The sequence below is a fragment of the Anastrepha ludens genome, chromosome 3 (genome assembly GCF_028408465.1).
Source record: "Anastrepha ludens isolate Willacy chromosome 3, idAnaLude1.1, whole genome shotgun sequence".
NCBI lineage: Eukaryota > Metazoa > Arthropoda > Insecta > Diptera > Tephritidae > Anastrepha > Anastrepha ludens.
In genome coordinates, this window is record NC_071499.1 from 10036760 (window position 1) to 10158655 (window position 121896).

Genomic DNA, 121896 nt, shown 5'->3' on the forward strand with positions numbered 1-121896 from the left:
TTCATCCACATCGACGGTACAAGATGGCGTTAGACCATTTGTTTTCCAGCCCGCATCGCAGATACACTTGTAGCCGAAATCGTCGTTACTACTCACACAAGTGCCGTGACCACAAAGCTCCCAGGTGGATGACTGCATGCAATCACCTTTTCGTGCGGTACAATGTGTGCCGTACCAGCCAGCGCTGCATATACAATTGTAGCCTCCATGTTGATTGACACACTGACCGCCATTCTGACATCCCAAATCAGTACCGGCGTAGAGAGCGCATTCATTGACGTCGTTCTGGCAAGTGGAACCCTAAAAAGAGATGGTCTCCAATGAAATAGCAGAGGGATGTATGTGAGAATAATCGTTTGTGGATGGCTGGTACATCATCCATGCTGGGCGTTGGACTTATATGATATGACTCCCTGGAGATTCTAGGAGCTTGCTTAAGATTAGGTTATATATAACTACAGGGAAGAAAACTTGAAGATATTTTATTAGATTGTCAAATCAGCACTGCTCTTTGAATTATAACAAGGTTTTTCAACGATTTATGGAAGTTAGAAGATACATAATCACCGTTAAACTTAACGGGCATCTATTCCTTTTATGGCTTACGTCCATCTAGAAACGTTTGCGTGGAGAGAAATTCGTGTTAAAGAAAGTTCGAATATACGAGCTTATGCCAGTTGTTCATTCCAAGTACAGACAGAGCCTTCTGAGTTCGCAGAAGCCATAGTTTTTGTTGTCCACCCATTGAATCTACTCTACAGAGTACCACCATCCATACATTCAGCTTGGCCAAGTCTTTGCTTTCATCTTTTCGTCCTCTTTGTAAAAGAAAAGTTGTAACGAATGCTTGACAAGCCATCTCAGATTTACTTGACTATTCGAACCAAAGAGTCTTTCGAAACGCCCCTCAAATTGAAGCTTCACTGCATGGAAAATAGTAGTATTGAAATAAGGAAGCCTCAATTGCTCGTACAGACGATTCAATCGTTTTTAGAACGAGTTAAAAAAATACTATCAAAGCTGTAGACGTCGAAGTAGCAAAAGCGGTTAGAAAAAAACAAATGTTTGGTTCTGGCTCCTCGATCTCCCTTTCTCACTTTCGCGGGATCTCTCCAACAAAGGCGTGCTTCTTCTTTGCGCTCACAATGATCTTCCATCTAATTTGCTTAATATCATAATTTAAATTGAATCTAACGGCTGCGTTGGCTGGGTCATGCCATCCGAATGGAAACAAACGCTCCGGCTCTGAAAGTATTCGATGCCGTAGCAGCTGGTGTTAGCAGAGAAAGAGGGAGGCTTCCTCTGCGTTGGAAAGATTAGGTGGAATAGGACTTGGCTTCACTTGATATTTCCAACCGGCGCCGGTGAGCACGAAAAAGAAACGACTGGCTTCGTTAAACTCGGCTAAAAGCGCGTAAACAGTTATCGCGAAGAAGAAGATATAATGATTCTGACAATAGAATGAATGTCTGACTTTTGGGATTAGCTAAGAATTTTATAAATGAAGAAACTTCGAATTACGAAAGCCTTACAAATTTTATCTTGTAGTCCAAATTACAAACAACTTGAACGAACTTTATTTGGTTGTATTTCTAGTAATATAAAATTTACGTAAATGCTTCTTCGGCTAAAGATATTTTCGTGAACAGCAAAGTCCTCTCTGAATGAGCAAAAACAAAATTTTGTATGTCACAGATTTAATCTAATCTTATCTAACCTAGTCTAATCTAATTTGATCTAATCTAATCACAGAGATGAGTTGATGCCGCATAAAGGTCAGAAAATATTGAGAGCAGTCGAGAGAAGTCATCTTCATATTGGCATTACAGTCCGGGGTGGACCATTGACTCCTCTACAATACCCCTCCATTCCTCTCGACAGCCCGCTTTCGCTCTATGTTGTGTGAATCTCATATTTCGTATATCGTCTTCTACGTCTTGCAACCATCGTCGCCTTGGGCGGCCTCTTTTTCCTTCATAATTTACTTTAAAAACTTTTTTGGTCACTCTTTTGCTGCTCATTCTTAGGGCATGTCCATGCCACCGTAATCTTTCCGACTTTATAAACCGCGTTACATTTTGGCCGGAGATTAAAACACGCGTGGTTTTACCGTATACGGTATGCACCGTCTTCTAATCGTCTATTTTTCTGAGAATTTTTCTTTCAAATCGCATCACTAAATTCACGTCATTAACTTTAAGCACTCATCCTACAAACAGCCAACGAAAGCAAAAACGTTCACGAGCGCAATGGAAGAACTTTTCTGCACCTGGCGCGACACAACTTCGTTAGGGCGAGATGCAGTGGGCGAACTATTTCAATCTCAGCTCACACCAACAAACGTTTATTAGGCTCACTTCAGAAGATTCAGCTTCATTCTGTACTTACCTCGAAATTTTTCGTGCATTTACAAATGAAGCCACTGAAAATATTTATACAAGTGCCACCATTCTCGCACGGATTACTCTTACAACTATCCAATTCCAGCCGATCCCACAAACTCTGCACCTTTCGCTCGACGCGCTGTAAACGAGTTTGCACACGTCGCAGTGACTGATTATTCGTGCGTGTCCTGCAATACAAAAAACGAAACGAGACGATTTAAATTTCTAAGCAAAAACGCCCCCAACAACTCCAATCGAAAACGAACCTATTCAACATCGTTTGCAGACGTCTATCCAAACCGTCCGCACCGAACACAAATGTGCGCAATGTGGATAACTCATTGGAGAGTTGCACTAAATTATCCGACTCGATGATATCCTTATGCATTTGCGAAGATCGATTGTATTTTCCACTCACCAACAACAGATCCAGCAAATCGTACTCATCGTTGATATTAATGCGAGAAGTTCCATCCAGACGAAAGGTGATATTGCGATTCAGGCCAGACTCCACTATTAGATTGCCATCTTTCGTTATAATTTTGGGTCTGAAAGCGAAGGATGTTTGTTTACACAAAATGCACTTAAAGGGGGAGTATATAACACTTTATTTTCACTTAGACGTACGAATTAACAAATCCATCCACCGGATCTTCCAAATAAATTATGAAAAATATTATTTGTAGCAGCAGCGAGACGCGGCAGGATAGTTTTATCCTGTCAGATGACATTGTATTTTAGCATACACGATTATCCCACACGAAATCACTTTTGATACATTTTTTTATTAAAGTCACGAAAATTATAAAATTCGTTGTTTCTGCACGCACTGCTGGAGCTAGATTGGCCAACTAGGTGTCCAAGTACTTACAAAATAAATTCAGGGCGTTGCTTCTTATCGCTGGTCGTGTAACGCCCCTATTATATGAAAATTTGCATTTGCTTATAAAGTAGAAATGCGATAGTTATTTATAAGATAATTTTTTTTAGCGATCTCGTACCAATTAGTTACATGCCTTTGATTTATCAGCAGGCAGCTCCGTGGTTCAATGTAGTTATTAAATAGATTTGTACAAACATAACGGCCACATACAAACGAGCCCCCTATTCTTGCCTTGATATACTGGGATCTTCAGTAAGTTTGCGGTTCGATAAGAGAAGACATGAAGCTTCATTTGAATTCATTTCTTGGTTACAAACCATTTAGTATCCACGTGTCACAGTATTTTCTACGATGAAAAAAATTGAGTATCTTGCAAACAAAGAAATTTTACGTACGAATGTTGAAAGTGTACTCGTATAAGGACGCTTCGCTTTTCGCCATCAATTACAAAGAGAAATCCAAAATAAACAAGACTGGCGTCATTTATTTATTTATTTATATAAAATTAGCTTACAACATAAATCTTATAAGCTATTTTAAGTTAGGAGCTATAGCAGCGAGGCCTTAAGCTTGATAATTTTATATACATATGCATACTTCCATTCTTAAACTTAGTAGATACAATTTTATTTTAAATCTTATGGTAAAGATTGGTTCTTTTGAGGAATTTTGTTATTAGGGATATTGACTCAAGAGAAGGGACTGAGAGGTGTGAAATTGGGTTTGTGTTAGTGAATATTTGTTCTCTACGGGTAGCATACAGGGGGCAACTCAGTAGAAGATGAGTTACTGTGACTAAGATATCTGTGTTGCAAGTACAATAGAATGGGTTTGTGTTATTCATAAGATGGCCATGTGTTATTTTCGTGTGTCCTAACCTAAGGCGTTCGAATTTTATAATGTCTAGTCGTGAAGGTTTTTTATTAGTTTTTTGTAGAAAATCTGTTATATTGGTCTTTGTGTAGTTAACGTTTTTATACCAGTCATTGGTTAGATTCCATTCAAGGAGTTGTTTGTTGTAGAAGTGTTGTTTAATATGATTTTTAATATCGAGTAAGTTGAAATTGTCTGTGCTAGTTACTGGGCTTCGATGAGCTTGTTTCGCGGATTGGTCAGCGAGGCTGTTCCCAACAATATTATTGTGCCCAGGCACCCATATTAAAATAATTTTTGGGTAGTGTTGTGTGATAATGTGTCTGATTTTGTTTGGGTAATAGTCGCTGTTATTTATATTGGCTATGGAATTAAGAGCGGAGAGTGAGTCTGAGCATATAGCAACCTTTTTTCTCTTGTGCTTTACTAAATTTATTGCTTCAGATATGGCAATAATTTCGGCTGAATATATAGAACTATAATATGGAATAATTGATATTTTTATAATTTCATTTTCTAGGGTTATGCTATATGATGTATTTTGGTTTATCTTTGACCCATCAGTATAAATAAAAGTATAGTTGGAGTATTTATATTTAACTTCGTTGAACATTGCATGATATTGAATCGGATTTGTGTTGTTCTTGTTGAAGATATGCAATGAAGTGTCAATTGCTTTTGGGTTAAAGGACCATGGGGGATGGATATGAATATCGTATTTAGTTGGCTTTAAAAGTATACCTACTGCTGAGCAAAGTACTGTTGTTCTGCTTATAGCAGGCTGTATTTTAAGGGTGGTTGTCCTCTTTTTTAGGTTATTGACGATATTGTAAAGCGGGTTGTCTTGCTTTGTTATGAGAGCTTTAAATAGTTTAGCAGTGGTTAGGTCTCTTTGATTTTCGAAATTCAATATTTTTGATTCAAAAAATAAATTTGCGATTGGTGTAGAGCGCAGGGCTCCCAACGCGGTTCTTATTGCAGCGTTAAGTAATGACTTGATTTTGTTTATGAGATAGTTAGGAGCATATCCGTAAAGAAAAATGCCATAACTGATTTTGGGTATAAATAATGTTTTTACAATTGTTAAGATAGATTGAGTGTCGCATTGAAATTTTGGGGAGGCTAGACATTTCACAATGTTTAATTGTGTGACCAGGGAAGTGCTTAGGTGATCGATGTGGGAGTTCCATCTGTATCTCTTATTGATAATGATTCCTAAAACTGGCGTCATAAAAATGGTTTCGCGCTATCTTTTTAATGAATTGTTGCATTGGAAGTTACATCCCTAGGGGCTTCCAGTGAAAGCTTGGTGACCTTCGGTTCAGTAGAAGCCAAGTTCTTGCGTCTAAAGTGTCAGTATGTTTGTGTCATCGGTACAAAAATAAGTTTCGAACAAAGAGCTAATATCAAATTTTGTTTTAAAAACGGTAAAAAGTTTACTGAAACTTTTCAATTGATGAAAAAAAATTGTCGCAATGATTTTCTATCTCGGGCCAGAGTTCCTGAGTCGTACTAGAGTTACACGTTTTAGAGATGCTTGTGTGGACATAATGACAATGAACATACGGACCGGGCCGTCCTGAATCAGTAATCACCGAAAACTCCATCGAAAATGTTCGTAATTTTATCAAAAATGAACCGAAATCATAGTTTAAATTTATGGAATCGGAAAACAAAACATCGATTTATCTCATTTTAATGATGATTTGGGATTACAAAAGATCTGTGCACGTTTCATTCCGCACAAGTTAACTGAGGGCCGAAAATTGCTCAGATTTCCACATTCGAAAGACCTCATTAAAGAGGCGAGAAAAGACGAGAACTTCCTTTACAACATTCTGACTGGTGATGAAACGCGGTGTTTCAAACATGAACGTGAAACTAAGCGACAAAGTGCCGAATGGAAGGCCCCAGGCGAGCCACCACCCAAAAAATCGCGTTTGGAGAAGTCAAAAATCAAGTCGATTTTCATGTGTTTTTACGATTCCAAGGGAATTGTCTACATGGAGTTCGTACCAATGGACCAAACCATCAATGCAATTTTCTATCTTGGCGTTTTGAAGCGTTTCCGATGCAACAATTCGTCGAATTCGCCCTGAATACCGCGAAAGAGGAAGCTGGCGCGTGTTGCATGATGATGCAACATCTCATCAATCCACTCTTCTGTCTGATTTTTTGACGAGAAATCGCATTTTAACCATCAATCCCTCACCGTATTTGCCTGATAAGGCTCCCTGTGACTTCTACCTATTGGGAAAATTGCATTTAGCCATGAAAGAAAAACGTTTTGCGTCCGTAGAACCAAACCAAAAGGCTTGCACTGACATCCTGAAGGGCATTCCGGCCAATGACCTGAAACACTCTTTAGATCGCGCAAAAATACACTAGAGAGAACTATTTTGAACAAAGAACAAAGCTCCTGTCGTTTCTATTTTAGCTCGGTCTTGTTTATTTTGGACTTCACCTTGTAGTTTAATAGAAAGTTGGGTTGCTGACCTTAAGCGTGGTCGTACAAGCCTTGAAGACGATCACCGTCAAAGTGGTCCAAAACTGCAACCACACCAGAAATCGTAGAAAAAATACAGGATATCGAATTGGAAAATCATCGAGTGACTGAAAGAGATTTAGTAGAAGCACCACACATCTCATTGGGTAGTATAAGCAATACTTTGACTAAAATATTGGATTGAGAAAGTTGTGTGCAACGGCCGCATTCCACGTTCGCTAACAATGAAAAAAAACACATTCGAATGTGACTTTCTCAGCAACATTTAGAGCGTTTTCAAAAGGATAAAGTGGATTTGGGCGTTGATCGTGTCCAGAAATCAGCCAAGAAGGTGGTGGCATCAGGTTTTTGGGATGCAAAAGGAATTTTGTTTGTGGTTAGCGGGTAATTTCGCGGCTTCCTCCGCACTTTCGTTACCAGTTACGCTGACATGGCCTGGTAGCCACATTAGTTTCATAGCCTAGCTCGATTAGCATTTGCTGTATGGCCACTATGGGTTCACTGGTGTTGGTACGGTTTCTGATGCCTTCAAATACAGAAAGGCTACCAGGGCACATAACGTGGCGTTTTTTTGTACGGGGTCCGGCAAAGGCCATAAATTTAGTTTGGAAAATTACTTTTATTCAATTCAAAGTAAAAAGTGTGTGAAAATAATACAAAATTAAGAATCAATTTACTTTTGCTCGATATGGCCATCTTTTGCCTTGACTATAGCCTTGAGACGTTCCAGAAACGAATCGCAAACTGCCCGAATGTGACTTACAGGCATGTGTGACAATGGCTTTTTTCAGCGCCTCGAGACTGGCGAATCTTTTAGTTCAGACTTTACGCTCCTTCGGATTCGCGTCAGGTGAATTTGAGAGCCATTGTGTGGGCGTTATGAAGTTCGGAACGTTGTTTTTTAGCCATTCTTGGTTCACTCGAGCTTTGTGAGACAGCGCCGAGTCCTATTGAAGCGTCTATGGTGTGCCACCGAAATGTTTGTATCGGCCTCAAAGCAACCTCCATAATACTTTTCCGATAATATTTCACATTCGTATTGCGCCATACTCGATGAAAACGATTGCAGACCACCCATCTGCAGTAATAGCTTTACAAACCATTACTTGTGCCGGGTGCTGCCTCCTGGAGGCCATTCGATGACTCAAATTGTCGTAGGAAAGGTCTGTTAAATAAACCCTGTCGTTTTGGGAGTTTACGAATTGCTCAATTTGAAAAATTGTTTCGTCAGAAACACAATGTTCGGAAATTGACCGCTTTCGGTCAAGCAAAGCAACTCATTCGCTCTCTCAAGTCTGACTTGTTGCTGCTTTGGTGTGAGATCGTGCGCCTTTTGGATCTTGTAAGGCTTGACTTTGAGATCATTTTTCAGTATGCGGCGGATGCTACGGGCAGATATTTTCAGTTCTTTTGACATTTGATTGGCACTTTGACCGGGATTTCGCTCAAGTCGCTTTTTCACTTCTTGAACCTTTACACATGAGGTTGCAGCCTTTTGATGACCACCTCCATGACGTTTCGCGATGCTTCCAGTATCATTGTAACGAGTAATGGTGCAACAAACAAAAACTTTATTTACTTTAAAGTGCGCGAGCTCACGAACAATCCCTGGCTGTGATTTTCCAGCTAAATATAATTCAATCCCACTACTACGTTTGGAATCCATTACTGATTTTCTTTTTTCGCGTTTACTCTAGGCAAAAGGCTTCCGCGCCTTTGTAAACAATAAGTACTCTGGACTGTCATTTAGTCAACTAACGGGCAGCTGATGCTTACACTTCGAGTGCCGTACCCTATAGATTTGACAAATAGAGCACTGCTTAAATAGAGCACCGCTTGCCACAGGTGGAAGTAGGTTGTGTCTTCTAAATCTATAATAAAGAAGTTTAACTGTCCCAACTTTTTTTCAAAGACCTTCGAATGTACAGCACTAAGTGTTTTCTTACCATTATATTAAAACAATGATTTAATTTTTTTTTGTTTTTTTTTTTTGCACATTTTATTCGTTTTCGTACGTTTACAACTCATACTAGAACTATAATATCAGTTACCTATTTGCAATAAATAGTATACCTACAAATCGTAAATTAAATTAAAAGTGCCGCGAGGACTTTAAATATACAATTCATATTTCATATTGGAACGCAATACTTGTAGGAAATAAGCTAACTTTATATCTGGCGAGAGTTTACAGTACCAATGGAAAAATAAAAAAGCTAACATAAAGAGAAGAAACAGTTGAAGTCAAAGTGCTTAATAAAAGGATTCAAAAAATTTACTTTAAAGGATGTAAAGAACTAAAAAAGTAATTATAGCTTCATAAGAAAATACGTTTTTTTTTATTCGTTAAACTTAAGTACGCTTGCTGGTAGAAATTGTGGGCGATTTGAAATGTGTAAAGTGTGGGTGAGTGACGATGAAGCGCATTACCGGCTGGTTTCTAATAACTTATAGCACTTTTTTCATTTTTCACTTGACAGTTTTGCGAAGAGATCGGCATATCAGAATAATAGTAATATTACTAATATGCAGGCTTTCTGCAGTATGTACATACTTGTTCATACGTACATACATGAATGTACAGTGGCCGACAGAAGTCTACATACACCCCTCCCTTTCGTTGTTTACAAAGTACAACCACTTTGCTTAAAAATGTGTTTATGCAATTTCATATGAAATCTTTTTCCAATCGACTGAACTAAAACAAATCTATTCTTTAATGTAAAACAAAACAGTTATGCTAAAAAAACGCAAAAACAGCGTGGACAAAAGTGTACATACAGAAGCGTTTTCCTAGCTTGCACTCTGATATCCTATGTTGTGATAACGGTAAAATACCGTTTGTCTATTTCTTTCCTTTTCCTATGTTTGTTGCTTTGCTTATATTGAATTTAGTTGCAATTTGAATACTTAAGCATCTACAACGGCTCCTCGAAAAGAAATATCAGTAGACGTTAGAAATTTGGTTATTCAGCAGAGGAAAGAAAAAAAAATCATATGGCGAAATTTCAAAAATCTTAAACTTAAATCGTGCAACAGTCCAGACTATTGTAAAAAACTTTCAAAATAGTGGTTCCATCGAAAATAAGCGGCGCAGTGACCGCCTGAGCAAACTATCTCGCAGAGACGTCAGCTTGATTCCAAAAGAAGTGGACAAAAATCCAAAAGTTTCTGCTCCGAAATTGGCCGAGAATATCGCAAGCTCATCCAAAAAGTGTGCTCATCCAAGAACAATTCAAAGAGCTCTGAACAAAAACGGCTTTCATAGTAGAACACCACGAAAAAAGCCTCTTACAGGGTTTGATTGAAAAGTAATGAGCCTTATTTTTTTAAGCAGTTTTATTAAATCTTTTGGCTTATACAACTAATATTCTTCAAAATAGGACCATTGAGCGTCAATACACTGCTGGTAACGGTCCTTCCACTGCAGGAAACATTTTTTAAACTCATCCGCCGGAATCGCGTTCAATTCGGCTGTCACAGTTTTTTGGATCGCCTCGATGGAGTCGAAACGCCTTCCCTTCAGCTTTCTTTTCAGGCGCGGGAACAAGAAGAAGTCCGGAGGGTACAGGTCTGGGCTGTAGGGAGGGTGGGGAAGCACCGGAACCCCCATCTTGGCCAATGCAGAGGTAGGCAGTTCACATCTTCGTCTGTTTGCATCGTCGAAGGCCTTCCAGATCGCTGTTCGTCTACGACGTCCTCCCGGCCTTCCTTGAACGACTTGTGCCACCATTTTACCTGGGCACTGGACAGAAATTGGTCCCCGTAAGCCTCCTAAAGTAGCCCAATGGTTTCGGTACTCGTTTTGTTTAGCTTTACGCAAAATCTGATCGAGTAACGTTGCTCCAACTATCGCTGCATTTTCGCCACTGCAAAATCCGCGCGGAGTGATGTTGACTGCACCGCTGTTGCCAGCGAACTGGGACCGGTTTCTAGTGGAAGGGGAAAGTCCAACGATCATTTTCCCCCACCAGCCGATTCGGTTGATCGCTTGGCAGACGCTCCGCGCGGGAAGGTTCATTACTTTTCAATCGAACCCTGTATTTCTGAAAAAAACCGTAAACTTCGCCTGGAGTTCGCCAAAGCACACAGGGAAAAGGGGATGGATTTTTGGCAAAAAGTTTTGTTTACAGATGAGTCAAAGTTTAATATATTCGGTAGCGATGGAAGAGCAAAAGTGTGAAGGAAAAAAAATACTGCACTGAGTCCGAAGAATTTGGTATCAACAGTGAAGCATGTTGGCGGCCATGTAATGCTTTCGGGAGCTGTTGCTGCATCTGGAGTTGGAAGATTAGTATTTATTGAAGGTAATATGGATCGTTATAAATACAAATCACTATTGGAAGTCCAACTGAAATCTTCGATGGATACTTTGGAGCTTGGTCCAGGTTGGGTCTTTCAACAGGATAACGATCCAAAGCACACAGCACACATTGTGAAGGATTGGCTGCTTTACCATGCTCCAAGGCAATTAAATACACAACCGCAAAGCCCAGATTTTAATATTATTGAACATGTCTTAGAAATTCTAGATCAAAAATTAGAAAAAATCCGATTTCAAGCGCTTCAGTACTACAGACTACAAAGAACGACTAATGGAAGCTTGGAACAATATAACTTCTGCAAAGTTAACAAATTTAGTAATCTCGATGCCACGACGGCTTCAACCTGTAATTGATGCTAATGGTGGACCAACTAAATACCAAGAAGCAATATTACTTACGAGTTAAGTGAAGTTTTTCACACTGGAGTAAGATATTTGTGTACTGTATGTAGACTTTTGTCAACGTTGGTTTTAGGTTTTTTTGCCATAGCTTTGCTATTTTATGTTAATGTATGGATTTTTTGAAGTTTATAATGATGAGAAAAAGCTTTCAAATAAAACTGTGTTAACACATTTTTCATTAAAGTTTTTGAACTTTCAATCCAGTGGAAATGAGGGGTGTATGTAGACTTTTGACCGTCACTGTATATTTAATATAATATTTTTAAGTGCTTGAATGTATACTTAATGGTTTTTTTCTAGTATTCCTAGTAAATAATAAACAATAATCTGTTGTCATGTGCCTACACACACACACATATGTACATAAATATAGTATACCTTATTACATAATAAATTTGGCCAACTACAAATTACGCCTACATTTCTAAAACTTAGCACACATCGTAAGTATATTTTTAATTATTAATAAAATTGACATTAAATATACTTAGTAAAGGAATAAATATCGTTTTTGTTTTATTTATTTTTCTTATACTTGCATTACTTTTTGCCATCAATGCTGAATGCCACAGTATTTGAAAAACGAGCAAAAGTAATTTGTATTTTTTTTTTCTTTGAAATAAATAAAATCCAATGCCCTTAAATGAGGATATGCAATAAGCTACTGAATCGCACATTGAGCAAAGCAAGGCTGACATTGATACTGTTACTTTTAGGTGGCGTAGCTGGTGATAGTGATGATACCAGGATAACAGAGTTGGGCATTTTGCACTACCACTAATTTGTTTTAGTTGTAGTTAAAGTAAGGGCTTCATGACCAATAAATCTTCAGTTTTTCAGTGTTTTAACTATCCGCTTATTGCCCTGCTTATTTAATCCATTACCCCCAACTCTGAGTAATCCCCATCTCTAACCCTTTTGCTTCACTTCATAACCTCAATTTTCGATTTTCTTAAATTAGCGCAACATTTGCGTTAAGAATTTAAAACAACATTTTATTCTTATCAATTATCTCATGCCAAGCGTCAAATTTAAACTAATGAAAACAAATAAATTTGTTATAAATATTGAATTTGCATTTTCTACATCTTATTTTTTTTTTTCAAGTTATAATTTTACAATTATTAGAAATGCTTTACTTTTTACTTTGTCACTTTGCTGTTGTTGTTTCATAAAGTTTTTAAAAAATCGAAATTAAATGAATATAACTGTTGTTTCACCTATGCATGCGTCATCGTATTTTGCTAATACTAAAATCCATTATCAATTTCAAGTTGCATCTCAACGCCGCATACACCATGACAGCTGGCACACACACACACACGCACACATACACCCACAAATTGCATATACAAGCGCTTATTTTTTCTTCATCTTATTTTGTCCACTTTTTAATTGGTTTTCTTAACGTTGCCACCCGCCTGCGTTCTTCGTAGGTGTTCCTGTTTCTTATACAGAAATTTGTACTGCGGATGATCCTTGGTGTAGTGCTCGAAGTCACCTTTATATGGAAATGAAAAGTAGCAGACAAATCATTAAATATAACTTCATTAGCAAGCGGAAGTGTAAACTTACCAAACGCAATGCAGCCTTTGTTCGTGTTATCGATTGCGAAAAACAATGCATCACACTTTTCCGGCGTCATTTTTCCCGTGTGCCTCAGGATGCGAGCGAAACTTTGGCGGGTAATACGTTGCGACGACTCGGCATAGAGCTGGAGGAGGAAGAGTAAAAAAATGTTATTATTGTTATGTTAACCAAAAATTTTCTTCAGAATATATGCGCATAGAAAGTGGACTAGATTTAAACTCGGAACATTCCCCAATATACTTAACAATACATAAAAGTGTAATTACCAAGGAACCACAATTTACACTAACGAATAAATACACTGACTGGGATAACTTTAGAAAGATACTGTCGGATGATAAAGACAATTCAGAAATAAATAGTAATGAGGTCAAACAGCATACAACGCGCAGCGTGGGGCAGTACCCCAGTTATACAGTACCGCTCAACTGAATAGGTTTGACTTCTTTTTTAAACTTAGAACATAATATCTTCATAACGAGCACTCGGATTTAAACCAAATAAATTTTGTTAAGTAAATTTTGTTAGAAAATACAAAAGTTTTTTGTTTTTTGGTTTGGTTTTTATATTTTTTTTTATTATATTGTCAAAAACATAGCTGAAAATCTATATTATTTTTGGCTCAAGTGAATAGGTTTGACCAACAAAACTATAAAAAAAAATTATTCACAGCAATATTTCATAGCACTTGGTAACTTAAATAATAAAAGACACTATTTCTGCATTATTTAATATTTGGTATGACCACCCTTATTCTTAATTATTTCAAACATTCGAGTTGATAAGGAATCGTAATATTTTTCAATTTCACTCAGTGAAATAGTTGACCAGGTTTTTTTAATCGCTTCAACCAGGGTCGCTGAGTCTTGAAACTGTCTTCCCCCTTCATACACTCTCCTGGATAAAAGTCCCCAAATGTTCTCGATAATATTTATGTCTGGGGAGTATGGCGGCCCCTCGAGCAAGTTGACATTCTGGTCCTTAATCCACTGTTTTGTAACCCGGGCTGTATGGATGGGGGCGTTGTCTTGGTGGTACGTCCATTGAATAGGTTCAAAAATTTCGAAAAACTGGGGAAAAGCCTTTTGGAGCACAGTCTTGTAGACATTTGCATTCATCTTTGATGAAACAAGCTGCAGCTCGCAAGTTCCATAAAACGATATGGCTCCCCAAACCATTACGCCTCCTGTACAGGAGTCAAAAAGCATTCCCCTTTTCGCACATCGTGAAAATAGTAATAGGACTATGAATAAGTTCGTTTCGGTTTTACAACAGATGGCGTAACTTGATTATTATTCCATCGATCCACATTTCCAAACATTCATTGGAGAGCTACTGTCGTAAGGCACAAACGTCAGTATAAGTTTTTTATTTGAAGCGTAAACAACAATATTTTTACCACACTTGAAAATGTCGAATTTCGTGCCAAATAATGTGTTTTTGCGGGGAATTCTTCTTCATTATTTTAATATGAAGAAAAAAGCAGCCGAAAGTCATCGTATCTTGGTGGAAGTTTATGGTGAGCATGCTCTATCTGAGCGAACGTGCCAGAAGTGGTTTGCACGCTTTAAAAGTGGTGATTTTGGCTTGGAAGACGAAGAACGCGAGGGTGCGCCGCCAAAGTTCATGGATACCGAATTGGAGGAATTGCTCGATCAAGATCCGGCTCAAACGCAAGAAGAGGTTGCAAAAACTTTGGGAGTTGATCAATCAACCATTTCCAAACGTTTAAAAGCCATGGGAAGGATCCGAAAGGTAGGCCATTGGGTGCCGTATGAATTGAAGCCAAGAGACGTTGAACGCCGTTTTATGGCATGCGAACAACTGCTTCAACGGCACAAAAGAAAGGGTTTTTTGCATCGAATTGTGACTGGCGATGAAAAGTGGGTCCATTACGACAATCCAAAACGTCGGGCAACGTATGGATACCCTGGCCATGCTTCAACATCGACGTCGGCGCAGAATATTCATGGCCTGAAGGTTATGCTGTGTATCTGGTGGGACCAGCTGGGTGTTGTGTATTATGAGCTACTGAAACCGAATGAAACGATTACGGGGGATGTCTACCGACGACAATTGATGCGTTTGAGCCGAGCACTGCGAGAAAAACGGCCGCAATACGCCGATAGACACGACAAAGTTATTTTGCAACATGACAATGCTCGGCCACATGTTGCACAAGTGGTCAAAACATACTTAGAAACGCTCAAATGGGATGTCCTACCCCACCCGCCGTATAGTCCAGACCTTGCGCCATCCGATTACTATCTCTTCCGATCGATGCAACATGGCCTGGCTGACCAGCACTTCCGTAATTACGATGAAGTCAAAAAATGGATCGATTCGTGGATTGCGGCAAAACCGACCGAATTTTTCACAAAGGGAATCCGTGAATTGCCAGAAAGATGGGAAAAAGTAGTAGTAAGCGATGGACAATATTTTGAATATTAAATTTGTAACCATTTTACGTCAATAAAGTTTCAAATTTCGAAAAAAAACCGCACGAACTTATTCATAGTCCTATTAGTTGTAGCCATCCGGTTCGTCGATATTGAACTTTTTTTCGTCGGAGAAGACCACAGCCTTCCACTCCTTGTTCCATGTCATGTGATCCCGCGCAAATCGGCTTCATTACGAAGAAAATTGCTTACCACGTTTTGACTTCGACCAATCTTCTTTGCTTTTTCATTATGTTTTAGGCCAGATTCAATATAGCCTTTAATTTGACCTTTTTCAAAATCGGTTAAAGATTTTCCCCGACCCATATTAAAAAAAAAAATAGCAATTACTTTAAATTGAAGTAGACCAAAGACATTATATGTTTTCAACCACGCGGTCAATCAAAAAGTGAAGTCAAGGTTGTCAAACCTAATCAGATGAGCCATAAATAGACCACACATTTAGCGAATTCCACGATGAAAGCAAAATTCTGATTTACCGTTGCATAGAACCAGTTACATTTTTATGTCTATTATGAGTAAACAAATGAATGTTCAAAACAAAAAAGAAAGAAGGAAAAAATGCCATAGGAACAAAGAGAGAAGAAAAAATACAAGAAATAATTTTCAAACCCATTCACTTGAGCGGCTCTGTAAGAACTATCTCAGTATAGGGACATAAGTACACTAGAGAAATAAAAGAAATTATTAGAGAAAAACGCAAAGCACGTCGACGATGGCAGCAATCCAGATCCCCACCTGATAAAATTATTTTAAATAAAATAACAAAAGAACTCTCCAAAAAGATAAAGGTTTTTAAAACCCGCTCTCATAGTGACTACCTAAAAGGGCTAACAAATGAACACAGCACCGATTACTCACTTTGGAAATGCGCGAAAAGATTTCCACAACCAGCTACACAATATCCACCAATAAGAAAAACAGATACCACATGGGCAAAAACCAATTTAGAGAAAGCTAATTCCTTCTCTGAATACCTTGAAAATAGCTTCAAGCCATACGACGTATCAAGAGCGGCTGAAATGGAATCATGTTATCACAACGATCACGACGATTTTCCTCCTGTAATGAATTCTGAATTATGTGATGAAATAAAAAAATTAAAATCCAATAAGCCACCTGGCTTTGACCGCATCACCGGGGAAATCTTAAAACAACTCCCACCAATTACTCTAATTAAATTAACCAAAATTATGACTAAACTACTTGCCAAACGCTTAACAATATTATTGAGCAGAGGAATCTGATACCAGCGCATCAATTTGGCTTTCGCCCAAAACATTCGACAATCGATCAAGTTCACAGGCTAACTCAAGTTATAGAAAATGCCTTCGAAGAGAAAAAAGTGTGCTCGGCTGTATTCCTAGATGTATCCAAGGCTTTCGTTAAGGTTTGTCACGATGCCCTGCTCAACAAAATAAAGGAGCTATTACCAATTCAATATTATAACATTTTAAAATCCTATCTATCCGATCGCTTCTTTCGAATTATATACGACAACACGTATTCTGACCTGAAAGAAATTAAAGCTGGTGTCCCACAGGGTACCGTTCTGGGGCCCATCCTTTATCTATCTTTTCACATCCGATTTGCCTACCAATCCGAACTCCGTCATAGCAACGTTTGCAGACGACACCGTTATCTTGTCAGTTGGAAATACACAAATTGAGTCAATTGCAAATCTTCAAAATCATTTAAGCAGAATCTATGAGTGGACAGTTACTTGGCGCATAAAACTAAATGAAATTGAATTGATTTCACGTACAATAAAATAAGATATCTTCCACTCATAACACGACTCAGATGGAGTTCTCACGTAAAGAAGAAAAGATAGCAACTCGATATTAAATTCAGAAACATGTATTGGCTCAGTCCAACCCAGCATTATCTTGAGTTCTTTTAAGGGAACTGGGTCTGGATGAGGTACTGTGATGAATAGACCTTGGAGTCGAAGTACAAACCTCCAATAAATCTAAATCTAAATCTAAATTTACGCTTGCTTTAGTGTATGATCGCATTCACATTGTATTTTACACCTGGTTTTTACTGACGGGAAAATAAAATGATACGTAATCAACGTATGAACACTTAGGTATGAACAAATAGATCTGCGCTATTAGCATGTCTAGAATATGCTGTGAAGAAGGCATCGAGTATGCCGTCGGGTCTGGTACGAATAATGCCAAACAACGGTGGCCCTAGTCATAGCAAAAAAAAAAAAAACTGTATTGTAGGGTTGCCATCTCGGTCCTTTTGTGTGCAACACCGGTCTGGACTGGCAAAAGAAATGAAAATAGAGTATAAAGGGTAATCAGATTGGCGGTACTTTTTCCAATAGGGTTTTTTGACAGATCACCCGTGACTTCTGTCAGACTAAATGACTTTTCATCATGGAAAGACTTATATGCCTCAGCAACGTTTACAAATCGTACAATTGTATTACGGAAATCGACGCTCTGTGAAAAGGGTTCATTGCGCACTCAGGCCAACTTATGGTGTTCAGCGATGAGATCCATTATTAGATTACTGGCTACGTTAATAGTTGGACTGAAGAGCAACCCGAATCCATTCAAGAACAGCAAGTAGCAGTCATCGGCCCATATTTCTTCAAAGACGATACTGGCGCCAATGTAACAGTGAATGGCGAACGCTACCGCGTCATGATAAACGACTTTTTGATGCCGGAAATTGAAGTCCATGATTTCCACAACATTAGGTTCCCACAAGACGGCGACGGCGCTACTTGCCATACAGCCCGTGAAACAATGGATTTACAGTGTCGTCGTTTTCCCCTTTCGACCTTTCCTGAATTCGTCAATGAGCGAACACTTTTCCAAGATACTAAAAGAAGGTGTTTGCTCGCCGTATAATAATTTTAGTTCGTCGATGCATTCTGCTCTTAATCCGTGTCGAAAATGTCGAAAAATATTTGCGATCACCATTTTTTGGTGATATGAATTTTTAAAACCACTGTAAACAACACTAAATGGCTCTCACACAGCAAAACATTCTTACTAATCCTTTTACTAATGCCTCCGAAAGGCAAAAACGATATGAAAGTATTTAAGACGGCATTCAAAAACATTCGCTCGTAGTCACATTAGTTTTCCATTTTACACTATTTATAATTTCAAACTGCATTCATAAATTAGATAAAAAGAAAATAAAAAAATACCATTTAACTTACATTTGTTATAGCACGCAGAAATACGATGATTTCTTCATTTTTCAATTTACAAAATTGTGAGCATAAGAGAAAACTCTTCAAGTTAATTGTGTAGTTGTGGTGCTGCAAAATGAAAGATGGATTAGATAAAATGCATACAATAATTGTCCCCCTAACCCTCTTACGTGATCTAAAAGTGCAAAAAGCTGGTGTAGATACGTATTTTTTACATCGATTTGCAGCAGTTCAGCAAAGGTGAATATGTCTAAGTGGTCAGTATTGTTTAAGCTAAGGAAATCAGCGACTAATTCTTGGTCACGTGTGGAGTCCGGTAGGAAGCTGTAAAAAGGAAATAGGGATAAAGGATAAATAAATAATGGAACATCTTCAAATAAGTTGAAAACTGATAAAGTAAATCTGCAAATTATAAGGTAAATTATACAGATAAACCGTTAGTGCAAAGCAAGGAGCAAAAACCAAAAAAGCCGAAAACAAAGCAAGCATTCCGTTGAGTTTAGCTCGGTTGTCTGCGCTCACTCACCTCAAACCGTAAAGCACCCTCTCGATTTCGATGATATCACCGGGGAAGGGTACGCGCATATCTTTGGCCCGACTCATTGTAATCACATCTTCGTATGAATATTCTGATGTTGGCACACCAAGCGCTCTATGGGAAATAAAGAAAAATATCCAAGATGTAATTTATGCATATACGAGTACACTTGTGCTCACATAAATAAGACACTTAATGTTTTTACAATATTCGCAAAATTTTTTTGGCAAATTTTTTTTAATTTTTATTTTTAACTTTTTTTTTTGTGATTTTTTTTTTTTTAATTTTTTTTACTCCTAATTTTTTTTTTAAATTTTTTTTTTTAATTTAAATTTTTTTTTTTTAATTTTTTTTTTTTGTTTTTTTTTTTAGTTTTCTTACTTTTTTTAAATTTTTTTCTTTAACCTTTTTTTATTTTTAATTTTTAAATTTTTTATTTTAATTTTTTTAATTTTATTTTTTCATTTTATTTTTATTTTTTTTATTTGTTTTTTTATTTTTTTTTTTATTTTTTTTTTTTATTTTTTTTTTATTTTTTTTTTATTTTTTTTTTTATTTTTTTTTTAATTTCTTTATTTTATTTTTTTATTTTATTTTTGCAATTTTTATAGTTCACTGTATAACAAAATCCTTATAAATTAAAGATTCAAACTTTGTACAAAATTCACATAAAATTAATTATTATAAACGGCTCAAAGAGGGACTGCGGCACTGGCACTGGATCGGGAGTGTACTCGGAGTAATTATCTTAAATTGCTTCTTTAGACTCCCAGCCTGGTGTAGCGTCTTCCAAGCTGAGATCTACTCTATAGGCAAAGCAGCAAAAACGATAAGACTGCAGGACTTACCTCCGGCAAACTTTGTTGATAGTCAAGCAGCAATCAAGGCACTGGCCCCAACGGGCATAAATTCAAGATGTGTTAAAGAATGCAGGTCGCTCTCGCTCATCCAACAACACAAAACCACACGTTGTTGGGTAATAGAAGGTGGTCTCTGACTACTAACTGCAGAGTCTCCAAAGCGCTCTGGGCAAAACTAAATCTTGAAAAAAAAAAAAAAATTGGCCCGTACACTTCAGTTAGGTGTTGGACCGAGCTCCCCCTCCTATTTGTGGTGTGCGTCTTGATGTTGCACCACAAATGGAGGAATCTTAGAAGGACAAAATTTCTGCTTGGATTCAACAGATAAACTACCAGCGTCCTCACAGGTGTTATAACGGGTCACTGCGCACACTGTTCCAAAGACTTCTGCAGCAGTTGTGGAGATGAAGAAGAAATTGAGTCGCAACAACACCTTCTCTTTGTGAATGTCCTGCACTTCAAAGAAGCCGTGCCAAATATCTTGGCGATTATTTCTTTGAAGACCTGGGAGATTTGCAAAACTTGTCAATGGAGGGACTAGTTAACTTCCAAAAATGATCCTAAAGTACTTGATGCAACTTAGTTAGGGAATAGAAAACAAATCCAGGTATCCCAATAGGCCTTAGGGCGAGCGGGTGCCAACCTGGCTAACATAACCTTACCTAAACCGAATCTAATATAATCTAATCTAATTTAATCTAATCTAATCTGATCTAACCTAATCTAATCTAATCTAATTTAATCTAATCGAATCGAATTTAATCTCATCTAATCTAACCTAACCTAACCTAATTATTATAATTATTATCAAGATTTTCAACTTTTTAATTAAAAAATGGGTATGTAGTTTCATAACCCATTCACTTTTCTATACTAATATTATAAAGAGGAAAACTTTGTTTGTTTGTTTGTTTGTTTGTAACGAATAGGCTCAAAAACTACTGGACCGATTTTAAAAATTCTTTCACCATTCGAAAACTACATTATCCAAGAGTAACACGGATTACATTTTATTTTGGAAAAAAATAGGGTTCCGTAAGATATTTGTCAAAGTCAACTTTTTGTGTGTGTTCGCTAACCGGCCGTGTCTGCACCGAATTAAACCAAACTTACACACATTGTTAAGAAGGTATTGAAGATGGTTTCCGTATAGTTTGGATACCTATTGGTGGATAGGGCGCGAGATATAGGTCAAAACGTGGACCCGGGTAACCTTCGGATGTGTATGTACAATATGGGTATCAAATTGAAGCTGTTGGTGAATGCCTTAGTACAGAGTATTTTTCATGCCGCTCCGTGACTGGGGTCTCGAGATATAGGTCAAAACGCGGACCCGGGTAACCTTCGGATGTGTATGTACAATATGGGTATCAAATTGAAGCTGTTGGTGAATGCTTTAGTACAGAGTATTTTTCATGCCGCTACGTGACTGGGGTCTCGAGATATAGGTCAGAACGTGGACCCGGGTAACCTTTGGTTGTGTTTGTACAATATGGGTATCAAATGAAAGCTGTTGATAAGTGCTTTAATACGGGGTAATTTTCATACCTATTGATGACTAGGGTCTCGAAATATATGCCAAAACGTGGACCCGCCGTGTCTTTGCACCGAATTAAACCAAACTTATGCACATTATTAAGTAAGTATTGAAAATGGGTTTCGTAAAGTTTGGTTGTAATTCGGAGCAGTGGCAACGGGTACAACGTTCTTTTGAGCCAGCCATAATGTCGCTTACTTTTTTAACGCTTGGGGCGGAACTGAACTGTCAAATTGATAGTGTGAGTTACAATGTGTCAATATTTCTTTCTGATTTGGATTCCATAAGGAAAAAACGTAAGTGCAACATGTAAAAATTGTTTGTGAATTTTTTTGGAGTGGATTTTGGAACAGTGAATAATTTCTTACGAAATTTGAGAATTTAATGTGAAATCCGAATGAAATTATGTGTTCGTGGAAAAAACCATTTTTTTCGTTTTTTTTTTTTTGAAAAATATAAATGGATAATGGTTAAAAAAGCTCCAATGCTTAATAAAACATATAAATTGAAACGAAAAATTCATGGATGATCGTTGTTTTGAAATTTAAAAACAATCTTCTTTTTTCCTGATTTTCAATTTATATTTTATATTTACTCAAAAACAAATAGAAAAACAAAAAATATTGTTTATGCCAAAGCGCTTGAATAAAGAATAAAGAAATAAATAATATGAAAACCATATATTTTCTGTTCTAAACCATATCTATTCTATTTTAGTGTGCCCAGCGAAGGGGGACGGGTTTGCTAGTAGTAAAATAAAGTGAAAGTTTGAAGACGATAAAAATCGCATTGATTTTTGGTAATTTTGTATGTTTTTTTTTTGCTTACGATGGTGAAAGTTTTCTTCCAAACGAAGAAAGGTTAAAAATGTTGATAATTTTTTTGAAATTTTGTTAAATTTTTGAGAATTTTGTACAAAGTATAAAACTTTGACTTATAAGGTTTTCTTATAAAGGGTCTTTCAAAAAACGCGCCTAGATGTTGGTTTAAAATAAAATATGTAAAAATTTATATTTTTTCATGTTGCACTATTTTTCAAAAATATTCAAAATACAGCTCTTAGCAAATATATGTAATAAATGGCATCATTTGGGACCTCTTAAATTGGTCTAGAATTTCCAAAAATCGATTTTTTGATTTCGAAATTATAGGCTTTTAAGAATATACTGTCAAATTTTTGGAAGGATATTCCCGGTATTTTCCATTCTATAGCCGTTTAGCAGGCAGAGTCAGATTCGTCATGCGGCTACTCTCAAAACTTTAAACTCAATTATCTCGAAACGACTTTTTTCGGCCTGGTGTTGTCATAAAAAAAAAACTATTCAACCGAATCGTCTGAAATTTAAATATACAATACAATATACACAACATTAATGGCTTCGCCCGTACTAGAATCGTATTATTATTACAAACCCCGATTTTTTGAGTGTCAAAGTCGAAACCGCGCCATTTTATCAAGACAATTTTTTTTTTATCCTAGTACGGGACATAGCCACGGTCATATTGATTAATATTTTTTTTTGTTTTTGTGCTTCAGATAAATAGAAGAGCCAAAACGGACAACACCGTCCAGGTCCAATTTTTCAGAAGGGTCAATTTCATCGCCATTTTTTAAATTATTAAAATTAAAAAAAATATATTTTTCTTCGATTTTTGTATGTAAAAGAAGTTAAATAAAAAGCCTAACAAATTTAAATATCGTTTTTCATATTTTTTATTGTATTCCTGAAAATACCCAAAATTTTCGCGCTCTAGACCACCAAGACCCCTTAAATGTCCACCATGAGCACGGCCAGCGGTAAAATCCGCCAAACATTCGTTCATGAATGCCTAATTGTTGAGAACGTCGAGATATCGATATTTAAAATTGCTTAACAGCACTTTGCGCTAGAGTAGCAATATTTTTAGTCTGCCAGTCCTTTTTCTATCCTCGACAGAGCCAGTTTCTTGAAATTTTTTCAGCAACCTTTGAATTGTCGACTCATTCAGTCGATTATTTCCATAAAAAAAAACACAAATTTTGCGAAATGTTTTTCTTAAAGATCGGTCATTTTCCTAATAAGTTTCATTAAAATTAACGCGTTGTTTTATCGTGTAAAATTTTACATCTGTCCACTTGAAAAATGTCAATGATGACATAAGAAGAGGTACAGTCTAGGAACTATTCACTACTTTCGTTACTTTTGAAAGACCCTTTCCAATTAAATATTATATATATTTATAAAACAATTAAATAATTTTATATTGCGAATACGCTTGAAAAAATACTGTTATCTTGAGCACTTACTTGGCCATAACTTCGCGCACATTTTGCGCATATAAATTCGCGTCAACTTTTTCCTCTTCCGATGGCGTGTAGACGGGCAAAAATTCAATTTCGCAACGGTTGTAGAATTGTGCCATTGTAAACCACAACAACTTGAGACTAAGTAAAATATATAAAAACAATTTATAAAATTATTTATTAAACTAAACAATCAATAAGGTAAAAATATCTAAAATAATAACAGAGCAGTAAATAGGTAAGGAAGTGATTAGTTCCGGTACGAACCGAACCTTAGATATTTTAATTGCCTGTTAATTTTTGGAATCAAACAAGCACATGGACAAAGGGAGTTATAGCTTTTTACATCAGACGGACCGACGGGAATTTAATTCCCACGACAGTCGATTCTACCTTACAGGAACGAACCGGATTTATATCAGGCCAACAGTAACAAAAAGCACATTAAAAGTGAGCGTGAGTCTTTATTCCATCTCGATAACATTTTAGTTGAATATAAATGGAGTGAAGGTGAATTAACACTGATAACAAGTCAGTCTGGAAATCCAACGTAGAATCCCTCCTCTTGCCAACAAGTGCTACTTTGGACTAAGAAGGCAACTGAGCAGTAAAGTCCTCTCTCGACGAACAAAACTAACACTCTACAAGGCTCTCATTATGCCCGTCCTAACGTATGGCACAGAAGCTTGGACGATGACAACATCCGATGAAGCGACGCTTGGAGTGGTTGAGAGAGAGAGAGATCTGCGCAAGATTTTTGGACCTTTGCTCGTTGGCAACGGCGAATATCGCCGGCGATGGAACAATGAGCTGTATGAGCTTTACGGCGACATAGGCATAGCGCGGCGAATAACGACAAAGCGACCACGTTGGCTGAGTCATGTCGTCCGAATGAATACAAACGCTCCGGGTCTGAAAGTATTCGATGCGGTACCAGCTGGTGGTGGCAGAGGAATAGGAAGGCCCTCTTTGCGTTGGAAAGATCAGGTGGAGAAGGACTTGGATTCACTTGATGCGTCAAGCTGCCGCCGGTTAGCACGAGAAAAAACGACTGGCGCGCTTTGTTAAACTCAACCAAAGTCGCGTAAGCAGTTATCGCGCCAATTAAGAAGAAGAAATGGAGTGAAGGGCAATAAGTGTACCAAGTTTGGGCGAGTTTTATTACGTCGTTAGCATAATATAAACATTTACCTAAAAAAACATAGATACTAGGCTGTTCAATAAGTTTTGCGGTTCGATAAGAAAATCACAACTTTATGGTTTGAAATATTCCTTATTATTCAGTATAGTCACCCTGAACATCAAAACACTTCTTCCAACGAGATTCGAATTAATGAATTCCATCCCTGGAGTGGGAATCTGGAAGGACTGCAAAATACAGCTGTTATGGCCTCATCATTTAATGAAAAACGCTTCCAAGCGTGAATTTTTTTAAGTTTGGAAACAGAGGGAAATCGCCAAGGATCAAATCTGATGAATAAACCAACAATACGGACTTTAATTTATGCATTTTAGCCATAGTCAAAATGCTCTTGTGACACGCTTCATTGTTCGGATGAAAAATATTTTTGTTTTCTTTTGCAAACTGGGTCTTTTTCACGATTTTTTTCCTTTGGCTGGTTCAAAAGGTTACAAGACTTTTCAGAGTTTATTGTTTTATCAGTTTTCAAGTAATCCACAAACAAACTTCCTTTCGCATCCCAAAACAACATCTTTTTATCGATTTCTGGACACGAACTCGTTTTGGAGCCGAAGAACCAGGTTCACACCAGCCTCTGTAACCTCTTGATTTTATTTAAGATCTTGGTGGTAGACCTAAGTCTCATCCATAGTGGTGATTTGACGCACAAAACACACTTTACCCACTTTATCCTTTCGGAAACGTTCTAAATGTTGCTGAGAAAGTGACATTCCAATGTGTTTTTGTTCCATTGTTAGTGAATGCGGGGTCCATTGTGTGCACAGCTTTCTGAAACCCAATACTTTAGTCCAAATATTGCCTACACTGCCCAATGAGATGTCTAGGGTTTCTACTAATTCTTTTTCAGTCACGACGATTTTCCAATTTGTAGCTGTTTTTGGACGTGCTTGGCGTGGATCGTCTTTAAGGCTTGTACGATCACGTTTAAATTGAGCAACCCATCTTTCTGCTGTATTAATTGATGGCGGAAAGCGAAAAGTACTTATAAACCTTCAACATTCGTTCATCAATTTCCTTCCAAAAATAAAAATTCAATCACTTTCATTGAAATGAAACATCGCATGGTTGGTTGGTTGGTTTAAGTGGTGATTCTTCCAGAATCCAACTAGCGCTTCCGCACCATTTTGTTGCAACATCCTCGTTACCAACTTGTTTCCCAGTTATTTACAGCATGACTATATCCAGTCTGTGCGGTTCAGGAACCTTATCAGGTTGTTGACATCTAAGCCAGATAGCTGTTCCAGACTCTCGAACAACGGTTTACCCAGGGTTAACATTCTGTCCTTCCATAGGGCAGGGCATTCGCAGAGGAAATGGAAGATTGTTTCCTTTTTATCCGGTTGTTTACAACTGTGACAGTATGTGTTGTGAGGGATGCCCATTTTGGCTGCTTATTCTCCCACAGACCAAAAGCCATTTATGACTGCCGTTAGTCTCCAGGCCTCCCGTCGTTTCATGTTGATCAATGTTGAGGATTGCTTAAGGTTGTAGGTGAGCCATAACGTTCTGCTAATTTTGCATTTTGTCTGGTCTCTCCATCTACAATCTGCGATTCGAAGGTATTTTAGGGAAATTGCACTCTTGACTGCACCTAGTGGTGTGAATACCGGTTCTGCAAGAGCGTTATTCATGGCAGATCCCCTTCTTGCCAGTTCATCCGCTTTTTCATTACCTTCGATGCTCCGCTGTCCCGAGACCCAGATTAAGGTAACTTTATGGTTTTCGCTCAAGGTGGTGAGGATATTCCTGCTTTGCTCCACCACTTTAGAGGTTGTTGTAGCTGAACCCAGTGCCTGGATTGCAGCTTGGCTATCCGAAAGAATAGCGATACTGCCCTTAAAAGAGGGATCTGCGATTAGTAGCCTACAGGCTTCCCCAATTGCCAGTACTTCCGCCTGAAAGCCACTGCAAGCATTAGGGAGACGCACAGATCTTTCAATTTTAAGTCTATGAGAATATATACCAGCTCCAACACCACAATCCATTTTACTGTCATCTGTATAGACTGTAGTGTCAAACTTTTTTAGTGAGAATCCTTTATTCCATTCTTTCCGAGATGGAAAGAGATTGACAAAATTTCAGTTGAATGTCACCGTCGGGACGATATAGTCAGTCCTCTTCGAGGTATACTGGGTTTATCGCAGTAATAGACTAGCATGGCCATGAGCTTTTTCCTTCCAGCGACCCGCTTCATTTAACCTAAATGTACTCATGGTTGCCATCTTCTTGATATTATATGTAATTCTACCGTGTGTCAGCGCGTTCAGGGCCTCCCTAGGACATGGTCTGATCGCACCGACTGTTATTGCACAGGCTGATCTTTGTATTCTGCTAAGTAATTTGATGTTGTATTCTCTCTCTAAAGCTTTCCACCAAACTACAGAGCCATACGTTAAAATTGGTCGTATAACCGCCTTATACAACCATAATGTATACTTGGGTTGAAGACCCCATCTTCTTCCCAGCATACGTTTACAGGCATATAAAGCGATTTCTGCTTTCTTTACCCGTTCTTCAATGTTTAATTTCCAGCTAAGTTTGGAGTCCAGAATTACCCCTAAGTACTTTGCACTGGGTGAAAGTGAGAGGGTTTGTCCGTGAATGCTTGGTAGAGTAAAAATTAGTACCTATATCTGGTCGTAAATAACATGAGTTCTGTTGTACGCGCGTTTAAACTTAGGTCACAGCCTGTAACCCAAGAGTTAAGCTCGCTTAGCGCCCTTTGAATGATCCCACTGATGTGACAATGTCCTGATGCCATTAACACCACATGATCAGCGTACGCGACCACTTTTACCCCTCCTCCATTAAGTTTTGTTAAGATTTTACTAATAACGCATAACCAGAGGAGTGGAGATAATACTCCCCCCTGTGGAGTGCCCCTTTGGACTCTTTTTGTTATGTTGATATTGCCCATATTAGCTCTAATTATCCTGGTTTCTAGCATAGAGATGATCCAATTGCTGATACAATTTTCCACCCCTAAGTCTATTAACGCCCGTTGGATAGCATCAGTGCTAACGTTATTAAATGCACCTTCTATGTCAAGAAAAGAAGAAGAAGAAAACATCGCATACATTCGTATGAAAAGTGTGCCAATATAACAAAACAAAATTAGACTAGTAGCAACGTCCGCTCTTATCAAACCGCAAACTTATTGAACAACCTAGTATCTATTTCAATTCCGTTAGGCCGCTAAACAGTCATTCGTTGTAAAAAGCTATAATACTCTATTGAGTTGGTGCGCCCAAATAGGAAAATATGGATATATTAAATAATTAACTCATAAAATTCACTGGATTACTTACACGCCCGGACCATCCCACGTCCATGTGAATGTATCATATTTATTAGGGTACTTCAATAGCACTGGCTGCACTGGCACCCCGGGGTAGAAAGCACCAGGCTTGAATTTAATCAATGCCTTGCGATTGGTGCAAGTGCCCTCGGCAAAAATTACCACTTGTGGCCATTCATCTTCCGAGCGTGCGCGCTGCACAATCTGCCTTATCGTATTCTGACGCGAATTCGGATCCTCGCGTTGCACATAAATGGGTTGGGCAAAGTTAATGATTTCTTCGAAACAAACAAAAAAAATATTGAGAAAATAAATTCGTTTTCAAATAAATATTTCCACAAAATCAATACTTACTGCCCAGGAGAGGTATATCGGCTGTTTCGCGCTTTGCCACAATCGACGGCGGTCCAGTCGCTACAACAATAATCGAATCGACATACGACGAGTGTGGGGCTACCACCATAATGGGTGCTTGTTTAGGTGACGCACGCTGGCCAGTCAGCTTGACGTTGTAAAAGGTGCCAGACGCGAATAGCAAACGCATAGCACCAGACGTGACGCGCTGAAATTGTCTAAGCAATAGAGGAGAGTTAATAATTAAAAATTAAAAACAAACAAGAAAAAAAAACAGAAGCTTTTCTACACAACTTACTTTCGCCAGCCGCTTATTGGTTTTGCCATAAGATCATCAATGGACAGACCGTACAGGCCGATGCAGGCAAACATCCAAGCGGATAGCAGGGAGAGAACACAGCCGACTACGCGAAAGGGCAGCAAAATCGCTGTTAGCACATAAATCTGCAAAAAAAGTATAAACAAAGAAATAGATAATTTAGTTAACGGTGCTCACTGAGCGATAGCAAATAAACAGCTGGAAACGAGTTTACGTTTTGTGTGACTTAACACTTGCACCACCTGACGACTTTGATAAGTTATCAACTGTGGAGTTTTCAAGTGTTTTATGAATTTTTGAAACATTTGTCCCCTACAGATAAAAAAGCAGGTGGATTTTACCGAGGCCATAAAATAACTGGTAAGATGAGGAATGTCATGCTGCGGAAGAAAGAGAGGACGTTGGCGGCAGGTTACCGCTGAGATCGGGGGAATAGTGATTTAATCGAGAAATGAGTTTCTTTACTCACATAAAAATATTTCTACAACTGAAAATTAATTCAAAAATCGCTTTTTATTGGGTATGGGAATAAGTTTCCCTCCTTTTCGTTCTTAGCCAAAGTTCATTGGAAGCTACAACTTTGCTCCATCTTTCAGGCAGCATACCAATTCCTCTGACGAAACATTCGAGTTCTTTTGACTTGAGCCAGTTTGCGATGCTCTCGTAAGAAGTGAACCGCTCTCCAATCAGGGCTGGCTGCATTGATCGGAACAGATAGTAATCCGAAGGAGGAATGTCTGGGGAATACAGCGAGTAGGGCAAGAGTTCCCAATCCAGTCCCTCTAAATATTTCTGGAACGATTTAGCAACGTGTGGCCTGGCGTTGTCATGCGCAAAATCAGTTTGCCATGTCTACCGTCGTATTTCGGACGCTTTCATTTGAGAGCTCGATTAGCTGCAGTTGGCAACGATCGCCAGTAATGGATTTAGATGGTTTAAGGAGTTCATAATAGATGACACGATTCTGATCCTACCAGATGCACAACATAACAGAACCCTTGAAGCATGAATATTATTTTTTGCTGTCGCTGGACCTGGTTCATCTGACAGGCTTCAACATTTTCAACGCATAGAGTTATCATAATAGATTCATTTTTCATTGCCAGTGACGATGCGATGCTGAAACCCCTTTTTTCTGCCGTTCAAAAAGCATCTCACCGTCACCAAACGTCTCTTGATATCCCTCTCCTTCAATTTATGTGGCAGCACCCAGTTACCTGCTTTCTGGACCATTCCCATCGCGTGCAAACGTTTACCGACGGTTGATCTGTCAACGTCCAACTTTTTAGACATATCATCAAGAGTTCGACATGAGTCTTCATTCAATAATTGTTGTAGTTAAGTATCTTCGAAGTTTTTCGGAGCCCCTTCGCGATCTTTATCAAACACGTCGAAATTGCCACTTTGGAAGCGTCGAAACCACTATTTAAAAGTTGTATTTGATGGAGCGTGGCTACGTGGGGACACGCTTCAGCTGCACCTTTATTTAAAAGACAATAATGAAGCATGACTTCAATGACTCAAACGCTGTTTCTTCGGGACGAACGTAGACATTTTTGACGTCAGATAAAAAAGGATCTTTACGCTTCAAACGAATGTCAACTACGGCGATCGAGACCTCACATATACACCTTCAAATCACCAATATATTACTAGAGCGAACACAAAAATAGTATAAGCAGCGACACCTCTTTTACGAGGGCACAAACCATAAATTTTCACATTTGGAGAGGTCCAAGCACAAAACTATGTCATAGCCTACCAGATGTAAGCATGGTGAAAAAATATCTCTTTAACAGACTGATATTCGACCTGAGCGAATTTGACAGAATCAGCTAATAGCCTGACTTCACTTGAGGTCAGTTTACAAAAAAAAGGTGTGTTTACAAAAAAACTGAGATTGTGTTGGTGATACACGAAGAAAAAAGTCAACCAATGGCTCTTCGTTGCCCTCTGAGCAACGACTGATTGGATGAGTGTGTGAATACATGTGAAATGGTCGTGTAGAATTCGGCTGCCGAATCCCCAAGTGTCAGCCGAAGTTCCCCTCACAATTTTCTTTTTCACCATAGCTAAATAGCAAGCCTGGTAATCTTCCATCATTAAGCTCTAAGTTAGTGGTGGGTTCCTGGTCGTTGGTTTCACTCTTTTTGGGGCTGTGGCCGAGCTCCAGTTGATGCGTCTTGATGTTATGGCAGAAATACACTCGGAAGTTTTCCGTTGCTAGCCGAGCTTTGCAATTGTGCCTTCGTATTCTCTTTGTGGCACCAAATTATCGTAGATATTATTGATAACCAGATCACCATGACGAGGTGAGAAGCGATGACCCGGCTAAAGAACAACAAAGCTGCGGAAGCCGACGGACTGCCGCCTGAGCTATTCAAACATGCACAATATGGTGGGATGAAAGCATGCATGGCGAATTGGAATGGTTTTAGCAAGCGTATTATGTGAAAGATTGAAGCCCTACATCAACAAACTGGTTGGACCTTAACAGTGTGGCTTTAGACCTAGAAAATCGACAATCGACCAGATTTCACAATAGTCTTGGAAAAGAGCCATGAAAGACGAATCGACACACATCATCTTGTTGTCGATTTTAAACCTGCATTCGACAGCACGAAAAAGAGTTGCCTATATGTCTCAATTTGGTATCCCCGCAAAACTAATACGGCCATGCAAGATGACGTTGCTCAATACGAACAGCGCCGTCAGAAATGGGAAGGACCTCTCCAAGCCATTTGGTACTAAACGAGGTTTCAGAGCTGTATGAGCTTTATGACGACATAGACATAGCTCAGTGAATAAAGATCCAGCGGCTACATTGGCTGGATCATGTCCTCCGAATGGATACAACGCTCTGGCTCTGAAAATATTCGAAGTGGTACCATCTGGAGGTAACAGAGGAAGAGAAAGGCCTCCTCTGCGTTGGAAAGATCAGATGGAGAAGGTCTTGGCTTCATTTGGTGTTTCCAAATGGCGCCGGTTAGCACGAGATAGAAACGACTCGGACAAAATCGCTTAAGCGGTTATCGCGCCAATCAAGAAAAAGAATTACCACCTAGCGGATCAATGAGAATAAAGCGTATTCAGGCGGAGACACATTTCTGCCGTCGGTGTTGTGCTAAGGGTATACTTTCAACCACGGAAAATTACTAGCTACTGCTGTAATAACAACGAACCCCCAGACCTCGTATCTGTGTACAAATTCTGCATACATTTGGAAAAACGTCCAACTGTTTTGTAAGGAAATTTTATAAAAAAAAAAAATTGCCCAGCAGAAAAACAGTCGACCAGACACAGCCAAGAGTTCCTGCAGATGACTTCTTTTATAAGTCGAAATATTGGCAAATAAATAATACCAATAATAACGAATATTCGTACAAAAAAGTTTTTCACTAAAAAGTAAAATTGTTTTTATTTCGTCACGCCCAAAAAGTTATAAATTAATTCCGAACTATTTATGAACGGCGAAGCAACGCAACATACAAAGTCTTTATCTACAAGCGCAGTTTGCACATTCCTTTGCAGTAATCGACAAACAAGAAAGTAAAGGCATAAAATACTAGAAAGCAAAGTAAATAGAAGAGCATTGCCAAGTTGCATCATATTTGGATTGCTCGAGCGCACACACACCCGAAAAACAAAACCTCAGCGAGAAAACTGCGAAGCTATAAACTGAGAAATGTATACATACTTATGGTAAATACTGTAATTAGTAAGCAATACGAGGCAATTAAGGACTTGGAACCAACTGGTCAGTGAGTGCATGAATTCCCTTTCGACCGCATCCGAATTCGGTGGCGAATTAGGCTTACTTGGGTTCCTGGTCACAGAATCATTGCGGGAAACTGCTGGGCGGATGTGCTAGTTAGACAGGGGATCCGTGGAGTAGTTTCTCCGCGAATGAGTTGATTGACTTACTCTTGACTACCTGTGATGTGCTCCTAGAAGGGTGGGTTTCGCGTCAAGGAGGAGTTTATTCTGGTCACGGGTGAATCGCTCGAGAGAGTTTCTAAGGTTAACCAAGCCAGAGTTCTTTAATTTTGTGGGTGTTCCCACCGTATATTGTCCACTGAGTATGAATGCGGTGAGACTAGACATTACTTGGAGCCCTGTTTGGAGGAGGTGGAGGACTCCAAGAAGAAGGAGGTGGAACCAACTCAGTACCTTCACATCAGCTTTCCTGTTCTCATTGGACTAAGATTTAGGTATTTTGACCCTAATTTTTTTTATTACACCAGACGATATAGAGTACCTTGATATTAACACCTAGTCACTTGCCCCCTTAAACCCATTCACCTAAGAAAACCTCCCTTGACCCTAGCTCTTCACTCCAAAGCTTCTCCTTGATGGTGTGTTGTCCCATAGCAAGGAAGGGCTCGGGTCGTATTGAAGGCAAGGCCGCAACCTCTCTCGCCAATACGATCGCTATTTTGTTCCCAGTTGCTCTCCTGATCTCACAGGACGATAGGGCCTTAAGTGTCTTCTGACTGTCGCTCAGAATGGCAATTCGCTCATTCCGAAAGTTTTTGTCTAAGTTTATCTCGGCACATGGACAGATGGCATACACCAGCGCTTGGAAAACTATACACCAGCACAGAGCGCTTGGTTTGAAGGCCGTTAATTCTAGCCCTTGTTCCTTCTGGGGTCTTCGAGCCATATGTGTACCAGTGCAGGGTACACTCCTGAACATTTTTTTCAAATACAGGTATATTCCCGTTTAACTTATCGTCCAGCTCAATTCTGAACATCTTTTAAAATTTGATGACTTTTATGATATCATTTCTGGGTAGCTGGGTAAGTGGGAGCTACAGCCTAAGCAATTCGATTTTTTTAGATGGCATCATTTTTCCTCTTGCGAAGCCTCTCCTGGTAATATTCATCAAGGTACGCTTTGCTAATTGTGAATAACTTAGTGAAGCGGTGTCAGCTCAAGCATCACATCCATCGTAGCTATAAGGCAGGTCCGCATCGCCCCTTGCTATGTGCTGAAGCTTAATTAGCGCTGCCCGCACTGTTGAGAGAGTGACTATCGCTGCCCATGCGACCGCTTTATATGTCACCATAGATCTCATTAGCATGATGTACATCCATCTCAGAAAATTCTTGGGCTACAGACCTAGGATTTTCCTGCGAGACGTTTGCAGATCATGAGAGCCTTTGTTGTTATTTCGGTATTTTCCTTTTTGGATAATTGTGGCATCAAAGGCCCATTTTTTTTTTTTTTTTTTGTTTCGTTTTAAGGAAGCCACCTCACAACTAAGTAATGGATCTTATGCTATCCACGTTCGGAAATCGCATTTTCAGCCACCTCGCCGTGGCCGTTTAGACCGTTTAAGCCGTTTTTGTGTCGAGTGTCCTTAAATATCAATAAAATGGTGCTTATACAGTCGCAGGATAGAGCCAGAAACCGGCACCAGTCTTGGAAAACTAAATTGATATAGAATTCGTTACTGCCGAGGCAGCCCCATTAGTAAAGTATTGTTTCAAAAATAATGAGCATATTTTTTATTTCTACCAAAGCCATAATATACTGGAAGAAATTGAAACATTTTATTGAAAATGAAAATTCTCGTTTTATTAATTTTTAATGTAATAATTTTTTTTTTTTTTTTGTTTTTTTTCAAGTGTTTGCTCTGCATATTTGCATTGAAAAGAATCGAATCGATGCTCCTCAGTATTGAAAAATCCAACACGAAAGGGAAATGAAAAATATTGTTTCGGAATGTATTACAGATCTGTTTATTTAAAAAGCAACAAAAAACGATAGTTGTCGGTGTACCACTTGGCAAGTTGGAGGCGTTGAACTTATCATATAATATTTACGTAGTTGGTAGTAAACAGACAGTCACTATAAATAGAAAATCGAATGTATCTATATTTGTATTGCATGTGTATAAATGTACAGTGATGTGCCACGAAATAGAGCTTCCCTACATATTTTCATATACATAGATATATATTTAGTCCTGCCATAAGTTCAGTTACTTGTTAAATCCTTTATAGATTTTCCTCTTTCTTTCATAGCGTTACAACGCGGGGTGCGTCAAAGCTTCCTTCAAAATGCTCCTCCAATCTTGAGCTGTTGCTTCGTAGTTACGTATTCCCAGCTTCTTAAGATCGTGTTCCACTGCGACTATCCAACAGTTTCTCGGTCTGCCTTTGGCCTTCTTCACGGTACAGTCAACAGGCATACGGATCACATGACCTAGCCATCTTATACGCTGCGCTTTAACAAAACGCACAGCTGTCTCGTTCTGAGTTAGATCGTTCAGTTCAGAGTTCAATCGGATTTTATAGGTACCATCATCCATTTTTCTTTCCATGCGAGCAATCTGAGCACAATCATCAACCTTAAGAGTCCATACCTCACAACCATATGTTAGGATTGGTCGAATAAGAGTCTTGTACATAGTGAACTTTGTAGCTTTAGACAAAAGTCGGGACTTGAACAAGTTAAGGTGGGCGTAATACGCTTTGTTGATTATATATATGAAATTATAATCCTTTTTTTAATGAAGTTAGCTTTTTTTTATCACGTAAAAGTAAACAAAAAATTAGTTTTCATTCGAAATGGTCACCATTTGCTTTCATACAAGCCTTCCAACGAGTAGGCCAGTTTGAGACTCTCCAAATTTCTGTGAGGTCTTTGACAGACCATATTCTCCAATTCTGACCACAAACTGTGACTGACCAGGCGGCTATGAACCCAGGAATTGGTTTTTGCCTTATGGCCTGGGGCGGAATCTTGCTGAAAGATCCAACGCTCTCCATTGAAGAGATTACTGCTCAACTCCTTCACCACGCCTTCTAAGACATCCTTCTGGTACCCGGTCTTAACCCCTTTTTTACAGAAATGAAGAGATGTAGCGCCTTTATAAGACGCTCCCAACTGAACCATTACGGAGGCTGGATGGTGGCCAGGCTGAACCCGGGGAACAACATTTTTCGCCTCTTTAGAAGCTTTAACATAGATTTTGTTGTTGTTGTTGTTGTTGTTGCTGTTGTTGTTATAACAGCAAACACATTTATCATACATATACGGAGAATGCTGCTGACGACCTTAATGCTCCTTAGTTGAATATAAATCTGAACGCATGGATTTTGTCGTTTTGGTTATTAAGGGAGGGGGAAAAAAAACTTCTGCAACTTCAACTTCTTTTGCTTATTAAAAACTTCTTCAACAATGAACATTTTCTAATCTGTGAAAAAAAATGTTCATGATCGTTGACCGCATATCACCAAAGAAGCTGCTTGCATCTATCGAGCTTAATTTTCTTCCAGCGCGTTATCAAAAGATGACCAGTTGAGCGACGGAAGGCTTTCATGTGGAGACCATCTCTAATTAGTCTTTAGATGGATCTGGTTGATACATTCATTTCCCTGGACACGATTTTCTGCTTTTTAACGTGATTTTTGACAAGTCTTCAAGTACACAAAAGTGAAGGTTGACGATCATGTAAAAAGATTGTAGAACCCAACCGAAATGATAAACCAAATAAGAGTCCTAAAGCACGTGCGAGAATATTATACAGTCAAGACAGATTTTCTGCCCATTGAGCGAACCGAAAACGCATTGGATGGTCATTAGGCTTCAGTTCTTGCACCAATTGAACTTTGTAAGCCTTCATACCGAGGTCTTTATGCAAAATTCTCCTCAAACAAGTGCGTGAAATGTTCAATTCTTGAGAACGATGACGAGTTGAGGTTGTTGGATGTTCACGCACATTTTCGGCTACAGCAGCAATGTTTTCGGGTGTATGCACTGTAGGAGCACGTTCACTTGTTGTTTTATCCATTAACGATCCACTTTCACGAACACGCTTAACAAATTGATCCACAAACTGTCTTGTTGGCAAATCCTTTCTTTGGAATTTTTTTTTCAAATTTCTCACGGTTTGAGTAGAAGACTCACCACTTTGGAAATAGGTTTTCAATATTTCCCAATTTTGTTCAAGAGTATAGCGTCCCATTTCGTAAATGTCAAACCTTTAAGTAAATTATGAACACATTTGACATGTCATTTCTGTTACCATTCTCAAAAAAATAGGTGGTTCAAACGCTATATGGCCCACCCGTAGAATTTAATTTACTGTAGACAAAAACTTTTCACACTGCCGATCGCAACCAATTAAAATATTTAAAGAAAATTAAAAGTTTCAATGCCACGAAAAAGGAAGTAAACAACCAAATATAACGGTATTTTTTACGGTACAACTACTAAAATACTACTGATGTACGCTGTACACTTTATTTTAACGCTCACATTACAAACAATTAAATATCCACTCTATTTGAGGGGGTGTACCTATTTTAATGGTCATATGCACATTTTTTCTAAAATTTTTCTTTGCAAGAAAAACTCAGTGACATACATACAAAAATCCACTCGTATACATAAATACACCCATAGATAAAAAAATTAAACAGATGGAAAAATAAAATGAAAAAATTGGTATTTAGTCAAAAATAAAAAGTATTATTTGTGTGACGGTCAACAGCAGCAGAAGTAAATAAATCCACACATAAATAAACAGTGAGTTGTTATTGATTGTACCCACATACACATACATACAAATTCATATATAGATGCATACATACATACATACATACAATGTATATAAATGCTTGCGCTTGTTCTTTGACACCCTACTGCAACATCTGCCGGCACAAGCAAGTCGTACTATCGTGTGGGCCATGGCCAATTCGCATACACCAGCGCATCATCAATGTCGACATTGAAATCAGCAGCAAAAGGCGAAAGCAAAAATGAAAATGAAAAAAAGCAAACAAACTTTTGAATCAACGACGACCAAAACCAAGCAAAAATGCCGAAGACTGTCAGAAAGGTAATCGGAGTAAGTAGAAGGGCTACATTGTAATGGGGTTTCATAGTTGCCACGCGCTGATTATGGCGCTGAGTGCAGTCAAGTGCATATACAGAGAAGAAATAGCAAATATTTGCATGCGAGAAACTAAGTATTTTAAACCACAAAAATGTGAACGCATCAAAGCAAATTTGAAAAATAGTAACGCTTTTTCTGGTATTTCATTGACCTACATAGAAATGCATATGTATGTGTATGTATGTGGAGTCTATGAATAAGAGACTTGTTTAAAAAGGCCCGGACTTTGCTTCATATTTACGCACTTAGAGAGAACTTAGCGCCCCCTGCCGGGTAAGTGCGTGAACTGCAAAATATCACGAACTCCCCCGATGCAGGCAGCAGCTTTCGCTGGGATGACTTTTAAACCTATAACAATTAACACGTCTCGCTCTGTGCAGCAAGTTATGTGACTGATATGTAGTGAGCTGCTACAACAACAACAACAACAACAACAGCTGAAACCTGAGAAAATTTTGCTTATTTGTATGCCGCCGCACAGTGTGGCCAATTCCCGAAAAGCTGGCCAAAACTCAAAAAATTAAGTAATTGATTCAAAATTTCTTACTCGGGGGTTGTCGGGGTCGCTGATTACGAATTTGATCTTAAAATTTTGAAAATCCACCCCCTTCCCCCCTATTGGCCACCCCCTCACGTGAAATAGCGTATATTCAAGAACATAATCAAGATGCATGTAAATTTATATGTTTTCGGGGTCGCTGATTAGCAAGTGGTAGCAGCTGAATCTTGTTTTATTCAGTAACCATTACTTTTTTGAGCATATGACGGCGTTGTATTACTATACAGTTTGAAAACTCAAATTTTATAAAAAAAAATTGCAAAAAATGTATCTACGTATTGCTGCAGCTAAAAATTTTGTGTCGAGGTATTGATATGTACTAAAGATTTCTCGTATTTTACTCACCTTCCGAAGATGATTCCATTTGGTTTTGTTCAATTTACTCCATTACAAAATCTTTCAAATGTGTACAACTTTCACTATTCATCGACAGTAATACGATGCTCAAACGAAGGCCACGTTGCGACTGAAAATACAGAGGATACTTAGGGTACAGGGCGTTGCTATGAACGGTTTTCACTACTCAAGGCATTACTGTAGCCAACCCAAAGACAAAAAAACTCTATCTAGAAACTTTTTTTTTCGACTTTTGGCCAGCTTTTTGGGAATCGGCCGCACTGTGCGCCGGAGCGAACGAAAATTGAGCAACGCTCTATTTCTGACGCGTTTGCAGCAAAGCTTTCATCGCTCAAATCTCTTCAAATTTTTTGCGACGAAGCGCTCTGGGACTTTTGGCTTCTCCAGTCGCTCAAAATGATATAGCGTTCCTCAAAAAGCAGGCAGGACAAATGCTACAAACAGATTGAAATTTACTGGGATATGCCTCTTAAGCTCCCCTATATTTTCTGAAGCAGATTGGATCTAATGAAAACCTTGCAGTTGTGAAAGGAAGCTTTGAAACCTTAGAGACATCAACGAGCAAGGAACTTCACTTTGACAGAACTCGCCATTGCCAAAAAAAATCAGCAACCTGTTTCCTACCGCAAAGTAGGGAAGTCAGCAGCACCCATAATAACTACCTCATCTTACAAGCTGCAATTGTAACAAAACATCCAGCGTATCAAAGCAAGAAATATATACAGAAAATAAAAAAGAAGGAAGTTTTCCGGGTTAGAAAACGGGATAATTCTATACGTGATTCTGAAACAGGCGTTATTTTAGCAGAATCCGTGTAAGAAGGTTTTGCAGATTACACTTTTTGTGAGAAAGTTTTGAAGAGCGATCCTAAATTGCCAAAACCAAATCAATGTTTGCGATTCAATATACTTAATCTTCCCATAAATTCAATGACAAATTTCACAATGCCTACGGCGAGAACAAATTCGCGTTCCCACGACAGTCGGTTCTACGTAACCGGAACGACCCGGATTTATATCCGGCCAATGACTGTCACTGGCGGCCGCCGTAACCGAATGGGTTGGTGTGTGACTACCATTCGGATTTCAGAGAGAGAACGTTGGTTCGAATCTCGGTGAAAGACCGAAATTAATAAAAACATTTTTCTAATAGCGGTCGCCCCTCGGCAGGCAATGGCAAACCTCCGAGTGTATTTCTGCCATGAAAAAGCTCCTCATAAAAATATCTGCCGTTCGGAGTCGGTTTGAAACTGTAAGTCCCTGCATTTGTGAAACCACATCAAGACGCACACCACAAATAGGAGGAGGAGCTTCGGCCAAACACACAAAAAGAGTGTACGCGACAATTATATATATTAGGACTGTCACTTCAGCAGCACTCCTCGGCCAGCAATCATGGCCAGGGAAGTGAATGTATCGACCAGATTCATGTCAAGACTAGATGATCTCTACATGCAAGACCTCCGCCGCTCAACTGGTCATCTTTTCACAACAGGCTTGAAGAAAATTAGACTCGACAGATGCAAGCAGCTTCTTTGGTGACATGCGGTCAACGGCCATGAAAATATTCTTTTCACAGATTAAAAAATGTTCACTGTTGAATAAGCTTTTAATACGCAAAACGACCAAATCTATGCTAAAACTTCTAAAGAAGTTATAAAATGTTGTTCCCAGGGTTCAGCATCCAGGGGGCTGGTTCGATGGCGAGTGTCTTATAAGGCGCTACCTCTCTTCATTTCTATGAAAAAGGGATTAAGACCGGTGCAAAAGTGTACCACAAGGATGTCTTAAAAGGCGTGATGAAACAGTTGAGCAATAATCTCTGCAATGGAGAGCGTTAGATCTTCCAGCAAGATTCCGCCCCAGCCCATAAGGCAAAAACCACCAAGCAGTGGCTACAAAGTAATATTCTTGGATTCATAGCCGCAGAAGATTGGCCGTCTGGAAGTCCAGAATCCACTGGTGTACAGTTTGTGGTCAGAATTGGAGAAAACAGCCTGCGAAGGCCTAACAGAAATTTGGAGAGTCTCGAGCAGCGACATCAATAGCCATGGAAACCGTGCTTGCGGCAATAGCTGAATGGCCTAATCGTTTGAAGGCTTGTGTAAAAGCAAATGGTGAGCATTTCGAATGAAAATTAATTTTTGTTTTTAATATTTACATGATTAGGGTGCGCCATCTTTTATGGCGGTATGTAAACGCTGAATAACTTTGTCATTTACCAACCGATCAACTTCAACATACATGTTTTCGATTCGTCAATTCAGTACAATTTCAACCATGGATCACTTTACACCGAAACAACGCGCTGAAATAGTCACGCTATACATCGAAAATAATCATTCTATTGTTCTAACTCAACGCGCATATCGCAAAAAGTATCGCGGCAGACAGGCACCGTCTGACAATATTATTTATCGCTTGGTGTCGAATTTTTTTGAGCACGGGACAGTAGGAGACCGTCAACATGCCGTTTACCAACGACCAAGACGTTCCAATGAACTTGATGAAGCAGTGAGGGAGACCGTTGCCCAGGACCCAACAGTGTCGTATCGTCGACGCGCTCAGCATTTTGGCGTCTGTGAAACCACAATGCGGCGCATTTTAAAGGATGATTTAAATTTGTTTCCGTATAAAGTGCACCTGACACCAAGAATATTGCCGACAGACCATTCACGTCGCTTGGAATACGGCCAAATAGTCGCTCGAATAGTTGACACTGAACCCAATTTTTGAAAGCGAAATTTTAATGACTGGCGAGGCACATTTTAACCTCTCTGGCAGCGTGAATAAACAATATTGCCGCATTTGGGGAACTGAGGGCCATGAAACGCCATGGCATGACCGCAAAGTAACGGTTTGGGCCGGCTCTTGCACCAAAACCATCATTGGGTCATATTTTTACCGAGAAAACGAAACGATCGATGGGAACCGATATCGATGGATGTTGGCTCATTATGTCTGGCCGCGAGTGCGTGAGAAAGGTTTAGACGGTTACTCGTTTCAACAAGACGGTGCGCCATGCCACACTGCTAATGCAACAATTGAATTTCTGCAACGAAAATTCCCGGAACGTCTAGTGTCAAAATTTTTTTTTTTTTTTCAAAGTTATTTAATGTTTTCATACCGACATAAAAGATGGCGCACCCTGTATAACATTCAGAGGTTAAGTTAGATTGGCTGCAAGCCATCACATAGACCTATTGATCCTTTATGCTTCTTTGTAGTAGACTTCTTGTAATAAGCCTAGGTTCTTTGCGAATCTAAGTAAGCCCTGAAGCTCAAACCCCGAGAGACATGCTAGCTTCTCATATTGTGGAGCTCCTAGGCATTTCATTCGGGTTCTAGCTAATACAGGACATGACCAAAGAAACTGCTCTAAAGTTTTCCTCTTTTCCAGTACATTGCAATAATAATAGAGCAAATAGTTGCATATTATTTGGCCACCACTGTACGAGTGTGGCGTTCTGAGTAAAGAAAGTAAAAATCACGGGTCGCATCTGCGGAATGGAAATACAATAAGATGCTGCCGTTGAGGGAGGCAAAGAAGATAATAAAAAAAAGAGTAATTTTAATAATATTTTTTTAATTTTATAAAATAAATATCTATTTTTTATTACTAATTTTGTTTTTTTAGTTTTATATATTAAAAAAAATTATTATTTCATAAAAAAGAATTATTTCATAAAAAAAAATTATTTTATAAACAAAAATACATTATTTTATAAAAAAAAATATATTATTTTATAAAAAAAAATATATTATTTTATAAAAAAACTATATTTTATAAAAAAAAATATATTAATATATTATTTTATAAAAAATATATATTATTTCATAAAACAAAAATATGTTATAAAAAAAAAATTTATATAAAAAAATTATTATTAAAAATCATTATTTTTTTCTTTAATTGTATAACCCAAAAAATGCAAGTTAAAATTTTACTCTTCATAGATTCTTTCGCACAGAATATGCGTGGAAATCCGTCTAGATTTGCAATTATTTCCACCAAGCAAAGTAAATCGGTCTATTCTAGCAATTTTTCTAATACCCAATTGAGTAATTTCATGCGTATGGAAAATCTCATAGCCACATTGTAAATACAAACTCATATCCGGCACATACTACTGACTCCACATCAATGTGTGTTTACTTAATTAAACGAATAAATTTACTACGTAGCTCTTCCTCTGCTCATTTTCTCATGCCAGCGATGTTGGGATGCTCCCAACTGAATATTTTTTTTATTTCTGGCTTTACTCTTTTTTTTTAATAGACTGAAGGTTGCAGTAACGTAATAAACAAAAGCGAAAGCACAAATCGTATGATTTTTTTATCTAATTTAAATATATTAACGAAATTATGAGTAACTCGCATGAGAGTAAAGAACAAATATGAGTGGTGATAAGTACCAAATGCAAATCAGTGACTTTATCCGTGAGTGAAAATTCGCGACAAGAAACCTGAAAGTGAATAACTGATGCCAGTGATTCATCTGGACAAGCAAATAAAAAGAAGTCGAGAATATTTACATATTAGCAGCAACGGAATTAGTAGCAATGGAAGAAAAGTTGCAGGCAACGAAGAGAAATTTTAGTATTGTGGAGACGCCACGATATGATTTTATTTAAGGTGGTACTTTTTAGTCCGTTAGTTTTGTTGTGCGTAAAAAGACAATTTAAACCCCAATTAATAGGAATCGCAGTGTACAAATATTTCCATTAAGTTGATTTTTTCGTTACCACAATTGAAATGAATTGAGTTTCAGCCGACTAAGAAGAGTTATAGTATTTCAGCCGTTATCACGACAGTCGGTTCTACGTAACTGGAACGACCCGGATTTATATCCGGCCAAGGACAATCAAATAAGTAGCATACCCCGTGCATATATGGGGAATGTTTATGCTGCTACAACAACAACAACAACAAGCTATTTCAGCCAGACCTGAACTGGGGTCGATGAACCTCCCTCGACACTATCTTCTACGTTATCGGATCGACCCGGCTTTATTGTGAAGATTCCGTGCAACATAAAAGAAGAAGTTCGAGAGTAAAAGCGTATTTTCGACCTCAAACATAGCCAAGTCAAAAGCTGCAAAATCACACGTGTTGACTTTATGGGTCATAACTTCTACAATTTTTCGTCGATTCAGACAAACTTGGGCTTAAAATGTAGGTGACAAAATTGTCTTTCTGAAAACCTATCTTATGTCGATATAAAAAAATATTTTTGTTCCAGAAAATCAACTTTGATAATTTAGTAAAAAATGTCAAAACTACCTTTTTTTAAACTTTCAACAGCTGTTTTGCGAAAACTACGACTTCCATTGACACGAATTATATATTGCCATGCAGGTTGTGTGCCTTTCGAAATTTATGCACTTGAAAGAAATGGCGCGCACTGTTTCCGAGATTGCAGGTAATAACTGCACTATTGCCCAAAAAACAGGTTTTTTGGGAATGTCTCGGAAACCGTTCTTTGAAAAAAAAAAAAAATTCATTTTTGGTTTCAGCGATCTCAAATAAGTTTAAAAAACGCCTTTTGGTCGAGGACCATTTTTGGTGTAAACTAGTGTTATTTATATATTAGATTCTTTATGAGATTTGCACTTCCACCTCAACATCTTTTGTGCTCTCTACTCATCACAGTACCCCATCCAGACTCAGTTTCCTTATTAAACTCAGGATGGAGCTGAGTTGAATTGAGCGTATGTGCTTTTCTTCTTACTGCAGTTGGCCAAGATGTCGTAGCCTTCTCCGCGCTAAAGCGCTGCATTCCAGGAGGAGATGCATTAAAGTCTCCTGAGATCAGTTTTGAGATTCGTATCGTCAAGGCGCCTGCCGTAGCAGGAGATTATTTATATGCAGTAAATGTATAACACAAACTCACCTTCGCCAAATCGACGTTATTGTCAATCTGCAACCGGTGCACAAATGGATTGATGTAATTATAACCGGTGGATGACCAAGCGTCTTCTTCGGAATCCGTTTTTTCTATTGTGTGATCTAGATTTGCAGCATTCGCTTCATTAGCAATGCGACCATCAGCTTCCGCATCACTATGCGATGCGTTGTTACGCTGATTTTTAAATGCCGATGTTGTCATTTTTTTGTGGCGGGGTCACAGGCGGGGGGGACTGGGCGTTGTTTTCACCGGAACACAGTTTCCTGTCACTTTATTAATTTGCTTATTCCAAAATGTTATACACAAATGCTTAAGCCTCGCACTGCCACGCTATGAAAACTGATATGCAAATACAAAATGCTTGCAGAATTAATTGAATTGAGATAAATTTCGTTTCGGTTTTTCTACTTTTTTTGTTTTAGTAAATTTTTTCGTTCCACGTGTCAGCACATATCACTTCACGGCATTCCCTGCTGAGTTAGTAAGTTACTTACTATCTTTTTCTCAGAAATTTGTTCAAATAGACGGTCAGCAAAAGTTGTGCTGGTGAAGCCAAGCACTAAAATAAAATAAAACTAAACCAGCTGCACTGCCACAGCGTGCGTTTCAACGGCGTGGACACACCGGCCGACTCTTGGATACTGACTGTTAATTTGTGACGGCGCCAATTGGTTCCAAAAATCGTATGCTTTGCGAGTGAGTGTTGAGTTGAGAGAACACTGGCTACCGCGATGGCACTTGCGCGCTCAGCACAACATTTGATCGGCTGGCCGGCTGATTTGTGTGCTTTGAATGCTCACCAACGTAGTGCTAGCCGACTGCTCATTTGCTCCAATGTATTAGCACTTTATTTATTTGTATTTTTATTTTTTTTTTGCATTAATTCTTTTGCCCAATGTTATTTATTTATTTAAGGGGCAGCCAAGTAGTTAATGCAGACAGCATCTGGAATGCATAGAAGAAATCGAATTAAATTCTTAGAATAAATAAAGAAATCAAATATGTACATTTTTAAGAAAATTTTGCGAAATGGTGTTTCAATCCTTTAGTTTGAGTGCCAAAACTGCATATTTTCGAAAGAAAAATATATGAAGCCAAATGAAAACTGGTGTTAATAGAATAGAATTTAGTTCTGCTATTTATTTACATATTAAAAAAATTCGAAAATACAAGTGTTAAAAATTATATTTGACTTTCATGAAATGTGTTGGCTTTGACATTTTTAATTGAAGTCAAAAAAATATAATATAATATACGAAAATCGATTATTGTAGTAGAAAAGGTATAAGATAATCGACGTTAATTCTACTATCAAAATTTGTAACTGACTTTTCGGAGTCAAGTGTTAAGATCCGACGACTGTGGGATCCCTTCTATGGCTTTATTTATATTGGTTTTAAGATACACTCACGCCAATTTGTTCTCGTACTTTTGGTCACTGCCTTATTTGGGTGGCCCAAAGTGGTGGAACTTTTTTCTTTGCGGTAAATGTATTGGGCGATAAATGCGTCACAGAATACTGAACCGCGAGACAGTTGGGCGGCGAAACTCATTCCATCAATAGGCAAATGGGTCGGAAAAGGTATTTCGTGGAAGTGAACTACTTTTTAACTCAGTTCCTCTCGGGCCACTGATACTTCCGCAGATACCTATACCACATGGGCAAAGTAAGCGATCACAAGTGCATACTGCGAAGCGCCGAGCGATGACACTGATCACACAATTTTGGTTGTGACAGATAGCTCGCGGAAAGAGATAATCTGAGGAAGCAGATTGTCCTCGAACGCAAGGACAGACTGGACAACTGGAACGCGGTAAAGAGATACCTCGGGGACGTACTACGGAAAAACAAAGATAGATCTCGACACGGTGCAACAAAGGACAGCCTCGCAGACACGAAACATAAGAAGACGAGGCTAACGCTCTTCTCCCTCTGGACCCAACCTGACGAAACAGCAAAGCTCAGGAAGCCTTCCGTTAGACGCTAGACGAAGAGGACCGGTAACTACATTGCACTGGCAGGGTTTAGTAAGCTCCTACTGTAACAACAACAACTGGGTAATAGCATGAAAGCTGGGTAGAAATGCGGTGAACCCATATATGGGTGAATAGAATTGGTACTTTATGGATGCCATTCTGAGCCCTCCCGAAGTAATAAAGAAAGTAGTCCATGGAAGGGTGTCTCCCTAGAGGGAGTGGAGAAATTGTTGTAGTGGCCGCACCACCCAGCACAGTAGACGAAAGTTTCCACGACAGGCGGTTCTACGTAGTCGGAATTTTCGGATTTCCGGATTTATCCGACCAAAGACTGTCACTTCAGCAGCATTCTCCGTATATGTATGGGGAATGTTTAAGCTGCTACAACAACAACGACGGTCGCTTTAAGTGCGAAGGTATTTTGAACCCTACCTCACACACAAAACTACAAAAAAATACAGAAAAAAAACAAAAAAATAAAATAAAAATAAAATAAAAAAAAAACAAAAAAAACACAAAAAAAAACACAAAAAAACACACAAAAAAACCAAAAAAAGAAAAAAAAAAAAAGAATAACAAACAAAACAAAAAAAAAAAAAAACAAAATAAAAACATAAAAATATCAAAAACAAATACAATATAAAAAAAAAACAAAAACTAAATAGATAAAAAATAAATAAATAAAAAAAAAATATTAATAAAAAAAATAAAAATAAATAAATAAAATAAAAAATATATAAATTAAAATAAATAAATTAAAAAAAAAATTTAATACAAACAAAAAAACAAAACAAATAAATAAATAAAAATAAATAAAAACAAATAAAAAAATAAATAAATAAAAAAAAAAATTAAATGAAAATAAATTAATAAAAAAAAAAGATCGGCCCTTTGCTCCTTAATGACTTAAAAGGACTATAAATGTATCGCTTCCTTGGAAGCGCTGTACTATTAAATCCTACAGCATCGCGTATTGCGTTCATAAACACTCTAAAAATTCTTTCTGATTCGTCAAGTCGCCTTTAAATCGCCGTCTTATGACTCCATGTGGATTTGCTCTAACCACTATTTATTCGTCACCCTACGATTCTCCGCATATTCAGGGTATGCAGTTTTATATCCCATTGAATTTTGGTATAGCAAAGTGGCAGTTTCAAGTGACTACAAAATATTATAGCATTGGTTTCTGAAAATTTTTTTTTTTTGCGTATTTTTTCCATATAATGCACTTTGAATGGAAGAAAAAGCATGACAGCACCGTGACAACGCCTTTTCCACAGTTCAAACATACATACATTCATATATATGTACCCTACAAAAACAGTGACGGGCACTTGACCGGTGATATGGTGGTCACTGCTGATAAAAATATTCGGCAATGCTCAGAGTAGAGTTGCTATCAGATTCCTAACCTAACATCTCAACACTAAATGGAATGTTGGTACATCTGTCCTCTATAGTGTCGCAGAGTGTCGTCTGTCAATTAGCTTGTTTTTTGCATTTAATTATATCAGTCGACCGCAGGTGTGCTCCGCGATTTTCACTATGGATAAAAATATCGAACAAAGAATTTGTCTTAAATTTTGTGTTTTGAACGGGATTTCGTATGCCGAATCATTGAAAATGTTGCAGAAGGCCTATAGCAAGTGTGCCTTATCAAAAACACGGGTCTACGAGTGATATAAGGCGTTTGCAGAGGGCCGAGAAGTCGAGGAAGATTTGCCTCGATTTGGTCGCTCATCAACGGACGAAATGGTGCTGAAATGGTGCTCCTTCATTTAAGTTTGAGGCATGTAGCTCGTGACCTTAGCGTGTCTCACGAATCAATTTACAACATTTTACACCATCAATTGGGCATGAAACGCGTGGCTGCTCGATTCGTTCCAAGAGAGTTGAATTTCTTGCAAAAAATGGATTGGAAGAAGGTGGCTGAAGTCATGCTTGAGCAAGTGAATTCGGACCCAACGTTTATCCAGCGCATCATAACAGGTGATGAGACGTTTGATATGCAAACCATTCAACAGGCGGCTGAATGGCGCTATCCACATGAGCCGAAACGCAAAAAACCAAGTCAAAGTCGGTCAAAAGTGAAAGCCATGTTACTCGTTTTCTTTGGTTATGGTCTGAATCATGGTGCTGTGCACTCGGAATTCGTTCCAAATGATTTTACGGTAAATAAAGAATATTATTTGGAAGTTATGCGACGTTTGTGAGCAGGAAACGGCCCAATTTGTGGAAAGAAAACTCATGGATCTCAAGGGTCATATTGTTAATACTTTTTTGTCCAAAACCTCGACAAATATCATTGAACAACCACCGTATTCACCGGATTTTGCCCCCTGTGACTTTTTCCTTTCCCCAAAACTTAAATTGCCACTCCGCGGACGCCACTTCGAGTCGATAGGGGCCATTAAGAAGAATGCGCTGAAGAAGATCTCATCAAAAGCATTTCAAAGGTCCTTCGATGACTACACTAATCCTTGGCATATGAGTTTTGCTTCGAGTGAAGCCTATTTTGAAAGCGACAAAATAAATTTTGATAATTAAACAATTACTTTGCGTTTTATTGAACAATTCGCGGTACTTTTTTCACAGAATTTAATATATATTGGTTTCCATCATCCAATTCTGGTAGGGTACTTTGCCGACGAACCCGAGATTGTTACTTCCTAAAACGTCAATGCAGCACCATTACCCAAAAATGTAAAGGGAATACAACAACACTAATTTTTTTGCTAACATTTTCATATCACTAAAAACATTCATTGCTTTGAGATGCGCACATATTTTTAATCATTTTGTGCGTACGTAATAGCTTTGAACTTAAAGAAGGGAACTTTGTACCGACTCATAAGCAGTTCCTAAGCCGGCTCGCCGGTGATGAAATTAAACTCTCTGCTCTAATATGGGAAAATATATATAACAGATAAGGAAATAATAGAAATATAAAAAATGAATTGCAAATTGAAAATAAATACAAAACTGTGAAGCGTGCTAAAATTGATTACAGCTCAAAATAGCAAAATAGATGAGCTCGCTTTGTTTACTATTTATTTTTAAGTAATTTGTTGAATCACCTTCATGTATGTATATAAGTGCACATGAATGCAACATGCAAGTCAATGAGCCAGTGGTACAAAAGTTTACTGCGAAATTTCCCCAGTATATACTAATCGGGTTCTCAGAGTAGTTGCTGTTTTTGTACAAGTTTATCAGTAGCCCTCGTACTACACTGCTTCATTGCTATTGCAGCTTAACATTCCATGAACTATCTAACGCACCCGCCAACTACCGCCCTACTGCTCGTCCTACCAATCACGCAGACCGCTTCAATGCGACTTACAAAACAGCATCGATTAGTTGCACACAAAGTCATTTTGCGAATCACCTGATTTCTGCGTTGGCACTCATTACTCAGTCCGCTCAGAAGGTGCTCCCTTCATACAAAACGCTGAGGAGGTGGGAGGAATGGAAATAATTGAATGACAAATACGTACCGACAGTGATAAGTGGTTCATGGTAAATAGTATCGGACCGATTGATTAACAAAAGTGGACGATATACTGGGCCAGTGGCCATTTACATGGTTAGTGTCATAACTCGAGAAACGAAAATGTCAGGGAAAGAGGCCTTCAAAATATACAATTTATTATGCCTCTCTAAGTAAAAATAACTGAGTTACTGTTAAAAGATATAACCAAGCATAAAAAACAGCATAACAAACAATTTGTGATCATTTCTGCACTTATCTAAAAACAAAAATGAATTGACACTATTGAAGTAAATGAACGATACGTAGAAACAGGAGATTTTAAATCGCGTACCGATTTTTCAATGTGCTCAATCAGAATTTCATGTTCCACTATATTTATGATTGTATAAATTGGTTAATTCCTACACAATTTAAATAGCTATTACATCGTTTGAAAAAAAAGTAATGCGTTGGAGCACTGCGGCTGAAGTTAATTTGTTTTCGCCAAATCGACAAAAAAAAATCAAAACACACCGTAGATATGTATGTACATATGTACTTACTTATGCACGTAAATTTGTGCGAATGTAGAAGCTTACAATTATGACGTTAAAGCATTAAAAATGTAACACAAATATTGTATTTCCACAATGGATTAGTTTATGCTCGCAAATTTTAATAAATTTATTTAGTTCTCTGCTCTTTTTTAGACCTACATACATACATATGTATGTGAATATATATTTTCACCATTCTATTTGCACATCAATGCGGCGTCACCATCGCAGTCGTAGCGTCGCCACAGAAAGTCAACAGTTCCAAAGATAAATGATGTTTTTGCACCTTTCTATATTCATCCATTTAATGCTATTCACTTTAATGATTTACTTACCAAATATTTGAAATTCTTCCGGTTTGATTACAATGTTTTTTTGTTTCACAATTATCTGCGTTGCTTACAAATTGAATACAAATTTGCGACATTACAATTTCGCTGCCATTTCTCTCACTCTTCCTCTTTCTCTCACAACACAGCAAAAAGGTAGGTTGCCACAGCGCATATTGCAATTGAGGGATTTCGTACGTGTGAGTGGAAAGATTTTCAAATCGTTATTTATTATATCCAGAACGTGGTGTCGTGTGACATTTAAAAAATACTGTAAGTGAGATTAAAATGTTGTTTTTTTAGTTTAATAATTTGCCAAAATAAGTTGTTTTTTATTATGTGCATATATAATATTTTGTGAGTTATTAAATGTAAATCGAAGCCCGGGTTCTAAATATCAGTAGCGTATTAGACAACGTGTATAGACAAGTGTATTAGGGAACGTACGTTTCCACGACAGTCGGTTCTAAGTACCGGAACGATCCGGATTTATAAACGACCAAGGACTGTCCAGCATTCGCTGTATATGTATGGGAAATGTTTATGCTGACACAACAACAACAACAACGTCAAGGCATATCTATTAGAAGTTGGTGTGGTTAGGGTCGATGGTTTCTCTACTTCCATTCACCTTTCATTTAGAAATGTCAGTGAAACGGAATGACGTAAAGTGGTTGTTGTGCTGTAAATACCCGGCATACTAATTTCATCTATCTGTTCGAATGCTCCACCTTGAATTGATTCGCCTTGAGACAAAGTGGAATAAGTATTTGACGTACGCTTATGGAAATAAACATTTGGTTATCTGTGTATGTTAAACTTTTTTTTTGTGTTTCCCCTCTCTTTTAATTCTTCTTCTTTATTTGCTATTCGTAATCGAATGTAACCGATTATACAATTTAAAAGTAATACAATTTTTTTTACAATTTTTTTTTCCTTTTTTTCTTTTTTTAAATTTAAATTTTGAACTATATTTGAGATTAATTCGCGGTCTCGAACTTCTTCCAAGAGGTGCCCCACACGTTGTATCCCGGACCACTGCCTTATGATCCTCAACAAAGAAAACTGCTTACGCCCGATACCTCTTTTTCCTTCAATCTTGCCCTCCAATATGACTTGCAACTGTTCATTCAATATGCCCTAAATGTGAAGTTTTTCGTCATTTGATGCCCTTGTTTAATTGTCTGCCGCCGTGAACTCTTCGCAGCACTTTTTCATTAGAAACGTGATCGATCCATGACATCTTGAGCAATCTCCGGAGAAGCCACATTTCAAATGCTTCCAGTCTATTCATGTCGGAGAGTTTTATGGTCCATATTTCCATGCCATATAGCAAAACTGACCATACATAGTATTTTAAGAAGCGCATTTTTAGTTGAAGATTGAAGTCGCGACATTTTAAAACTTTATGCGGATCGTGCCATTTTGAGGCGAGATCTTATTTCTGTTGAGGCATCCCAGTTTTCGTTGAAAAGGCAACCAAGTTATTTGAATTTATTTATTCTTTCTACAGGAACATTGTTGATTGTTAAATAATCTTTTACAACTCGTTATAAATATTTCAACAAGTGTTCGGGATTATTTTGATGATTTGATTAATTTTTTCTTAAAAATTATATTCGTTTTAAATTATATTATTTTTCAATCGCAATATGGAATTTTTTTAACAAAAAACAATATAAAGAAAGCGCTAGTCCATAAGTCAATGACAACACACATGCCAAAGAAGCATACAGAAACATTATACGTCATATATTTATTTCACTTTATGTATTTTGCAAAATTATATATAATTCTATCGAAGCACAATACAATGCCATCAATAACTTTCCCGAAGCAATTCAAACTAAAACCCAAAGTAAAACAATTCATACAATTGGAGTTGGCGTTTTAGCTTTCAAGCTGGCCAAATAAATCTTCAATCTGTCCGCAGAATAATTGAAGAAACCTTAAATAAAAATAATAATAATAAATAAAAATTATGTAAGCATTATTTCATACAACTGCTTAACTTTATTTAAAATTAAATACTTTTTGGTGCATGAGTACGTTCCACCACCTGTGCGTGAAAGTGCAACCCTGCAATGAGAAGAACTATCGAACAAAATGTGAACGAAAAAAACAGTATTGGCAGAATTGTCAGCTGGAGGTGTATAAAAATAGTTAAGAGAGTGCTGGTGCAAATTGTGTAAAATTTAGCAATTTAAGGAAAAGTTTTCAACTTTAAAAGTAGTGATCTGATTGAGTATACAACTAAGACAATAAACTATCGACGAATGATGTGTAACAATCTGGACTCCAAAGTGCAAGCCTAAAGAATACGACTAAATGAAAAGTGCGTAAAAAAACTGTAAAAGAATTAAACACTTAAGAAATTAAATACGTATATATGTAGGTATTTAAATGAGAGTAAATCGATGCAATTTTCTAAGTGATTTTACGAAAATTTTGTGCAAAGAACACGTCTAATTAACAATTCAGCAAAAATTATCAATTGTGCAAGTGAGTATTACCAAATAGTCACAATTTCATACTCCTTCCACTTTGTGTATCCGATAACTGCTCTTGGCGAATATGCCTCCCAACTACGTCATGGTTATAAGTGGTTAAAGAAGGAAGGTCGCTAGCCTAACCCCTTATCGATTGACTTTGCAGTCATTGGTTGCGGATTATCTTCGCTAATTGGGGTTTGCTTGACAAAGTTATAACTTTAGAGTCAAAGCGTTGACCTCAAAATTGAAGAAGCAATAAAGTGTGACGTGTTGATAATTATAAATGGTATTAAATCGATGTTAACATTTAAACGCAGTACCAGCAAATTGAAATTGTCGCTTTGTTCCAAACAGCAGCAGCACTGCGCAGTTAGATGCTAGCTATGTATCTACGACGCACAAACTATGTTCAATCCCCAAATATGTCACGCACTTTGAGTTGCTAAACGCATCTGCTATGCCCATTTCGATAGGGTAGCGAGGCCCAATGTCTCGTTAGCTTTCTACGCAGTTAAGTTCATAAATCCGTGTGATTATTAAAATTATCATTTCATTATACAATGCTTCTTATTTGTTTGTATTTGCTTTCAAATTTCATACGATTACGAACTAGAAACAAAAACAACAATGCAGAAGTAAGCAAAACTAAAATGAGTAAAAGCAAATCAGATATATTTTCATCATTCCGTTTTTTGGTATTTTTCGTTTGTTATTAAATCTATTCAGTGTGGTAGCTGTGCTTGCTTGTATTTTTACTCCCTTTTTTCTTTGGTCCCTTTTTTAGCTTTCAATTATCACATTTCTCTGCATAATCAGCATATTGGCTGATATTGTTTGGTTCCCCTTTTGTGTTGTTGCTTTGTACTGCATTTTCATAATGTATTCACAGAGAGAGAGAATTTATTTTGAAGTACGTTTATTACTCTTTTGGCTAAAATTTAGTATAGTGTATATCGCTTTGGAAAAAACGGTAAAAAGGGGGTGATAGAGGGGTGTATCCCCATCTTAAAACTGAAAACAGAACCTGCCGGAGGCTTATAGTTTTTAAGTAATTTAATGTTAAAATTCTCTAATTTAGCGAAAAGTTAGTGTTGCCATACACCTGAAATGAAAACGAAGTTCGTACGCAGGGATGTTCAGTGGAAGGTTCATTGTAAAACTGCAGTATTTTTTGCTGTAATTTAAAGATATTAAGCGGATCACAAAAAATAATAAAGTAATTAAAATTAAATTAAATTAATTAACACTGTATTTTTGCGTGGAACTCCTTATCGCGTAGGCGGCCTTCGGCAGGGCTTCAAAAAAATAACCTTCATCAGTCCAACTCCGGCTACGCAATCCACAGTATTTTTGCATAGAACTCCTATTCGCGTGGGCGGCCTTCGGCTGCGCTTCAAAAAAATAACCCTCATCAGTCCAACTCCGGCTACGCAATCCACAGTATTTTTGTGTAGAACTCCTTTTCGCGTGGGCGGTTTTCGCGTGTTTTCATATGCAGGCATCCGGCAACACCATACTGTTGTATTTCAAATCTTCTTCTTGTTCGCGCTTAAAATTGGAATGTGATTGCATAGGCAAATGAATTTGCATTTAATTTTAATAGATATAATTAAAATATTAGCATAAAAATCGGTAAAAACACGCGTGGGAGTGTATATTTGGTGAATTTTAGTGAAATGTTAAACAATATAGAGTGTAATGTGGCAAATTATAGTGAAGTTCCCGAGGGCATTTTGAATGTAAATAATTAAAAAATTATTATTTCCCGAATAATTTAAAGTTATAAAGAGTGTTCCTTAACACCTCACTAACATCTCCACCAAGTTTCATTAAAAAAAACATTATAGTTTGCCAGAAATTCCAAAATATACATTGTTCTAAATTCCAGCCACTCTTTTTGTTATTAGATTGAGCTGTAAATGAATTTATTTTAATTAATGGAATATCGAATCAATGTACTCTTAGTTTAATGAAACATACTGTTTAGTATGTAATTTGTTCTAGATTGTTAATCTCAAAGCCTGAAATAATTGGAATCAAATCTCAATGGACTTGTGAATGTTTTAATAGTTTTAATAATAAACCAACACTTCAGCTGATTTGGTTTAAAATATTCGCTGCGTCACCAAATGCGCTAATGCTCGCAAAACGACTTCGAACAACATTTTTCAATACAATAGCTACTATTGACGGCTGTCGGGCTTAACAGACATAAAGAAAACGGTCTAAACGGTTAAGCTGGCCATAAACAGCGCACAATTCCCAGCGATTTGTTGCAGTTGGAAGAAAATCCATCATGTATGGCAAAGTGCGGGCGCAAATCCCAAGTAATTGAAAATTTTCATTAACCTGTCAATTTTCATTTACCAAGGATTTGTTGCTAGTTTGTAGCCCAGTTTGTGGATTTTCTCATTTTTTACTGGCTGTTGTCGAGATAAGAGTAAGCGGTAAAATGACAATTATTAATAAAAGATTTGTATACTCCTCTGGAGCACTCAATCCCATATTTCCTAACAACTTAATATGAGAACGATTGCTCCTATTTTGCAAACATTTTTGAAGTGCAACTTCTTAGGCGTCGACGGACGAGCGAGAATGGAGAGCTAAATTTCAAGGCCATGCAACGTTTTGGGCATTTTTGTTCCGCGAGCGAGAAAAAAGATATAACGTAGAGGAAAAGGAAAGAGAGAGCTATAGTATACCTTATATATATCTTAGATACACTTTAGGCTATTTTTTCTGAGTTTTTCCCTGTGGTTGCTAATTTATGGTGAGAAATAACACAGCCTACTTTTTGGCGCTTGTTTGTTGGTGCAAACTTGTAGGAAATATATTTGTGGTGCCTATTTTTTGGTCTTATATTTCCTTGGAGCCTACTGTTTGGGCGTTTTTTGGTCCCAATTTTTTTTGGTGCCTACTTTTTGGAGCTTATTTCCGTTTCCTGGCCAGTGCTTGTGCGTACTATAAAGTGCTATCCATTCCGGCGTCGGATTTATTGGTATTGCCTTGCGGTAATTTGTGCCGTTGCTGCGAACCTGGAATCTATGCGTTTGTGCGGGTGATAAATGGTCGGAGTAGTGCGTGTTTTGCCACGGTTTGTGTCCGGCGTTCACCTACACCCGTCGACCCTTCTCCGTTTTTTGTAAATTTTGACTATTTATATTCTCTGCAAATGTTGTGAATTTATTTAGATATATATTCTTTCTCTCTCGAATCTCTCCCTCTTTCTTTATCTGCCTTGAAAGTTTCACTTCTGTTATGTGTACTACGCTACACGCACTTTTTTCATGTAAACTTGCTTTTTTTTCTCGTCTGTTTTCTTAATGCACAAGTAAATAATTGTATTGAGCAATCGCGTCATGGGCTTTTTTGTTTCGCATGTTAACAGTACAGTGTGCGTACTACGGACTAGGCACACATCGTTGGGAATTGTGCCGTATTTGTGGCCTGCTTAATGGATGTTAGGTTTAGCAGGCGTATAGGCCTGTCACAATGGGTCCGTTCCGGCAACGAATTTGACTGAGAGCAAAATAGATTATGTCTATTTGAGTCGAGGGCGCCACCGTTCATGGACTAACACATAATCACACATAACATATCTATGTGTTTTCCTTTCAATCAAATTCGTTACCGCAATGGACCCATTGTGACAGGACTGTTAGAGAAAACGGTCTCAGAATTTCGGAAAATGTATTGAGGTTGAGAATTAAAATTAGGTATTAGAAGTAATAAAGATGTAACAGGTGTAACTAATTTATTTAATTTTAAATTTGTTTTAATTTTACCTTATTTTTATTTTATTTTTATTTTGTTTAGCCAATAAACAATAAAAATTCTTAAAGGCAAAAGGCAGAAAAAATAAAATACTTACGAAAAGAATTCGAAGAATACGTAAAGCGATATTTTAAAAATGTAAACTCAATATAAAAAAATATTTATAAATTCTGTTGAGCTCACTTAAGGCTCTTGCAATGGAAAAATGGAAAAAACTCCACATGGAAAAACTCTGAGCATCGGAGAGGTCTGGCAGTCATAAAGAAAATCCTCGCAAAGAGTACGAAACAGCCTATAAATCCACAAACTAAATCCAAAGTCAACATTTCTTCTGTAATTGTCCAGCCTTAGCTAGAAGTTAGGAAGTTATTTTCACTCTTACAGAATTATCTGGTGTTGGGATGAAAGCTATCCTACGCTTCATAAAAGCATCTAAATGCTTCCATGATAAATAAACACTAAAGTTCCCGTGTTACACAGTGGTACCATAATGGGCCTACATGGTCGAAGTAAGTTGGCTATTCTAAACCGACTGCCACTAAAACCTAACGTGGGCCAAATTGAAAATGAAAAACAAAGCCAAGATTATCCTCCCAGGTTTTTAAGTTTTCAGCAAGCATTTGTAGTCAAAGTAACTTGTAAACAAAGGTTTGTTTATTTGCTGGACTGACGTCTTCGGCTGTAAAAGTCGCGAAAAATAGAGTAGCAAATAAATAAAGCAAATTTATAAATTTCACTTATGAAGTTTTATTAGTTGTTTTTTAATCTGAAACAGATTTGAAAATTGCTGCTGAAAATTTGAGTTTCTCAAATTTAGCACAAGTACGCGCGCGCCTTACATTATAATAATGAATTAAGTGTGTAAAGCACCACTTCGCTGTTAAATTTGTCTAAACCCATGGAACTTGAAGTACTTTTATCATTTTTTCATGGCAGCCCTGTAAAACCAGCTGCTTGATTGTTTATTGCAACGATTCTGCGCATTGAGCGCACTCCTTCTCTTCTATTAACATTCGTGTTTACATTAGCGATGAGTACATATAAATACATACACAATAACACTTCCCCTATTACACCTCCAGCTGGTTTCTCAGTTCTATATATGTATGTATGTATTTTTTTTTTTTGTATCTGCACACACGAACGAACAGAAGTATACAGCTATGCATGTTTGTGTGTGTGCGTACTCTTTGCTATTGCTTTTTTGTGTTTATTGAGCACTGTTTTGTTTTTGCATTTGTTTTTCAACTTTACAAGATTGTCCTTGGTTATTTGCTTTTCCGTCATTTCCCCAGGTTCCATGTGCTGTTGCTGTTGCTGTTCTCATCTGTTTTGTTGTTATTTCTATTATGTTTACTTTTTCCCATACGCATTTATAAAAAGGCAATATACATATCTACACATTATCGTATACAATCATGCAATCTTATGTATGTACTACAATATGCCTATACCCTGTAGGAAATATAACTAGTTTCCAATTGGTCTTCTCATCGTATACTTACACGATTTTTTCTTATCACACCAATTGGTCAATTTTTCACTGCATTGTATTGCGCATGTTCGATTTTTCCACTTCGCCTTCATGTTGTGAAATTTTGAAAGTGGTGTTTAAGCCTCTGCCAGGTGCATTGAAACTTTTATAAATAAAAGAACCTGTGCATATTTTTTTATTACTACGATTTGTATAGGGTGGGCCATGTAAAGTTTTCTTTTTGAATCGGCTATAAAAAAAACTAATCAATATTTTTTAAAATTTTTATTTTTATTTTGAAGATTGAACATTGTCATTTATGAATGAAAAGTAATATCGTTCAAATGACTGCCACGACTGGCTTTACAGTAGGCCATTCGATCAACCCAATTTTTAAGCACATTTTCGATTGTTTGGGCTCCAATTTCATGAATGGAAACTTCGATTTCGTGTTTTAAAGCATCAATCGTCTCTGGATGGTTCGCATAGCATTTGTCCTTAACGGCTCCCCACAAAAAATAGTCCAACGGGCTTAAATCACAGCTCCGAGGCGGCCAATTGATTTCGGAATTTCGTCTGATTATTCGGTTTTCAAAAACGGTAGCCAAAAGTTCGAGTGTAACTTTGGCAGTGTGACAAGTTGCACCGTCCTGTTGAAACCAAATGTCGTCCATGTCATCCTCTTCAATTTTTGGAAACAACTCGTTGAGCATGTCACAGTAACGCTCGCCATTTACTGTAACCGTGGCTCCTCGCTCATTTTCGAAAAAAAAAAATGGCTCGATGATGCCGCCAGACCAAAAACCGCACCAAACAGTGACTCGTTGTGGATGCATTTGCTTCTCTACAGTAACGTGTGGATTTTCTGAGCCCCAAATCCGACAATTTTGCTTATTGACGTAGCCACCGATGTGAAAATCAGAAAAGAAGAACACGACTCACCACTTTGGAAATAAGTTTTCAATATTTCCCAATTTTGTTCAAGCGTATAGCGTCCCATTTCGTAAATATCAAACCTTTAAGGAAATTATGAACACATTTGACATGTCATTTGTGTTACCATTCTCAAAAAAATAGGTGGTTCAAAAAGCAAACGCTATATGGTCCACCCTGTACAAGCATATACCCTTTTTTATCATCATCTCTTTCATCTTATGTAAATTCGTTTTCAATAAAATTTCAGATTATGCTCCCTAATGAACCCTTTAAGCTGTTAACTGTCGTAGTTATTGAATCTGCAAATATAAAATAACGTTGTCAAAATAATTGTGTCGTCATATGAGCATTAGTTTTGAACAAAAAAATCGTTCCTCTAATTTAGTTTTTTAGCTGGTACCGACAGGGTATGTTTGGGCATGCCTCTGACGTTCGTGTGGGTATACAAATGCACTTACAAATATACATACACACATATTTACAAACAAAGAGGGGTTTTGGCATACACAAACATTCAGCTGCTCTACACTGCATAGCAAAGTTCAGTTCAGTGTTTACCGTGCATCGTAACCAAGTCGAGGTGAGCGCTGTGATTCCGAGACGGTGGATTTACTCCAGTTTGTGTACTCGAATTTTAAGTATCCGCAGAATTAAAATAACTTTTTTTTTGGTGTTTTTTGTCTCTGCTCAATTGCAAAAAAAACGACGTGTTGTGTCAAGAAAGAGGAAAAACGCTAAAAATTAAAAATAAAACATAAAGGTAAAAAACAATAACAAATAGTAATATTATGGCACATCCGAAATGATGAAAAAATCGAATCCATTAATAAGCGAGTGTGAAATTGCATTTTTAAAATGCTGGGAATTGAATTTTGTGAAAATTAGTTTTATTTCTGCTGACGTTTGCGTTGCTGATGTTATTTTGTGTTTCATAAGTAAGCAAGCGAGCGAGCAAACTGACTAGCGAATGTCTCACATTTTGTTGTTTGTTTGTTTGTAATATACATACATACATTCGTATGTAGTGTTCCTGCCCCGCATGGCATGTCTACCTAAACCACATCTATGCAGGTATGTGCATACATACCTGCTCGTACTTGAGGCAGTGTTTTTTCCTTTTTTTTTAATTATTTTTTTGTTTCTGCTAAGTGCTGCGCTGTGGTGTTGCTTCATACCTTTGTATATTTTTAAATAAATATTCAATAAGTGCCCATATCTTTAAAAAATATATGTTTTCCACGCTTTATTTGTATTATTACATTTTCACCCTACCTCGTAAGTTCTGCTCCCTTTTATGGTGATATTTCTGTAAATTTATTTTAGGCCAATGTCATCGTTAAATTTGAAGAATTGTTTAATTGCTTTGTCATAATCAGCTGCAGCAAATACAATTGTAGCAACAACAAAAGTAAGCAAATACAAAAAGAACGAAACGGGGAAAACAAAAACAGAAACACAAAAAAATAAAAAATAAACGCCAGCGAAGATAGAAATCAAAAAGTAAGGAGACGAGCTGACCAACCCAACAAACGGGCGAAGATCAGAGCTGCCAATATTAAAAAAATATATAAAAATATATCAGCGCAAAGCTTGCTTGTTTATGTTTCGGAGTTTTGAAAAGAGATTACACCATTTTTGACTGATGATGCAATTCGATAATGAGCTCCGGTAAATTTGATGAACAGGACGAAAAAACAATAAATTTCAAAACTATGTGCGATGTTGGTATGAAGGGAAAAGGGAAAACAATATATCTATCGTTAGATTAATAAACGATCGCTAACATTTTGTTTTTGTATGACATACCTGCAGTCAAGGCAGATTTATTACGTGTGATGTCATCTGCCCAGCTGATTTTTCGCCGTAGATATGAATAACGTCAAAGTAATTTGTTTTGTTTACATTTGTGTGTTTAGTTGATGATTCAAATAATAGCTAACGTGAAATATTACAAGGTAGCAAGAAAGTGAATTGGGATTGAAAAAATTTAAGCGGGGTAAAGGACGTTTTTTTTGGGCTAGTTTACTGGGGCGGCAGCCCTTTGTCGGGAAAAACCCGGATGCCATGGGAATGGAAGGCACCCCGCACGCCACTAACCACCTTTTCACATGCCCTTTAAAACCCACTCATCTAACACCCTTCTCCCTCTGAACCCAACCTGTCGAAACAGCTAGTTTCCTGGGCCTACCGTTAGATGATCTAGATGAAGATGACCGGTGATATACTCGACACTGACGGGGCTTTTATTACTGCTACAATAACAACAACCCTTTTTTTGGCGTTCTTGGAGGGTAACCGAAATGGCAAGTGTGGAGGAGGGCATGTTGATTTTGACGTGATGGAATTCAAAAAGCAAAAAGAAATACACGTACTTATGTTTTTACTAATATGCGGCTGCCATCACCTGTAATAAATTCGGCTTGCCTGCGGTAACGCATGGGCTCGATCCTAAGACAGTCGCCAAGGAATGTGCCTTCTGTGCGTTCCTCAAAAATGTACGGGGAATTTTATATGCTGTTTCAACAACAGCTTCAATGTATAATCGATCCTCACTTTGTAAAAAAAATATCAAAAGGTCTTCAAACAATGGCTTGCATTTGCCAGACATTAGATAACCTCTGGTTGGATTTTTTTTATGACTTCACCTTCTGTTGGGCACTCGAGTCTGGCCAGACATTTTCGACTTTGGACGTGAATTCAACATACATATATCTATTATAACTAATGACTTTAGCTTCCAGGTAGCTTCCAAAAATTTAATTTTCTATCGATTTATGGATATAATCTTTTAAAAAGGATCCTCGAATAGGTTGAAAAAAGGCCAGACACGGGTGGACAACTGAAGGTTTAAAAAAAAAGTGTCACGCAAAGTTAAATCTCTAACGCTTTCATTTACAATTTATTTTGTAGCTCTGTTGTTCGGTTTTGTGAGCTACAGATATTTTTTAGATTCCGCATGGACTTCGCCAAAAAAAAAATTAGCTTTTTTCGCTTACCTAGCGATTGTTATAGCGAGAAGAAATCTAAACGAAATAAACAAAACTTTTTAGTTTATAGTTTAAGTATATGGGGAGCATACATACAAATGTACCAAAACACGAATTCTCCAAATTCCACGAATCCTGTAAAAATATTATATCTTAACTAACTATCGGACCATAAAAATACGTACTAATATTATAAATATGAAAAACAAGAAAAGAAAAAACATTGTTTCCTCTTACATAAGTCATATAAATTCTCTAAATATATAATATATGTATATATATTTTTTTAAATACGTCACCCCACCGTCGCTTACAAAATAAAAACAGATAGTACATCTTGCCTTCGGGTGAATGGTATAAGAACGTATTATATAAGTTACAAACGAATTTTCAGGTTTAGGCATTTAGAAAGATGTAGATAGATCAAACTAGTAAATTAAATTTTAGGTTAAACATTTGTAGCGTCTCTAACAAAACCCTTACAGTTGCTTGGCTTAATAGTTTCGTCAGTAAAAGACCGCAGACAACAAATACGGATATTAGCAGCTGCCCTTATGCTAAAAAATATTTATTTAAAAAAAAAAAACCGAAATATCAAAACAATTAATATACTTTCGAAAGTGTTAGTGCAAACTAGCATTGCATCCATGCTGTCTCAGGAAAGAGAACGAGAAAGTTGCAGTACGTTTGATATACAATCTATAGGGTTGTAATTCATACTATACATATATTAAGTATAGCAGTTGATGCGGATTAATTGCACTTAATTCCTGAGATAAGTCCGAATTAGGTCGTTAATCCCGATTCACGCCGCCGTCTGTCTATGCTATAACAGTTATAATACGAACTAAATGATCCCACGACAGTCGATTCTACGTAACCGGAACGACCCGGCCAAGGACTGTCACTTCAGCATCATTCCCGTATAAGTATGAAGAATGTTTATGCTGCTACATCAACAACAACAACATCATATTATATTATTATTAGTTCTGAAATTTGCATACCAAATATAAAGTATTTCAAAACCAAATATTTTAACTGTATGCATGGCAACACTAAAAGCTAATCAAACTCAAAGTAAAGTCATCTACTACAGATTCTGATAGAGTTTGTTTTTTTTTTGTCTTGCTATTGCTGCAGCGCATGAGTGTGTGCACTTTTAATTTTGCCTACATTTTTGTTCCCTGCAGGAAATTCAGCAGTAGACAATTTAGAAACGGAACAAAGCATATTTATTTTTTTATTCATGCCTAAAGTTAAATGGTTCAGACATTCGGAAAAAATACAAAATATACAGGGCCGTCGAGGTAAATCCGGAATGTTGAACTTAAAAACAAAACTATTGGATATTTACTCGAAAATAATTTTATTTGCACTTAACTCTGTATAATGTGAGTATACGTATCATAGTTGAAAATTATTCAATGTAACCTCCATCTCGTGCAATTACCTGCTCCAGCCGGGACCAGAAGCGCCTAGATGCGCGAGCTACCTCCTCTTTGTCCATTGTGGTCATCACTTCCTCGATGGTTGTCGTCAGAGCGTCCTTAGCGTTATGAGGCTTTGCGTTAACTTTTGCTTCAACTGTGCCCTACACGTAATAATCAAGAGGATTGCAGTCTGGGCTTGAAGGTGGCCAAAAATCCGGGGACCAGTGGTAGGAGGGTAGGTTGTTCTGGAGCCAAGCCTGAGTCTTCTTTGCCTTGTGAGCAGGTGCAGAGTCCTGCTGAAACACATATTCTCTTCCATCCAGGGTTGCGTTTTTTTGTAGCCAAACCACTCAATTATCTCTTTAGGGCTTTTTCCGGCGCGAAGTGACTCTAGTATCGCAGCTCTTCTGTCCTGCTCTCGACTCATCGTTTCACTAGCACTTACTCCGGTACTCCAATGTCAATCAGGAAAATATAGACTAAAAATATGTCCCTTTATCAGCGGTTTTAGACTTAACTGTTACTGCTTCAGAGCTTTCGAAATGTTTTCCGGATTTACCTCGACGGCCCTGTACTTTTTTTGTTCAAAAAATAGTAGAGTATTCAGAATCGAATGCTAAAAGACTAAATCTAAAAAATTGGAGAACAAATTGAACTCTGACAAAGCTCTATTAAATGGAGTGTTCGGATTGTAAAACGTATTATATAAGCCGATAAAAAAATGTATCGAAACTGCGAAGATTTCAACATGGCATATTAAAATCAATTAACCTAAGAAGGGACGAGGAGTCGATTTTACCCAAAAGGATATCGAGAATAAATGAAAAAGCCAAAAGAGAACGTCTATTATTTAATGATAATAAACCAATTAATTGGCAGCAATAATTATAAGATGGAATAGGAAAAATTTTAGCAGTGCAAAGCAAAATGTAAACTCTCGAATCGGTTTATATGAGTAGCGTAATACGGTCTCCAGATAAAAACAGCGTATTCCAATTTAGACCGAACAGACCGAAGAGTATAGAATCTTGAGTGTGTAAGCGTCAAAGAATTGCGAAGAATCACGGCTAACAAATGCCAGCAAGTGACTTTGAAGTAATATAATTTATATGCAAAGTAAATTAGAATTTTGAATAAAAAAAAACCTCTCTAATAGCTCCTAGTGACGCTCAAGCATGCATGTCCTGCAGCTTAGATATATGTGTGCGCGTCGGGTGCATGAATCAAAAATTTCTATCTAAAATTTTTGACTCTCATCATGCAAAAGCCGACAACAAGTATGTGTGACACGAAGCAAGTTCGTGTGTCACCCGACACGCACACATATAAGCTGCAGGACATGCATGCTTGAGCGTCACCAGGAGCTATAAGTCCTTAATCTCGTCGACGGATTGAAGAGTGATATTAGCTAAATGGTACGATGTAATGAATGGCCTGAGCAGCTTAGAAAACGTTGTTTTGTGACATTTTTTGATGTTATGGGAAAAGCGATTAATTACACACCAGTTATAAAGCTTATTGAGTTCTGACTGTAAAACAACTGAGTCATTAAGACCTCAGAGTATATATTCAAGGCATCAGTTTAAAGAAGAAATCTCGTTACAGAGAAATACGAGAAAATGTCATTTGTGAAGGGAATAAAAAACGATAGAGGAGGCAATAAATGGTTTCGATGAAATACCGTCAATAACAGCACTAGACTGTTGTCCAGATGCGATTCAATCCATTCCATAAAAATAGAATGAAAACCAAAATTTGCCAATTTATGTAGCAACTAAGATTTCGTGGAAAATCGTGTCAAAAGCTTTAGAGAAATCAGTGTAAATTACATCCATTTGGACGCAACGTCGACAAAGCAGTCGGTTCTACATAACCGGAGCCCGGATTTATATCCGGTCAAGGTCTGTTACTTAATCAGCATTCTCCGTAAATGTATGGAGAATGTTTATGTTGCAACATTAACAACAAAACTTTTCCTACCTCTGATAATATATTCAAGTGATCGCTTTACCCTTTTCAATGTAATCGATGTGAACAATGCTAAAAAACACCCTTTTAAAGTTGTTAAACGACTGAGTTTGCGTGTGCGGAAATCATTCTACGCGTATTTCTATAGCATCAAATCAAATCCAATTCATGTGATAAACCTGTAGATTCCTCATACTCTGAATTGTATTGATGACCATTTCTGGTGTGGTGACCTCAGTTAGGCGACCAGAATATTCAACGTTAGTTGTGGTACGATCACACAAAAATTGAGTAAAGCATTTGATGAATAATTCCCATGCAACTAAACAATTTTTTGTTTGCTTCTCGAAAAAAAATTTATTTTGAGCGCACAAAGTTCATTTTTATAAATTTTTACGAAAATACTGCTCTGTTTCAAATTGGTGACAAAATTAAACAATTTGAAAGAAAAGTTAGAAAATTACGGTGTACTCTTTTCCTCTTTCTTTATGTTTTTTTTTTATAAGTGGGATATTGGCAACGCCATCTGTTCCAACTGTTAGCGACTTATTGATCCATCCTCATAAATTATTAAACTCGAAAAAAAAAACATCAACTTTCAGTTCCATTCGAATCAGTCAGTTACTGCATTAACAGCCGTATTCATCGCACGACACCACGTTCGGGAAGCATATTTGCGTTGCAATTGGCAAAATGTTATTTGTTCAAAACAGAAAATGTCTTCATCAGTTGAAGTTTTTCCTGTTGGGTATAGTGGTACAATACACTTGTGCATACACATACAGATGCTTGTTATTCGTGTTTTCATCTTGATATTCCAGTGAGGGGTATTCGGGGATAATAAAATCGAAGATAGAAGGTAATAAAAATAAAATTATAAAATATAGAAAAAGACAAAACTCAATTTCCAAAACTTTTAAAAATAGGAAAGCAATGTACTGAAAATGCAACAAACAAAATGCGCTCATACTCGCTGTCGCCGAAAATAGGTGCGAGACAGAGACAGAAGAACTAGAAAGAGAGCACGCGTTGAGAAAGTGAAATACTTGATTGAACAGCTGAGCGGACGATTAATGAAATTAAAATAACAATAAAAATAGAATTGCGATATAAAATATAAATATTTGGTGGAACAAAAACAATGCAATGTAATGGCAAAAGTGTGCATTTCTCCTCTGTCATATACTCGAAGTGTACCTACTTGCACACATACATGCATATATAGCCATTGGAACCCACACCATCCAGCCTCTCCATCTTGAACTGCGACCGCTTGATTTGCTCGCTACGAATCTGTATGGGCGCGTGGGATGGTGGGTCTGTCTTTTCAGCCATATAAATCATGCGTTATTTAATTTTGCAATTAAATTATTAAATTACTTTTATGATGACATGAACTTCTCACTCACCATGAGCCGCTTAATGATACAATTTTCAAGAATTCACACAGATGAGATGGTGACAAATAAAAAAACAAGATTAATAATGGTTACTGTTTACGGAAATTGTTTAAGTTTAGTACAAGTTTTCAGATAGTCTCACAAATTTAAAATTATTAGATGTGCATTTAATGTATTTTTTATATGTGAAAATGTATTTTTTATATGTGAAAATGTATTTTTTATATGTATATGCACACACACACACACACACACACACATACATCAATCTATTATATACCATATGCATGTAGCTGTCTGACAACTCTTCTTCCTTTATCTTGGTCAATTTGGTTCTTTGTTCACTACCCCACTCCAATGCTCCACTCTCCGCTTGCAACAACAAACTTGTGCTCCAACTGTTTGTTGCGCATATGTTTGTATGTTTTTTGTGTTAGGTGTTTTTTTTTTTTTGTTTTTCTTCAGTTTTATTATTTTTGTTCCTTTTGTCTGTATTGTTGTTTTTGTTTATCTGCGCCTTGGCAGCGGTGTGCGATGGAGCATATAAAAATGGGTGAGTTCAATCACTTTGGCCCACTCCACTGTCGGAACAGTGCCTGAACAAGCAAGCACATGCATGCACGCATACACACATACACACATACTGTGCTATTCGCTTATAGAGACAGAGGCGTGCTGTTGGTAAAAGTGTGTGTGTGCGTGTGGATAATCAAGTTGAATGCCCAGTGGCGTTGCACTTTGAGAACGCCGTAAAAATTGGTGTACTCGTAGATTTTCGCACAATTTGGTTCCACCCAAAAAAAAATTAAAATTGTAAAATGTTTCTCAAATCATAAACTGTCGCTATTGAGACTAAGTTAGCGTGCCGCCCTGAAATATTTTTACTACAGACGTATTTCATTTTTGACCAAAATCTGCACTCGTCAAATTTTAATGTGTGTTTTCTTTAATCGACTTTATTGAATTCAATAAGTTGAGACTAATTAAATTAAACAGAAGTCTCAACCACTAATTCATATTTGTAGAATATTCTTGTTGTTGTTGTTGTTGTAGCAGCATAAACATTCCCCATACTTACATACGGGGAATGCTGCTGGAGTGACAGTCCTTGGCCGGATATAAATCCGGGTCGCTTCGGTAACATAGAACCGACTGTCGTGGAAACAGAACAAGAATATAGAATATTCTTCTTTCCATCCTTTGAATTGTCCACTCATTCGCACGAGTATTTTCACAAAAAAAAACATCACGAGTTTTGGAATGCACCTAATTTTCTTTTTACACCAATTCAATTTAAATTGAAACGCATTGTTTTGTTCCAACACGATTTTCATTATTTTATGAATTTTTCTTGAATGTAATAGAGCAAATGGAGTGAGATTTTTCGACGCATGTACGAAGCGTTTACGAGTAAATTAGTCCCCGAAAAAGTCTCTGAGACTCGGTAGATTTTGCTTTCGTCGTTTAATAATTTGTTTCTTATAATATATTTAATGAAATAAAATGTGCGTAAGCACGAAATAAATGGTTAAGCAAACTCAAAAAAAAAATTTTAAAATATTGCTTTCACCTAATTGTCTTTTTACACGACAATGTATGTTGTTCTAAAAGTTCGACCATTTTTATAATAAGTTTTCTTTAATGTAAACGCGTTGTTCCATCGTAAAAAATTGTTTAGCCAGATGACAAATGTCAAAGATGGCATAAGAAAAGGTACCGCCTAAGAATTTTTCACTACTGGCATCTAACCATTACTTTTGAAATACCCTTTACAATCATTCTTATATGGCATAATTATTCTCCTGAAAATCATGTACTGTGTAGTTGCCATATATTTTGGCAAACATTAAAAAAAATTCTTATGAGGTGAATCTGCGACGCATCCTATAGCTAAAAAATTAGCCATCAAATTCTCAGAGATAGAGTTCGGTGACGCAATGTTTTTTTTTTAAAGCTTTTATATGCAATGCCGCAAAATTAATAATCCAATTTTGTTTTTGCAAAAATGATTTGAAGTGATGGAAATCTTTATTTTGACCTCTACACGCTCCATTGTTCGTCTCTTTGTATGCTGTAGTTGTCTAGTTCACAAGTGTCAAATAAGATTGACGCACGATGTCATTTGTAAAAGTTATAAATGTTCCGATAAAGAGTGATTAATTGTGCGTCACCTTGTATTATTGAAAGTTTTTTAGTTGGGTTTAGTATAATTAAAGTAAATGTATGAATAAAAATGAAGTATTTCAGTTCAGTGTTAATGATGGGGATGGAGGTTATTGCGCTTGTGTGTAATAAACATGCATATGAAATTCTAATTTTTGGTTTCATGGTTTTAACGTGAAAAAGAGTTCTACTGATGAGGATTATTTTTATTTTATTTTGCTAATAGTAGTTCTATGTAAAAAAACCACAAGGACCCCTACGTTTCCACGACAGTCGGTTCTACGTTACCGAAACGACCCGGATTTATATCCGGCCAAGGACTGTCACTCCACCAGCATTCCGCGTATATAAGTATGGGGAATGTTTATGTTGCTACAACAACAATAACAAGGACCCCGTTGTAAAGATTATCGAAGCCCTACAATACACTTATAAACCGAGCCCGGTTCTGCTCTTAATAACTTTATTATTTTTTGTGATACCTTCATATCATTCTTTTCAAGTTTGGATGAGTTATGGTACGTGTATAGCATAATTTTTTCTGCGACGCTTTTTTCCATAAAACACAATGTTTATATTTTCAAAAATGTTTCTAAATTCTAAACTTAAGGGGTTAGGTGGGTTACAGAGGTTCAAAAAAGGGTATTTTTACTATTTTTTTTTTAATAATATATATACAATCATATATTTTATTTAAACAATTCAGCATATCAAAGATACATATTTAAACAGTATTTTGTGAAATTTTTATTTAAAAATTCCGAAAACTCAGCCGTTGGTACCTCATCTCCCTTAACGTCTCACAAAAAAATGCTCTTGCCGTGGACAGCATAACTCATTATTGGTTCATCTAAAATCAAAAAACCAAAAATATTTCGTTAATACATGGATAAATCTCGTTACTGGACGAAGAAAAAAAAAATTAATTTGAATTTTTGACAGACTTTGAACAAAAAAACACATTTTTTGGTAAAATTTTCGTCATGTGTTGGCTCGAAAAAATTAGTTGTAATAAAAAAAAAAAGAATCCTTCGTTCAATAACTTGATAATGTTATTCCAAAGATGTGTGCAAAAGATTTGAACAAAATCGCTTCATAACTTTTCGAGAAATCGTGTCCACCGACTTAAAAAATCGAGTTTTGAGATAAACACGTATGTATACCTGCGAAGCGCTCAACTGACGGCGCCTAATGGGCGGAACTTATGAAGGGTCTATCTCTTAGAATTTTACTCGGATCAATTTGAAATTTTAGGAGAATATTTTAAACATATTATACTATTTAATAAGACAAAAAAAACGATTTTTTGAAATTTTCAAACCCACCTAACCCCTTAAGCAAAACATACTCCATATTTAAAAACATCCTTCCAGTGAACGTCTTTGCATATTATAGGGTGGGCCGTGGTCAATTTGCTTTTTGAATCGGCTATAAAAACAAAAAACTAAGCAATATTTATATTTATTTATTTTATATTTTTTTTTTATTTTGAAGATTGAACATTGTCATTTATGAATGAAAAATAATATCGTTCAAATGACTGCCACGACTGGCTTTGCAGTAGGACATTCGATCAACCCAATTTTTAAGCACATTTTCGATTGTTTGGGCTCCAATTTCATGAATGGAAACTTCGATTTCGTGTTTTAAAGCATCAATCGTCTCTGGATGGTTCGCGTAGCATTTGTCCTTAACGGCTCCCCACAAAAAATGGTCCAACAGGCTTAAATCACAGCTCCGAGGCGGCCAATTGATATCGGAATTTCGGCTGATTATTCGGTTTTCAAAAACGGTAGCCAAAAGTTGGAGTGTAACTTTGGCAGTGTGACCAGTTGCACCGTCCTGTTGAAACCAAATGTCGTCCATGTCATCCTCTTCAATTTTTGGAAACAACTCGTTGAGCATGTCACGGTAACGCTCGCCATTTACTGAAACCGCGGCTCCTCCCTCATTTTGGAAAAAAAAAATGGCCCGATGATGGCGCCAGACCAAAAACCGCACCAAACAGTGACTCGTTGTGGATGCATTTGCTTCTCTACAGTAACGTGTGGATTTTCTGAGCCCCAAATCCGACAATTTTGCTATTTGGAAATAGGTTTTCAATGTTTCCCAATTTTGTTCAAGCGTATAGCGTCCCATTTCGTAAATGTCAAACCTTTAAGTAAATTATGAACACATTTGACATGTCATTTGTGTTACCTTTCTCACAAAAATAGATGGTTTAAAAAGCAAACGCTATATGGCCCTTATTTTTATTTGTATATATTTTTTTATTTATTTAAGTACAATTATTGATCTTAAGAATAGTTTACATAATTAAGCCCTAGATAAAAGAGTAAACAATAAAATGAAAATTTTTTTTTTTTATATTTTTAATTCCAATTTACGGCACTCCCAACGACTTTCGTGTTATCATTCCCATGACAGTCGGTTTTACGTAACCGGAACGACCCGGATGTATATCCGGCCAAAGACTGTCACTTCAGCAGAATTTCTCAAAAATGTATGGGGAAGATTTTATGCTGTTACAACAGATTCGTAATAAATTTGTAACATTCCAAAGTGCTACTCAATCGTTTAATTTCCCATGGGGATTTGATTTTTTTTATCTTATTAACTTCGAGTTTTTTGCGACTTTTTCTGTAGAATTGGTTGTATAAAATTATTATCCAAGAAGCTGCGAAAAGTCCGCTAAACCACATAAGTATACTCGGTATTTTTAAATTTTACATTTTTAGTCCTTGGCCTGCCTTTACTGGGCTAAAGATAGTTTGCCTCTTCGAACCTTTTCCCAATTTGGTCACTGTGTCATCTATTCCTGGGCCATATAACAGATCTTCAGTCGTCATAGCAGCTTCCAAAATATCGATTTGCCTACGTAGCATTCTTGACGTTGTTCCACAAATGAAAAAACTTACAGGTTTAAGCCGACTCCAAACGGCAAATATTTTTTATGAGGAGCTTTTTCATGGCAGGAGCTTTAATCTATTAATAATCTAAATAAATATTTGTTTAAAATTCACAATTTTCTTCGCCTTTTCCTGTTCATGTAGCCACTTATCTTGACATTAGCTAGCTTTCACTTCCTTTCGATTGCTCAATAAGACCAGAAATATTTTCGGTCTATCCTCAACCTCTTTGACAGTTTTTCTTAAAAGTTTACTGAGATTGCTTTTGAAAAACTTTAAAACATTATTTTCTCACAATTTCAGTTCGAATTTTCGCCATTTTCACCATTATTAAGGCCATCCGCACTGTACATTGTATTATTTGTCGGCAAATCATTGTTGCTTGATCGTTTCGCCCTCAAATTCTGTGCCGAGCAAATCGGCTCGTCATTGGCTATTCATAGAATATTCAAAAACGGATGAACACAACATTGCCGACCACTAAACGTTGTGCACGCGTTTTTTATTTAAATACTTCCGAGAAAGAAGAAGAAAAATTTAAAAATGTGCGATTCAACAGTGAAATTTGTTGAAATGATAGAATCATACCCATGCTTGTATAATAATACCCTGCAGGAATATTCTCGAAAGGATATTGCCGAGAAAACATGGAAAAAAATATCTCAACAAATGCAATTGCCAGGTATGTATGTCAATTAAAAATTCAAAATAAATTGTTGAATAAACCAAACGAGTGGCAATGCGTCCAGTGGCGAAGGCACATTTGAACATTTGGTGATTAGAAATAAAATGCCAAATAATTTCTGAAAGATTCGAAGATTGCGTATTAGTGCTTTTTTCGGATGCTGGTATAATACATCATCCCTCTGGCGCATAAAAGTGTTCAAACCCGAAAGCGAATTGGTGTCGGAAAAATTTATAATTTTTAATCTTTATGCCAAATGTGCACTCGTTGTTGTAGCGAGCTCGACTCAATCTATAGTTGAATATGCGCCCAAATTTCGTTCCGCATACGGTCGCATAATACATATTTTTCTTCAAATCGGAAACTCTGCGTTTGCTACGAAGTAGTGTGTAAATTTGGGCGACTGTATTTCAGTCCTCTATCGCCGTTTCGCCCTGCGAGTCTACTCTCTATTCAACCGCATCACAGTAGGCCGACAATATTGCCGAATGATAATTTTTTTAATTATAATTCACCGATCCAAAATTTAGCAATTTTTGGTTAACTGTCACAAGTCGTTGATCTTCCGTCTTTCGCGGCTTGTCATTTTCATTTCACCTGCACCTACACCATAAACTTTTTTCTTATTTTATAAACTTTTTTTTTTATTATTTTTTTATGAATACAAATTTTATTAATGTTTTTTTTTTTATTTTTTTTTATAATTTTGTTTGTTTTAATTTCTTTTCAATTTCTTTATTTTTTGTTTTTGTATTTAAAAAAATTTTAAGTTTGTTCCTATTTTTTTATAATTTTTATTATTTTTTTCATAATTTTATTATTTTTTTTTATAATTTTTATTATTTTTTATTATTTTTTATTATTTTTTATATTTTTTTATGATTTTTTTTTAATTATTTCATGAACTTTTTTTTATTTTTTATACGTTTTGTTTTTTATTTCTTTTTTTTATTTTTAGTGCATTTATTTTATTTTTTATAATTTTTTTTACTTTTTTATAAAGTTTCATTTTTTATTTGTTTGTTTTTATAAATTTTAGATTATTTTTTTAATTTTTATTTTATTATTTTTTTATAAATTTTAATTTTGAAAATATTACCGAATGATAATTTTTTTTAGTTATAATTCACCGATCTAAAATTTAGGAATTTTTGATTAACTTGCCTACAAGTCGTTGATCTTCCGTCTTTCGCGACTTTTCAGTTTCATTTCACCCGCACCTACACCATCCTTTTTTTTATTATTTGATAAATTTTTATAATGTTTTATTTTATTTTTTTATAATTATTTTATTATTTCTATTTTTTATAATTTTTTTTTATTTTTATTTTTTTATTTTTATTTTTAATTTTTTTTTATTTTTATTTTTAATTTTTTTTTTAATTTTTTTAATTTTTTATTTTGTTATACTTTTTGTTTTTTATTTCTTTTTAATACATTTTTTACATTCTTTAATATACATTTTTTATTTTATTTTGTTTTTTTTTTTACTTTTTTAAAAATTTTAATTTTTTATTTGTTTATTTTTATAATTTTTAGCTTTTATATTTTTTAATGTTTATTTTTTATAAATTTTAATTTTGAAATATTTTTTAATTTTTTTAAATTGAAAAAAAAAAGATATATATATATACAGTGAGGTGCAAAAATGGAACATAAATAACATAAGTTACGTTTAGTACCATATCTACGCAAACAAGCTTGTTTATTTGATTGCAATTGTACGTGTATTATATAATTAGTGTGTAAGCTTTCAAATGAGCCCATAACGGTTAAAATCTAACAACAACAACTACTCATTGGAAGAGCTGAAAATAAAAACACAAATGTTCCAATTATGCACCGCTAACTTCGTTGTTGTTCAATGCTTAATTTTAACGGTTCTTTTTAAATTTGGCTGTGGTTTCTTTTGTTCTTTTTCTGGAATTGGTGTCATAAAGTGTCAAAGTGTCAAGTCATTAATAAATAAAACTATAAAACCAAGTTTTGAAGAAAATATTGTAAAATCTGTGCGGGACGGGTTGTCTATTCGAAAATGTGCCCAAAAATTCAAAGTTAGTCACACCAAAGTGCAAAGGCTTAAAAAAAACATGATTTATTACAAGTTAAACAAAATCCTGGGCGTCCACAAAAAATGACCGAGCGGGAAAGCCGGCATTTGGCTAAACTAGTTGCAAGCGGTAGCGTAAAAATACCGTCAGAAGGCATTCAGACAATGAATTTCAAAGTCAGCAAATGGACAGCGAGACGAAATTTAAAAAAATTAGGATTGAAAGCTGCAGAAAAGAAGAAAAAACCGCTGCTTTCAAAAAAAAACATGATAAGCAGAAAAAAGTTTGCTGAAGTACACACCGATTGGACTAGTGCAGATTGGCAGCAGGTACTAAGCAGGAAAGCTTCAATAATTAATATCATTTAATGCATATTTTTGTTTTTTACAGGTGATATGGTCAGATGAAATAAACATCTACCAGTTTGAATCGGATGGCTGTTCATGGTTTTGGTCAAAAGATCCCCAGCAGTTAACAAAATCAAGCGTGAAAGAAACAGTGAAGCATGGTGGTGGCAACATAATGGTTTGGGGGTCCTTTGATCAAAATCGAAGGACGAATGAAAAAGGAGCAGTACTTGACGATCTTGCAAGAAAATTTGCCTGCTGCCATCCAAAAAACCGGCCTTGCTGTTGAAAAAGTAATTTTTCAACGAGACAATGACCCTAAACATACGGCAAAAATGGTGTCCAGCTGGCTGAAGTCCCAAAAATTTTCGGTTATGCAGTGGCCAGCACAAAGCCCTGACATGAACCCCATTGAGAATTTGTGGCATCTCGTAAAACAAAAGCTTGCAAACTATGTGAACCGGCCAAAAGGGATGAATGAGGTCTGGGAGCGACTCCAGGATGTGTGGTACTCCATTCCGCCGCAAACTGTGGCTAAATATACAGAAAGTATGCCAAACCGTATAAAGGCATTAAAAAAATCGAAGGGGCTTTGGACGAAGTACTAAAGTAATTTCTTTTTTGTACTTTTTTCATAAATAAATAAGCGGTGCATAATTGGAACATTTGTGTTTTTATTTTCAGCTCTTCCAATGAGTAGTTGTTGTTGTTAGATTTTAACCGTTATGGGCTCATTTGAAAGCTTACACACTAATTATATAATACACGTACAATTGCAATCAAATAAACAAGCTTGTTTGCGTAGATATGGTACTAAACGTAACCTAAGTTATTTATGTTCCATTTTTGCACCTCACTGTATATACAATATATATATGTTAAACTGACCCATGTGATTATTAAAAAAATATGGAAAAAGAAACATTTTTTTGTGTTTCATTGTGAAAAACATTTAATTTAGTTCAAGGAGATTCGTTTACATCACTTTTTGAATATGATATCGCGCAAGTGGTCGCCCTTAGCTCGTATAGCGTAATGTGCCCGTTTTTCGGCGTTTTCCATAGTTTTGGCCAGCGTCTCGGCCGATATGGCGGCTATTTCCCGTCGGATATTGGCCTTAAGTGCGCCTAGTGTCTTTGGCTTGTTGACGTAAACCTTAGATTTCAAATAGCCCCAAAGAAAAAAGTCCGGTGGCGTCAAATCCGGTGATCGTGGCGGCCAGTCAAAATCGCCGCTTTTTGATATCAAACGGCCAGGGAACAAAGTCTTCAATAAGTTGACGGTGGCTCGTGCTGTGTGTGGTGGTGCGCCATCTTGCTGAAACCAGAAGTGCTCCATACCATTTTCACGAACAATCGGCATCACAAAATCGGTTATCATGGCCCGATAACGCTCTTGATTGACGGTCAATGGTTGGTGTTGACCATTTTCAAAGAAGAACGGCCCAATGACCATATCAGCGCAAATGCCACACCAGACTGTAACTTTTTGGTCGTGGAGAGGTACCTCTTCAATAATTTGAGGGTTTTCAGTGGCGTAGAAACGGCAATTTTGCTTATTTACGGTTCCGTTCAAGGAGAAATGGGCCTCATCACTCATAATGATTTGATGCCAAAAATCCTCATCAGTTTGGGCCATTCGGACGACAAAATTGGCATATTCCAAGCGACGAGGCTTATCGGCCGGCAACAGTTGTTGATTTAGTTGTATTTTGTACGGGAATATCCCCAAATCCAAACGAATGATACGTCGTAGAGTGGTCCGAGGGATGTCCAACTGAGCAGAACGACGATTACCTGACGTTCGCGGCGATGACTCGATACTGGCTTGTACGGCCGCGATATTTTCATTAGATCGTCTTGGCCGCTTTTTATTTGGACGTCGGGTATTAGCCACAGTGCCGGAAGACAAAAATCTTTTGTGCATTTGCTTGATTGCGTTCTTTGACGGCGCACTTTTCACTTTATTTTTTTTTCTCCACGCACGTTGCGTTTTTACAATCGAGAAGGAATTTTGAATGTACAGCTGAACAATTTCAGCGCGTTCTATTGGGGTGTACTGTTTCATGGTATAAATCTCCTTCGACTGACGCTTCCAACGCGGTATGTCATTAGCTGATCTGAAATTACAGTAAAAAGTTATAGGGTTACTCAATGGGTCAGTTTAATATGGCCAACCCTGTATATACTTATATATATAATATAAATATTGTTTATACTCCAACAAAAGCCAGGTAACTTAAAGCTTCAAATTTTATACAACATTTAAAAAAAACTTAAAAAATGTCCATAAAAATTTCAAACTTTCAAAAAATTTCAGAGTTCTAATTATTTTTAACAAAATTTCGAATACTCGTTATGTGCATAACCTCGGCAATGAAAAAAATTATCAGGAATCAACGCGCATTTTAAGCCACTTTAAACTAGCACTGTACTGTATTGAATGGGTTACAAAACTACATTTCTAAAATAAATTTCAGGAAAAAGTTTGAAATTTTAATGAAAATTTTTCAAATTTTTTTAATTTTGTACACCTTTGGTTTTTGAATTATATGGTTTTTGTTGTAGAACGAACTATATTTTTATAAAACAAAATGTTGATGATGTTGTTGTAGCAGCATGCACATTCCCCATAAATATTTGGGCAATGCTGCTGGAGTGACAGTCCTTGTCCGGATGTACATAAATCGGTATCGTTCCGGTACCTTAGAACCGACTGTCGTGGAAACGGCCAAAGCTTTGTAATAAGTCGCGCTGCTATTTCTGTGAACTCAGGTGTACATATGTGGATTCTTGCAGCCCAAATTGCCACCGCCGTTTCTTCAACAATTAGGACACCGATTTTGCGCTCGTAAATAAACTGATTTTCTATTTTTACCTCATTATTTTACAGTTTCTGAATGCAAAGAAAAATGGAGAAATATTCGAAATAATTTTGTGCGGAGTTTAAAATCATCGAAGGCAAAAAAGAAATATTATTTGCACGATCGTTTGCAATTCGTAAGGGAATATATAAAACCAGTAAAACGTTCAGCAGCGAATGCCGGTAATATAAAACTAGACGGCGGGGATCATTTACGAGAAGGTGTAGAAGGGGCCGTACACACTGAAGAAAATTCGCATGATTCGGTTAGCGAAACACAGAAGGTGAAAAAAAGAAAGAGAGGCGCCACGGAAGATGGAGATATTAATAAGAAAAATGTAGTGCAGTTTGTTAAATCTAGAGAAAACAGAAGAGCGCTGGATGATGGTCGGCGGATGTTTCTGTTGAGTCTCTTGTCAGATGTGGAAAAACTAAGTTACGAAAACTATACGCAGTTTCGCATAAACACCCTTGTCAGCCTTCAAAGGTTTATGACAAATCAGAATTTTCATTCAGAAGAGTCACAGATGATGATGCACATTCCATCGTACAGCGTCTCTAGGGTCAGCTCTCCTGCTATTTCGTCAAATGATGCGTGAACCCCTGCAACATAAACTGCCTGCAATAGGTGATAGAATAGGAGTCAATAAGGTGGACATATAATAGGATTAAATAAGGTGGACATATTTTACTAAGAAAATTGGTTCATTCATAAGGTGATTTGTTTTTTTGTTTTTTTTGTTTATTGTTATCCAATAAGTTATGTATATACCGTCACTCGCATTACATCAGCTTTCAACTAAACTTTCGAGTAATTTTCGGAAAGTTCTTCCGTACCAATGAAAAACTGCTTTCAAATCTTATCTAATCTAATCTTATCCAACGTCTTCGGCTCTCAATTTGCTGACTTCGAAGATGAACACATAAAAGCATTTACTCGAAAAGCTACTATGATTAGCCAATAAATATGCAGGAGGCCTAACTTTTAATTGAATACCATATAATGGGTACATTCGGAGAGTTTCCGAAATTTGCTGTTGGATACAACCTTTTTTAAAGGCTACAGTAAAAGTAAAGTACAATCGAAAGTAGATAGTGGAGATTATTACTATTTTTTTAATTCATTAGTTCATATCAATGGTGGGCCTGACCCCACATGTCTGAGTTATCAGGGTCACTGTTGTGAAAAATGGAGGAGCAAAACCGTATCTGTCTTTAAATATTTATCCAATTATTAAAAAAATTTACGAAATTATTTTAAAACATCTCTAAGGAAATGTAGGGTTTTCCAATGAGATGTGTTGTTTTGATATTCAAAGAAAAATGCTATTTTTTAATATAAATGATCGGATGTTTATTTCATTATAAAGAGGAAGGTATGCCATTAATAGTGGAAAATAACATCAGACAAATAACCACCACGACCACGCCTACAGGACAATATCCTTTTCATGAAATTTTCCATAACCGAATTGCAAAGTGGCTGCCCTATGTCCTCAATAGCCTCACGAATTCCATCTTTGAGGGCTTGAATCGACCATGGTCTGTTGGCATAGACCTTCTCTTTCACGTGGCCCCAAAGAAATAAGTCCCAAGGTGCTAAATCACAAGATATCGGTGGCCAATTGTGATCACCTCTTCGAGAGATAAGACGGTCCGGAAACTTTTCCCGTAAAAGATCAATGGTTTCGTTGCTTGTGTGGCCCGTAGCGTCGTCTTGTTGAAAATAAACGTTGTCCAGATCAGTATCATCCAATTCCGTAAAAAAACGTTAATCATCTGTAGATAGCGCAATCCATTCACCAATAAGAGCTGTTATTGGAAACCCTTTACTTCAGAATTAAGCAAAAAAAAAATCGTTTTTTGAACATTGGATGTAAAAATGTAAATTAAAATCTACTAAAATTAAATTAAAAATTGCCTAAAACAATTTAAAACCATATAAAAATAAATAAAATCCACTAAACTAGAAAGGTTTGGAGCTGTGAAGGTAAAATTTTGAAAGATTGCGGATTATTTCGAATGTTGTTGGGGTTGTTGGTATTTTTATTGTTTCTTTTTTTTAATTGTTGTTGGTATTTTTATTGTTGTTGTTGTAACAGCATAAAATGTTCCCCATAAATGTTTGTGTTATTGGTAAATGGATTGCGCTATCGAGAGATGACTAACGATTTTGTATGGTCGGAATTGGATGGTATTGCTCTGGACAACGTTTATTTTCAACAAGACGGTGCTACGTTCCACGAAAGCATTAATCTTTTACGGGAAAAGTTTCCGCACCGTGGTGGTCATTTGCCAGATGCCATTTTCCACTATTAACAGCATACCTTCCTCTTTATAATGAAATAAACATCCGATCATTTATATTAAAAACTAGCATTTTTCTTTGAATATCAAAATAACACAACACCTCTGTTTGGAAAACCCTATACTCAGCAAAAAACAGCAGTAGTAGAAACTCGAACTTGAAAGACCCTCTATGTACATACACATATGCGTTTAACACAGCAAACAAAGAAATAAGTTGCAAGTCATTATCACTTCTTTGTTTTCATAGGAAAATACGCTGTTAAAAGGATTAGCCAACTAACACCACCGAAAGAGTGATTGGGTTTGTAAACTCGTGTCGCTGTCGCTGTCAATGAATCACATTTCACATAATTGTCGGCTGATATTACTTGTTATTTATGCCCATACATATGTATGTGTGTATATTAATGTAATTAATAAAACAAAATAATGGTAAATGAGTATTAGCTACTTAAAACAGTTTTACACTGTGCTCGCGCATACATACATACATACGTATGTACTTATATAGGTATAAGTAAAGTGAGTTAGAATGCGGTTAAACGTGTAGACATTGAAAACAAGCAGAACTATTCATAATGCATACCGAAATGTATGTATTCTATTAAAAAAGATGTATGTATGTATTTATGCAATGTGGCGCAAAATTAATCATCCTATCGGAAGATTTCTAATTTTTGTAAATGCCGTAGTACGCCAATCATATTTGACACTTGAGAACTAGACAACTGCCGTTTATAAACAAAGCGCGTAAAGGTCAAAGATTTCCATCATCCCAAATCATTTTTGTTCTTTTTTTAGTAAAAAAATTATTCAAATTCTAAATTAGATGATTAATTGTGCGCCACCATATTTATATGAGTGTGCCTGCATAGAATTAGCTAAGCAACACAAAGCAAATACTCGTACTTGTTTTTTTATTACTCAGAATAAAATAAATCACGTAAGTTGCGAAAAAGACTAGAAAAATGTCAGGAAGAAAGAACTAAAACTCCGAGACTAGATAACTAAGACAAAAAATGCCTAATAAAGTATGAAAATGGTAGTCTGGTTGCACTGATGATCACCAATTGCACCAGTTTGACGTTACGAAAATCAGCACTCGCCCTTGTGCCGTGTAATTTCTGGTTGTTTCAAATATAAATGGACTGATTACTGAAACAGGCAGCTTGTCACTGACTCAAAGTAGTAGAGTGAGCGACTTCTTTCTTTCATCTTTAGGGGTTTATACAATTTTTGCCGAATATTTTAACTCTCTAACTGGTTTTTTACGATCTTCGCTGAAATTTATTTAGCAAACGGGCCTAAAAGACCCATGTTAGTAGAAGCTTGGTAATTAAAATGTTCTACATAATTAAAAATTGTGCACTGAATTTGACCTGATTTATGTCTCTGAACGCAGACATTTTATACATATGTAAATAATTTATAGATGATATTTCAAGTAAATTAGTGAACTTTTTGAACTAAAATTTAAATTATGACACAATTTTGGAATTTGTTTGCTAAAAGCTTTGCGTAATTAAGGCCGTTAGCGTCAAAGTTGCAAAGCTCGAGAAAGTCTATTTAAGAACTGTTTTTCGAATTGGATGTGAATGCTTCAAAAACTCGATTTTTTTGTAAATAATTTGTTTTCTTTTTTTTGTAATTTTTTTTATATGAAATTTTTTCCTTTTATAAATTTTTTATCATATATTTTTTTAAGATTTTTTTTTTAATTTTTTATATAATTTTTATATTTTTCTAGTTCTGTTTTATTTATTTATACTGATTTTTTTAGCCAGCTAGATATAGTTTGTTCCTCATTTAAATATTTTGTTTGTATGTGTTCGGGAAAGTCGATTTTAAGAACTGTTTTTCAAATCGAATGTGAATGCTTCAAAAATTAAATTTTCTTTTATTATTATTTTCTTTTTTTTATAAATTTTTGTTTCTTTTTTTTTAATTTTTTTTTCTTTTTTTTATAATTTTTTTTTTTTTTTTATATATTTTTTTTCTCTTTTTGATAAATTTTCTTCTTTCTTTCTATAATATAATTTTTATATTTTTTTATACTTTTGTTTCATTTATTTGTACCGATTTTTTTTAATCAGCTAGGAATAGTTTTTCCCTCATTTAAATATTTTCTTTTTGGTATGTGTTTTATTTGTATGTACGTACACCTGTGTTAACATTAATAGCAGTTCGACATATTGCAAGGTTTTGACTATTTTTTACAATTTTTTAATTCTTATTTTATTATTAGTTTTTATTTATTTATTTTTATTTTTATTATTTTATTTATTTTATTTTATTAATTCTAAGGTGAGGTTAGGTTGTCTTGGCTGGCTGAAAACCCTCACATAGAACTATTGGTCCTTAGTGGTACCAGATAGAGCTTGACCCTTACGTTTCCTTGTAGTATACTTCTTGTAATAAGCCTGCGTCTTTTGCGAATCTAAATAAGCTCTGAAGCTCTAACCCCGAGAGACTTTCTAACCTCTCTCAATCCTAAACATTTATTTTCTATCTAAATATTAATTTTAGTTTTTTATATTTTTTTTTAGTTATCATTTTATTTTATTTTTTTATATATTTTAATTAATTTTTGTTTCTTAACTTTTATTTATTTTATTTTAATTTTATTTATTTGTTTTTAGTTGATACTTTTTTTTTAATCTACTTACATACATATATACTTATATAAAATTTCAAAATTTTGAATTTGAAAAATATGCAGTTTTGTAAACCATTAAATTTTGGGATAATATTGTAACGGTTTAAAGTGGCTGAAAACTAGCGATGATCTTTGATAATTTTATGTAATTATGTTTTTTGTTTTTCAGAGATCACCACGATTTTTGAGCCCCTTAAAACTTGCACTTTCTCTCGTGTACAAAATACTCAAACTGCTATAAAACTGCATATTCAAAATCTTTCTAAAACTTCTGGTTAGAAAATTTGAAGTTTTAATGAAGAATTGATGAATTGAGTTTAAATATTATATATTACAAGGTCTGATAAAAAAAAAAAAATTATAAAAAAACATTGTATAAAAAAAAAAAATTATCAAACAAAAAGTTTAATAAAAAAAAAAACTATGAAAAACAAAAAAAAGAAGTTTATAGAAAATAAAAAAAAAATTTATAAAAATTAAAAAAATTTTTAAAAATTGAAAAAAAAAATTATAAAAAAATATTTAAAAAATTTATAAGAAATGAAAAAAAATATTAAAAAAGAAGTGTTTAAAAAAATTATAAGAAATAAACAAAAAAAAAATTATAAAAAATATAAAAAAAAAATTAATTAAAAAATAATAAAAAAAAAATTATTAAAAAAAAATTTATAAAAAAATTAAAAAAAATATATAAAAAAAATTGCATTATTAAAAAAAGTCATTAAGAAATTATATATTAAAAAAAATTATAAAAAAAAAAATTTATAAAAAAATTATAAACAACATATAAAAAAATTGCATTATTCAAGTTATTAAGAAATTATAAAAAAAATTATAAAAAAATTATAAAACAAAATTAATAGTCAAAGCCTCAAAGCCTTGCCATAAGTTGCTTTGCTACTGTGAACGCATGGCGCATGTATACATTTACTGCGCATGTTTTTGTTTGTTTTAATTTGTTTTTGTGTTTGTTTTCATTTTGCTTTTGTGACATATGTGGTTATTTTTTTTTTTTTTTTGTTTTTGCTGGTTATTCATGGCGATATTCTTAGACACGGCGTCACCGCGTGATTCACATTGGCCAACATCAACATGGTTAACTTGTAACTCCACGCGAAAGTTGAGAAATGTGAACTCACACTTGGCGTGAATAATTTAAATTACATATGAAAATGAAAAATTCAAATTTAAATTAAAGAAAAATTTATAAAATTTATAAGGCAAAAGGCAAAGGACCGCTAAACAAGTTTGTTTTTTTCTATTTTTTTTAGATTTTTTTTTATATTTTTATTCAAAAAAGTTTTTAATTTTTGGTTTTGCTTTTTTTTTGTTTTATGCAGTAAGTGTAAACAAAGAAATGCATATCTGCACATACATATTTCATCCTTAAGTAACTCAAATTTATTAATATATACCTAAATTAAAAATAAAATAAGTAGTTGTTTAAGGGGGAAAAACCGCCATACAAATCCATCAGCCTATAAATATACTTTTATTTTGTGCGCTTTCTCAATAATTTACGGTTAACTGCCTAACAACTGCACCAGCGTGGCGCGCAAAGCCAAGTGTCACAGCGTATGTGGTGTGTACACTCGCACGCATGTGTATGTGTAGTTGTTGGTTCTTGCATTTGGCTTTTACCTACACACACATATGCATATACATGTTACTCACATATGTATGCAGGCAGACATTTTTATTTTCACATGAATGCTGCAGAGTTGGCCTCGTTTTGCGTTTGTTGTTGTTGTCCTCATTTTGTCTTGACCCCATTTCGAAGTGGATGGCATCTGCTTGCGCACGTGTGTGTGTGTTCGATATTTCATGCAGCATTTGCCTTAACTGTGTTGATATTTATGTAAATTTTTTTTTTTTTTTAATAAAAAAGGACTCGGGCATTTAATTTTTTTTTTTGGATTCGTATATTTTAGATTTTTTTTATTGCATTTTTGTAATGTACATATATTCAAAAGTATACGCACGAAATTTGAAGTAGATCTAAGCAATACTTTCGGAGTTATACCTAAATATGTAGAGATGCCTCGGCACGTTTTAAGGTAGGTATTGAAACTTTAAACGTGTTTTTTTCAAAACGGCATTTTTCAAGTCGGTGTACACGATATCTCGAAAACGGCTTGTTTGATCGGTCAACCGTTTTAACTCAATCTTTAAAGATACATTTTCTAGTAATTAATCTTTCCTTTTGTAAATCTGATACTTATTTTCCATTTTATAATCAATTTACGGCCAAATTTTAACGTAAAAATCGAAATCATTTCTTTTAAAAGCTGCCATTTTGTGAAAACTCACTATTTTGATTAGCCGAACGATTAATTACTAGATAATCTAATATATTAACAAAATTTGTTTGGTTTTTTGATTTCAGATAATCCAATCCTGAGTTACGATGTACACCGTAAATCGTCTTTTTTTAAAGGAGGTTCCAGAAATCGCCTGCAGCGCGCTCTATAATCAACATTTTCATAAATAAAAAATGTTGTTACCTTCTTGAAGGATGCTTTTATAACCGCCAAAAATTTTCAAATTAAAATATTCTGAAGTTTCTTCAGGATAAATCCTTGACAACCCGTCTTTTATTTGCTTCATAACTGCGTATAACCCCTTAAGGGGTTAGGGGTAGTCATAGGCCCAAAAAAATGATATTTTCAACAATTATTTTTTGCTTTATTTTACAAAAATAAAAACATAGCATTAATACTTCAAAATATCAAAAAAAATTTAAAAGTTATCGCTGTTTGTGGAGCCCATTTCTCTAGAAGTCCTTAGAGATTCATCTAAAATCAATAGGACAAGAGAAATTAGTTTTATTAATAGATAATCTTGTGCCTGATCGAAGCTTTTTTGTTTTCAAAACTAACAGTTTTGCGGCCTCAGGAAATATTTTTCAGATTTTCGAGAAAAAAATCAACAATTGTTAAAAAAAAAATCGAATTTTTTGAAAGAAAAAATCTTTGACCAGGCACGAGTCCTTTATGTTTTTCCAAAGGAGTATACATATTTTTGAAATCTACCAAGCGATTTTTAAGTTACTGTTATTACCAATTCCAAAAACATATATTAGTTTTGAGAAAAACGCATTCACAGTTTTGTTACTTGCTCTTGAACGCTCCGTAGCGCCCGAGCGGTCTTTGTTAATTGTTGAGTAACTCGAAAAGTATTTGTCGGACTCACTTCAAATTGTCACACAATACTTTTAAGATTTTATTATTTATGCCAAAAAAATCAAATTTTTTGAAAATTCTGACTACCCCTAACCCCTTAATAGCCGCTTGACTATCACTGAAAATGTTTGTCCGAGTATTAAGAGGAGTTAATTCCAGAGCTAATTCCGCTGCTTTTGGTGCGGCAAAGATTTATTTAAGAAATAGATAAGGGTTAAGGTATCGGCCTTTGGCACTGCGACCATATTGATCTATTGTGCACCCTATGCTGTCTATTGACTGTTAAGTATGGTTATGAATTGTGCCAGCTCCTTCTGAGGGAGTGATTGTAGGTCTTCATCTTTAAGCATGAACTTGTTTAAAAACTTTTTCCTTCTATGCGTCAACCCCGGACATTCGATGATGAGATGTTCTATAGACTCCTCATCTTCGCAGCAAAATCTGCAAGTGCTGGTGTTAGTTATGCCTAATGTATGTAAATGTTTGTTGCAGGTGAAGTGACCCGTGAGGGCGCCTGTGAGAGTGCGAATGCTCTTTTTGTTTAACGTGAGGGCCATCTTAGCTCTTTTAGCATTGAAACTTAAGAACTTTTTGGAGTGTCTTAGACCCTCTACGTTCAATGCTGATTTATTAGAGTTTTGGCCCTGTATTTTACTGTTTGTTTTACATGGGACTAGGTCCGATGAAATTTACATCTGCCCCTTTTTTGGTTTGAAAGTCTGTTTTTTCGTTGCAGTCATATCCCTCATGTCCTGGTACCCAAATTAATGAGACATTGTTTTTGGATGCCGGGTTATTGAGTGCCTTGTGGCATTCTAAGAGAGTTTTTGAGTTGTAGGTATAGCTATCTAAAGCTTTTAGAACTGATTGGCTGTCCGAGAGTATTCTAATCTAAGAAATAGATAGTGTGTAATTTTATTTTATTTTATTCGTTACAAAAGCTGTTATTTTACCGAAATCTTTCGTACTCGAGCGTACCAAGTCGCCAACGAATTTCTGCTTCATTCCAATGCTCGTTTTATTCCGCCCAATTCGTTTTCAAAATGTTCCAAGGCTTTCAAACAATTCCACTTTTGTTTGCTCTCCTTCCCTCTTCCTACTGTATTTTTTAAATATTTTCGGAGTTTCTCTTGACAAAAGTTGAGCAATTGTTTTTGTTTTTTATTCAATCATCTACAATATACAAATCTTCTTATGTTTCGTTGCAGTTTCAACACCAACAATAAGAAGAATTGGCAGAACTTATACGAGAAAACACTTCCTGAGAAATCGGTCGCTGTAGCTGTTGTTTTGTCGGGGTCACCAATACATCGCACCGGTTTCTCATTGTAGTTGCGAACGTCAACAGCGGGATTGCATAGTAACATAACGGCAACAAGGGGCAAAACAGAGAGGTGTGCGCGCTGTCTGTCATCCTTTTCCTCGGCACATCTGCCCACGCTCTACGCCGACAGGACGAACATTTGGCTGCATAAATCAGCAGGACTTAACATTCGGTGTAGAAGAGGATTAAACTGAATAAGGCAGTAAGATGTCATCCCCCAGTGCTGGCAAGCGACGCATGGACAATGACGTTATTAAACTAATCGAATCCAAACACGAAGTAACCATATTGGGTGGCCTAAATGAGTTTCATGTGAAATTCTTCGGACCGCATGGGACACCGTACGAGGGTGGCGTATGGAAGGTGCGAGTCTACCTGCCAGACAATTATCCCTTCAAATCGCCAAGCATAGGGTTCGTGAATAAAATCTACCATCCGAACATCGACGAATCATCGGGCACAGTTTGTTTGGATGTAATCAATCAGGCCTGGACAGCGCTGTATGATCTCTCGAATATTTTCGAATCGTTTCTACCACAATTGCTGACATATCCGAATCCAGTGGATCCGCTGAATCGGGACGCAGCGGCGCTGTACTTACACGAACCGGAGGAGTATCATCGCAAAGTGGCCGATTATGTGCAACGCTATGCCACCGAGGAGGCGCTGCGTGCGGCGCAACAAGAGCGAGAGAGCAGCGATAGCGAGTCGAGCATGTCGGACTATAGTGAAGACGAGGCCCGAGATATGGAGTTATAATATCGGTTTATGGTTAAGCTAATTATATGAATTTGAATTACATTTAAATACACAAATTACATATACACGCTCACACACATACTACCTACTACGTAATCTTAAACGTGCATACAACAAGCATACATAAAAACACACACACACATGCATACTACAATCCTACCTAATAAAAGGGAAGCAAAGCAAAGAAGTAAAAAGAATACAAACAAAAAAATGGATTATGAGGAGAAGAAGAGAAATGGAGAACTTGAAGACGACAGTTAAACGATACGATAAAGCAAAAAGTAAGCGCAAGTCATGTGTATATGTGACCACACATACATACATATAAATATATATATATATATAATTAAGCAAGATTGCGACGCGACGCCGCCATACGGGCAACTTGCATTGCTGCATAGCGACAACAACAACAACAATAACAGCAACAGCACGTCATTGCAACACTCAATGTTGTTGCCACATACATACATGCACACACACATATAAACAAATAAACCGAAGACAGCACTAGAATGCCTCGCCAGTCAGAGGAAGGCCAATGCCAATGTCAGGCTGGATGGCAACAGCAGCAATAACAATAGCAGAAGCAGCTGCAAAATGTCAAAATCAAAACTAAGCAGTGCAGTGCCCAAAATAGAGCAGTGCAGCAAACGAAGTGGAAATGCTGCTACAACAACAACACCAACAACAACAACAACAACAACAACAACAACAAGTGGAAATGCAGCGAAGCAGCGCATGATCCTTTTCATGGCCAACAGCAAAAGGAAAAGCAAGCCATTTCTACCACCCAACAACAATAACTATAGCAACAACAACAAGAGCTTCAACATTTATTCACCACAGCCGCAAGTTATTTGTGCAATAAACCAACAAACGAGCGCAACGGCGAACAGAGAGCAGCAACAACAGCGGCAATAGCAACAGCAGCAACAAAAGCAACAGCAGCAACAAAAGCAACAGCAGCAACAAAAGTAACAGCAGCAACAAAAGCAACAGCAGCAGCAGATGCAGAAGCTAACTGTCGCCACCAATATCACCAATAGCAGTAAATGCAGCAGCAGCAATAGCAGCAGCACAGAAAGCGCCGCTGCCACACAACTATCTACCATCACATGACGCACACGGCGAAAAATATGATTTATGTAAAATTTTTATTCAATTCATTTGTGGTAAATTTAAGCGCATTTGGAATATTGGCAAATTTTTTAATTTTAAGCTCTGATCTTTTGTAGCTTTTAAGTCGCCATTCAAAACATTCATATTAATATTTTTTTTTTTTGTAATTTAGTAAATTTTTGCATATTCAATTTGGTCAATGTTTGTAAAAGCAGCGTGAAAAAAAGAATAACAACAAATTTTAACCAAATATATGCATACATTTATTCTAGGTCTTTTTGAAATAGACAAACAAAAAAATTAAAAAGAAAATTAAACAAAATAGCATCAATTCGTTTTGCGTTTATTTATGATTTTTTTTTATCATTTTTTATCTGCTATGCAGGAGTATTCAAATTCTGTCGCAGTGGAATTGTGCAATGCGCCTATATTGAAAAAATGGTCGCCAAAACATTGAAAGTTTGATAGCGAACAGGCAAACTCTTGTAATTTTTGTAATAAAATTCTATAAATTAAATTTCGTATTGATTTAAGATTTTGAAATTTAGATTTCTTTGGTGGACAAAGCTTTTTAAAATTTTTATTTTCTTAGAATTTCGTTTATTCATTTGATATCAACTCTGTGTTGCGAATTAAAAAAATTTTTCAAAAAAAAAAAAAACTCAAATCTCTAAAAAGAGGTAAAGTATTGCTTAACCACTCGCAAGTGCGTAGGTTCGAAGCGCCAATTCTTCATTTTTATTGCTTAAATAAGTATGTACATGTGTACATAGGTATTTATTTTGTAAAATCCAATCCATTTCAAAAATATTGGAGTGCTGAGAAACCAAAAATTCCGCACGCTTTATCATTTTTGCTGGACGTGAATGTTTAGAGGCGCACAATTCACGTATATATTTCTTACAACTACGAGTTTCAGTATAGCAATTAGAGTTCTCATATTTTTTTCTCTTTTTTTCAAATAAAGGATTATCAATTTAGAGGTATCGGATTTTAAATTAAAATAAAACAACGAAAATTCAAATTGATTGGGCAACCTTTTTATTTTTGTGTGGAACTATTCATGACATTTATTGTTTGGAGATAATCCCTTTCAAATGTTAGCCGCAACGGCGCCGTAATTCGGTCATCCGTAAACACCAAATTTTACTGACTCGCTGGAGGACTTCGAACGGTCGGTCGATATCTCGTGAATAACTTTAGTAATGTTGGCTTCCAATACCTCAATTGAAGCTGGTTTACCCACAAAGCATTTAGACTTTACATACCCCCACATATAGAAGTCCGAAAGTGTGATATCTCACGATCTTGGTAACCAAATCACTGGTGCGAGCCGAAACGATGACGCAGTAAATCCATTGTTTGACGGGCTACATAGTAAGTAGTGCCATCTTGTTAGAACAAGGAGATTGTGGCACAAAAACGCCGTTTATCATGGTGTGATAGCGTTCGCTATTCACTGTTACATTGGCATCACTCTCGACTTTGAAGAAATATGGGCCGATGATTCCTCCAGCTCATAGGTCGCACCAAACGGTTGTTTTTAATGGATGTAATGACTGTTCTTGATTGGCTACAGGTTGCTCTTCAGCTCAAATACGGCAATTCTGCTTACTGATGTAGCCATTAAACCTAAAGTGGACCTTATCGCTGAACAAAATTTGGGTACCAAAATGTGGATTTGAGGCGAGTTTTTCAAGAGCCTAACGACTGAAATTATGACACTTTGGAAGATCGGCCGGCTTCAAATCTTAAATTAACTCTATTTTGTACGCTTTCAAACAAAGATCTTTGCGTAAAATCGCCTAAGTAGTGCCATAAGATAGACCAAGTTGTTGAGATCGGCGCCGAATCTATTCTTTCATGTTTTCGGCAAAACTCTCATTAACAGCCGCAATATTGGGCTTCTTCGAGGCACGTAATAAAAACGGCAATACTGCTGCACTGATGACAATTTGCAACACTGTTGCAGTTGCTCAACTGATACTTTTCTGATGTTCTGCAAACAACAAATTTTTGATTCCTGTTTCTTTGTATTCGCGTGCAACATTTGCCGAATTTTGGACACTTCGAACGTGATGCTTTTGACAATGTTGCCAGAATTTTACATCGAACGTGATACTTTCACAAATCATGTGACACTGCGGTAGTGATTGAAGCTCGAACAAGCCCATTCTCTTCATGCACACTGTACGTGGTCTAATCGGTCGAGTATCATCCAATAATGTAAAATTGTTCTCAATTTTGCCGATGGTTTGCCGGCTATGTACACCATAAGTCACAGAGCGTCAATTTTCGTAACACAATTTTACGATTTGTAAACGTTGTTGAGGCGTAAATCTTTCCATGATGAAATGTCTATGAATACTAAAAAAATTATGTATTTAGTTTTGGCAGTAGTCACGCGCGATCTGTCGAAAAAATACTATTGGAAAAAGTACCTCTGATCACCTTTTTTTATTACATATTTTGAAAGGGCAATATTATTGTACTAAGATCTAGGGAGAAGCAACACCTTATAAAACATGCATCGTTATACCATTTCTTCTATTAACTCGCGAAAAATGTTTCACGACTTTCAAAGTGACAAATAACAATTTACCGAAATATTTCTATAAAAAGTATATAAAAATAATATTAAATATTTGTATACGTGGTTTTGCTATTCATGAAATTTGTTTCATGTCCGACAACATCTAAAGTAGCAGCTGCAATTTCCGGTTCGTTTCAGTACTAAAACACAAAAGAAATAAAATTGGAGCCAATTGTTTCGTGGAGTAGGGAAGGAACATCGCGCGCTAGTTTTGTTAGAGAAATTGACTTGTGAGTACAGCTTCTCTTTGTTTTTAACGATATCTGATGCTGTATTCGTCGAAAACTGTTAAATGAGAAAATATTGGGCCCGAAAATGGGTGTGTTCGAGCCGCTCAATAATTACCGCAATACCGCAAACCTGTTGCTTTATTGATACTCTGTTGCTGATACTCAGCTGATAGTGTGCAGCAATATTGCAGACTTTATTTTGCGTCAAACGTGTTATTTAAAAAAATGGAAGTTTTATCATTTTTGATAGCAGATGAGCTAATGGAAAGGGGTGGGGATAGTTTTTTAAGAAACATGGAGAAAAACAGGAGGAAACGTTATTTAATTCATAACAATTCATTAAATTATTTTATTTTATTTTATATTAATAAAAAAGCGAATAAGAAAACATTTCATTTAGGTACATATTATCATTTTAATGATATAAAAAAACTAAATGCTGAAGTCTGTAAAAATACTAACTGAGTGAGATCACTTTTTTCAGATACTAAGATCACTTTTTTCAGATACCAAGTTCACTTGTTGACAAACTTATCTAACACTTCTCTGAGCTCCATCATTCTTGAAACTTTTTCTCTCTCTATTTGAAGCCTTTCTTTTTCCAATGCCATCGCTTCATTGTGCCTTATTTTTTCCTCACGAGCCTCTTTTTTGAAAACTCCAGTAACTCGCTGGCTGGTATTTTTCGTTTTTTATTAGGACTATTTGCCTTGTTTTCATATTCATTCCTAGTAGCATTACCATCGGAGTCAGTCTCGGAGTTATGATTCTCGTCTGGAGATCTTTGATATTCTCCATCATCCTGTACACTTTTGCTGCTTGAAATGTTTAGGGAACTCTGCAAATTTTGAGATGGAGGAGAAATGGAATGTCTTGTACCATAAATCTTGTCGAAATCATTAAAAAATTCCCAAGTGGTTGCATCTCTTCCTGTAGAATTGTTCCTCTTTTTTATTCTTTTATATGTTGCGTACATGTTTAAAAATTTTCGTTGCAACTGATCTCTTGTAGCGCTAAGATCTGGAGCATCGGTTTTCATTTTGTCCAGTACATTGCCCCAAAGGACCGATTTCTTCCTCCTCCCGCTACCAAATGCATTTTCCATGTCCACTCGAGTTCTGACCAGTAATTTGGTTTCCACAACGCTTAATTTTATGCTAAAAACAAATAATTAACAATATTACAACATAAAAATAACATATAACACAAAATTTACTTACTTTTCCTCCTCTATCTCGATTGCGCATTGAAAATTTGTATGTTGCGCTTGATTAGCTAGTGATGAGCAACAGATTGTCAACATTTCGCTAAACGAACGCGTGACGTTGCCAGTGTTGTCGAAATTTTATCGAAGAACGTCATGCTCTGTCATAAAAAGTAACACTGCCGCAACATTTGTGGCTCGAACACACCCAATATGTTTCACAAACCTTAGGTCAGCAACATGCTCTTGTCGTATAAATAATGCTTGATTTGCATGGGCATCTTATAGGCGCAACACATACCCAGCCATTTAGGTAATACTTCTATGTTGGCAGTACCAAAACAAGCAGTCAGCAAACATTCTGTTGTCACATATATTCACAGTTGCTAATACATGAAGAACCTGCGCATGCGTAAAATATATATTTTTATCTAAACTATGCACCTTTGATTGCTGAATCCAAGCCATTGCGCAGATAGGATAATGCCCATATAGGAGTATTCAATATATTTGTACAGCTACGTTTGGTACATTTGGTTATAAAAATGTAGGCAAGGGTATCCTGTTGTCAACATTAATAAAATAATGCAAAAAATATCCGGCCAAGCATTGTCACTCCAGCTACATTCCCTGTACCTGTACTGGGAATGTTCATGCGGCCACAATAAGAACAATAAAATCTTTAACGTCACAAATTTATTTATATTATATATTATATATTTTATATAATTTTTTTATTATTTTTTTTTTTTTTTATTTTTTTTATAATTTTTGTGTAGCAATTTTTTTATAATTTTTTTTTGTAATTGTTTTTTATAATTTTTTTTGATAATTTTTGTCTTGTAATTTTTTTAAATATTTTGTTATTATTATTTCTTTTATACATATTTTTTATATTTATTTTTATAATTTTTTTTAATAATTTTTTCTTTTTGTATTTTTTATTTATTAAAACTTTTTTTTTAAATTTTTTTTTATATAAAAAATTTAATTTTTTTAATTTTTTAAAAAAATTATTTTTTTTTTTAACTTTTATATTTTTTTAATAAACTTACAGGCTTACCGCGTATAATAAAAATTAGCGAAAAATTGTTTTTCTTGATTTTTTATGTGCCAACTTGAAATGCAAAATGCAAATTCTATATAATTTCATTAATGGAGTTTAGGCATCATGAATCAACTCCTATTAAAACCTTAACTGTTTCTTACTATTTCCATTTGTGGATAATCATAAAGACGTGCGCCACAAATTTATTTATTTTATATAATTTTTTTTTAATAAATTTTTTTATAATTTTTTTATAATTATTTTTATAATTTTTTTTTATAATTGTTTTTTAATACATTTTTTTTATACTTGTTTTTTGATAATGTTTGTTTTATAATATCTTTTTTATAACTTTTTTTTATAATTTGTTTTCTTATATATTTCGTTTTTATAATTTTTCTTATACTGTTTTTTAATAATTTTTTTTTCTAATTTTTTTTTTATATTTTTCTTTTTTATAATTTTTTTTTCTAATTTTTTTTTTCCAATTTTTTTTTTTTTTATATATTTCTTTTTTATACTTTTTTATTTATTTCTTACTAAACAGCCCCACACGCCCCTCACACGCATAAACAGCAGCCACACCCACCAAACAACGAGTCAATGTAAAATATGTAATTAGTAAAAGTAAAAATGTTTAAAAAAATCAGCTGCCCAACTCCAAAATTTGCGCTTGTAATTTAAAAAAGTAAAGTATTTTTTCAAATTTTTAAAATATTTTTTCATTATTTCAACATTTCTTACATATCTACACACAAAAGCTATGCAATAATGTTGCTGTCACTTAGTTACACGAAAAACAAAAACAAGAGAACACGAAAAACAAAACTGGCAGACAGCCAAAAAACAAAAAATACAAAAAATGGCGATGAAGGTGACTCCTTTAGCGTCAAGCGATTTATTATAAGAATTTTATTATTAACAATACTATTATTAAATACTTATATATAAATTGTATACTTATTTTAATTAAATTGAATTAATATTACAGTAATGAGACATAAACAAGCATAAATAATTATGTATTTACATCTGTAAGCGTAAGGAACTTAAGCAACGTTATAAAATACCGAAAAATCATTTGAAAACAGAACAACCAAGAGAGGAGTATTTTTATTTATGTAACACAGATCAAACAACAAAAGCAAAAAAAAAAAAAAACAATAACAAAAAACAATTTACTTAACAAAATCTTTAAATAAACCAGTTATTTACAGTTGGTCAAGCCGCGAATTTTGTTAAAGCGGAACATTTCAATTGCATCAGCATTCAAATAGAGAGTGAAAAATATAAATATGAAAATAGTGAAAAAAATAGTGATTGCATTAACTTTCAATTTTATTGACGATTCATTGTGTATTGCATGTAGGTATTACAAATACAGCCAACCACAAATACAAAGAGACAGCAGCCACGAAAACGAAAAAAACCACAATAATAAATAACAAAGCAACAAAAATACACAGAAACACAACAAAGCGTAACAGCAAAAGAAGGAAAAAAAAAACACAAATGCAGATGAAAATAAATTTACAAATTAAGTACTATTGGAATATAAAACAACAACAACATTAATAGAAGTGTAATAAAGAAGCAGACAAAAAATATATATACACACACATATATACATATATATGTATATATATATATATATATATTTAGATGTTAACTAACAGTTTTAGCAATTATTAATAACAACAATGAAAAGTAAAACAAACACACTCACATACACAGAACCAATAAAAGCAAATGAGGATGGATGATGGAAAATACATAAAAAGCATTGAAGCGAAAAAATAGTTGTAAACTGATAATAAAAAAATTAATAAAAATCCAACTGTGAAACATACAATTACATGAACGAAAATGGTAATGAAAATTTGAAGATTACAAACAGACATTCAAAAAACATAATTGAATAAAAATTGCAAAATACAAAAAATAAAAATGGGTTTTCTTTTGTGCTAACGGATCGGACTCGATCTATAAAGGGTGATCAGATTGTGCCCATTTACACAGGGAAATATTTGGAAGGGAAACATTTTATTAGGGGGTTAAGGATGGCCGCGGAAGAGAGAAGGGAATTTGTCTCCTGTACTGGCAACACGCTTTGTGCTTCTTATTCGTATTTTCAATTTTGAAGCAATTTTTGACAGTTGCTTTATTCGTTTTCTTCTTTTGTGGGAGAAAGTTCTCAGTTATGTGTTGGTTTTCAATCAAGCGGGAAAAAACAACGATGACAAACATCCGAACGCTGTTTGGGAAATGCAGGATTATTAGGATAGTAAATTAATTTAAAAAAGTTATGGGACATGTTTATGTTGAATTCTAATTTTTCCCCCATTTCTAGATACTCAAGTTAATTTTAAGTTAAGTATTTATATGTGCGGCCGCCGTGGCCGAATGGGTTGGTGTGTGACTACCATTCGGAATTCAGAGAGAGAACGTCGGTTCGAATCTCGGTGAAAGATCAAAAAATTAAGAAAAAGTTTTTTCTAATAGCGGTCGCCCCTCGGCAGGCAGTGGCAAACCTCCGAGTGTGTTCCTGCCATGAAACAGCTCCTCATAAAAAATATCTGCCGTTCGGAGTCGGCTTGAAACTGTAGGTCCCTCCATTTGTGGAACAACATCAAGACGCACACCACAAATAGGAGGAGGAGCTCGGCCAAACACCCGAAAAGGGTGTACGCGCCAATTATATATATTTATATGTGAAGTATTTTTAATATATTTTTTTTTACTCAAGTACAAAAATTTATATACATATATATGTAAATAAAAAAAAACAATATTTATTATTTAATTAGTTTGAGTTCTTCATTGAAATATTTAAAAAACTGTTGCGGACGCTCACCCATTTACATGTTAGCGGGTTGTAGAATATATCCAAACCAGAAGATGCTAAAGTAGTAAACGTCAAAATGTTGCCGAAAACAATTTTGCTCGTGTGACCGCGAATGAAACATGAAAAGAGAATTTCTAGTGTCTCCCTTCCAGATGTCTCCGTGTGTAAATCGACACATTCGAGGTACTTTTTCTAATAGGGTTTTTTGACAGATGACGCGTGGCTACTGTCAAACTAAATACATCCTTTTTTCTGCATTCATTGATATTTCTGATATTTCATCATGGAAAGACGTACACCTCAAAAACGTTTACAAATCGTCCAATTACGAAAATCGACGCTCTCTGAAAAGTGTTAATCGCACGCTCAGGCCAGAAATTTTGGTTAGCGATGTGGCCCATTTTTGGTTTAATGGCTACGTCAATAAGCAAAATTGCCATATTTGGGCCAAAGAGCACCTCGAGCCATTCAAGAACAGCCATTACATCCATTGAAAATAAACATTTGGTGTGGCCTATGTGCTGGAGGAAACATCGGCCCAGTGAATGGCGAACGATATCGCGCTATGATAAACGACTTTTTGATACCGGAAATTGAACCCAGTGGTCTTTACAATCTCTTGGTTCCTACAATATGGCGCTATTTACTATGTAACCTGTGAAGCAATGGATTTACTGCGTCATCGTCCGAAGTCCTAGGAGACAATTGCGGATAACATTTGAAGGAGATTATCTTTGAAAAATAAATGTCATGAATGGTTCTACACAAAAATAATAAAGGCTGCCCAATAAATTTGAATTTTTCGCTGTTTTGATTCAATTTGATATCCGATTCCTCTAAATAGATCATCCTTTACTCCCTAAAAAGAAGATATTGTAGAACTATGACAGCTGTACTGACGGGACATAGCTCAGTAGCAGCGTGGAAGATAGGAGTCTCGAATAGGAATGCAGAAAATATAGAGAGAAACTCAAGGGAAACTGTAGAGTACTATCTCCTTCACGGATATTCTGCGTTATTCAAACATACTTAAAATATCTGGGGTCTCCCATCTTAGTAGTTGGTTGGAAATGTCTCCATAAATTCGTAATAGCAACAGGCACCATGCGGATGGATTACTTCAAAACACATAACTAACGAACTCCATCTGGAATCGCTATGAACCGAACCGGTCTATGCGTCACCACAAGTCAACCAGTTCAACCTCACCTAACCTAATGGACGCCAATGCAAAACTTCAAGTCGGCTGACCCTAAACGACATTCATCGAGAGTAAGATACTAGTAGCTGCTGCAACTTTTACCTCATCAATGCCATAATCGAAAACCAATCATCCTAAGTTCAAAACGGAACAAGATGATGCAAGGAGTGTCACAGGTTTGTGCACTTTCACCCTGGCGCTTCAACTTCTATATTTAGAGGTTTCCCCAACCCAAGAGGGAGTTTCATTTGTCTCCTATACTGACAATTGTTCGCTAATGGTGTTCGGTAATGACATAGATGGCCTGTGTTCCAGAGTGAACGATTATCTCTCTAGCCTTTCTCGATTTCACTGCGAGGAATCTCCAGCTTTCTCGCACTAAATCCAATACAACCGCTTTAGTACCTGGACGAAGGGGGCCAAACTGCAGTTAAAGGCGAAAGTCGATGATGCACCAATACCGACAGTTTGCAAACCCAAACTTTTGAAGATCATCTTGGCCTGCTTGCTCTCCTTTTCGGCGCCCGCAACTTTAATTGCCTCCAAGGTCCAAAACAGCAACAAGGCTCTCAAATCGCGAGACGGTAGCATTTCCGGCAAAGGCAAAGAAATTTTGCTGGCGACATTTAAAGGAATTGGCCGGTCAGTTCTAAGTTACGCTGCGCTCGTCTGATCCCCTGGCATTAGTGACTCGCAGTGGGCAAAGTTTGAGACCTGTCAGAATATTGCACTCAGGGCAGCCACGAGATGCCTCCTGATGTCTCACCTGCAACACCTCCACAGCGAGGCTTCTATGCTGCCGGTTAGGGAGCGCAGTAAGATTATTATAGGCTGCTACCATAGGTATCAATCCTGCAGACAAACTTCGACAATAATGACGAGATGAAGGATCAGACACGACTACAACTACTGGATCGGACAGTTTACAGACAGAGAGTAAGGGACATTCATCGGAGTCTATACCGCCCGTTCTGCCACTCCCTTATGCAGCCATCAAAGCCACGGTTAGCAAACGGGCAACCACAAGTGAGCCTGGCAGGCTGAGAGAGGCTGCAGATGGACAAAATTGATGTTAACTGTCATGTTCGACCGATTGTCGCAGTTCCTCCTGTCACTAAGCAGAAGGGGCTGTAGGAGGCTGCTTGGACTGATGAAGGGCCACTTTCTAGGGACAAAGCACATGGAAAAGGTGGGCATCTCAGATAGTGCACTCTGCCCTGCATGTAGAGAGGAGGATGGACTGCGGACCACTTTCATCTGCCCCGCCTTCGCTCGAATCAGGCTTGTGGTCTTTGGCACTGATGTGTTAAGAAGCGATCACCTTGGCTCCTTGGTACTACAAGACCTATTCAGATTTCTTCGGAGGTTCAGTAGATTTAAAGAAAATTAAAAAGCGAATCCGAGTGCAGTACAATAGACTTAATTGTGTCTGGGTGTGTACTTGCTTATCTGTCCCGACCGAAAAAAAAGAAAGAAACGCAGATATCATCCGCGTGTGTCAAGTAACTTAGAAATTAATTGTTTATCTGCCACTGAATGTCTTTGTTCATGTTGATTTTCATTACTGAAATCAGCGCACATCACGTCCTCGAGGATAAGAAGAAGCAATTTTGGGGGCAATACGTATACCACTCAGAACCTGGCAGCTTACGTCTCTGTCTCGTCTCCGATTGGTGCTGGCGAAGGCTTTTTCATAGCCAATAAAGAGCCAATGCAGCTTAAACTTATGATGATAATTCTGAGTGTGTTTATTTGAACGGCGCAAGTAAATCCACTGCGAGAACCTTCCTGGCAGGAACTTACAGACATAATAAATTTTCAGCCGGTTGAGAATTATGTGTGCTATTATTTTAGCAATGACAGGTAGGACGTAGATGCCCCTCCAGTTATTGCAGTCCCTGAGGTCGTTGTCTGGGGGATTACTCTCACTAATCTGGTCCATTAAATACTTTTTAGAGCCCTAGCACAAGCACGAATGTGATAAACTAACTCACACATGCTCATAATTATAAATACTAACTTCTCTTCTTCTTTGCGGTAGGAAAGGCTGCAGAAATAGCACTAGCAAGGACATCGAGCAACTCCAACATAAATATATTCGTTAAAGTGAAGCGGCAATAAAGGCAATAAACTCATATGAAATTTCATCTAAAAATGTTTTTACGGCATACGCGTACAAAATGGGTATTACAAGCAATGATAGCTGCAGATTTTGCAATGAACTAGAAGAGAGGGAAACTCTTGAACACCTTCTATGTACTTGAATACGAATATATATATATATACCTAGAATACGAATATATTGTTTAGGAGCTCTACAATATGGGAGTTTAGAATGTCTCTGGGGGTTAAAGCTTCAGAGCTTACTTAGATTCGCAAAAGACGCAGGCTTATTACAAGAAGTATACTACAAGGAAACGTAAGGGTCAAGCTCTATCTGGTACCACTAAGGACCAATAGTTCTATTTGAGGGCTTTCAGCCAGCCAGGCCAACATAACCTAACCAAACATTTCTGCCTCATTTTCCCTAAGCTGTATAAAAAAGAGTGAAAAGAATTTTTACACCAACGAATAAGAGTGAATTATGAAAGAAAAAAATTGTTTGCCTCTAAAGAAACGCTCACAAATCAATAAAATATTCTACAATTGGTTGCCGCTAAATTCACTTCAATCAATATTAGGTGGGGTCTTGGTGGTGGTATGAAGTTATTGTAGTGCTTTTCTTTCAAATTGCGATGGAAGCATTCGTTTTGTCAATAAAGCATGTTTTCGTTGCCCTGCACCACTTCGCAGGCTATTGTCCTGTTGGCAGTTTCGGTAAACAGGCATCGACTTGCTGTCCTACCTTAACTCATTCAATTGCAAACTAAGAACTCTCAAAGGGAAAATTTGTCCTACTTACTTAACTTGGCTTTTGGTATTGATTTGTTGTTGCTAATTATTGTGTAGCGGAATTCCATGGAAACTATTCAACTATGTTTATTTTGCAGCAAAAGCAGGTTGTCACTTTGGTATACATTCGAGTGTGGAGGAATTTTAGTAAAATATTTTCATTATCTACAGAAAAATGGGTAAGTTTTTGAATTTTATTGTGAAAAAAAATTTATTTTGATTTTTGTGTAGTTTTCCAACATTAGTTTTAATGTGTATGTGAATGCTTTGTGCTGAAGCTTTGATTTTAGTATTTTTGTTTTTGTTTTTGTGGTGGCATAGTGAAGTGAATAGTTACATATAACTTTAACTGGGACGAGTATAAAAAATTAATTTTGAAATATTTTCAAAGTTCGCTTTGTACAATATTAGTTACTCATCGTCAAGTTGATGGAATATATTGTATTAGTTCTGCTGGTTGGCCTAATATCACTCTAATTCTACCTCTTTTAAGCCAAAAGTTCAATTCAACTGTTAACAAAAGTTTGAATATGAGTGTACAGTGGCAGAGTTAGAAAAGAAATCGAAATGTCGTATTGGCAAACTATAAATCCTTTAGAGGGTGAATAAGAATTTGTGTGCTGGGACATAATTTACTTTTACTGATGCTTTGATTAAAACAAGACTTGCTTTTGGTGCTTCTAGTTTTACTCTTCTATGAGAATTCAGGAGCATCTCTCATAAGTTTTCAGCGATGATCTGTGAGCATAGTGGAAAGGATTTTCTTTAATATTCCGGCCAGAGCTCTTTCTAGTACGGAGTTTCTCTAAGGGTGTCTCTCAATATCTCTTTATGCACAAAATGCTCCTATTACTAGAACCTTAATTAAGTTTAATAAAATCTCTAAATTTGTTGAGATAGATTTTTCATTTGCAAAATGTCGCCTATTAAAATTTTTGAAAATTTATTGTAAATAATTAGTTCAATTGTAACTTTTTTAATGCGCCTGGCCAGACTGCCTTTTTCTCTTTTGAACGTGAATTTAACATATTTATATTATAACTACCGACTTGAGCTTTCAGGTAGCTTCCAAAAATTTAATTTTTTATCGATTTAAGTATTTAACCTTTTAAAAAGGATCCTCGAGCGAAAAAAGATCAGACGCGCGTGTCCAACCAGAGGTTTTAAAAAATGTGACCAACGGAGGGTTAAAAAACTAAATGGAAGGCCTACCGCTAAAGTTCTTGGCCTGTTTTTGTTACACTGTGGTACCATTGGTTTGTTTTTATTACACTGTGGTACTATTTTTGAACATATGATCCTCCATCACGGCTGTTGTATTAAAATTGCATGACGTTTGGTTTATTAGAAACTGGGTTATTTGGATTAATGTGGGACTACTTTTGATCCATCGGTCGGAACAAAAAAAAAACAACAATATATAAAATTGTCTTTTAAACTTAATAAAACCTCCGTGCATGAATCATCAAATGCCGGTCGCCCCCTGGCAGGCAATGACAAACCTCTGAGAGTATTTCTGCCATAAAAAAGCTCCTCTAAAAAATATTTGGCGTTCGGAGTCGCCTTGAAAATGTAGGTCCCTCCATTTGTGGAACAACGTCAAGACGCACGCCACAAAAAGGACCAAACACCTAACAGGAGCGTACGCGCCAATTATATATTTTTATTTTTCATATTTCTTATTTGATTTTAATAAAATTTTATTAAGAAAATATGGGTTCATTATACTGTAAAAAAAACTTTTAAATCTAAGTTTCAAATCTTATGCGTATTTAAAAAAAAATTCAACAAAAAAATTAAAAAAAATTCTACAAATGACTCAATGAATGTATGAGTGGATGAAAATAAGGTTTGCACTTCGACTTCATGGTCTTTTATGCCCTCTACTCAACACGGTATCTCAGCCAAGGCGGCTCAAAAATCGCATTGGCTTTTGACAATTTTTGTTTGCTGACGACTGCAGCATACAAACAGACAAGCAATGGAGCGCTTTAAGGTTAAAAAAATTTCCATTACTCGAAATCATTATATTTTTGTTATTTAGTAAAAAAGTTATTTAAAAACAAAATTGGATGATTAATTTACGCCATCTTGCATAAAAGTTAAACTTTTACTTGAATTTCTTTCATTGAAAAGCTTCAGGCTATAAGGCAGGTGTTTTTAAATTTGCTGCTATCAGCTGCTAATTGAAAACTCTTTCTCTGACTCTGCTCAATTTTGCGTGACATATATTTTACTTATAAAAACTCCGGATGGGTTAGAATAAAAAGAAAATTTTACAATGTTTTTATTTCTCATAAAAAAATAAAGTATGCAAATATAATTGGCGCTTATTACCTTTCTAGGTATTTGGCCGAGCTCCTCTTCCTCCACCCGAAGTGCACCCGGCGCTCGAAGTGTAACCAATAAAAAGGCCGGACATTTAGTTTGGAAAATTACTTTTATTCAATTCAATATAAAAAATGTGTGAAAATAATACAAAATTAAGAAACAATTCACTTTTGCTCGATATGATCACCGTTTGCCTTGACTGTGCCGTTGAGACGATCCAGAAACGAATCGCAACCTGTCCGAGTGTGATTTCCAGGTATTTTGGCCCACTCGCGGACAATGCCTTTTTTCAGAGCCACGAGACTGGTGAATCTTTTGGTTCGGACCTTGCCCTCCAAAATGGCCCAAAGAGAATAATCCATCGGTTTTGGGTGAATTTGAGAGCCATTGTGTGAACGTTATCAAGTTCGGAACGTTGTTTTTTAGCCATTCTTGGTTCACTCGAGCTTTGTGAGACAGTGCCGAGTCCTACTGAGACGTCCATGGTTTGCCACCGAAATGTTTGTCTACCCACGGTTTCAAAGCAACCTTCAGAATACTTTTCCGATAATATTTTGCATTTACCTTAAAGCCAGACTCGATGAAAACGATTGAAGTGCGCCCATCTGCGGTTAAGCGGCCCAAACCAATACCTGTGGTGGGTGCTGCATCCTGGTGGTCAATCAATGACTTAAATTCTCGTATGAACGGTCGGTCAAATAAACTCTATCGTTTTGCTCAATTTGAAAAATTTTCTCGTCAGAAATCACAATGTTCGGAAATTGACTGCTTTCGGCCAAGTGAAGTAACTCCTTCGCTCTCTCAAGTCTGACTTGTTGCTTCTTTAGTGTGAGATCACGCGCCTTTTGGATCTTGTAAGGCTTGACTTTAAGATCATTTTTCAGTATACGGCGGTTGCTATGGTTAGATATTTTCAGTTGTTTGATTGACTATTTGATCATCGGGGATTTCGCTCAAGTCGCTTCTTCACTTTTTGAACCTTTACACGTGCGGTTGCAGTCATTTAAGGACCACCTCCATGACGTTTCCCGATGCTACCAGAATCAGTGTAACGAGTAAGGTGCGATAAACAAAAAACTTTATTTGCTTTAAGGTGATCGAGCTCACGAACAATCGGTGGTTGTGATTTTTCAGTCAGATATAATGCAATCACACTATTACGTCTGGAATCCATTAATGATTTTCTTTTTCCCCGTTTACACTCGGCAAAATGCTTCCGTGCCCTTGTAAACAATACTCTGGACAGTCATTTAGTCAACTAACTGATATCTGATGTGCATGAGCTGCGCGAGAGGTCTGAAGTTGGTTACACTTCGAGTACCGGACTCTGTATTTGTGACGTGTGTCTAGATGTTGTTCCACAAATGGAGGGACCTACAGTTTTAAGCCGATTCATGGTTTTTTTATGCGGAGCTTTTCTATGACAGAAATACACTCGGAGGTTTGCCTGCACACAAATTGTTATAAGTCCGTTTTTGTTTTTCATAAAAAAATAGCTATGGAGGAAAAACGAAAATTTTGAACAAAAAAGTAAATTTTTAACATTTTTGAAAAATTCTGGTTGGATTTTGAGTTCAATGCTTCACTGATTAAAATGCTCCTTGATTTAATCTTTTGCCGCTCGGCTGGGTCAGGAACCCGTACCATTTTTAAAGTATTCCCAAATCAATATCTGATGCTTGTAAACTCGTTAACTTTGTCACTTTGTTTATTTCTATGTCTCCTGTAATATTCTAAAACTAATATATGTATTGTATTATTTTCTTTTTTGAATATAGTAACAGGTATTGCCAACATAAATTCTTTAGGTGATGCTGGTTTTTAATTTTTTTCTTTTTGTTGTTGTGCGGTAAACAAAGAGTTAAGATGATTTCAATTCTTCTTCTTCTTAATGGGTGCGATAATCGCTTACGCGATTTTGGTCGAGTTGAACAAAGCGCACCAGTCGTTTCTTTCTCGTGCTAAGTGGCGCCAATTGAACACACCAAGTGAAGCCAAGTGCTTCCACCTGATCTTTCCAACGCAAAAGAGGCCTTCCTCTTTCTTTGCTACCACCAGCTGGGACCGCATCGAATACTTTCAAAGCCGGAGCGTTTGTATCCATTCGGACGACATGACCCAACCAGCGTAGCCACTGTCTCTTTATTCGCTGCGCTATGTCTATGTCGTCGTAAAGCTCATACAGCTCATCGTTCCATCGCCTGCGATATTCGCCGTTGCCAACGTGCAAAGGTCCAAAAATCTTGCGCAGAATCTTTCTCTCAAACACTTCAAGCGTCGCTTCATCGGATGTTGCAAGCGCCATACGTTAGGACAGGCATGATGAGAGTTTTGTAGAGTGTTAGTTTTGTTCAATTGTAGTCCAAAGTAGCACTTGTTGACAAGAGAGATTCTATGTTGGATTTCAAGGCTGACATTCTTATCCGTGTTAATGCTGGTTCCTAAATAAACGAAGTCTCGTACAACCTCGAAATCATAACTGCCAACAGTGACGTGGTGCCGATACGCGAGAGCGCCGACTGTTTGTTTGAAGACCGGAGGTACTTCGTTTTGTCCTCGTTCACCACCAGACCCATTCACTTTGCCTCTTTATCCAGTTTGGAGAAGGCAGAACTAACAGTAGTTACGGTAGATTGCAGGAGTGAACTTCCTTTTTTAAATTTTTGCTTCCTAAATTAATGTAAATCCATAAAAAATTTGAAATGAAGCATTGTTTTGGTTGGTTAAAGTGGTGATTCATGTAGAATCTAACCATGTTGTTGTCACATCCTCGCTATCAACTTGTTTAAAAGTTATTTGGAGCAGGACTATATACAGTCCGTACGATTGAGAAACCTTATAAGGCTGTTTACGTCTATACCAGCCAGCTCTGCGAGGTTTTCAAAAAGCAGTTTGCCAAGAGTTTACATTCTCTCCTTCCATAAAGCAGTGCATTCACAAAGGAAATATATAGAAGATTGTTTCTTTTTTCTCTGGTTGTTTATAACTGTGACAGTGTGTGTTGTGAGGGATGCCAATTTTTGCTGCTTGTTCGCCGATAGACCAGAAACCAGTAATCACCGCCGTGAGTTTGCAGGTATCGCTTTGTTTCATATTTGCCAATATTGACGTTGGCTTGTGGTTGTAGGTGGACAACAACATTCTGCTAACCTTGCATGTCGGCTGGTCTCTTCATCTCCATTGTACGTATTTGTAAGTATTTTATGGAAATTACACACCCAGTGGTGTGAATACTGATTCTGCAAGAATGTTGTTTATAGCAGATCCCTCTCTTATCAGTTCCTTCGCTTTATCGTTTCCTTCAATATTCCGATGTCCCGGGACCCATATTAAAGTAACTTTATGGTTTGTATTCAAAGTCGTAAGCCTTTTTCTGCTTTGTTCCTCTAGATTAGAGGTTTTTGTAGTCGAATTCAGTGCCTGGTTTGCAGCTTGGCTATCCGAAAGAATAGCGATATTTACCTTAAAAGAGAAGTCAGCGATTAGTCGCCTACAAGTTTCCCCGATTGCTTGTATTTCCATCTGGACTGCGGTGTCTTCCAGACGCACAGATTTGTCATTCTACATCTATGAGAATATATACCAGCTCCACACCACAATCCATTTTTTCTTAGTTCCACAGCAAAAATTCACAAAATTAGCCAATAAAAACAGCCTTTACGCGAGTTGGCCTCCTTAAAGGCTTTCACTTCAAGGCTTTCAAAATTTATTTATGCAACTTCATTAAAATATGAGCATTTAATTTTATCTTCACTAATTCTAAAACTTTGCTAATTAAATCACACACTCCTAAGCAAGTTGCACAACACCATTTACAAAAACAAAAACAAAAACAAAAACAGAACAATACCACTTCCGACTGCTGTTCACACTTCGAATGCAATGGCGAAGAACCTTTGATGGAACTACAAGGACTTATACATACAGAGTGGAAATTAGTCACACAAAGGCAGTCTGTAAATAAAGCACAAACGTAAAAGTTTCTCTGGCCGAGTGTTGTGCGTAGCAAAAGGCGCTGGTGTTAATGCTACAAGCAAAGTTTTCAAACTGTGGCGATATAAAACCAAACACTTAAACATATTGTGGCAAATGGCAATGGGCATGCGAGTATAAAGGGAGGGAGGCACACTGGCAGAAACCATTTTGGTGCGAGTATAGTTGGAATCTGAGCTATTAGAGTAGAGTAGATTGCTGAAGAGCGGCTGGGTACGCCCAGAAATTAGTGAAATATGCACAGTACGAATATCTGATATTCCTGAAATGCGGTGGCTGTTAAGTTGGAAATAGATGTGTTTGCATTAAGGTGCGCCAACTTTTTCGAAAATAAAATTGCAAAACTACAAAAAGCATGAACGATCAACTACAGTGCAAATGGAATAATGAGTAAACATATGGAATTATGTTTAGGTTAAGATGGCCAAAACTGCACAGGATGTGGAGTTATCCACCAAGAATAATTGGTCAATTTTATTACCACAAAGAACTTCGCATTTCCTTTATGCTCTCTTAAATTTGAAATACTGGGTGCCTCTTTTATTGCTATTCGCTACTTAACCATCACATTTTGTCTCTGTTGTTGTAACGGAATTCGTTGAATGCAATCTGCGCCGCCCAGTTATTCATAAATTTCGATATACAGGGTTTGATTGAAAAGTAATGAATCTTATTTTTTTTTTTTTTGCAGTTTTATTAAACCTTTTGGCTTATACAACTAATATTCTTCAAATAGGACCCTTGAACGTCAATACACCGCTGGTAGCGGTCCTTCCACTGTAGGAAACATTTTTTAAACTCATCCGCCGGAATCGCGTTCAATTCGGCTCTCACAGTTTTTTGGATCGCCTCGATGGAGTCGAAACGCCTCCCCTTCAGCTTTCTTTTCAGGCGCGGGAACAAGAAGAAGTCCGGAGGGGACAGGTCGGAGCTGTTGGGAGGGTGGGGAAACACCGGAACCCCCATCTTGGCCAATGCAGAGGTGTAGAGGAAGGCGGTGTGCGCCGGCGCATTGTCGTGATGAAGGGTCCAATTGTTGACGAGGTCGGGCCGAACCCGGCGACGCGGTTTTTCAGCCGAAGGAGCACTTCTTTGTAAAATGCCGCGTTTACAGTGCTTCCTGGAGGTACAAACTCCTTGTGGACGATGCCTCGAGAGTACTCATTTTGTTTAGCTTTACGCAAAAGTTGATCGAGTAACGTTGCTCCAACGATCGCTGCATTTTCCCCACGGCAAAATCTTATCTCTGGCAGACGCTCCGCGCGGGAAGGCTCATTACTTTTCAGTGAATCCCTTTACTAGGTAGTTCAATAAGTTTTGCCGTTCGATAAGATAAACAAAATTATATGGTTCGAAAAACACTTTATTGTTGTTTCCTATCCGATGCTGTGCAGGGTTCGTGTCAATTATTTTTTAAACTGATATTAGGGCGTCAACCTAATGACCAGTCCCTTTCGGGGGGGCTCACCTTCGTTCTTTAGATCCTAGTGCTTCCTTCGAGGTTTCCAGTATTCGGGGAAACTGGTTACTCGATCTCCGCATTCAGTTAAAAGTATCACCACTTGAAGGTGAAAGGAGATTGACTACGAGAGGTGAGAGGTTTCATATCTTGAGATCCACTATCATGTTACACATCGTAATTATGATACCAAGTGAGATGCCAAGATACCAAAGGAGCGATCAACAAGAAAGGCACTAGACCTTCGCCCAATTGGAGAAAGAAAAGGGGGACGCCCGAGGAAAAAGTGGCTAGATGATGTGGAAGTTGCTCTTAGGAAAAATCGCGTGCAATGTTGGAGGGAAGTGGCTGTAAATCACAGATCGATGACAAGAAGCTGTGACCGAAACAATGGTTCACCAAGGACTGTGGCGCTAAGAAGAAGAAGAAGGAGAGGAAGAAGAAGAAAAAGAAGGAGAAGAAGAAAAAGAAGGAGAAGAAGAAGGAGAAGAAGAAGGAGAAATACAACTTATTATTCAGTATATTCTCTCTCAGCATCAATTCCAATATATGAATTCCATCGCTGAAGTGAGAATCTGGAAGGAATCTTGTGAATCCGCTCTGCACGAGTGCGTAGCATCATTGAAAAAGGGTTGGAAGCAAGAGAGTACACTCTTGGTGTACTCTTCTATTAGAAGGCATGGCGTAGAAGAAATCATTCTCAGATGGATTCACTCTATGCTATCCAAGAGACTGCTTATCATAGATAGAGAAAACGATGAAGGAGTGAAGATTGAGATTAAGAAGCGCTGCCTACAAGGTGGTGTACTCTCTCCCCTACCTTGGTACTTTGTTGTGGACTCTCTTCTTAATAAGCTGCAGAAAACTATATTATCATATCCAATTTGATGCGGATGATGTGTCCGTACTAGTCTCAGGACGGTCACTAGAAGCTATATGCAATAAAATGCAGGTAACTCTTAATAAGATTGAACATTGGTGCGAACTGTATCATGGTTTTTTTCACTAGGAAACCCAAAATTTAAGGCCTCTCACTACCAACTTTGAAAGGATTAACACTACAACTGTCTTCTGAGGTCAAATACTTAGTGGTAATCCTAGCTAGTAAGATGATCTGGAAAACGTATGTCGAGCAGAAGGTCTCTCGAATACTAAAAGTCTTCTGGCAGTGTAAGAGAACTTTGGCAAAACATGGGGTCTAAAACCGGTGACAAGTTTTACAACATCCTGATTAGGTACATTATTACATAAGCCTCTGTAGTTTGATGGACGGCTAAAATGACTAATTCCTGAATAAAACATCTAACCAGACTACAGAGAAGTGTGTCCTTGGGTATCACAGGTGCTGGGAGTACGACATCTGGCAATGCCCTTAATGCCATCCTGAACTTGCAACTTCTAGGTCTCCAAATTCGAAAGGAAGCATTGAAAGCGGCGTACAGGCTCACGTTACACAGAGTCTGGAGAAACGAAGAAAACACTGGCTACTGTCAGATATGCCACCAGTTGGAATGATGCACACTGTTCCCGAAGAATCAGATTCACACCCCTCTTTAGCCTCTTATTTTAATCAGGATGATGGTGATGGACCAAACTCTCAATCCTAGTGATGAATCGTCGCACGAAATTCCCTTTATCCTCTCGAAAACGCTCTAAATGTTGTCGAGATAGTCGCATTCGAATGTTTTTTTGTTCCATTGTTAGCGAATGTGGTATCCATTGAGCACAAGGGGTTTCTGAAATTCAGTACTTCAGTCAAAATATTGCTTGCACTGGCCAATGGATGACTAAGAAAATATAAAAAATAATTGCTGCGTACACCTCGGCTAGATGTTTGGCCGAACTCCTTCTCCTATTTGTGGCGGATGTCTTAATATTGTTCCACAAATGGAGGGACCTACAATTTTAAGCCAACTCCGAACAGCCGATAGAGCTTTTTTATGACAGAAGTTCACTCGGAGGTTTGCCATTGCCTGCCGAAGGACGACCGTGGTTAGAAAACGATCGAAACGATTAGAAACTTCGACGATCTTTCAATACGATATCCGGCTTATTTCTACGATTTCTGTTGTTGTTGCTGATTTTGGACGCATTTGACGTGGAAATTCAGCAACCCATATTTCTACTGTACAGATTGATAGCGAAAAGTCCTTATACACTTTCAACATTCGTTCATCAATTTTCTTTACTTTTAAACCTTCCAAAAATAAACCTTCAATCACTGCACGATACCTGATTTTTTCCATTGTAGAAACTACTGTGACACGTCGGTACTAAATGACTTGTAAGCAAAGAATGAATTGACAGATTGAAATGAAACTTCACATCCGTTCATATGAAGAGTGTACGAACATAACAAAAAAAAAAAAAAATCAGGCTAGTAGCAACGCCCTCTCTTATCGACCGCAAAACTTATTGAACAACTCTACTTACTTATTTACTTACTTATATGGCCTGATCAAAGCTCACAACCCATTACCGGATTAAGGCCGACTGCAAGAAGTCTCGCCAGACGTCTGTGCGATGATAGAGTTCCCTCGACTTGGTTCTTCCACCGAAGCCATGGTATTCTCCTACGCCATTGCCCTCTAACTTGCCATCCGAACACTTTATTTGCTTGAGCTTCTGTATCCATACGCTCTACGTGGCCCAGCCAGCGCAAGAATATTGATGCACTTCACTATGTCCACATCATCGAAGATCTTATACAGCTCGTGGTTCATTCGGCGGTAGTAGCTATCGCCAACATAAAGAGAACCGAATATTTTCCGAAGTATCTTTCCCTCAAATACCTCAATAGCAGATGCATCAGTCTGTGGCACAATCCATGCTTCAGCGCCTGATGAGCATCTTGTAAAGTGTTAGTTTTGTCGGGCGAGCGATGTCTCTGCTATACATGAGCTTACTCAGACCATAGTAGCACCTATTAGCAAGCGTGTTTCGTCGGTTTATGCCCAGGCTGACCTCGTTTGTGGTTGTGACGGCGGGGCCAAGATGTATACAGGGTTTGATTGAAAAGTAATGAGCCTTCCCGCGCGGAGCGTCTGAAAAGCGATCAACCGGAACGGCTGGTTGAGGGAAAATGATCGTTGGACCTTCCCCTTCCACTAGAAATCGGTCCCAGTTCGCTGGCAACAGCGGCGCAGTCAACATCGCTTCGCACATGAAAGCTGTTTTAAAAGTGTGTTAGTATTGTGCAGTGGCGAAAATGTAGCGATCGTTGGAGCAACGTTACTCGATCAAACGGTCTTAAGGAAGGCCGGGAGGACGTCGAAAACGAACAGCGATCTGGAAGGCCTTCGACGACGCAAACAGACAAAGATGTTAACCGGGTTCGTGAATTTTTGAACATTGACCGTCGTGCTAGTCTACGTGAGATCAGTGAAGAGACCTGTCACCTCCGGACTTCTTCTTGTTCCCGCGCCTGAAAAGAAAGCTGAAGGGAAGGCGTTTCGACTCCATCGAGGCGATCCAAAAAACTGTGGCAGCCGAATTGAACGCGATTCCGGCGGATGAGTTTAAAAAATATTTCCTGCAGTGGAAGGACCGTTACCAGCGGTGTATTGACGCTCAAGGGTCCTATTTTGAAGAATATTAGTTGTATAAGCCAAAAGGTTTAATAAAACTGCTTAAAAAAATAAGGCTCATTACTTTCCAAACAAACCCTGTAAATTCCTTGACAATTTCAATAGGCGCCAAAACGGCGCGTATCTTTCCTAGTGGCAGCAAGTACTTCGTGTTGCCCTCGTTAACCGCCAGACCCGCTCTAGTTGACTCTCTTTCGATAGCGAACCTGCTGCGGTAAAATCTTGCTTGCAGTTCCCTATGATGTCAATGTCATCAGCATATGCACAAAGCTTGACACTTTTGATGAAAATAGTTTCATTTCGATGACCACCGGCTCTCCGCAGTACAGTTTCCATGTAGAAGTTGAATAGGTTGCACAATACTGGATCGCCTTGTCTGAAACCTCGCTTGGTATTGAAAGTTTCGGAGAGGTCTTTTCATACCTTGACAGAGCTGGACGTGTGGCTCAATGTCATTTTGCAAAGTCGAATCAGTTTTGTGGGAATACCGAACTGAGGAATAGTGGCATATAGGCGATCCTACATCGGGCTATCAAAAGCAGGCTTATAATCGATAAAGAGATGATTGGTTATGTCGTTATCTTTTTCATGGAGTTTCCCCAGGACTTGGCGTAGTGTGAAGATCTAGGCGATGGTGGACGATCCAGGTCTAAAACCACACTGAAAAGGTCCCATCAGTGTGCTGGCATATGGTTTTGGTTTCTCACATAACACGTTCGACAGTACCTTATATGAGATGGCGGGCGATAAGACTGATTCCCGGTAGTTGGCGCATTGAATAACCTAGTAAAGGGTTTTCCACTAACAGGTGTTATCTATCGCTATGGTGAGATGATTAATTATTTTTTATGGCCGCAATTGGATGGTATTGATCTGGGCAATGTATATTTTTAACAAAACGGCGCTACGTGCCACACAAGCAACGAAACCATTGATCTTTTACGGGAAAAGTTTCCGGACCGCGTTATCTCTCGAAGAGGTGATCACAATTGGCTATCGAAATCTTGTGATTTAACACCTTGTGGTTTTTTTCTTTGGGGCCACGCGAAAGAAAAGGTCTACGCCGACAGCCCAGGGTCGATTCAAGACCTCAAAGATGGAATTTGTGAGGCTTTTAAGGACATAGAGCAGCCAATTTGCAATTCGGTTATGGAAAATTTCATGAAAAGGATATTGTCCTGTAAGCGTGGTCGTGGTGGTCATTTGCCTGATGTTATTTTCCACTATTAACGGCGTTCCTTCCTCTTTATAATGAAATAAATATCAGATCATTTATATTAAAAAATAACATTTTTCTCTGAATATCAAAATAACACCTCTTATTGGAAAACCCTATATTTTCGTTATTCTTTTGTTTTAGTAGTCAGTTTGAAATAATGATTTTATTGACTTCTTGTATTAAATAAATAAATATTAACTTGGCATCTAGAAACTAAAAAAAGCTCCTTCAAAGTCAGACCACCCTAATGTCCACAAAGTACATTGTATGCTCAAATTCATATGTAAAAATATTCAAACATGCATACTTTCAAACCTTATAAATGTACGTTCTGCACGTAGGATAAGTATTTTTGTTTATAACAACAGAGTTGGCAACCTCATATGTGTGCATATATTTCCATGTATGCATTGGCTAAGTGAATGCTGATGTGTGTACGAGTATGTGCATGAATACGAGTGTGTAGTTGCGTGATGGAATCAACAAATTAATAGTATTATTCAAACATTGTGATTGCATACTTTTAGGCAGCAGTTAGCTAATGTCTTTTCGGCGGGTTGGTGGAGAGGTGTTAGAACAAGCTAATAAAATCATTTACCTTCGCTGCCATTCATTCGTCACGCTACCCGAATGTCTTCATATGAAATACTAGCATGCGATTTAAAAAAGACGAAATTCAGCTAAACGTAGCAGACATATTAAATGCTTAGACAGACGACATGTCGACGGGCAGACAGGTAGTTAGTATGTTCACTAGGCGACCAGGCGGGAGTTCTAAGGCTGCCGCGACTCGATTCTAAAGGAAGTTAGATATCAATCAAGCGCAAATAACGAAACAACCAAATGAAGTCGAAATGTTTACGATTAGAAGTAAGAATGTAGAGACGTCGGCATATGAGCACACACATGCATGCTTGCATATTTACCCTATGTTAAAAAAGTACCGGGAAGGTGATGTTGACTGTTTTCTTCGATTGCCAAGGCGTAGTGCACTATGTGTGCCTTCCATCGGGCCAGACAGTCAATAAAGAATATTACTTATCTGTTTTGAAGCGTTTGAGAGATCTGTACGTCGCAAACGGCCGGAAATATCGGCAAACAATTCTTGGATTTTGCATGCTGATAACGCGCCATCGCACCGAGCCCAAATTGTGCTGGATTATTTGACCAAGCACCAAGTAAATCCCATCGGGTAAGCCCCGTACGACTTCTTTTTGTTTCCCAAGTTGAAGTTAGCACTTCGTGGAAGGAGATTTCAGTCGATAGAGGAGATCAAAGAGAATGCGACGAAGGAGCTGAAGGCCATCCCTTCGTCGCCCGCCCAATAGTGCATGGAGGACTGGGTTAAACATTGGCACATGTGTGTTGCTTCCGACGGGTCATATTTTGAAGGAGATAAAATAAATTTTCCTGAACCGGTACTTTCTGATCATAGGGTATACAGGACTTACAGCTACTCTGTTCATCGCTGCCTGTTGTCATTATTGCATGATTGACGTGCATTTAGCTGACTGTTGCTATTGTTGCTGTACGTTAACTTCATTGAATTGCCAACATTTTTTCCCCTATTTCATTTGCATATGTATTGCACACACATATGTGTATTTTATGTTTTCCTTTAATGAATCTATTTTCTATTTATTTCCCTTTCCAATTTTTTTATTCTTGTTGTATTTCACCCTCTGAGTGGTAACACAAACAGCTTCAAGTGTGAACGCGACAGATGGTGGCGTCAATGGGAACGGTGGTGTACGGCGCACACCTACCGGTGAGCCGTCTAATGAACCGTCTAAGGGCAGGCCGACTGGCTCCGCTTCTGGTGGTAAGGAAAAGTCAACTCTTCTAACCAATAAATGCATACTGAGGACCGTAACCGCATTCCTGGCAAGCAGCAAACGCAATTCTTACAATGCACAGGAGCGCGCCAAACAGACGAATAAGCGACGTCGACAGCGCAAGATGGACGAATTGAGCGGTAAAATTAATCCAAAAATGTTGGAGAACTTACGTAAAAAGACAAAGTTTAGCAAGTGAGTTGAAGTGTACAAAATGTTGATGGTAAATGTGTCTCATACGCCAGGGTGGTACTAATACTATGGTTGTAGGGAAGAAGTGAAAAAACTAGAGATAATTTTTGAAAGTTTAAACAATAACTGTAGTTCTCAAGAATGTGAAAAAGTTACTTTGTTAAGTTTATTCGTTCGCATTAAGTGCCTAAAGGACATGTCGTATGAGTGATTTTGAGGCAGTAAATGCAAGTGCATGTAACGTATACGCCGTGTTGAATTGTTTTACAGTAGATAATCATGGATTTATTTTAGCAGAAGCTGGTAATAACATTAAACGACAGTTGCTTTATATATATACCCTTTTTGGGTGTTTGGCCGAGCTCCTCCTCCTATTTGTGGTGTGCGTCTTCATGTTGTTCCACAAATGGAGGGACCTACAGTTAAGCCGACTCTGAACACCAGATGGTATTTTATGAACAACCTTTTCATGGCAGAAATACACTCGGAGATCTGTCATGGCCTGCCGAGTGGCAATCGATTTACGTTATAGGAAATTCAAATTTATGTCCCGCCGAGAACTTTCAGTTCAGCAGAAATCTCCAAAATTTCAGGAGAAAACTTTATGCAGTTGCAGCAACAAATACCAACCTTTATTATATAGGAACCCAATTTAAAGTAAGATGCAATTTTATTTCCGAAAAGTTTTTTGAATTTCTTTTGGTAACGTAAAACGCACGTATTTTGATCGCTTTAAGTGCGCCACATTGTCGTATGAGCAACGTTTTACGCGATTAGTAACGTGTTAGCAACAGCATAGCGGAAGAAAAGTACAGTTTTGTCACTAATTTCCAAACTTCTTACACCAAAAGCTTGTTTGGTGAAGTTCGAGTGTGTATTTCAGCACCTGTAGTACATGGCGTATGAGTAACTTTTAGATTCTCAATTTAGACTCTTAAAATATTCGTACTAGACAATGCAATTTATATTGTATTAAAAAGTATATCTATTATTTCATTCCAGAGATGAGTTGGATGCCCTATGTCGAATTTATCGAAAACTCATATCAAATTGTCAATATGCCGCAAAAACGTTGGCTGCCGGCGGTTCGAGTGCGGCAATAGTAAAGCCGCATGCTGCAGTGGAGGTAATTATTTCGTATAAATTTTGATAAATATTTTTTGAATAATTTATGTAAAAGTGATCATAATGGACACAATGTATGCGAGAATCGGTTTTGGAATGATACTCCGCTTTTTTCATTTACTCCTGGGATCTCGTGATAAGTCTCGGAACAAAGCATTTCTATAATCAGTAAAAATTCCAAAAACATAATATTTTTTTCTTATATATTATAAAAAACTATAAGTGTCTTAACAAGTCATTTTGCTGGGCTTAGAACGGAAACTAGTCCATAGAATAATAAATTTTCGAATTGGTATTGGGTTTAAGGGTTAAGGGTAGTCAGAGGCTCGAAAAAATTATGATTTCAAAAAATTATGATTTCCTAGTCAATAGCTTTATTTTACAAAAATAAAAACATAGCATTAATACATCATGTTTCGACTTGACTTTAGCAAAATTTCAAAAAAAAAATTAATGATTGTAAAAGTTATCGCTGTTTGTGTGGAGCTTGTTTCTCCAGAAGTCCATTGCGTTGATCATCACAAGTCCTTGGAGATTCATCGTAAATAAATCGGACGAGAGAAATTTGTTTTATTAATAGATGATCTTGTACCTGATCGAAGCTTTTGTTTTTTTTTTTAATTAACAACGTGACGGCCTCAGGAAATATTTTTAAGGTTTTCGAGAAAAAAACCGACAATTAATTGTTTAAAAAAAATCGAAATAAAAAAAATCCTTCGATCAGACACAAACTTTTTATGTTTTTCAAAAGCGGTGTACATTTTATTTAAATCTACCAAGCGGTTTTTAAGTTTTTAAGTGATCACCAGTTCAAAAAACATAGTTTTGAGAAAAATGCATTTAAAGTTTTGCGAACGCTCCGTAGCGCCCGAGTGGCCTTTGTTAATTGTTGAATAACTCGAAAAGTATTTGCCGGATGCACTTCAAATATTCACACAATATTTTTAAGATATTATACTTTGAGAAAATGTAAAACAAAAAAATAAAATTTTTTGAAAAACTGACTACCCCTAACCCCTCAAATAACTATGGCACCAGGACTTATTGACAAGTCTTGACAATTGATTTATTTCCTATTTAATTTTAATAATTTTGTTACATCCAGAAAAAAAAACCAAGTTTACTTTCATAAAAAAAAATTTTTTTTTTTTTAATTTTAAACATATTTTTGTTTCTAGAAAAATTTTGAGTTTTAAAGTAGTTTTGAAGTGCCTCAAAATTCGTCTTGTACATTTTGTTCATCCAACACCATCAACAAAAAAATTACCAAAATCAAAACAAAATCAATTTAGCCATATGAAACTTGTTGTTGTTGTTGAAGAGGTTGAGTATTTCTATTGAAATAATCGAAATTAGCGACTAGCACCATTGTACTATCGCTGTTCTCGTGTGATGTCTTGTTTTTTGTTTGAGTCAGATACATTTCGTGAGATCTAAATATATCAGTTTTATCTCTAATTCTTAGGTTTCAATAATTTGCTGCAAGAAAGGCTTGTCGAAAGAGCGAAGTCTAGTTATACCTGGACATTCCCATAAATAGTGGGAAAAAACTAGCTTTCACTCCCTTCGCTTGACAGCTACTGCAGATGGGATTGAGTGAGAAGCTTGAGCGAGAGCATCCTAATGGGCAATTCGACCTCTGGATGTTGTACGAAGGCCTTGGCTTTCTTACCTTTCGCCTTCTTTTGTCTAAAGCATAGTCGTGTGAAGCATTGGATGTTTTTATTGTCTTGAATGGAGTAGCAAAAGCCACCGCCTCTGTTATGTCCAGTGTCGAACCTTCTCATTATCCTCTATATTTCTATGACAGGGAACTCATATAAGAGTAATTTGAAGTGTGAAATTATTTTGAGTAAAATTCAAATTAATGTTCCTAACCAGAAACTTCGATAGTATAAAAAATAGAAAATTGGCTTCTCGAGAACCAATTATGGGGTGAATGCTTCGATTTGTAGGATATGTGCGGATTTGATGAAATCCTTCGAATAGAGATGACTGCGGATGTGCATCTAGTTGGATACGCAGATGACATTACAGCTGTAATAATTGCTCGAAACACTGACGAAACCAAAAGGAAGTTAAATCAGGTGATGATCTGGGTACAGGCATGGCTAGAGGACTGCGGATTAAAACTTTTCACAGAGCAGACAGAGCTTATTCTTCTAACCACCAAACGTTTCCAATTGGAAGTAGATATACAAATACTCGATGCCACTTTATCGACAAAAAGAGTAGTCAAATACCTAACGGGTACAACTAGACTCCAGATTAAATTACTGGGCGCACAAAAATCATGCTTCCAAAAGAGTTACCAAAGTAAACGGCTTCTTAAGTAAGCACATGCAGACTCAAGTTAAACGGAGTGGGGGGAAATGAAGAAAGCACTGGCCACTGTCAGATATATCACCAGTTGTCGGAGCTGTGCACAATGTTCTCGATGCCAGTGGACAATTGAATGCCTTTCGTTAGCTTCGGTAGAAAGTATAATGTTTTTTTCCCAGCTAGAGATCAATGGTTAAGTCCAGAGAACCTATTAATGGGATATCAGCACACTTTCTACACCGACGGATCTAAAACCAGTGATGGTAGCGGATCTGAATGGTACTTAGACTAAGTACTCCTATGCCACAGGACAGATGGCCACGGTATTCTTTACTCAAGTCTATGCCATCTTCAACTTGGCATAGTGACAGTCAAGCTGCTCTGAAAGCCTTTGCTAACCAACGTTGCTCTTCAAGGTTAGTCGGTGAATGTAAGACAAAGCTGAACAATGTTGCAAAACACACAAAGTTAGTCTTATTTGGGTACCTGGACATTGTGGTATTACAGGGAACGAGTAAGCTGATAAGCAGGCTAATGAAGGCTCTGCAAGTATGCCATTAAGCCCTGAGTTCTTTCTAGGTGTCAATTCTGCATCTATTGAACTATGGATTGACGGCTTCATGAGGTCTACCCAAAGGGTATTTTATAATTGCGCAACCAATAACGAACAACGTTTTAATGTTAGTATGTTTAAGAGATGACATTATGACATCCCTTGAACAATTTCGCAAACCCGTTATATAAGTGCATACAAAGCTCAATTCCGCCTGAAATTAGACACTACTTCGATTCTCTTTCTCAATTTACTTCACAGGGCGTCGATCGCATCGTCTTTCGTGAGCTGTTACACAGCACCTTCGATATTGTAACCGAAGAAATACTTATGGAACGCATATTTTGTTGTTGGGACCGTGCACACGAGGGTCTTCCACTACGTTTGGATGGTTGGCTGACAGGTTTGTCGATATTCCTACGTGGCTCGCTAGCCGAACGCGCTAACTTTTGCTTCCGCGTTTACGACTTGAATGGTGATGGGTTCATAACGAAGGATGAAATGTTCACGCTGCTGCGCAACTGTCTTATCAAACAGCCACAGGACGAGGATCCCGATGAGGGTGTCAAGGATTTGGTGGAGATTGTGTTGAAGAAGTTCGATTTGGATAAAGATGGCAAGGTAAAGGGGGAAAGTTGTTTTTTTTTGTTGATTCTAATTTTTATGAATTTTTTTTCTGCTAAAAACTCTTTTCGATTTTTATTTTTTAATTATAATATAATATAAATAATTAAAAATTTTACTAACTGCGATTGCCTTTTTAGGTATCGATCGAAGACTTTATGGACACAGTTGAGGCAGAGCCATTGCTACTGCAAGCCTTTGGGCAATGCTTGCCATCTGAAACGGCTACAGTTTCATTCTTTTCAACGCTACAGATTTAAAATAAATTAACAAAGCAAATTTTAAAAAGCAAAACTCCACGAAGGAAAAAAGTTTGAAAAAATAATTTCTAATTAGCACGCAATTGTAGTGTAACAAAAAATATATATACAATTATGTATATCACTATTCAAAATGTCAAACGTCACTAGAAATAATCAAAATATAGAAATTGTCAAAATATTAAATGCAAAAAATATTAAAATAATTTCTTAAAAATATATTTCACGCATTTCTCAAGGCGAATTCATTCAATTTGATGGCATTACAGCAACAACAATATTTCCATGTATTTTATTTATAATTTAGTATTTCGAGTGGGAAAATTTCAATCAGAATGTAAACAAACGAGCAAAACAACAACAAAGAACCATGCCACTTTGGCATTAAGTATACCAACTCGGAAGAATAAAAACACAATTCAGCTACCCTACTGAAATCACCCTGTATCAATGTAATTTTAATATAAGTTTAGAGCAGTTGTACAATAA

General features: G+C 36.7%; 4 protein-coding genes and 1 long non-coding RNA gene across 11 annotated transcripts in view; 2 read left to right on the top strand and 3 right to left on the bottom strand.

The window, feature by feature from the left end:
• Positions 1–3207, bottom strand: part of LOC128856998 (cubilin homolog) — a 37645-nt gene extending 34438 nt beyond the window's left edge. The window contains exons 1-4 of the mRNA XM_054092496.1: positions 3012–3207; positions 2651–2932; positions 2389–2572; positions 1–300 (exon numbers count right to left, since the gene is read on the bottom strand). The exon at positions 1–300 is cut by the window's left edge and continues 180 nt beyond it. Of these exons, the coding sequence (XP_053948471.1) occupies positions 1–300; positions 2389–2572; positions 2651–2932; positions 3012–3115 (870 nt within the window). The 5' untranslated portion in view covers positions 3116–3207. The remainder of the gene's footprint in view (positions 301–2388; positions 2573–2650; positions 2933–3011) is intronic.
• An 8746-nt stretch (positions 3208–11953) lies between these two features.
• On the bottom strand, positions 11954–51196 carry LOC128856999 (lysophosphatidylcholine acyltransferase). 4 transcript variants are annotated; one of them, XM_054092500.1, is made up of 12 exons: positions 51067–51196; positions 45220–45670; positions 44711–45064; positions 28973–29118; positions 28675–28892; positions 28331–28598; positions 23825–23962; positions 19129–19254; positions 18773–18926; positions 18609–18710; positions 12948–13086; positions 11954–12873 (listed from the first exon to the last, which is right to left on the bottom strand). In XM_054092500.1, exons 3-12 carry the CDS (start codon positions 44924–44926, stop codon positions 12764–12766), a joined length of 1617 nt encoding a protein of 538 aa, XP_053948475.1. In that variant the 5' UTR covers positions 44927–45064; positions 45220–45670; positions 51067–51196; the 3' UTR covers positions 11954–12763. The 4 variants fall into 4 exon arrangements, with proteins under 4 accessions (XP_053948475.1, XP_053948473.1, XP_053948472.1 ...); XM_054092498.1 differs by having other exon boundaries at positions 45134–45670; XM_054092497.1 differs by lacking the exon at positions 51067–51196 and adding an exon at positions 50738–50757 and having other exon boundaries at positions 44711–45670.
• A 1614-nt stretch (positions 51197–52810) lies between these two features.
• Positions 52811–54098, bottom strand: LOC128857001 (uncharacterized). The gene is made up of 3 exons (XR_008453889.1): positions 53574–54098; positions 53073–53154; positions 52811–53008 (listed from the first exon to the last, which is right to left on the bottom strand). It is a non-coding gene; the product is annotated as an uncharacterized LOC128857001 (long non-coding RNA).
• On the top strand, positions 53170–96511 carry LOC128857000 (ubiquitin-conjugating enzyme E2 H). Of its 4 annotated transcripts, XR_008453888.1 has the most exons (3): positions 53170–53562; positions 87898–95657; positions 95731–96511. XR_008453888.1 is itself a non-coding variant. In XM_054092502.1 (2 exons), the coding sequence occupies exon 2, from the start codon at positions 88221–88223 to the stop codon at positions 88770–88772; it is 552 nt and encodes a 183-aa protein (XP_053948477.1). In that variant the 5' UTR covers positions 53170–53562; positions 87898–88220; the 3' UTR covers positions 88773–96511. The 4 variants fall into 4 exon arrangements, 3 of the variants coding, with proteins under 3 accessions (XP_053948477.1, XP_053948479.1, XP_053948478.1); XM_054092502.1 differs by having other exon boundaries at positions 87898–96511; XM_054092504.1 differs by having other exon boundaries at positions 53170–53395; positions 87898–96511.
• Positions 96512–102082: 5571 nt separating this feature from the next.
• On the top strand, positions 102083–121548 carry LOC128856510 (calaxin). Its single transcript, XM_054091811.1, has 5 exons — positions 102083–102086; positions 116184–116526; positions 117526–117649; positions 120785–121144; positions 121288–121548. Exons 1-5 carry the CDS (start codon positions 102083–102085, stop codon positions 121405–121407), a joined length of 951 nt encoding a protein of 316 aa, XP_053947786.1. The 3' UTR covers positions 121408–121548.
• Positions 121549–121896: the final 348 nt, after the last annotated feature.

What these genes read in the sequence shown, in the direction of transcription:
- LOC128856999 (XM_054092500.1), bottom strand. Translation starts at nt 44,926, where the DNA reads ATGACAACATCGGCATTTAAAAATCAGCGTAACAACGCATCGCATAGT. An exon ending in ACGTGGGATGGTCCGGGCGT is followed by an intron (nt 23,963 to 28,330) that starts GTAAGTAATCCA and finishes TATTTTACTTAG; the next exon opens with TCTCAAGTTGTTGTGGTTTA. An exon ending in CAAAGGCTGCATTGCGTTTG is followed by an intron (nt 12,874 to 12,947) that starts GTAAGTTTACAC and finishes TTCCATATAAAG; the next exon opens with GTGACTTCGAGCACTACACC.
- LOC128857000 (XM_054092502.1), top strand. Translation starts at nt 88,221, where the DNA reads ATGTCATCCCCCAGTGCTGGCAAGCGACGCATGGACAATGACGTTATT.
- LOC128856510 (XM_054091811.1), top strand. An exon ending in AAAAAGACAAAGTTTAGCAA is followed by an intron (nt 116,527 to 117,525) that starts GTGAGTTGAAGT and finishes ATTTCATTCCAG; the next exon opens with AGATGAGTTGGATGCCCTAT. An exon ending in ATTTGGATAAAGATGGCAAG is followed by an intron (nt 121,145 to 121,287) that starts GTAAAGGGGGAA and finishes TTGCCTTTTTAG; the next exon opens with GTATCGATCGAAGACTTTAT.